Genomic DNA, 144,179 nt, shown 5'->3' with positions numbered 1-144,179 from the left:
CTGGAGAATTCTGGGAGTTGAAGTCCACAAGTCTTAAAGTTGACAAGTTTGGAGACCTCTGTTCTATGGGGTGACATCCCGCCTAGAAACTTGGCACAGGCTATTCTTGACTTACAACAGTTCATTTAGTGACTGTTCCAAGTTATAATGGCACTGAAAAAAAAAGACGCATAATCATTTTTCACTCTGATGAGCATTGCAGCATCCCCTTGGTCACATGATTTAGACTTGGATGTTTGACAACTGACTCACATTTATGACAGTTGCTCTTTTATGAACTTCTGACAAGCAAAGTCAATGGGACAAGCAAAGCTAAATTCACTCAACAACCATGTGACTAACTTAATAACTGCGGCAAGAAAAGTCGAAAAATGGAGCGGAAACTCATTTAACAAATGTCGCACATCAAGATAAATTTTGGGCTCAATTGTGTCCATAAGTCAACACCTGCCTGTACTTACCTTCATTAAAAACACATAGTTAAGTTAGTCACATCTGATTAATCCATACAGAGCAAACATAAATGCCTTTTTTTCCCTAGAGAACTCTGCAGACCAGTGGTGCAATTCATTATTTTTTACTACCGGTTCTGGTGGGCGTGGCTTGGTGGGCATGGCAGGGGAAGGATACTGCAAAATCCCCATTCCCTCCCCACCCCACTAACCTGCTTTCCAGCTCCATTCTCCTATGCAGGGCAACAAAAGAAGACCCAGCCGATCAGCTGGGACTCAATAGGAGGCAGAGAATAGATGGGGGGGGGGCAGTCAGAAGTGGTATTTACCGGTTCTCCGAACTACTCAAAATTTCTGCTACTAGTTCTCCAGAACTGGTCAGAACCTGCTGAATATCACCTCTGCTGCAGACCTTGCTTTTGACTCTAAAGTCAGCAAGTACAAATGGTCTTCTGGTTTTCCAAGACATAGATAACTTAGATCCAGGCAACAGGATTAATTATTTAGAATGCAGAACGTGTAGCATTAGCACTGCAATTAACAAAGCAAATAAAAGCGATACCTGGAAAGCATAAAACGACCTCTCAACCCTTATACCTTTGCCACGTACATTCATCTGTTCAATTAATTTTATTCAAGTTGATAAGAGCCCAGAAAATGTATGTGTGTGTTTGTTCGGGTATTTTCCCACGTCATTGTAGTTGTGCTTTTAAAGTTGTAGCAACGTTTCGGCAGAATCTCATCTGCCATCATCAGGATTCTGTATTGTGTTCGTCTGTGAGTCAGACTTTTACAGTGGTTTCAGTTTTACAGTGGTTTCAGAAGCCATACCGCAGCTGCATCACTACCCGTTTCAAAACACTCTGACCCATACATGAAGTGAACGAACACCCACCATGAAGATGTGGCACGACCACGAACGCGAAGTCAAACAACAGGATCACAGCTCACCAGCTCAAATCCCCCGGCAACTAAGACTAATCTGAGCACAACCAAGACCCCACTTGAACAGAACACACCCACAGCCAATCAGAACACAGCCAAACCCCCAACCAATGAGAACACACCCCCACCCAATCAGAACACAGTCAAGCCCCCACCCAATCAAGTCACAGCCCCACTAGCAGTTAAAAGGAAGAAGCAGCTGCAAGCTCACATTACTCAGAGAAGCACAAAGCCGAAAGAAGGGCCTATCTAAGAAAAAAAAATCTCTCTCTCTCTTTTTTTTTTTTGAGAATATGGTCTCATGCAGCAGTTAACCTAAGATTGGTTGCTATTACAGATAGTCCTCCACTTACAACAGTTCACTTAGTGACTGAAGTTACAATAGCACTTCAAAAAGTGACATGACATTGAATGAAAAAGGTGAACTTAAATCTATGCAAGAACTAGAAGAACAAGATATAAGGATGAATTGGTTTTCATATGCACAAATACATTCTAGATACGATAAAGATTTTAAAATAGAAGGTTTCTATGATAAATTGACTGACAGATAAAATTTTGACAAAAAAAATATACAGATACTTATTGGAGATTAACTAGAAGAGCAAATTAAAGAAACAATGATTGCTTGGGGGAAAATTTTTGGATATGGGATTGACTTAGAAAAATGGCAAAAATTGTGGTCTCAAAATTATAAAATGACAATGTCAACAGCATACAAAGAAAATTTGTATAAGATGTTTTACAGGTGGCACTTACCCCTGACAAGAATAGCAAGAATGTTCAAGAATAAATCGGAAAAGTGCTGGAAATGTCATCAGATACCTCGTTTATTTTATCATATGTGGTGGATGTGTGCAGAGGCTAAAAGATACTGGACTAAAATCCACATGTGGTTGGAAAAAATGACAAAAAAAACACCATATAGACTTTAAACCAGAGATATTGTCAGCCTTCAAGATTTTCTTCCTTTGCTTTGCATCTTTCGGCTGTCATAAGTAACGGGGGGAGGAGGGGGGACATGGTTATGGGAAGCTAGCTGGAGGTGTTACAAAACAGAACTGTATAGGTTGGGGGAGGAGTTTCTTGCTTAGGCTTCTATCCTATGGTATGCACAGCTGCAACTCTTTATCAAAATATGTCAAGGTCAACGGACAGAGGCCTCATCACCACTTGGAGATGCCCACATGATGCTATACACAACTTTTAATTGGATGAGCCAATTGAACTATTGGGGGTGGGAACGTTGCCATCACTTTGTATATGTGATTTACGCGCTCATTTTCTCAGATTCAGAATTCTTTTGTTGCTACCACTTGACTTCCAGTAAAAGATACCTTTTCTCTAATTAATGGAGTCTAAGTATTTCTTTCTTGGATTTTGAATGGAGCGCCATCTGACAGATATTTTTATTGGGTATTTTACCAGAAGTATACAGTAGAGAATTGAAATACTTCATTGTAAATGTGTTAACAGCGGCTAGAATTGTATTTGCTAAAAATTGGAAAAATGAGAAAATACCAATGCAGGAAGAAGTTATTAAGAAAATAATGGAATGTGCTGAAATGAGTAAATTGACATTTGAAATTAGAGAACAAGAAGAGAAACAATATTACAAGATATGGGATTTATTTTATCAATGGTTAGATAAAAAAATATGGAAATGAAATATTTAGATAATTTTATAATATAAGGATAATAGAATTATAGAGAATACAACACAATGATGTATTATTATTGGATGGATTTATGATGAGGTAAGGAATGTTATAATATAAATTAATCTAAAATGTTGAATATCTTGCATAAAATGATGGAATAATAGTTATAGTCAAATAAATGACTATATATACATATATACATATACATATGCATATACATATATATGTTTTCTTAAGTTTTCGTGGGTATTTATATGTATTTTATTCAGTTTTGTTCGGGTATTTTCCCACGTCATTATCGTTGTGCTTTTAAAGGTGTAGCAACGTTTGGACAGAATCTCATCTGCCATCATCAGGCTTGTGTATTGTGTTTGTCTGTGAGTCAGGCTTTCACAGCCGTTTCTGTTTTGAATTTGGTGCTAGCCTACTGCTGTGCCAGAATGGTTTTTTCTTCATCCTGATTGGCTGGGAGTCTTGGACTGTGTTTATTGGTCTTGGAGTTTGCTGTGTTCTGCTTGATTGGTGTTTCTAATATCTTCTGTCTGTTTTGTAGCATGTTTTTTGTCTTGATTGGCTGGCAACATTGTGTTTCCTGTATTGGAGGCTTTTAGTGAGGCTTGGCTTCGGGTAAACAGACGGCTATCATTTATTAGGAAGCTAGGTTTCATCTGGGTGCCTGGTTTGGGGTGTGTTTGAGCTTGAGGTATCGGGGGTCTGTTTGTGCCCAGGTGTTTGCCTGGCTTGTGGTGTGGAGATTTTTTTGTTTGTGAGTGCAGGCATCCAGATAATTGACAGTCTGGTGGAGTCATCTCTTCTATTCATGCTTTCAGGTCTTTTTTCAATCTCTATGGCTTCTCTCATAATTCTGTAGCTGGGGTTTTCTATAGCGGCTAGGGTTTTGGTGCCATTGAAGTTGATGCTATGACCTGTGGCTTTCATGTGTTGGACTAGTGAGGAAGTGTGTTCCAGCTTTTTTACTGCATTTTTGTGTTCATCTAGGTGGGTACTTATTCTTCTATTGGTCTGTCCAATGTATGTGGCATGGCATGATGCGCAGGGGACTTCATATATGCCTTGGCTTTCCAGATCAATTTTATCTTTGGGGTTTCTTAGGATGGCTGCTATTTTTCTGTCTGTTTTGAAGGCAGTCTTGATGTGGTGCCTGTGCAGTATCTTGCTGATTTTGTCTGTAGTACCGCTTATGTAGGGCAGGATAGCTGTTCCATAGATCTGTTCATCTTCTAGGTCTCCATTATGTCTCAGTGTGTTTTTGTGGATCAGGCCTATGATTTTGCTTTTGTGGAAGCCATTGGCTGTCAGTACTTTAGTCAGGGTGCATAGTTCAGTCTTTATGTGTGTCTTGTCTGCCAGGCGTTTGGTTCTGGCAATTAGTGACAACACTAGCAATGTCAATTTTGGGCTCAATTGTGGTCGTAACTTGAGGACTACCTGCATTCTTTTTTTGTGTGTGTGAAAATACATTCAGACTAAAATCAGAAAACAAGTGCAGATGAAATAATATTAATCTATATGTAGCAAACAACCTATAATCAGGTCATTGACATAACTGGGACCAGAGTTATCGGGGGGGGGGGGGTTTGTTAAAAAATGGTCAAGTTGATTATTATAACGGTGCTGTTGAAGTTCCATCTGTTTGGTTGTTGTTTTTTTTTTGGTTTTTTTTAGGTGGGACTCTGTCTGGTACTTTATTTCCCCAAAGCATTCCAAAAATAAACAGTCCTTTTAGTATTTATTTGATTCGTCAATCGCTTATAAGATACAGGTAGAAGAATAAATATAGTTATGAATACATGCAATAGATATAAGAAAAATAAAAGAAACAATAGGACAGGGATGGTAGGCACATTGGTGCACTTATGCATGCCCCCTACAGGCCTCTTAGGAAGGGGGTGAGGTCAGTAGTAGACAGTCTAAGGTTAAAGTTTTTGGGGATTGGGGAAGAAACCACAGAGTCAGGTAGAGTATTCCAAACATTGACCACTCTGTTGCTGAAGTCATATTTTCTGCAGTCAAGTTTGGTGCAGTTAACCTTGAGTTTGTATCTATTGTGTGCTCTTGTATTGTTATGATTGAAGCTGAAGTATTCATTTGCAGGTAGGACATTGCAATGTATGATTTTATATACTATATTTAGATCGGACCGGAGGCGGTGTAGTTCTAGATTTTCTAGGTCTAGAGTTTCATGTCTGGTGGCATAAGGTATTCTGCAATGAGTAGAGGAGCGGAGAACTCTTCTTGTGAAATATTTCTGGACTTTTTCAATTGTATTAATATCAGATACATGATATGGGTTCCAGACTGATGAGCTATATTCAAGTATAGGTCTAGCAAATGTTTTGTATGCTCTAGTTAGTAGTGTGATATTACCAGAGAAGAAGGTATTTTATTTCCCCAAAGCATCCCAAAAATAAACAGTCCTTGATCAATTCCCAAACTCTCATGCTAATGTTTCCCACATTATCATTTCTGCTTGATGATAATGTTCCGTATCTACTTTCTCATTCTCATTTCCAAAACCTGATACCTTTTATAATCCTTTTCTTTTGCTTTGAAATGCCTATGTACAGAAATGTTTTGGATTCTTCTATTTTGTTTCCATGGCTTTTTTTAAAAAAATGAATCTACTTTTTTGTTGAGCTACACTCAATTTCTACCTCCTAGAAGAGGTGTGAACTTTGGGGATGACTCTGGATGAATATGGGCCATTGCCAATGTCAATGCCAGAGTGAGTACAGAGGCATCCCTATAGAGCCAAATATCACATGAAACAGGTTTAGCATGCAAATAATGTGAATTATGTAATTTATATCGTTTGTCTGATGATGCCATAATGCACAAGAATTCATCGTAACTTGTACCACATGTCGATAATGTGTATGGCAATAACGAAAAAAATATATATATCACCAACCCTGATTAATTGTTTGGGTGTGAGAGGTGAATTGTTGGGAGTTTTTCCAAGTTTTGTTCAACCTCTTTTGGTCCTTTCCCCTCAGTTTTCATGTCTTTCCAGTCTCAAAATGTCAGGAAACTTTCTGCCTTTTAAAAGCAAGAATGACAGTATATGTGCTACCAAATGGAATAAAAATAGAGAACTCGAATGACTTGAGGGTCTTAATCCATAGTGTCTCACTTCTGCTGTCAGGCTTACAAAACTAGAAACTTTGTTTATTATATATGTTATTCCTTCTTCATTACTTTACAAATAACTCTTCTTCTTCTTCTTCCTAGTATTCCCGCAGGTTCAGGGTCTGCTTTACAGATCATTGAATGCCACTTTGCATGGTCAGCTGCCTGCAGCTTGCATATCTTTGTTGATGGTGTTTTGCCATCTCTGTTTTGGATGCCTGTGAGGTCGCCAGCCATTGACTTCTAGTTGGTAGGCAGTCTTGGCCATGGTGGAAGGTGCTGCTGTCTGGACATTTCAATACTAGAAGAGTCGGCCTTCTCTCATCTTCTCTATAATTGGTGCCACACCAATACTTTATAAGTAACTGAAGGTGGTAAATGTATCCAACATACCTTCCTTCTCCTATTTTCCCCACAGCAACCACCCTGTGGGATGGCAAAGACTTTCCCAATGTCACCCAACTTTCATGCTTATTTATTTATTTATTTATTTATTTATTTGATTTGCCAATTGTTTACAAGATAATAAGTATAAGTGTATACATAGTTATGAATACATGAAATGGGTACATATAAGAAAAATAAAAGAATAAGAGAAACAATAGGACAGGGACGGTAGGCACGTTGGTGCGCTTATGCATGCCCCCTACAGACCTCTTAGGAAAGGGGTGAGGTCAATAGTAGACAGTCTAAGGTTAAAGTTTTTATGGCAGACTAGAACTCAGAATTTCCTGATTTGTAACCTGGTGACTTAACCACTATGCTGAATAGGCTATCTAATATATTTAATATAACTCTAATATATCACTAAATTCAGGTCTCTGTAGAAGAGGAATGCACAATAGAACTCGGTAAAAAATTTAAGGCATGCTTTATAAAGCATTGAGCAAAGCACATTTTTGGAGCAAAGTGCTGAAACAGGTGAATGACATCAAGTCCATGGCACAAAATCCCTCTTTGCAGAATACCATGGCCTGCTCTAATAGCATTGCTAGATCTTATAGCAATAGCACTTAGGCTTATATATTGCTTCACAGTGCTTTTATAGCCCTCTCTAAGCAGTTTAGAGAGTCAGCATATTGCCTCCAACAATCTGGTCCTCATTTTACCCACCTCAGAAGGATGGAAGACTGAGTCAACCTTGAGCCTGGTGGGATTTGATTTGCCAAATTGCAGTTATCTGGCAGTCAGCAGAAGTAGCCTGCAGTATTCTAACCACTGTGCCACCACAGCTCTTTGCACAAGTTTCATCAGTCTGATGGCCAACCTGTGTCATGCAGAGCTCACTGAAGCTGCTGTATGACTGTGGACTAAGGACTCCACTTTCTAGAGGAGTGAAATAAAGCCCTAAGCCTATGCAAAGCAATCATGGAATTGTGAGGCTGATTGAAACTATTTCTGCAGAGTGTGCTCCATTTATATTTCACGAGACTCATTATTTATTATATTTAATTAAGGAAAAACCTTCAGCAACAGTATTCCTTTTTACCATTTTCCTTTGTTCACACCATCATATTGTTTGCAATGGCAATATGCTCTTTGTTTGGGCTAGGCATGCTTTAAAAATAATTTTGAAGCACTACTTGAATTCTCATGAGAGTTCAGTGAATCTTTGGTACTCATTAAAGCTTTTTTCTTTTTATAAAAAAATCAACCTTCTGCAAATTCTGATAGGAGTAGAGTCAACTCTTTAAAATTAATTGAGGACCATCTGGAGAAGGTGCTTATTCTTGTTTTGTTATTCTTGTTGAATTGTGAATGTATCTCTATTTATATTCTTGTCTTCCTTTTGTATGATTGCTGCACAGCTTTTATGAGCTGCTCAGAATTGTTTGCTGGAGTGGCATAAAACTTTAATGTAATAACTCTTAAAAGTTTTATTTTTTTAGATTCTTAAATCTTTTGAAGGGATAAATATTGACACCCCAGAGCCATTTTATGAGTGGAGACCATTAGATCTGCATTGACTTAGATTTATTAAAACTGCACAAGGGGCTGGGGGCAGATCACAAGGTTCTACCCACTTGAGGAAGATACAAAACCATATTTATATAGTCGTGCAATAAATGTTGACTAGTAAAGACATCACATTCAATCAACTTATTTGGATGACATTCTTCTTACAGTAGGAATGAGTTTGTTAGTATAGAAGAATTCAGCATGAGTCAGCTTTTGTGGTAACCTGTTTTCTTTTTCCCACCCAAGAATGCACATTCTGATTTGTGACATCAACGAAGAAGCATTTTGGAATATAAGCTTATTTGATTTGTTTTATATATTATCTTTTTATATTCAGGAGTCTGATTTACTCCTTCAGCCATCCCAAACTGTAAAATTTGAATAGAGAAGTGAATAGAGAAGTGCTTGTATTTGTATTCCTGAAAAATCCAAAGCACTTCTTCCAAAAAAAAAAAAGTTTGATGCATGCATAATCATGTTACTTATATTAAACCCCCTTCTATGTGGCTTAGGTTTCCCAAAATATAGGACAGCAAAGACAAAGCATAGGATTATAGCATGAGAGCAAAAGAACCATGGGAATCCCTATTTAATTTAATTCTCCTGGGTCAGATTAATTCTATGCTGGAGTATTAGGAAACTTGCTGATAGATTGTCCAAATCTTTATGCATTTCACTGCAAAATTCTGGAGAATGGGCAAAGTGCCAGATGTCTGAAGGAGAGGATATGTTGTCACTATTTTTGAAGTAGGATGCCAGTCTGTCTGACCTAATCATGTAATGACTGATCTGTAAACATTTTGAAAACAATGCAGCAATTCATAGAAATCTGGATGGATTTTTTTTACCCAATTAATGCTTGCTTGGTTTCTGATCAGGCAACTTCCTTGACTGGTTATAGAAATGCTGTAGATATATTATATTTTGATTTCAACAAAGCATTTGGTAAAAGGTGGGTATTTTGCTTTAAGATGAATTCAGATGTACTGGAGAAAATACAGATAAGGGCAAGAAGAATGATGAAGAGAGGAGAAACTAACTGTTAGAAGAAATATTGAATGTTTATCTTTGAGAAGAGAAATCTCAAGGGAAAATACAATTGGCCTTCTCAAATATCTGAAAGAATAGAACATCAAACGATGGCTTCTCTTTCATTCCAAAGTGCAGGACACAGATTAATAGCTTTAATTTAAAGAAAATAGCTTCTGATTTAATACTAGGAAGAAGTTCCCAAGACTAAGAACAGTTAGCCATAGCCAATTATCCAGAGAGGCAAAAGACTCCCCTACACTGGGTGTGATAAAATAGACATTGGTCAATTTTAATTTTAATTTCTGCACTGGGCAAGGAAGTTGGGCTTAATGGTCTAAATGGCCCTTTCAATTCAGTAATTCTCAATGCTGCTACAACTTTAATATGCTACATGTATTAGATTCAGCTTCAGTTTGGAGTTGGGAGTTAGGTTTCTGCTGACTAATGTTCCATGAAGCCCAGTGCTTTAAATGAGAGTAACTTAGCACAATAGACCTGGGGGAAAAAAAATATTTGTCTGCAGAATGCATCAATTCCTCTAATACTTCTCAAAACGGCATCTTGGAGCAGCATTCTGAACTTTGACCTGGATGAATTCACGGTTCTCCTAACACATCTGACTGCAACCCCCACTGCATTTTCTAATAATAATAAACAATAACAACCTCATTTTCATCCGAACAGGTTTAACATCAAGGAGTCATAAACAGTAGCTGCTTTGTTTTCAGTACTCATAATCACTCACAGCAAACCTATCCTTCACTATATCTTCTTTATAGACAAAATGAAAGTTGGCTGAGTGATTTTGAGCCAGGCACATCTCTCAGTCTAACCTACTTTACAGGATTGTTGTTGTTATGGAGATAATGTGAGAAGGAATGTTTCCTGCCTTGAGTTATTTAAAAGTAATTAAGGAGGATTTAAAAAAAATAACTTTTTAAAAAGGCATTGCCCACTCAAGAGGAACGGCAAGATATGCAGAAATTCAAAACTAGTAGGAGGAAATTAAGAGATAAGAGGGAAAAATCCCCGAGCAGTCCAAGGAGGAGCAAACATATGTATTGTTTGGCTGGTAATTGAAAGTGGAGTGGAAAATTCTGAACTATGACATAGCTATTCGGCTTGAAGTTTGAGTTGAAAGCTCAAATTGCATCTTTTTTTAAAAAAAATCACAGACAGTAACTTTGAATCTTCACTTTATAATAACATATTGGAGCTACAGTTTCTTCTTTCTCCTCCGCCGCTGTCTCTGTTGCTTCTGCTGTTTCTAGTTCTAATATAGCAGGCTACATTTATGAAGGTGTAACAGAGGGGTGTATTAAGTTTCATTGAACATGCCTTTCAAGTACTTGAAGATTTCCTTGAGGTAATAGAAGCATTAGTAAATTAATTTGTTTTCCAAGAGAGTTCAGAGGAAGAAAGAATATGTAAGTTTGTTGAGGCTAGGAGCAAGTAAGCCCGTATTTACCTCGAAGCCAGTCAGACGAAAAATCAATGGCCGTTTATCCTCATAAATAGTAACATGAAATATTTCGACAGTGTATGATGAGAATATTTCGGTATCTTTCATCAAATTTTCTCCCTTCGCCGCCAAGCCGCCAATTATGGGAAGAGTGGAGCTGTCCAGAGTGCTGAAACCTAACAGTGAGCAAAATCGCTAGGTTGAAGGGGCGGGATGAGGGTTAGTTTTTTTCCCCCCCAGGATCTGCTCTGATACCTTCCCTATAGGACAGAATCTTCATGTCGATAATTCCCCTAACTAAGCAATACGCTCATGTTTCTGCATTCTCATTAATCTACTCAGTAAATCCAGCACTTAAATGGTTGCTTTCCCTCTTTTTTATTCTTTTGAACTATAACTACCAGGGGAAAGTACTACATCAGAAGCCTGCAAATATCCGTCGTGAATGTATTTCTTGGCAACCCACCCATTTTTCTTTTCTTCCAGTTTTATGTACATCCACTGCGGATTCTGGCGAGGTCACCGCCTCTTAGGAGACCTTTCATCCCGCCTTCCAGTAAATCAATGAGCAATTTCTGTTTAACCAAGGGGACTGATATCGCTCAGCCTCGGGGTATCTATATATACTCTCCAGTTACTAGCAGAAGGGTCTCGGGGTCAGTCTCCGCGGATGCAACTCGTTCATTTAAGCTCCCGCCGGTGCTCTTGTCGTGAAATATCTCTCGCACGTAGAGGCAGCCGGCTGAAATCTCTTAGGTAGCACAAAGGCGCAGTTCGGCCTTGTGGCTACGGAGGGCAACTTTACTCTTGACTTCATCCTATTTCTCCCACTTTGTCTCTACGGCGCCCTTCGCTATACACAGTGAACACATGCAGCCTCGTTAATAACGGATCCAAATCGAATCTGGGTTGAGGAGAATCTGTCGCTGAGCAAGCCTGTGCCGGGGGCGCGCGCGCGCGCCCCGTGTGAGGAAGATAAACAAGGTTTATTCAAGTTCTGTTCTTAAAAGGCAGCAGTTGTGAGATTAGAGCTGGGAAAGAAACCCAGCCCTCCGCAGGCTTCTTCGGAAATAAGTTCCACGTTAACCGTGGATATTATTACTCCTGAGTAAGTGTGCGCAGGGTAAGAATTCGGTGATAATAAAACTGCCCTCTCGCCGAATGCAGTTTACTGGACACCGGATAAAGAACGAGAGAAGAAAACAAAATTCTCTCCGGATTCATTCCGAAGGTTGAAATTGGGGTCTAGATCCGAAGCTAAGGGTTTGGCAGTTGGTTGGTTGATTGGTTGGTTGGTTTGGGTCTGTTTGTAAAACGCTTTCCAAATAAAAGCCAGAATTGCCCCCTCCCTTTTCTTCCACCTCCCCCCCCCCCCATCTCTTCAGTGTCCCCGCACTTGGCGTTCTCCTCCTCCTTTTGAACTGCCTTGTCGCGTCAATTTCACCCAAAAAGTCCGATTGGGATTATTCTTAATAGGCTGGGCTAGGGGAGACGGGGTCTCGGGAGCAGCAGCTAGCAAAGTGGGGGTGGAGAGCGAGAGCGTTAGGCTTTGCACAGGGAGTGATTCGGGGACTAACGCTTTAGGATAGCCTCCGCCAGCCCGCTTTTGGCGGGGGCAGGGGTCGTTCGGAGATCTCCACTGAACAAAGACGGGGGTTGAGAGTGGGGGTGATTCTTCATCGCCGATTGCTGTCCTATAGTGACAATTTAAAGCCCCTCCTCAGCGATTCACTTCTGAGTCTGCCTCGATTGCCTCTTCTGGACGCAGCGAGCTAATTCTACGCCGTTCTCCTTTTAAGGTAGGGAATCTGAGACTGGCGTTTTAACTCGGGTTGAACTGTTGCTTTTCAATAAACCTCTCTCTCTCTCTCTCTCTCTCTCTGTCTCTCTCTTGTCTCTCCTATCTGTGTTGGGCCGTTCACACAAGCGTTCATACCCTGAACTTTGCTTCACGTTTTGCAGCGTCCGTTCTGGCCAGCCTTCAACCACCCTTGAAGTCCGTTATAGGATCTTTGAACCTGTAGGTTCTCCTTCTCATCAAATGGTGCTTCCTGCTCAAGCAGTAGATAAGAGTTTCCAAATCCAGGGTCAGAACAGGACAGAGGACAGAAATGACCTCTGCAGGGACTGGGAGGAATTTAGGATTTAGAGTAAAATGCTGGAGTGAGGAGATTTTGTTGCTCCTGCAAGCATATACTCTGAAACGAAGTCTTCCCATTCTCAGTGACATTTTATCTCAGGTCCCTGTGCATGAAATTTGCCTTTTTACTTAATAGTGAAGCAAAATGCAAGAACCAAATTATTATTATTCACATATGGCTTTTTTTTTTTTTTTACAAACTTTGAAGTCAGTTCTGGATTATGGGCAGGAAAGCCTAAGACTGGCACTAAGGGCAGGTAAGGAATGCTAGCAAGGGTTGGACTAGATGACCCACAAGGCCTTTTCCAACTCTGTTAAACTGTTTAAAGAATAGAAACAAGGACTTGGATGTTAAGTGCAGCCAACAAGTAAAAGCCAACACTGAAAATTGTCTTGTGTCCTAGATGTTACTTAGAAGTAAGACATCTGATCTCTAGGAACAAGAACCATCAACTAGGAAATTTAAGGTGTTATTTTCAGAATAGATTCTCCCACTTAATTTTTTCCCCTTCCCTCCTCACTCCCTGTAAGCTTATCACCAAAGTTTGATGTAGATCTTGAGAGAACTTGTTTGGGAAGGTCAGATGGAGCATCACTTGAGGGAAGAGAGATGGAAACTGTCATTCCACGGTTAAACTCCCTAAAGAAACTCTATTAAATCTCTCTCTCTGTGTGTGTGTCTCTCTCTCCAAAGGAACCAGGCTTTTGTTCTGGTTAAGTAGCCTTAATAGTTGTTTTGAGCTATTACAATCAAGAGCTCTGGACATTCAGGTGAAGGGATGGTTTTCAAAAGTTTTGCAGCAATTCAAATGCCCTCGGAGTGATTTTCTGAACTCTGAAGATCTTAGTTGCCTCATGTTTTGTGAATATTTTGATTATATAGCAGACCCCAGGTATATACATCTCATTACTTCACTTATCCCTCTCACCTATATTTGTAATTATAAATTTCTACAATCTCAGGTCACACAGACATAGATCAGTGCCACTTCTAAGGCTGGAAGAAAGTCAGCAAGCACTGCTCATTCCTAATGAGTATTTCTCACAAGTGATGAGTGCAGTGTTTCCCCAAAGCTGCAATTCTTGGCACATTTAAGAGTAGATGAAGCTGCCTGGTCTGCCAATCCCAGTATTGTTTAATTGCACTGTCTCTGGAAGATGTAGAGTACAAGCTTCCCATATTCACTACCTTTATAGAGGAGCCAAGCTTCATGGCTATGTATGGCTTCTTTTTAATTAAGACAGAATCTCATTAAACAGAGCTGGACTTGCAAAATAAAGGATTGGGAAGTGGGGGAGATTCTACGAAAGATATACCAAATTTCAGCAAGATTAAAGACATTGTTCTTTTCCCCTTCTTCTCCTTGGAACTAGGCTTCCTAATATAAGGGAACTCAGAAATTCTGCCTATATCAAATTACTCGTCTAACAAACAGCCGTTCCAGCTCAGTGGCAGATGGAAAGAAATCCATCCAGTGAGTCAGGAATGGCTTGTTTGGGATCTTTTGGAAAGGTATCTGGGGAGAGATTGGTTGGATTTTCCATGGATTGTTTAATAAATAAACAAATTTGGCTATGTTTGCAGAGTCACTAAGCCATTAAACATTGTTTATGAAGCATAAAAACAACGCTCAGAAAAAACGGCATGAAGTAATATATGTGCCCTTTGATATAAACATTGGCTAAAGTACTCTGGGCTCTCCAGGACCTTGGGCAAAAGTATTATTTTGTTTCTGAAAATAATAAATGTGGTCATTGGAGGTGGAAATCATAGGCGTTACAAATGAGCTATATAATCCCACCAAGGACAGCTCAGCAACTTACTTTTCTTACCTCATTCCAATTCCCAGCCAATCCCTGGAAGAAGACTTTCTGAATACCTCCTACAGATCATAGCATAGGCAGGGATGATTCACTATGGGGTGGCTGCTTTTAATAGTGTCCCTGTGGCAAGTTGCAACGCATGTTTTCATCTGCCTCTTTTCCTCTCCCCCTCTGATCTGCTCCCCCTCACCATCAAAATGCTACAGAAAGTTGAAAAAGGTTCCTGTTCACCCTGAAATATTTCTGCTAATAATACAATTCGTCTGGTTACACTTTGGGAGGGATTTTCATTTGGGATTTATTCATTGTTTTTGAATACCTGCTTGTCACAACAAAGACTCCTGCAAACTGCTGAACTGTTGTTTGCTTAGAATATTGAGGCATCGTACTTTTGGTTTGAAGGGCTTCGACGACAGACAGAAATCCGCGATCGTGCGCGGTTTCTGTCTGGGCTCACAACTGGAGCGCCCCGAGCCAGCTGGTTTTGGGGCTAAGCCACCCCGTAGAGGTGGTGAAGAGCGGGGAGACCACCAGCAGGGTCGAGGAGAGCCACATCTCTCCTCCTCAGCTGGCCATTACTCCCTTTCCTGAAGGCGGTTGCAGAGGTGGTCAGAAATGGCCACCACAAAGAAGAACTCAACCGGAAAAGAATGTGCAGGAGGAAAATAAGAAGTAAAAGTTTTGGCTGACCAGGTTAAATTGTAAAAGCAACAACCAAGGTACCCTGGAATTTAAACTTACAAAAAATAACATTGCTCCCAAAGAAGAGTCAGAAGCAGTGAAGGAAAGTGAAAAGGGAAATGTTTGGCTTTTTTTTCTTCTTCTCTCTCCTTCCCTATACTGACAACTAAGAGACTTAAATAAGAAATTGGAAAAATTTTGACATCAATAGGCAATTAAGCAGAAAATAAAACAAAATGCCAAAGGGATAATAAAGATTTCTGGACATTAAAAACTTTCTTTTTCATAAGCAGGAAGGGAGAGAAAAAGAATAAGGGCAGGATCTGGAAAAGGGAGGAGACTGCCTGGAATTAAAAAGAATCTAAAGTAAAACTTCAACAAGACTTCTAAAAGATACATTTTAACTTTGCAACTAAATAGTAACCCCAGGAAGAGAAAGTGAAAGAAAAAGAGCAAAAAAGAAACAGCTTGTGTGTATTTGGATTATTTGGTGATCTTTGGATTTTTGGTTATATTTGAATGACTAAAATCAATTGGGTGGTTGTTTAAAAATTTATACAATGGCACCACTTCTGGATGAATTGAAAATGGAACTTAAAAAGTACAAAGAAGATGCACAAGAAGGGAAGGGTTCTTTTGGCTTCGTCTTTCAATTCTTAGAAATGGAGATTTGGAACTATGAGAAACAACAAGAAACGACTGCAAAACAAGAAGACTGGGACAAAGAAGAAGCCATCTTTAATGAACAAGTAATTCTATGTGGAGAAGAAAAAGGAAAGGGGGGAAAGAGAATGGAGAATTGAAGACTTAAAAAAATAAATAAAGAAAAGAAAAATAATTCAAAAAATAAGTATAATACTGGAAAGCAACAGAAAAGGGGAATACAGAAGAGAGAAATAGAGGTAGAGAGACAAGGGGGTAAAAAGGCGAGAGAGAAGAAGAGAGGGAAGAAGGAAAGGAAAAGAAGTTACAAAGGACCGGAGCAAGATATAGAGAAACATGACCTATTTAGAGATAATGGGTGAAAATCTAACTGAAAAAGGGATTCTGTAAAGGTACATAAGATTGTATTGTTATATTAGTAATAGAAATAACTTTAGAAAATTGGAAACAACGTATGATTAAAATGAGGGATAAAATAGTGTAATTTAGTGAAATGTTTGTGAATAAAATAAGTGAAATAAAATAAATGAGAAAATTGAATTAGGAAGGAACGGGAACATTTTAATTAGTTAATGTTTTATAAAATATAAGTGACGAGGGGGGGGGAATTAACTATGGAAAGCTTATAACTGTTCCCATAGAAGTATGATATTTAATTGAAAAGTAATGTTAAAGATGTTAATATTTAATGAATATTAATATTAATGATAGAATTGAATTGGAGTGGAATGTTGTTTTAATTATATACATTTATATATTTTTTTTCTTTTTTTAAGAATACAGTGTGTATTTTAAGAATGTACCAAACAGAATCCGAATGGAAGTTATGTATTATATTGAATGTTACAACTTTAGGGAAAAGATATAAAGGCGTCATACTCCAATCAGTAACTACAGGAGAAATTTTGTTTAATGAGAAAAGATAATAGATAATTGAAACAGGACAGACAAAAAATACAAATACAATGATTTGAATTAAGATGAGATAATTAAAATAAAATTGAGAAAATTAAAAGAGGGGAGAAGCTATGCAGAAAATGTAAAATTGTAATAAGATATGGAATAGAATATAAAAATGAGCATGAACCTGAATTTGTGTCTGTACGAAGAAATGTAACCCGGGATTATGCTGCTTTCAAAAAAGATGTTTTATTTGTATTTTTTTTTCTCTTTGTGAAAACTCAAATAAAATTTACAAAAAAAAAAAAAAAAAAGAATACTGAGGCATCGTATCGTCAAGCTTGGTGGTTGACTTGAATGAAATTGCACACAAAAGAATCCCCAGTCAAAGGAAGAGACTGTTAAACTCAATTTAACTGCGGTATGGATGAGCCATCAGATGCTTTGAATGGTGCCTTTTGGGCTGGGCAAGGAATTTTCAAGCATTTCTGTGGCTGAGGTTGCTACAGTCAAAGACATTTCCATAAAAGAGTAGATACGCAGAGACACTGCAGAAATTACCCTCGCTTGGAGTTTTTCAGACATTTCCTCAAATGATCCAGTTTTGGTCACACTATAAAATGTTGAGACTCTAGGAAAAAGTGTAGAGAAGAGCAAGCAGGATAATTAGGGGACTGGAGACTAAAACATATGAAGAATGGTTACAGAAACTGGGCATGGCTAGTCTAGTGAAGAGAAGGACCAGGGGAGACATGATAGCAGTCTTCCAATATTTGAGGGGCTGCCACAGAGAAGAAGGGGTCAAGCTATTTCCCAAGACACCTGAAGGCCAGACAAGGAATAATGGATGGAAACTGAACAAGGAGAGATTTAACCTGGAAATAAGGAGAAACTTTCTGGCAGTGAGAACAATCAACCAATGGAACAGAAGCTGCCTTCGGAAGTTGTGGGAACTTCATCACTTGAGATTTTCAAGAAGAGATTGGACTGCCATTTGTCAGAAATGGTGTAGGGTTTCCTGCTTGGGCAGGGGGTTGGACTAGGTGACCTACAACAGGGGTGTCAAACTCACATCATCACAGCTGTGTCACATGATGTATCAGGACTTTCTTCTCCTGTGATAAACTGGGTATGGGCGTGGCCAGGCATGACACATCCGGCCTTTGACAGTCCTGACCTACAAGGTCCCTGACTCTGTTAATTTGTTAAATCTGATGCTTATACAAGCATTTTCATTTCCTGCATCTGAGATTCCAGTGATAAACTTCAGGGCCAGGAGTTTGCTTTCATTCTGCATACAGCTTCAGAGTTAGATGGAACAACATCCATAAGCTGCACCTGTGGGCCTTACATCATTCTGAAGATCAAACTCCCATTGGCACCACACCATCTTTCCCTTTGAGAATGCAGTGTTTTGGTTTGCTTTTTATATATCATAACAAGCTGCCCATGCTTGAGCTAATATATCTGTAGAATGAGCAGCTTCCCCTCCCAACCAACCCTTATTCATCTTAGCTTTCAATTATCTGAACCTTTTGGATATTCCCTGAAGCCCGGCGATGAATGGTGCTGTGCTGTTATACCAATGATGATAACAACGGCCCCCAAAAGGCTTGGATAATAATTATCTTCTCCAGGAATTAATGTTACCTATGAGTTGATCCTCCTGATATTTTACAGTGCTGATCCTTTACTTGCTCAGCTTCTCAGCAGCTTCATTAAAAGGCTGCTTTTAAAAATTGTTTCCATTAAACCAGGGTGTGAGGTTGAGTACCCATCAAGCCTCAAAGAAAGTATTGGACCTATAGCATTATTGTAACTTCTCACCACCATCATTACCTAACAAGTTGCCCTTATTTACCTTGGTATACTGTAGTACAGGGGTTGGGAACCTTAAATACTCAAAGAGCCACAAAGGTCTTAACTAGAAGTCCTTTGTTCAATTCTGGAGCCGACCAGACTCTATTGTGGTTCCCCCACCATGGAGTCTCCTCCTAGCACAGCATTCTTTTTTCTCTACCTGTCCTAACCAAAAGCCCTATCAAGTGTGGAGCCGATTGGCAATAGGGAGCCCCAGCAGAGGGGTGAAACAGCCACATGCAGCTCCAGAGCTGCAGGTTGCCAACCCTTGCTATAGTTGATGAAAAATTCTCTGCAAAATTCCTTCTTTTCTCAATAAATGGCTTAAGATGCTGCAAAGCATGGAACACTTTTGACATTAAAAACACCACCACCTTGTAGAGCAAATGAAATGTTTGTAAAATGCCTGCCCAATATCTGGGATCAACAGAAAAGTTTAGCTTAATTAACAAGAGATGGTTACCCATTGTTAATTAAAACCAAAGTCTGGATCAAACTTATGCGTTTAGTAGGGCTTTGATTTCCTGAAAATAACTGGTCTTGGCATATGGTTGAGCATTATCTAAGCTAAACACTGTTAAACAGGTTCTTATTATAGGCACAGAGCAGCAGGGCTCTTAAAAAGCTGGTAATGTCTAACCCAGGTGGGTTAGATATTGGAATAATATATATGTAGTTAGCAGATTTGTACTCCCACTCATACTCCAAGGATCGAAATGTGGCATCTGCAAAAGCTTAGCTCTTTTTGTAGTTAATAAAACTTGACAAATGAGTGGAGATCTATTAGCAACTTGTTCAGGCCAGTCTTTGAGATTTACAGATTCTTGTGGATTTGGTGCTGAATTTTAGAATAACCAGACCCAGGTTATGCATCATCAATGGTTAGAAGGATTTTTTCTATACAACTCTTCAGGACCCTCAAAACGATGCTATAGAGCAGTGCACACCAGAACAACTAGACACAAGGACAGATTTTTCCTGAACGCCATCACTCTGCTAAACAAATAATTCACTCAACACCGGTCAAACTATTTACTAAGTCTGCATTGCTATTACTATTACTATTAATCCTCCCATCCTTCCTCCCATCTCCTCCCAGTTATGACTGTATGACTGTAACCTTGTTGCTTGTATCCTAACAATTTTTATTGACTGTTTCCTATTATGATTTGATTGCTTATTTTACCCTATGACTATTATTAAGTATTGTACCTTATGATTCTTGACTCTTGATGAATGTATCTTTTCTTTTATGTATATTGAGAGCATTTGCACCAAGACTAATTCCTTGTGTGTCCAATCACACTTGGCCAATAAAGAATTCTATTCTATTCTAAAAAAAAAAAAAGGATGGTTCTAGACAATTATCCATTGTGATTTCCAACATATTTGGGGAGAGGGCACAGCTAGGAAAGACACAAATTCCCTATCTTTTATTCTGATATCTCAAGGGGTTGCCACAAAGAAGAGGGAGTCAAGCTATTCTCCAAACCACCTGAGAGTATGATGAGAAGCAATGGATGGAAAGTAATCAAGGAGAGAAGCAACCTAGAACTAAGGAGAAATTTCCTGACAGAACAATTAATCAGTGGAACAACTGGCCTCCAGAAGTTGTGGATGTTCCAACACTGGAAGTTTTTAAGAAGAGATTGGACAACCATTTGTCTGAAATGTTATAGTGTTTCCTGCCTAAGCAGGGGGTTGGACTAGAAGTCCTCAAGGTCTTCCTATTCTATTCTGCTCTGCTCTGCTCTGCTCTGCATTGCTCTATTCTTCTTTTTACATTTAGGTACCCTAACAGATTTCGTAGCAAAGTAACATACTGCCAGTCTCCTGTAAGTGCAGCAAATGCTGGACACACAATAGATCCAATACTTCATCTTCTATATTACAGAGTTCTTACTTCTAAATAGTTTCAAATTTGTCTCTACGGTAAGTAACCGCCAGAGCAGAAACACTTAGAAGGGAAAACTGCTCTTAGTACCTGGCGAAAATGTATGACAATGGGAAGACTACTTGCTCCAAACACAACTAGTGTTGTTCAGCTTGTTCCAAAACATCATGAAAAGGGTTGTGCAACATCAAAACAAAAATATCCTCTACTGGATTTCAATCTAGTTCATTGTGCAGGGATGTATCTTGTTGCACAGAAAGGTTTCAGTTCGCAGAGATCACTCTGTGACCTCTCTTAAGATCTCTCTTAAGATCCAGTAGAAACAGAAGGACTTGCTTCTAGAGAAATACACACCTGTTTCTAAGACATACATTGCTTGCTTCGATCTAGTACCTTTCATTTCTGGATGAAGGGATTCTAATGTCTAAATATCCCAGCCAGCATGAAATGGTGGAATGCAGGCTACAAAAAATAGTCCTGTAATGCTGATGCAGTCCTCTGAAGATTTACTAAGCAGAAAATCCCATTTAATGTTGTGGATTTTAGGAATGCTCAGAACTATAGTCTTCAAATGCCATCGGACTCCTTGTTGTCTTCCTTGCTCCCAGCTTTGTACAGGTAGTCCTCAACTTATGACCACAATCGAGCCCAAAATTTATGTTGCTTTTGTTATGTTGACATTTGTTAAGGGAGTTTTGGCCCGTTTTATGACCTTTCCTGCCACAGTTATTAAGTGGATCACTGTCATTGTTAAGTTAATCTGGCTTCCCCATTGATTCTGCTAGGTACAAAAGGCGACTACATGATCCCAGGACACTGCAACCATCATAAGTGTGAGTCAGTTGCTAAGCATCTGAATTTTGATCACATGACCACAGGGATGCTGCAATGGTCGTAAGTGTGAAAAACGGTCATGTCACTTTTTTCAGTGCCTTTGGAACTTCGAATGATCACTAAATGTACTGTTGTAAGACGAGGACTACCTGTATATTAAAGAAAAAGTGGTGCACAACCACCTTTGCCTCAAGGCAAGAGGCAGAAAGGCTCAGTGGTGAAGAGCAGGCCTCTTCACCTGCCTTGTGGTCAAAAACTCTTGATTTGTGCATGCAATTCCTGAGGGCTAATTGATGCTAGAGGAATCAAGGTGTGTAATCAAATATTCACGGCGCTTCCTAAGACAATGGATTGTGTCAATGGTTTTTCCACCATGACATCGTGTCAAACAAATTGTGTTTCACAAGAGGCTAGGACAGGGGTGTCAAACTTGATTTCATTGAGGTCCGCATCAAGGTTGTGTTTGACCTCAGTGTGTGTGTGTGTGTGGAGTGGGCGTGGCCAGGGTGGACGTGGCCAGCTTCACGTCACTTGTCTCGGGGGCACCTGTGGTGACCAAGTGCTAAGGCAGGACTTCCCCGAGGCCATCCCTCCCTCTCCTTCCTATAATCTCCTTCCTTCCTTTCCTTCCTTCCTTCCTTCCTTCCTTCCTTCCTTCCTTCCTTCCTTCCTTCCTTCCTTCCTTCCTTCCTTCCTTCTCCCTTCCTTCTCCTTTCTTCTTCCTTCCCCTCTTTCCTTATTTTTCCTTCCTTGCTCTCTTCCCATCTTTCCTTCTTTTTCTTTCCTCTTTCCCTTTTTTTCCCCTTTCCTGTCCCTTCTTGCATACTCAAATACAAAAGGGGAAACATTCCTCCTTGTTTTGTTTTTAGTTTGTTTTGCTAGCCCCCTGTCAGCAAAAATGGAGCGTGGGGGGGGGCATGTCCCTCCTGAGCTCCGTTTTCACTGGCAACAGGTTGCAAGAGGCCTTTGTGGCCGAAAACAGAGCCCAGGAGGCTGGCAGGAGGCCTTCCCAAGCTCCGTTTTTGCTGTCAGAGCACTGTGGGCCGATCCTTTGCAATTTCCAGGGCAGCCTCATCTAAGCACCTCGCAGACCAAATCTGGCCCGCAGGGCTTGAGTTTGGACTAGGGCTAGGGGCTGGGGCAGTGGGTTGATTGAAACAGGTAAATTCAAAGTATCTTTGTCTACTCCAGGGATCTCCAAGCTTGGCAATTTTGAGACTTGTGGACTTCAACTCCCAGAATTCCCCAGCCAGCCATGCAGGGCACATGCATGGCTGGCTGGGGAATTCTGGGAGTTGAAGTCCACAAGTCTCAAAATTGCCAAGCTTGAACACCTTTAGTCTGCTCCCATTCACAGAGCCCATGGGGGAACAGTAGCAGTCACTGTTTTCAAAAATCCACTTGGAAATGAAGAAAAACACACGATCTTTTCTTTTCTTTTAGCTGCATCACTGGCAAAATTAAACCCAGAATCCTGCTTGCTGGCATCTGGGGAACCCCTCTGAAGTGCATTTCTATTTCCCATTCTGGCTGGGCTCATAATTTGCAGAAAGCCAGAATGTGATTTGTTTGGTTTGTGTTTGTGCAAATCCAGCCCATGATGATTTATCCAATAAACTTTAGTTAACTAAATCAAACAGCTTAGCATATTGTGCACAATGCACAAATCCACCCACCATCTGCCGAGGCAAAATCTGTTTCCTTCTTTTCACAGACCAGAACATTTAAAAAAAAGGATTTCTCCCATGTCTGGTTGGTGCAGGGCGGTTCCCTGCAGAGCATCCGACAATCACCTTACCAGTACAAGTGTTGTTTTAAGACCTGGATCAGATAATAGCCATAATGTGGTTTAATAGCTTTTGTTTAAGACTCTGTTTGAACTCAATCATTAGGTTTTGTCTACCAAAACATTTGCCTTAACATGGTGGACATCCGCATTTGGCTACGATTTATGTGACCATCCATGGCTAAATGAATCATACTGTGTTTGAATCCAATTATATTTAGGACATTATAAAACAAGAAAAGCAATGGCCAAGCTATTGCTACTCCCATTAGCAAAAGCAAAACCAAACCAAAATTATTCTTTAGAAAATTCAGAGGAAAACAAAACCCTAAGCTATTCCCATTGTATTTAGGTATTATTAAATTTGGCTTCAGATATCTCAAGGTAGAGTGTATATCATTCGGTCCTCCCTTCTTCACACTCCACAACCAGTGGTGGGATTCAAAAAAATTTACTACTGGTTCTATGGGCATGGTTTGGTGGGCATGGCTTGGCTTGGTGGGCGTAGCTTAGTGGGTGTGGCAGGGGAAGGTTACTGCAAAATCTCCATTCCCTCCCCACCCCACTAACCTGCTTTTCAGCTCCGTTCTCCTGTGCAGGGCAACAAAAGAAAACCCAGCCAATCAGCTGGGACTCGGGAGGCAGAGAATAGACAGGGGTGGGGCCAGTCAGAGGTGGTATTTGCTGGTTCTCCAAACTACTCAAAATTTCTGCTACCAGTTCTCCAGAACTGGTCAGAACCTGCTGAATACTACCTCTGTCCACAACCCTTGTAAGAACATCTGGATTGAGAAGTGTGACTTGTCTAATGTCCCTATTGGGTCTCCATGGCAGAAGTAGACTGTAACACCACCCACTGGCCTAGTCCAACACCATAACTATCACATGCGCCCCTTAGATCTGTTTCATGCCTTCTGCAACTTCAGGTGCCTAGATAAAGATTGCTCCTCAGCCTTAAAGCTAAGTTAGGTCCATTATATTTTAAAAGTTCATCTCTGAAGTCATAGCACCAAACTGTGATCACTGCTTTCCCTAAGAAGCTGCATGGAATTTGCATTGAGAGTGGGAGACCATATTTGCTCCACCTTCCTGGAGACAAAGGGCTTTTTTGAAGGCAGCACCCTAAGGCAGAGGTGTTAAATTCCTGTTATCATGGCAGTATCATGTGACGTATCCGGACTTTTTTCCCCTTCGTTAAACTGGGCGGGTTGCGGGTTCCAGCCTGTGGGTTGCGAGTTTGACACCCCTGCCCTAAGACATGTTAAATTGCTGTTTTCATGGGTATGTTCCTGGAGCACTAAAGAAGTTCTGTATCATCCAAATTTTAATGGCAATGATGCCATCTTGAGTTGGTCTCTGACACTAATTTCTCTACATTCACTGTAATCCTGCAATGATGCTAGACTAGCTACTAGGAATTATTGCTCTAGGTCAGTGTTTCTCAATTTTGGCTGCTTTAAGATGTGTTTCGTTCAGCTCCCAGAATTCCTCAGCTGGCTAGCTGGGAAATTTTGAAACTTGAAGGCCATATATCTTAAAACTGCCAAGGTTGAGAAATTGACAAGGTTGAGAAACGTTGCTCTAGATAAATCTCTACAAGCATTTTTAAATTTGGGGTTTTTTTTTCTTTCTCAAAATGGGCCACCTTATTGATCGGGATACCTTAGGCCAGCTTAGGCCAGACTCACATTGTCACAGAGGTGTCACGTGACATAGAGGAACTTTTTTCCCCTTTGCTAAACAGGACGGGTGGGTAGGGCCAGCATGTGACACATCTGGCCTGCTGGCCACGAGTTTGACACCCCTGCCTTAGGCAATTCCTTAGGGGTAGCCTATATAGTCAGGCTACCCCAGGGGTCTTCAAACTTGACAGCTTTAAGACTTGTGGACTTCAACTCCCAGAATCCCTCCTCCAGTCATGCTGGCTCAGGAATTCTGGGAGTTGAAGTTCACAAGTCTTAAACTTGCCAAGTGTGAAGACCCTTGGGCTATCCCATTGCCCTCCCTTGTTTTTAGTCCTTTGTTTGTTGTTGATACGTGCATTTTATTTTGCACATATTGTAATTCTATTTAAAATTATTCCTGGTTGCCTGGTTAGCAGAGGGTATGATTCATAAATATACTTACTAAAGAATGTTGAAAAATCTATTTAAAGCTGGAGAAACTCATGGCTGGAATTCTGGAAAACTATTTCATTAAGTGCAGAATAGGTTTGGGCAGTTCAGCTTTGAAAAATTGGCTTTTCAGGGTCATTCTTCCTTTGTTTGTTATTCCTGGCTGGTTTGTTGGTTTTACTAGAAGCTTACCTGAAATCTGTGAAAATGCACATTTATGCACAGAACTGAAAAATGCTGATTCCCAAGAAAGTGCTTTTAATTGAACTCTAGGGCTCTTTGATTCCCAAAAGATGTATTGGAGCAAGCAAGAACATGGATGCAACATCTGTCTATAACTTTTTAAAGCATCTGCATCTTTTTCTGCGGCCCCATAGATTCCTTTTGCACATATAGTAATCCCAGGAAAAGATGCGAAATATTCAGAAATAGGTGCCATGTTTGCTTTTTTGCATTCCAAAATCTGAAACATTGCACATCTTTATTTCTTATCACAAAGTTGTCTTGGTCTTCATAGCATAATTCATTATTTTAATCATAATGGTAAATACTGGTTGCTTTTCTGTTTGTCCTTGGGCAATCTCTGATTCTCCAGAAATGGTTGCACCAAGAATGCTGGGATATCAGCCATACCTTGGAGGACTTTCAGGAGCCATATATATGCTGCAGAGTGTAAACAGTACCAAGCCAAGAATCTCAATGGTCCATGCCATCATGTGATTTTTCGATTTGAACTGCGTTGTAGTATATTATAGTAGTATTGTAGAAGTATACAACTACATTGTAGTAGTATAATTAAAAGAAAACATGGTTTACTATGGTGTGATTATAGCTGTATAACAAAGTAAATGAATCATTGTTTACTTAATTTCTTCTAGTTCACAAAATATTCTTATGCATGTCAGATGAAGAGTTAGCAGTTACATTTATACAACATTCTCAGCTTGGTTAGTTTAGTTAACTTCTGAACACAAGAAATTAGTTAATTTATTAATCAAGTAAAACATAAAGATGCCATTGGATCATAAACCAACCCATACTAACTGAATTTGCCGAACAGTTTGAGTCACCTCAACTGTCATGAAGCACCTATCCATTATGTTCCTTCAAAGATATCAGATGAATGTTGATATAGTCTTGTCCATTTCAATCTTGATTGTGCAAAATGGATTTTTTTTTCTTAATAAGTACATGAATATAAGCCATCCTCTACTCTGTTTGGGCAGGAGTTGGACTAGATGACCTACAAGGTCCCTTCCAACTCTGTTAATATTTAATCTCTAAAATATGGATAGGACTGTGAGTTTGGGCTTTCCCTCCTTCTTTGAGAAGTTTTAAACTCAGATATGTTTATTTTAAGGCTTTTACTACAGTTTTCATGTGTTTGTCTCTGCAAAATAGTAGGAAATGGTGTTGTTAATTTTCAGCAATTAAGCACTGCTAAGCCTTCAAAAGAAAAACTTTCAACAATGTTAACTCCATAAAATAAATTTTTGGAAACTAGTTGTATTTCAAACATACAATTTAAAAAAAAAACTATCCACAAATGTTTTATGTTTATATATCTAGCTCATGCTCTGATGAAGCACTAATACATTCCCTCAAGTCAAGTAATGCTCCTTTCCTTGTAATGACTATTAATTAAAAAGGAATGGTTTACACCCAAGGAGAATGAACTGTTATTCACCAGAATGGATCTCCTTGCTCCTGTCTGTTTGTCAGGATGCCAAAGCTTTGTGAATAGTTCAGTATAATAAATTGTTTGAAATAAAACAAAACCCTTGGCAATGGACTGGAGGGGGGGGATAGCATTTGGCTTGCTATGGCTAAAAAGTCAACTATTTGTTCATGCAGCTTTGCTAGATCAGATTGAATCAGATCAGATCATGTTAGTTCTCGGTCCATGTCAAGGGTGGACAACATGCCAACATCTTGGCAAGTTCTCAAAGCTGAAATAGAAGATGAGATCTTTCATTATCAGGTTGGAAGGGCATCCCATAACAAAATGGCCTTCAAGTTTTCATTTCTCTACAATTACTGAGAGTGAATGAACTCTCTTCCTTTTTGCATTTGGTCATTTGAGTCAAATATTCCAGCAGACAAATCACTCTTCATTTAGATTTTTATTGCCTTTTCACCTGGAAAAGGGAAGGGGGTTTTCACAGAAGCTCAGAGCAAAATCACTTTAGAAAGTAATTATGTTTTTCCTAACTTGAAAATGGGTCAAGATGTCCCAAGTTGTTTACTGGTGAAAAATAGTCGGTGGTCATTGAGAAAGGGTTTATGGAAAAGGAAGGAAGGAAGCCTGGATAGCATTATATTCACTACATTCAATTTATAGGTGATGGGCAATTAGTAGAATGATTTGGTAGTGTGCTATTTGAATCCAGCCATTATTGATTGTAAGTCACCTAGTGTCTCCAGGCAAGATGGGCAGTATGTAAGTTGAATAAATAAATAAATCATGGATTATAAACTTATACTAATGATGCAGTGTACGATATGAAATTGGCTAATGGTGGTTTATTCACCTTTTTTTTTCAATTGTGCCCAATTCTTGGAAACTGCCTAGACAATTCCTTGGCAAGATTTTTCTAATTTGCCACTGTCTCTTTTCTAGGCTTAGAGAAAGTCATCCAAGCCAGGATCATCCAACTGTTTTTGTGCCTAAAGTGGGACTAGAACTTATGGTCTCTTGGTTTCTAATCTAATGCCTTAACCACTACCCCACACTGCCTTCACGGATACAGCCACAGATATATTCACAGATACATTGTTAGATAAAGAAGGTCTTTGCATCCTGTTCAGAGACATCTGAAAATTTTCAACTAGTTTTAGGCAACTTTTGTTTAGACCTTAAGAGAGATGCAGTTCATTATTAATTATTAATTTTTAAGTATGTTTCATAAAACCCAAACGGAGTCTAAATGCAAAGCTGCTCTGAAAGAAGATGCAACAGTCAGTACTTCAGGTCTTCAGTATGGAATTTTCCAGTGTTGGGTATCAGCTGTACGCGAGCCACAGAATCAGAATTGTAGAGTTGGAAGCCATTAGAAGGAACTTCTCATCCAATCCTCCGCAGTTAAACAGATTAAACATGCAATTAAACATGCATGTTTAGCCTTTTCTAAAAAAACAACAACCTGGAGAGACAGAGAGCCCACAACCACCTGAGGTAGACTATATAGATCTTACCATCCCAATTATTTTCCTGCAGTTTAAATGATCTCTTGTTAGTTGCTTGTGGTCTAGTTACCTGTGGGGTTTCTGGTCCTGTTTAGATATCCAGATGGAATATTTGGGGCACTGAAGACTCCACTCCTTAGACAATATCTTCACTCAGAAGTCTTCTGTTATTTACAGTGTTTGTTGGATCAGAATGATAGCTCTGTTGGGAGACATTGACAAAGCTGGTTGTAATTATTGGCAATGGTGTGTTTTGCAATGTGTGTGTGTGTTTTATTTTTTTAAATGAGAGTTCTGAAAATTGTGCACTACAGCCCTTTTGCTGCTTTCATTCCACACGGAATATAACTTCCTGGGGATTGTCATCCAGCAATATAAATGGCACAGCCAGACTTGCAGGTGGCGTTTTGTTTCCAAAAGCAAATTCTGCCCACATTGCATTCAAGTGGTCCCAGGTCAACGGGTCCAGCATTGCAGTCCTGCCTGTTTTGCCTCTCTCTCTCTTTCCCCGCACCCAAAACACAACAACAACCCTGAGATTTGCGGCTCTTAGAGAGCATCTTTTTTCTTTTAATGGGGATGGCTTCCAATCAGCAGCTCCGGACATTGCCATTGGAGCAGAAGCGGCTAATCCAGTCCGAGGGAAAGAAAATGGCAAAGCTCGCCCGCGCTCCCCTGTGCGCCTTCTCCACCCCTTTTCTGCAAGCCCCTGCAAACGCCGCGGCGGGCGCGCGGGGGAAACGGTGGCGGAGCAGAGCCAGCCAGTAGAGTTACCGCCGCCGCCACGCTGCCCTGCAAATCAAACTCCCATGCAAAGAAGGAGATCCTCTCGACCCACTCACCTCCTGGGCGCTCGTTCTCCCACGAAGGTGGTTGGAAACGTGGCTTCTTTTGGTGGGGAACTTTGGTTAGAGGGGCGCGCAGGGTTTATTTCGCTCTTGGTTCAAAGATGCTTATTGCTACCTGAGATGCCTCTTGATGTTTTGGCTGGTTTGCTTGGATGTTTTAATCTAAGACTTCCCTGGCCAGATCTGTTTGGAATGGGGAGGTTGGGCTCTTCTGGCTCTTAATTCGGAGCAAGAACGGTACGGAAGGGGGGAAATGCCAGTCTGTGCGCGCGAGCGAGACAGACAGAGGGGGAGAGAGAGACAGAAATGCCAGGGGAGAAAAGCACCCAGCAAGGGCACCAGGGTCTTCTTGGCCCCGGGTTTTGTCCCGGGTTTAGGTGCCCTTTAAGCGAACCAATCGGTCGGGCTCTGTCCGCGGGCGAGGCGAGGCGAGGCGAAAGGGTTCGAAGCGAATCGGCGAGGACGCCGCCAGTTCCGCGGGCGAAACGGGTTCTTGCTTAAGGCTCCAGCGAGAGGATTAATCCCGGGTAAAAGAGGGATGCAAATTTCCTAGAAAAGTGTTGGTTGGTGAGGATTGGGGTTTTGTTTTTGTTTTATTTATTTTTTCTCCTCCCTTTTTCCTTTTCTACTCAAGGGAATCAGGCTGAGCATCAGGTTTTAGCGATGGATAAATTTCTTCAGAAATTTACTCTTACATTTACTCTGAGTCAAGGCACCCAAGATAGTAGCTTGGGGTTTTCTCTTCCCATCTTCATCTTGAACTAATGTGCCTTTTTTATCCCATTCCTCCTTCCTTTTCTTCCCCCTCCCTCCTCTTCTTTTGGAAAGATATGGAAGATCAAGATACGGAGCTTACAGCTGGATTCTGACAGTTTGCTTTTCTTACTCGACAATCTTGGTTTCCAAGTCCTCTGGACCCACAGTTTGCCAAAAAAAGAAATCAGAAAAAGTGTGCAGGAGGAAAGGAAAAGGAAACTTTTGGGAACAAGATTACAGGTAGGAAATTCTTCTTGTTCTTGATTCTCTCTTTGCCATAATCTGGTAGTTACATTTCATTGGATGGTTGGAGAGTTTTGTAAAGGTTTTTTGGGGGGTGGGTGGGGAGGAGAGAAGGTGCCTTTCTGTTTTCAAATTCATGAGGACCAGAAGATTGACTTTGCATATATCTCCTGTTTCAATTATAGGACTGAAACAGGAACATGATGTGAAAAACCTGTGGGTCTCCCTACTCCCCTTTTCCTGGCAGTTTTGAGACTTCTTGAAATTACCCTTAATGAAAATAGGCTGGGAGAAAGAGGGTTCTTGCAGCAGTTTAAAAACTTAAAGATTTATTGTAGCATGTACTTTGTGCATTAGAATTCACTTTGTCAGAATTAAAACAACAACAAAGACAGTACTCATTAAAAAAAAACAGATGACGCACACATCCAAGGAAGGAGGAATAGAAAGATTAGAGGGCCTAAAATGGTATTGTAGGAAAGGTTGGAGCACAAATTGCCAGAAGAGTGCAAAACTCAATCCTGATGATATGAAATACTAATACTAACAATAATAGTATCTAAACCCCATATACACATGCTTGGAGATAAGTGCATTTGAGTGAGATTTGCTTTCAAACAGATCCAGTTTAGGATTGCAATTTTAAAAGAACTTCATTTTGACCACAAGGTAAAGAATTTGGTCTTCTTCTGGATAGTACAATATAGTAGGAAGGACAAGCATTTAGTTCTAAAATTCCTATAGTCAAATCACCAGAGTTATAACATGCAAGATTTGTAAGATTCACAAAAAACAGCAGGAGTGAAAAAGATTCCTTCTTTCCTGAAAAAAATATCTTCAGGTAAAGGGCTCTTTGGCGGATATCACATCCTTATAGAAACTTAGAATGAAGGATTTAGAAGTAAACTTGGAGATCATTTAGGTGCCAATGCAGGAATCCACATCTCAAACAGGTTGCGATCTAGCTTTTATTTAAACAGTTCAGTGAAAGGGTATCTATCACCCCACAAAACATCTTTTTGATTGTTGAACAAAACAGAAATTATTGGTAATCCTAACCTCTGCATGATGACACTTCTTATACTAGAAGGTAAATATCATATGTCCTCCTCATCTTTTTCAGAATAAATATTCCCAATATCTCCATTTGTCCCCCATGTTTGATTCTACACCCTTTTCTTATCTTGGCTGGTCTTCTCTTGAGAAGATTGATGTGTTCCAGTTTTCAGCGTCCTTCCTAAAATGCCATGTCCAGAACTGGACACAATATTCTAGATGTGGTCTGATAAACAAGCATCCAGAACTGAACACAGTATTCTAGTCTGATAAACAAGAACCCAGAACTAGGCACAGTATTCTAGATGTGATCTGATAAACAAGAAACCAGAACTGGATGCAGTATTCTAGATGGGGTGCTGATAAACAAGAATCAAGAACTGGATGCAATATTCTAGATGTGATCTGGTAAACAAGAATCCAGAACTAGGTGCAATATTCTAGATGTGTTCTGACAAATAAGAATGGTGAAGAATGGTGACTACAACCTTGTGCTCTCTGGATTCATCAGCTCTGGATGATGGAATTTGTAGGACATCTGATGGGGCACATTCTGAAATAATTTTGGAAGTTCATATATTCACACTGGGTAAGCAGAATCTAATGTAACATTGAGGGTGTACATTTATACACATTTAAAAAAAAATTGACAGCCGTGTTTTCTAAATGATAGGGTTGCTTTATTTATGTTGTCCTGCTCATTTTATAGCCTTTCTGTTTACAATAACTTTAAAAAAATATTCCCTGTTGAATTTCCCTATGAAGAAAACATCAAACTGGAGGATTTAAAAAAAAGCAGCAGTGGAGATAAAGAGAAGATAACTTGTTCAAGGAGAGAAGGAACCCAACAATGTGTGATTGCAAAGGGCAGCGAAATCTAGGCTGCTACATAAATGTTCTTGTTCCTGCATGTATTACTTAGTGATGAGTATGGTTGGTGGATCATGGAAATGGACCTCATTGTGATGTCCAGCACTTGCACACACTTAAATCTTAAGTGTGCCATCATTACACATGGGTTGCATTTTAATTCCTATCAATCCATGTAGGAATGTTGTAACATGTAATAATTAATTGTTGGTATCCAACTAGATTTGGGGAGAAACTAACAGGTGGTGCCATCCCACATTTCTTACCTTAAAAGTATAAAATTAGTAAAGGAACAAAGGGATCTTCATAGTAGGTTGAGAAAATTATTGAATTGCATCTGTTAACTGGTTGCAAAAAAGCAGCAGCAGCAAAGGAAATTGCAATTTAGAAATGGAAAATATAGTTGATACTTAATTGTAGTAGTAAATTACTCTTGAGCTGGGCTTAATTTTGGTGAGGGAATGATCCAGATTGTTTTCTTGCTACAATATAGGAGTGGTTTACTCTTCCTTTCATCCAGGATGTTCTTTCCAACTTTCTAGCTTAGCTGAGAATTCTTGTGGACTTCCATACAAGTACAAAACAGACTGTTATTGCAGTTGTCTTCCTTCCTTCCTTCCTTCCTTCCTTCCTTCCTTCCTTCCTTCCTTCCTTCCTTTTCTTGATGAATCATTCCCATCTAAGAACATGACTGAGATTTTTAAGTCCTATGAATTCAGGAATGTGTTATTCTTCTTCCTTGACCTCACTATCCTAATTTCATCCCCCCTGAAGTTTTTAGTACTGATTGTTTACATAGAAATTGTACACCAAAGATTCCTCAATGAAATCTATAGGAAGCAAAGAGTGTGGGTTATGTTCAGTTGTGAATTACTTACAAACTTCCCAGTAGCTACTTCAGAGCAAAGGTGCCAATGATTATGACCCGCAGTCTTTCAGTCAGTGAAGAAGAGTCATTTTAGGATATATCATTGAATGCATAGCAGGAGAAAAGAGGTGTAGGATTAAGCAGCTCATTAGACCAATACAACATGTTCCAAATTTCACTTGGTTTAACTTCAGATTTCACTCAGATGATAAGGAAACTATATATATATTTCTGAATTATTGCAGGTATTGAATGTTAAGTTATTTGTTATGCTGGATAGCCAGATAAATTTTCCTTTTTCTTTATTTAAAAGAAAGAATTAAGAGAAACTTTTGAGCCCAGGGTATAATTTGATTCTTCCACTTATATAACATTGAGATTATTTAAAGATAACTGATAAAAACCTCAATTTCCAATGTTGTCTCTTTTAACAGATCATGGCGAAGTAGGGCTACTTTTGATGAAAATAGCTTTTGTCCTTTTTACCATTATCTTAAGGGAGATTTGGGAAAAGTTAAAACTAATTCAATTGAGAATTTAAAACTAGTGCACTGTTTACCAGCAAATTGGTCCAGCAGGTCTGCATAGCAATAGAATGGAGAGAAAAAAAAACCTGGAAGGTGAGCTTGTGTCTTGCTTTCAACAGTTAAGAGAGTGTGCAATCACTATATGTGCGTGTGAGAGAAGGAGAGGCAGAGACAGTGAAAGACTATATCTTCAAGCTGCACAACTGATCTGTCCTTTGTAGCAGACAGATTGGAATGAAGAGGTCACACAAAATATTCCAGCATTTATCTGATGATAATAATAGAGATGGGACAGAGGCCAAGCTGTGCTTCCATGCAGTTCAAGGTTCAAGTCCTAGCACCTAGAGCATCTAATGAGGATCAAGGGCTCTGGCAAAGGCTTCCAGCAGAAGATATACAAGTTGCTGCTAGATAGTTGACGAACTTAACTAAACTGAAGAATAATTTGATCTGGTTAAAAAACAAAATCTCTGAAACAATTTACAGATTAATAAAGGAGAGCTTGTCAGCTTCTGCAGTTAGATTCCTCAGACAATCTTATGCAGATCAAACGGTAGGTAATAGTAAAAGGCACTGACATTTGTGGCCAAATGTTTCCTCACAGCTTGGTTTGTGGTTCCTTATCTGTTCTTTCGTATTTGGTTTTTAGCCCTCATATTTGTTATTTATTCTGTTGTGTCGGGAAAGATCCTGTTCAGCTAAAAAGGCTTTGCATGGAATGGAAAATCTGAGACAAATGAACTGAGTGGGTGCAATCCAGCTTTATGTCCTCCCTTCTTCTCACTACAGCTTATGGAAGATTCTTGAAGGGTTCCCAAGGTAGTTCTCAACTTCTATGGCTGCTGTTGATGTTCTTCTGCTCTCACCATTCTTTTAAGTAGCTCTACGAAATTCTCTACTCTCCTGCCCCAAACAATTGTCAACATTTCATGTCCCAGGACATTTCTGTCAGAAAAAATATTGTATCCCGCTTCAAATCTGTAAAGACAAAACCAACCAACCAATCAGCAGCAACAGCAGCAGCAACAACAATAACAAAAACATTTAGTTTATTTCTGTGGTGGCTTTGTGGGGAAGCATCTTGTTCCAAATGCCAAAGGATCCCTCTGTTCTCTGTGTTGGAGGAAGGAGTGGCTGATTCCTTAAATAATAATAGTAATAAGAAAGAAAACACTTCAACTTAGCAAGCAAGTTTTATTTATCCATTGTTCATCATCAGGAAGGCTGATTCCCATTAAGATGCTTCTAGGATTTTGGTGGGGGTTACCTTCAAATTAAATACTGCTTGGAACTCCCACACATTTTCTTTGAGTAATGGGGTATGAGCTTGCAGTAAATCAGAGATGCACTCATTTGGAGCCTAATTAATCAGCATCCCACTATAGTGAAACAATGTTTCTTGGAAGCTACCATGCTGAAGAAAGTGAGTTCTCAAGACTTCGTAGGTGAAGAAAGTTGGTTTACATTCCCTCTCATATCTTCCAAGCTTCATCTGCTGTATGGTGAATGTTTTTTGCTTGTTTCTTCTCTGCTTGTTTTCCTTTGTTTTCTAAAACTTGCCCCATCTTAAGATAATAATCTGTGCATAATAATGTTTTTTTTTCATTGGGAAGGCTTCAAACTGCCCCCAATATTGTTCCTGCAAGTGCTGGAAAGTTGGTATGATAGGAAGCAGATATAAATGAGCATGTTGGCTAGATTTTGCATCCATAAACTACTGCATGTTCATAAGCTTTCTAAGTGAGTATGCAAACAGCTGTTAACAATATTGCATCTGGGTGCAAATTATTACAAAGAATAAGTCTCCTTTTAGACAAGGAAGGGATTTGCTCATGACTTTATAGAACTTTGAAAAAAAATCATGGATCCGTCTTCTTGATAAGCAAAGATAAAGAATATCTCCAAATTAAGTTAACTCCAGGAGGATCTGAGAATGTTCTCAGATTAATCTCCAATCCTAGAATTTCTTATTGGTGTCCGTTCCAAATATTAACCAGGTCTGGTTAGCTTTTTCAAGACAAGACAAGGTCATTGCATAACCAGAGTTTAGATGCAGAATATGAAAGATGTAGAAATGAGACAGCATTCATGAAAATAATGTACTAATTCTAGCAAGTAGAAAATACTAATTCAGTGTACAACAAATCATCCCCCAGTATGGAAGTCTGCAGACATAATGAATGATGCATCTATAATTTTGAGTCAGCAAAAGTCATCATGATCGTAATTTCAAGAAGTGCAATCCAAGATATACCAGGTTGGTTCTATAGTCAAATAATGGCCAATAACCCTGTAAGCCTTTTTTCCCTTTTCAACTATCTTTAAGAAAATCTCAACAAATATGTCTTGCTGTTAGAGGAGTTCAACAAGTAGTATCTGCAGAAAATGTTGCATTATAGCTCTACATACTACAACAGCTCTGTTACATAAGATTCCAGACAGCCACTCAAGTTACCCCCAGTCTTCCAGTTTTCTGTGTTTTTCCTCTCCCAATTCCATATCTGCTGTTGCATGTTGAGATAGGAATGATTTGCCGATGAAGTTTCCTTATCCTTATTTTTCATAAGAATGTTTCTGCAAATCTCAGGAATGCTAAACATGCTCCTTATTGTTTCTTGGTGTTCCACTGGTAGATTCAGTGCTGTACTGCTGACATAGAGGCATTTGCTTAATGTTAAAGAAAGCAATAGAGGAACTCAGATACTTATTTGTTCAGCTATTAATCTATGTGTCTCATAGTCTTTGTCACCGTATATCTCAACCTAACCTTCCATCGTGGTTGCCACAGCTTCTGCTCTTTCTGATGTCTTGCTTTAGCTGTAGCTCCTCAGTTACACTGACACCTCTGTTCAATCCTGAACCTTGACTTTTTGCACTCCTAATTCTTCATCCAAGTCGAAGCTACAATTTGTAAAAGTCCCAAGAAACTGATTCTAGGACACTCAGCAGAAACATTTTGAATTTAAATGTTCAAATTTTTTTTTTTTTGCAAAACTATTAAGCCATTCTTTATAGAAAATTACTAAAGGTGTAACTTACTGTAAATGTACATCCAAGTGATTAAAGTGTGCTATATAATTAGTTCCGGGTTTGGGGAGATTCTTGGACAAGATGGTCTCCAGCTAACCTCATTCCATCCTTGCCGTTTGCTTTGCTTTTCCTTCTGGGACCAGAATGTACTATAACTTGGATAAGATAATTGAAAGAGCAGAAACAATAAGGGGAAAGAGCAACAGAAATCATATTTCCAAAGTAGGGCAGTGGGTTTTTCACAAGGGCAGACATTTAATGTTGCCAACTCCTACTTGTATATTTTAGAACTGGGATGGGCAACGTATGGCCCCTATATTGATGATTGTTGTCCTAATTTTAAAAAATGATGGCAGTGGGATAGTCAAGCTGGGTTGTCTCTCTGTGTGTGAAAGCAGTGTAGCAGCACTCTGGTTTCTCTTCAGATCATAGAAATATTTTACCTTTCCAGTTCCTGGTATTTTGATGTAAGTCCTTTTTCCAGGTTCCATGGGATGTAAACCTGTGCACAAGGGTTAGAATTGGTGGCGTGTTAGTCTCAAGTTGGTTTTGTCATTCTGACAAAAACAGCAAGGTACTGCAGAACCTGCCAATCCATTTTTCAGCAAGAACCTTTCTAAAGTTTCAGTGCAAACCTTAAAGTAGACATAACACAGTGGAAGATTAATAATAATAATAATAATAATAATAATAATAATAATAATAATAATAATAATAATAATAATAATAATAATAATAATAATAATAATAAATACCAGATGCCTACAAAAAAGGTTTACCCATATTTGTATTTACCTCTTTCCTTTTCAGCCAAAAAATAAGCCCCTAGTCATTAAAAGTGTGTCCCTCGATTCAAAAAGTACATTTTCCCATCTATTGCCTGCATAACTGTTGGTTTGTGTTTAGTTCTTCTATGGATGCTGCTCCTTGCTCAAGAGAGCCAGAAGAAAACATTTGGGGTTTTATCAGCATTTGACTCCCATTTTGCACCATGTGTGTCTTAGTGAAAATTGCTTGGCTTCCTCTTTGTTTTTTCCCCATCAGCAGGTGGGGAAAAAAGTCTCTTGGGATGACGCAGGATTGTGGCTGGGCTTTCCAGCTGCCGCTGATGTATTTGCAGTTGCTTTAGAACTAGCTGGCTTTTTTTTTTTTTTTTTTTGCTTCTAGGGCTGTTTATGTATTTTAAATATTTTAATGCTGTCTGCTGCTCCAAGTGCCATTTGGCAGAGAAGACAGATTATAAATAACCGAAATAAATTAGTGTCTAGAGTGCAATAACTAAAAATGTGACTTGTGGCCTGATCCAGGAAATCTTTAATTCAAACTATAGCATATTCATAAACTCGGTCATTAGAACTCTTAGCTTTAGTTCTTTTTCTCCTTTCTTTATGTTGGGAATCTTGACTTTCTGTACAAAAGTACTGTGTAGCTTACCGAGATGAGATTTTGAATGTTTGTTTATGATAAATAAACCTAAATTGTCCCAGTCCTAGAGAAGGATCAGATACAGATTAACACAGAGTTGGAAGGTAACTTGTAGGTCATCTAGTCCAACCCCCATCCAAGCAGACCCTATACCATTTTTCATTGGTTGATTGTTCTCACTGTCAAAAAATTTCTCCTTATTCCAAGTTGAATCTCTCCTTGTTCAGTTTCCATCCATTATTCCTTGTCTGGCCTTCAGGTGCTTTGGGAAATAGCTTGACCCCCTCCTCTCTATGAGAGCCCCTCAAATATTAGAACATTGCTATCATGTCTCCCCTGGTCCTTCTCTTCACTAGACTAACTATGCCCAGTTCCTGCAACCATCGTATGTTTTAGCCTCCAGTCCCCTAATCATCCTGGTTGCTCTTCTCTGCACTCTTTCTAGAGTGTCAAGATCTTTTTTATAGCGTGGTGATCAAAACTGGAAGCAGTACTCTAGGTATAGACTATATAGTTTAAACTGTTGAGTTCTCGATGTTCTTTGAACTGGATTGTTTTCCTGCTGACATTTCATTATCATGCAAGGTAACATCATCAGTATGTGTTTACCGCCAACAAACTCAAGTCTCCCATGCACTGATGATGTTATCTAGCCTGGTAATGAAATGGCTGCAGGAAAGCAAGCCAAAATTGAAGAGCATGAAGAAGTCAATGAATTGTTCAAACGTTAAATATTAAAACTAAGGTATCCATTTTTTCCTGGAATGAAGAGTGAATGTGGCTTGGGCAACCTAAAACATGGTAGCTGGGGCCATGATATGAACAAAATTACATTTACATTTTTACAACTAGACATAGATCATGTGATTGATCTCCAATTATGCATGCAATAATTTTCTTTGAATTTCTTTGAAAATGACAATTTGGCAACAACTCTGCATCTTTGAAAGCCATAACAAGACTTTGGATGTCACTAATGGTCTTGGGAATTTTGACTGTGCGTCTGATTCATAAACTCAAAAAAATCATCTGTCTGTCTGTCTTTATTATTTCTATGTATTTATATGTGCATAGAAAAATAAGCATATATAGAAATAAACACACTGCTCATTTGTGTGTATTTAAAAAAATTAATCAGTGAGTCCTATGTGTTATAAACCAGTGGTTAATTTAACCAATGCTTATGTGTAAATAAGAAATAATTATAAAACAAGAATTGTTTTAGAATTATTTAGACTGCATGCATGTGTGACACAGATTTCAATTTAGGAAGGAAGATTTGTGCATGAAAACAAGAGAAGAGATTGCTTCCTGTAAGATGTTGCTTGCCCTCAATAAGATTTAGAAGTGCTCTGTTTAAGAAAAAAATGTAAAAATATATGCTGCCTGATTTATGAAGACCATATTTTATTTTATTTTAAAAACCCGATTGACTTAATCATCTTGTGCAGCTGGCTTAATCTACAATATAGGGCAAAATAAGGCTATGCTATCTCTAATTTTAAAATATAAAGCTGCAAACCTGTATAGGCTTTACTTGGGAATAAGTTCCACAATAATCATTTGGACCTGTCAAAAGTTGACATCATATGATTGTAGCGATAAGCACATTTGTATTCAAGTAAATTCAACCGAGTTAAGTAATTGTTCTTGGCATAGGAGATGAAGTATGTTTCTTTCCATTTTTTAGTTTTCCAAAAATGATTCATTTCATTTCATTTCATTACTTTGTGAGAGCTTTTGCACCCGAGACAAATTCCTTGTGTGTTCAATCACACTTGACCAATTAAAAATTCTATTCTATTCTATTCTATTCTATTCTATTCTATTCTATTCTATTCTATTCTATTCTATTCTATTCTATTCCTTACTTTCTTCTAGGAAATCTGAATAATATTCCTAATTTCTCTACATATTTCTTTAGTCCAATCTTTTTAAATTTGAGAAGTGTGTTGATGTGTTTTGGGAACAAAAGGTTAACAAATAGGATTGCATTTCTTCTAATGGAGAAAGGCGGGAATGGAGGCAGAACTAGGGAAAATCAATTCTACCAGCCCTTGATATATTTGATTTGTATATTTGATTGATTCGTGGCCACATCTTGTCTTTCAGATTTAATTCCCAATGCATCAGAATAGGGAAGTTAAGCATAATGTTATAGAAACCTGTTGAAATCTGTCAATCAGATACAATGATTAAGATAAGATAAAAAAAATTTGGTCATTTTTTTTTACTATAATGAGTACTAAACTATGAACATTAAAAATGAACTTCTGTTACCTGCTCTCCATAGAAAGTATACATCTACCCATATACATACATAACAGACACAAATACACCTGCTATATATATATACATATTTATCTACCTACCTACCTACCTACATACACATGTGTATGAATATATATACATATATACACACACACGTATGTCTATGTGTGTGTGTGTGTGTGTATCCATATGTATATGTAGTGTATGTATATGTGTATGGTACGCAAGATTTGGTGCTTTTAATGACTTATACTATCTCTAAACCGTTTATCTTTATGCATAAAATACCTATCCCCTCTTAGTAAAATGTGTACAGGTAATCCTCACTTACTAACCCCTTGTTCAAGGACTGTTCAAAGTTACCATGGCGCTGAAAAAGAAGATTTATGACTGGTCTTCAAAGTTGCAGCATCTCTGCAGTCAGATGGTTGTGATTCAGGTACTTGGCAATCCATGCACTTTTATGAAGGTCACATTGTCCTGTGGTCTTGCGATCACCCTTTGTGAGCGTCCCCGCCAGTTTCTGACAAGCAAAGTCAATGAGGAAGTCACAAACATTGGGTTTACTGGCCATGAATGATTGATTAACAAGTGCAGCCAGAATTGAAATCATAAGGCAGTAGGGTCCTGTCACACTTCACATAACCACTGCTGTTTAGTGAAGGAGTTGCTGATCCCATTTGTGGATATAAGGGCTACTTGCATGGAACAGACAGTTTAGCTGATCCTTCAAGGATGTCCCAATACCCATAAATAAATATTATATAACATTGCCTCTACCCACCATATCCCACTGGGATAATTTTTTCCATGCTGCCTAATAGAATCCATTCACAGTCAGAGGTCTTTTGAAGTGTTTGAAATAGGCTCATCTAGTCCAGTGGTGGGATTCAATTTTTTTTACTACCAGTTTGTGGGCATGGCTTGGAGGACATGGCTTGGTGGGTGTGGCAGGGGAAGGTTACTGCAAAATCCCATTCCCTCTCCATCCCACTAACCTGCTTTCCAGATTTATTCTCCTGTTCAGGGCAACAAAAGAAGACCCAGCCGATCAGCTGGGACTTGGGAAGTAGAGAATAGATGGGGGCGAGGCCAGTCAGAGGTGGTATTTGCCGGTTCTCCAAACTACTCAAAGTTTCTGCTACCGGTTCTCCAGAACTAGTCAGAACCTGCTGAATACCACCTCTGATCTAGTCCCATATCAGCTCACCAATCTACACCAGAATGTGGTTTTACAGCTAATTCTTGATTCCTTATGCTTCTTTTGAGTGTGTGCATTGGTTTGTGAGGACCTGAGACCTTTTGAATAGCAATAGCAATAGCATTTAGACTTATTTGCCACTTTGCAGTGCTTTACAGCCCTCTCTAAGAGATTTACAGAGTCAGCCTATTTCCCCCAACAATCTTGGTCCTCATTTTACCCACTTCGGAAGGATGGAAGGCTGAGTCAACCTTGAGCCTGGTGAGATTCGATATGTCAAATTACAGGCAGCCAGCTGTCAGCAGAAGTAGCCTGCAGTACTGCACTCTAACCACTGTGCCACCATGAAACTGAAGAAAATGTAGAAACTCATTCCAATATATCTCCCTAGTTACTAACATTGGGGAGTATTTGTTTGAGAATCAATTATAGATAAGATGCAGCTTTTTCTTCTAATCCATGCCATTTCTTACTACCCCCATCCACTCCACTTAGAACACAAAGAAACTGTATCTACCCAGACCCCAATAATAGATTTATAGCAGTGTTTTTCATTTTTTTGGAGGAATTCTGAAGGTTGAACTCCACACTTCTTAAAGTTGCCAAGTATGAAAAACAGTGGTTTATATGATGCACTTGAAACCATAATATAATTTGTTTAGCTCTGACTTGAGTTTATATGTAAACCTGACCTAGTCATATAAACCAAAATTCCTGGCATAAGAGATGGGACACAAGTTTACCAAGGCTTAATCTATGAATCCACTCAGTAGGTTTTTAGGACTTACTCTTAAGCATATTTTGGTTTTGTTAACTGAATTTCTTTTTTAGAATGAATATCATTTCCTTTAATTTTTGCTTTGAAAAATGCTTACTTACTGAATGTGAAATATAAGTCCCCTTTTTCATTATTTGTGAATGGCTTACCTATCATTTTGAGAAGGTGCATTTACTTCCATTTATTTATCTATTTAGCCTTTGTTGAAAATACTTTTAAGGCAGAGGAGAGAGCAGGAATAGTGGTGAACTCTTCTAGGGCAGGGGTGTCAAATTCACGGTGTCACAATATCGCAAGTTTGACACCCCTGTCATGCATGATTTGGGCTATGCCTCCTGTTTAGGGGATTGTACAATAAAAACATCTCCAAGAAATGCAACTGTTCTGCTAATCAACCACAAATAAAGAGGCCAGCTAGAAATAATCTTGCTGGATCAGATCTAGACTCAACTAGCCAGCATTCCCTTTAACATGGTGATCCACCCAAATGCATCTAGGAAACCTATAAATCCGCAGTTGACTCAACTTTCTGGAGTCAACTGCATTCACACATTTTGCACTGAAAATATCATGTTTCTATTAACCAAGTTTGTTTTATTGAGGTTTTGAGGCACGGACATATTTCAAAGTATAATATAAATGAACTTAATAAAACTATAGTATAGTTAAAGGCTGAAATTATGTAAAATAGTTGATGTATCTCATTTTAATAAATCAATGTAAAAATTTAATTTGGAATTCCCCCAGCAATCTTAGCTGCAACGAAGAGAGGTTTTGCACTCTTCTTCTGCCCTATGTGTGAAGGCGCAGGAAACATGAAAGTTCCCTTCCCATTCCCTGTCTTCTCTCCCCATCCATCCATCCATCCATTTATCTATTTATCTATCTGTACACACAGAGAGAGAGAGAGGGAGGGAGGGAGGGAGGGAGGGAGAGAAAGAGAGAGAGACCATATACCACAGGACTTGATTCTGGTTGAGATATATCTTGGTAATTATTTGAAGCAGTTATGTGATTGCAAGTTTGATTAGTAAAGAATGACACATTTCCTATAAACAGAATAGGACAATTTTGCTGGTTGGGGGCTAAGTTGAACTTTTTAAAAAAGATCAAATGCCTCATGTAAGGAGATGTGATGGGAATCTTTTATTTATTTGAGGGGGATATATTTTTAAAATCCTATTAAGCCTGTTCTGCTACAGTTATGCATTTCACGCTTCCAGATAGACCAAGCCTTGTTGCTGATTTTAAGCAGTAAAGGTAGGAGATGTTCTGGAGATCTAAAAAGGAATTTTGGGTGTTCATGAAATCCAGGACCATAAATAGCCTACTCTTGCAGTAACTACATGCCTTGTCAGTGTTGTCCCAATATACTTTTGGCTATAACTCAGAAGCAAACCTCAGACAATTGTGCATTCAAGGAAATAGCAACAAGAGATGGCAGGAGACTGTATGGAATGCTTATGAGCACACACTGGGCTTTACAGTATAATAGATGAAAAACATCAGAGATCAACATAGATTCACAGGTTAACAGGGACTCACAGGCTATGTGAATGAAGACAGAAGATTCTAGATTGATGATGGTGTAAATCCTCCTCCTCCTCTAATTTTGTGAACTGTATTATTTTTACATAAAATATGGTGCACATATCCAGTAAGACTGATAGCAACAATATTTAAAGCTTCTTTCCTTATAACATCTAACTATAATTAATCATTCTTACATGACTGTTCCTTTTCAGTATATTTGATCAACAAGTTTCCTCCCAAATTTGTCTCTTATACCACCAAATGAAGGTCCTTTCATGCTGGTGAATTAATCACAAACATTGCTATGTCACTCAGACCACCAGTATATCTTAATTATCATTGATACTGTGACCTATATATGCAATATTCTACCTTTTTCTCAGTGTGTGCTGTTGCCATAGAAATCTGTTATGGGAGATGTGGAACACTGGGTCTTTAACGCATTGCTAAGCCTCTGCCCCCTACATCCATGCCTTCTATAAATATTTTCTTTTGGTAGGAGAATAAAAACAAAGCAGGACTTGAAGCATTGTTTTAATAGAGGTAAATTGAAATGTTCCCAGAAGAGTTTTTTTTTTAAGTGTCTATTCTTCCTTTATTTTTTTTTAAACCTTTTGCCTCTACCTTGAAACAAAAGACCACTTTCCAATGTCTTTTCGAACCACTTTCTGAAATCTGAATGCAACAAGACTACTAATGTGGTTGTGTCTACAATGGTAGTACAAATGAAACAAAACATAAATACTTCACAAAAAAGAAGCTATTTTATGCTGTTGCTCAATACTAGGAAATTAATAATTGTATTTATAAATATAATGAAATGTCCCGCCCCTTTTTCATGGGGATATCTAGAATGGAGATTATCAAGAGGCTACTTCTGCCCAACTTTAATTCTTGTGAAAGTCCATGTTTATGTGTTCTATGAGTTTGCTTTCCTCGGAATTTTTTTTTCCTCCTTGCTAAATGACAGTAGAAAAATGTGACTGTTTAAATTGAGATGGCTGCTATTTGGTGTTTTTGCTCAAAGGCCAATTACCAAATTTACCATATGGTTAATATTTTTAGAAGAGGGGTACAGTCATCTTGGGTGGGGACACGAATGAAGGACTCATTTGGCCTTTGAATTAGGTGTCACAAGTCACAGTCTGGAGAAGTGAGAAGTAGATGAAAAATCAGATTAGCATGACATGACTTAAATACAGTTTCTTCGTGTTTTTTTTTTATCTTAATACAATCCAAATTACAATTTAGTAGTCACTGTTAGAGAGTCCTCGGGAGGTTAGATTTTAGGGTTTTGTTTCCAAGGTCTTATCAGTCTGAATTTTCAAGTTGTGCCCACCAGTTGTGGTGAGTACATATGTATGTTTACTAAGCTTAGCCGATAATTTTTTTCATGAAGAAAAAAAACAACAAACTTTTGACTTTGGTTTTGTTGATTAGAAAGATTTGGCTTTATAGGAATGGCTAGTTATATATTAATGTGTAAAAGCAAAAAGTTGAGGTTGGAGTGTGTTTATCTTGTACTGTGCTAAGAAGAGCTGGAAGTCAATGCCCCCTTTTCTTTCTTTTTTTTCTCTTTCTTGTATCTCACACCCCATTTTCTCTGTTCCCTTTCCTCCCCTTAATTTCCTATTTTTTTCTTCTCTTCTTTGTATTTTATATAATAAAATAAAAGCTTAATAAAGATTAATTTCAAAAAACATTCAGTCGGTGATGATCCAAAGTTTAACAGGAGTTGAACCAGGCAAAATGAAAGAGGAGAGAGAGAGAGAGAGAGAGAGAGGGAGAGAGAGAGAGAGAGAGAGAGAGAGAGAGAGAGAGAGAGAAGGAATTAGGCTTGAAAAAGGACAAGGCAGAGGAAAATCCTAAATAAAGAGGGGAATTCTTATTCAGAATAGATATTCTGATTGCATGGAGTGGATCAGGCAAATGCGATTGTTGCGCAAGAAAAGATCCCTACAGTATAAAGAACAGTGATGAAAACAATGAGGAGGCAGAAGAAAAGACCTTATTAAGGATTGAAAAATGATATGATAAATAGGAGACTCTTGATCTAGCAGTGAGACATGACTCAAGAATGTGTGCACAGCAACCTTCTCCGTCATGCTTACCCCATTGGGATGGATTATAAATTCCACTAGACTTGTCTTGCTTGACCAATGATCAGGAATTCTGGAAGAACACTATATTAGGGAAGAGAAAAATATGTGTTCAAGTGAAAAATTCTATATGCACTAGAACAAATTGATTGTGAAAGTTGTGTAAATATTTTTCTCAATTATTTTTTTATCATATTGGTAAAAAATATAAGTGCAACCAGACTTTTTGGTTGTTCTATTGCCAGGTAGAGGTTCAAAGAATTTAACACTGCCGTTTCATGGAAAATGTGTGGAAAACATTCCAAGCTGGCTGACTAGTTGACTTACCTTTGGAGTCTTTAATTGCAACAGCCGGTATTTTACTTGCTATCTTGTACTGATGCTCTCAAGTGTCTGACACTTGTTAGACTCCATGCAGACATTACAAAACTTTGGCACACCTCTGGCAAATCTTTTAGCTGTCACCACCAACTGATTCCCGTCTTTTAAGAGCAGGAAGAATGAACTAAAGGGAATGCATTAAATGTCACTTTATTACCGTTGTCTTTGGAATGCTTTGCAACTATTCTTGTACACAATAGGTTCTGCAAAATGGCTAAGCAGACTTTATGTTTTGGTTTTCAAATATAAAAATAAGAACAACATGTGGGATTGATCCATAGCTGTTGGAAGTCCGAAGCATCTCTCTGAAGTGCACAAATAAGTTTCACGATCTGTCTTGCTTTTTTAACAATCAGAAATGTTCAGACTTTGCAAAATGAGCTCTCACTCATCTCAATGCATCACGATGTTCATCACTCAATAATACTTTTATCCCTTTTCTTTACTTTGCAAGCATATAATTATAAATGTAGAAACCAAGGCATTACTTAAAATGTCATAAAGAATGGATTTGCATCAGTGTGATGTACTGAAGACGAATACACTTCCGAGTATTAGACACGCTAGCTTGCGATGCGCAGAACGAAGATCTAATTTATCTGGGTAGTGCACCAGATTGAGAACACCATGCAGAGGACAGAGTCTTTTAAGGCAAAATACAAAATTTGGATACATTCTCCTGTCCATGAAGCAGAAGTACATCCTATTTGTTTGCTGATGATTTTGGCTAGATCATAACTGAGAAGAATGTGCTTGTTCTTCCTGAGAACATTCCCATTTAATAAAAGAAGAGACCCTCTGGACAAGATACACAGTTATTACTGTATATGAAAATGACTGATAATTGAGGCAATACTGGAGGCTGTATATTTCCATTATGACTACCAGTCACTGATAGCTTTAGGTCAATTAATTTTCTGCTCTTTTCTTTGGAATGCGATGAGAACTGGACCAAGGCCTAGCAATTGCCTTGAAAAAGGCATTGCTGAAACAGAAAGGGGCATTACTGTCTTATAAGCTGTTGTGCCATTACTGTTTGACCATGAACATAAGTCTAAGGACCTTAATACTGAAGAGCCTCAAGTTTATCTTTACATGATCCTCTGTTGTATTTCTTCTCCTAAGCTCTTCTCTGCATGCTGAATGGCTAAAACATCTTCCATTCATGAAAAGAGGCATTGGGCCTGGGCCTAACCCACAGATGAAAATATAGTTAGAAAAATATTAAACTGTGCAGAAATGGATAGGCTAACATTAAAGATAAAGGATAAAGAAGATACAGAATACTTTTCAACATGGGATTTATTTTACCAATAGTTAGATAATAGAGGAAAAATTACAAGTTGGAAGAATACTACTATGTAGAAGTAAATATTATTATTATTACTATTATTATGTATAAGTAAATTGACCCAGAAAATACACTGTTTACTAAGCACTTATGTATGTTAAAATGTGTGTGTGTGTGTGTGTGCGCACCAGGTTTAAGCAGAAAGAGACACATATGCAGAAATGGGAGTGGGAAGAATTTGGAAAAGAGGCTGAAGTACCCCAAAATATGAGGCAGAAAAGCAGAAGGTATCTCAGTCTTGACAGGTTCATTGCTTATAAGTCATTCTCATATCTCTTGTAATGTGGACTCATCTCTGGCACATTTCTTGTTTGTTCCTTTATCTTGAGGGTTAGTGGAATGTGAAATCTCAAAAAAATCATAGAGGCAAACCATTTTAGAAAATTACAAATATGTTATAAAATTATAACAGCAGTATCAAGAGGTGGTACTGGGGTGACATTATTAGCTAACATGGTCTCAATTTACACATTTCCATGTAATTCCTAAGAGGTAAGATTGTTAATAATATTTCCAATCACTGTAAAATTCTGAACTATGAAGGCAACTGATTGTCTTTGATTGTCCAGGAAGATCTTTCATCTACAGTATGAATTATGAATTTAATTTTTTTCATGGATCATCTAGTTTTTGGTTGGGCTCATTAAATCGTTGTTTATTCTAACTATGGTTTGTTAAACAAGCTACCATGTCAACATTTAAACTCATGATATTCAGACTATAATGGCTGGATTCACATATCTAAGCCAACACCCAGATCAGACATACATCGTTATAGCTTACCAAGATGTCTGAATTCAGTCATTTTATGGAAAAACAATTACAGTACAGTTTGTGCTAGATCATTTTTACTGTTTTATCACCTGAGAGGGCTCCACTTTTTGCCTCATTCAGAATGGGCCTAAGGCTCATGTTAGCTGAGACTGGGTTCCATAACATTTAGAAAAGCAAATATGTCAAAAGACTTCATAAAATATTTAAACAAGCACATAGGGCAAAAATTATTGCAGTGCTCTTGTAGAGCAATAACTTCATTTTACTGATAATGTCCTGGGTATCTTTCGGATATTTCAAATAATAACCCGAGACCATTCCAAAATTTTAAGTCTTACCTGCCTTGTTAGTAGGAAGCATGGATGAGCATGCTCTGGTTTGTGGCTTATTATTTACCTGTAAAGGTATGAGAGTAAGAAGTGGTATTCAGCAGGTTCTGACCAGTTCTGGAGAACTGGTAGCAGAAATTTTGAGTAGTTCAGAGAACTGGCAAGTACCACCTCTGACTGGCCCCCCACCTCCTTCTATTCTCTGCCTCCTGAGTCCCAGCTGATCGGCTGGGTCTTCTTTTGCTGCCCTGCACAGGAGAATGGAGTTGGAAAGCAGGTTAGTGGGGTGGGGAGGGAATGGGATTTTGCAGTAACCTTCCCCCAGGAGTGGGGATGGAATGGAGATTTTACAGTGTCCTTCCCCTGCCACGGCCACCAAGCCATGCCCACAGAAACAGTAGTAAATTTTTTTGAATCCCACCACTGATGAGAGTCCAATTTCTTAAAATTCAGAGCTACAGTGATATGTATGGAAGAGCTTCAGTTGCACGCGTCCCAAAGCTGTACGTGATGCTTTTCAATGTCATTTCAAGTTGAATTAAGAATTCTCTTGGAGAATGGATTGCATCTGTAGCAGGGTATATGGTATCATTTTGAAAAGCTCCTTAAGGGGCCATAAATTTGACCAAGAACTGTCAAGGAAACAGGATAACAAAACACAAATACCTCCTAGGATATCTTGAGGATTTTTTTTAAAAAGAGTTAAAAGTCAGTCTTTCTTCCAATTTCAAACGACGGATGATTATTTTTTAGGAACAGGTCTATTTGTGATCTTGACATGCCTGCTTCAGGGCGGAGGCCAATTTAACTGTTTATCATAATAATGAATACCATCCAATATAATGAGATATTATAATTGTTAAGCTATGGTTTCAAGCAAATTGAACAAGTGATGCTGATGTTTCACAACATCACTGTGTCGTAAAGTACTTTGATTATTTTTGATTATTTTAGAAGTTTGGAAGCTTTTGCAACATCTGTAAAAATTTCTGTTTATCCAGAATTAGTTCTGTTTTCAGTTTTGCACTTCCCTTGTTGAAAAGCTTTTGCTTTTCTTCTGTGACAGTATAATAGGATTTTTCCCTCTTTGTTGCTTTTATGTCCTTCAATGATGATATTTCATTTTTACCTTTCTAAATTGCATGTGGTTCTATTGGACTAATGTGCCTGTTGGGATATGGGCAGGAGTTAGGCTATTTAAATAAATAAACAAACAAACAAATAGCTAACTAGCTAGCTAGCTTCTGGATATTTTACTCATCAGTTCTCATAGTTCAAAACTTTATCCATAATAGTTGGGTAGAGAAATTTCAGGTGCTGCTATTACATGTTATAAGATGAGTCAACCCAGTGGTGGGATTCTAATAATTTAACAACCAGTTCTATGTCCTAATGATTTCTTCCAACAACCAGTTCACCAAATTGCTCAGAAAGTTAACAATCAGTTCTCCCAAACTGGTGTCAAATGGTTGAATCCCACCACTGAGTCAACCTAAATGGATTTCTAGGTGAGATTTTAAATCAATAGCTTTCCTATAAGATTCTCTTACAGCAATAATTTTCCCTATATTTATTTCTATTAATATCTATTGCTTTTAGATATTATGGTTCAAATATCATAAACACCTGATTTGAAACTTATGTTCCCATTTTGAAATTTGTCTAGTCTGCACCTGACTTTCCACTGATATAAACAGATCAAGAACGTATACAGATTTTGAATAATACGATTGTCTCTTTCCTTTTCAAAAACAAAACAATGATCAGATGCTGAATGCAATTTAATTATATCATATTTCACGGGTTGGATATTGAGACTGGGACAATGCATCCGGGCATGTCACTTTCCCATTTACACAGAGATTTCCAACATGTCTGTTTCATCCAGTTTGATTGGAGCAGTGATGGGAAAGGAATATAAATTTCTACCAGTCCTAGTGCAATTTTGAATATTTTTCTCATCTGCATAAGTAGTTAATCTTGTTTTGAATCATGCTAATTTCTTAGTTTAACATAACATCTCTAACATTAAGTTCAACAGGCTAATTATATGCCATAAAAAGAAAAGAACATCCATTTATAATTATTGAGGTATATTCCTCAGTTTAGCAAATGCTGGTGGTTTAGGATCGGTCCAAAGAATTTCAAAATATGTATGTAACTCCAAGCAAACCTGGGATTTTTTTTGGAAGGGGGAGCAAGCTGAATATTGTGATACTGAATAATTCTATTTTTTTCCAACTCTTTTGACAGTTCTGTGGTTGTAGCTCCTAGTGCTCCAATAATTATGTGCAAAACTTTCATTAGATTATTCGATAATTTCAATTATGTTCTAATATTTCACAGTCCCCTCCAATTTCCTTTGAGTTACATGGCTATCATTTGCCATTCCAACATCCGTAAGTAAAACTTGCTCTTATTCAAGCACTATCATGTCCAGTATGTTGTGTTCTACAAGTTCAGCAACTTTTTTACATTATCATTCTGAAGCACCATTTTCAATATTATGCTTGTAGCCAATATTTGCTCATTAAATTCACAACTTTACATGAATTCCACTGTACTATTTTTGAGACACTACCATGAGTTGCCCCATAATTTGTCCTGGCAATTTTGTTACAGCTGTTTATTAAGTAATCAACAATGTCATATTTTTTTTACATATTCTACATTTGTTGTTGCTTCCAGTCCCCCGCTGCCCCCTTATTTTTCACTTTTGTGGCCTTTGTTGCTAGTGCTTGTTTTTACGCTGAAGATTTTGTGCTGTTTTCTTCTTGATGGATCAAATTTGAAGCTCAGCTTTCCTTCAGATTGTTTCAGATATTTATCTTTCCAGATTTTTTTTTTCATGGTTATTCCCATAGAATTTCATATGGCATCTTTGGTTCTGTCACATTCAAAATGTTTTCCTTGCAGACATTTATTAGCATTTTTACTTTACCTACTTTTATATAACCATTTAAGCCTCTAATTTCATCCTCCTGTATTTTTCACTTGCAATGAAATTTGACTAGCCAATTCTCCTTAGAAAATGTAACCAATCAATGTGACTTTTGATGTAATTTCCACTTTGGCATTTGATTTTTACTTTGGCTGTTTGCCTTCAATTTATAATACATTTTAATTGTTCCTACTTTTGGAAGATCATATGTGAACCTATTAGTGTTTTTGATTGTTATGTCATAATTGATTGGACAACCACATTTTCATTATGCAAAGTTTTATACTTTTTGAGTAGATTTCAAGGAGGCAATGTTTCAAGGAGGCAATAAATCTTACAATTTATTTCATACATTCTTTTACATTTTGCTCAATATTTGACAACCATAGTTATGCTTTATTATTTTAAGCTCACTGTTCAACATAAAGATTGGTTGCATTCCATTGTATGTTTCTGTTAACGTGTTGTTCTGTTGCTTTTGTAGCTCATTTTCTTTGTTGGTTTCAAATCTTTGTTTTCAGGATTTCCATGTTCCATTTTTTAAAAAGCACTGTTTCTGACTATGAAGTATCTCTGATCCATATGTTACTGTTCATCGATATTTGATATCAGAACTGTTGTTTTTTCAATTTCATAAATTCATTTATGGGAGCCTGAAGTCAATGGATTTTGGTCACAATAACAACTACTGTAAAGGCTTAATTTCCCTGAAAACAATTTAAGTTAATGACGTCCAATGGTGAAGTATTCTTTTCTTTCTTCCTCCTTCAACTTTCCTTTGTCCTTCCTCATACCTTCCTCCTTCCTCTTTCAACAAACACATAGGTGACTCCAGGCAGCTTACAATATTTTAAAAAATTAAATAATCCACCATATAATAAAACAGTTAAAAACTCTATCCCACCCCCTCATACGTGCATGAGCTTTAAGAAGAACATTGACTTAGTGTTCCTTCTTTGAATTATGGAGAGTTTTACCTGTGTCATTTCCTTCTTTTGCTTATCTCAATAGTTGGTCTGTACGAAATGAGTTCACTTCACCTCAGTACAAGATTTCAAACTGTGGAGGGGATGCTTCCTGTCTTGATGAAGTGCCTTGCTCCAAGGAGGTGGCATACTCCACTGTAGTTCTTTGATTGGTAATATGTAGCCATGGTGAAGTTGCCTAGATTAGGCATTTCATTTTGTGAAGGAGGCTTCTGCCCACATTTGTTGGCCATAACGAAGGGTTGTGCTTGCTCTTCTCCGCTGGTTAAAAGCAGGGCAGCAAGATGCATCTCAGAGCAGTTTCAAAGATCCTGCCTGCTCTTGAAGGGATTTGTACAACTCTACTAAATCAAGCATTTTCTTTTCATGCTAAGATAGTCTGCAATAGTTTTCATCACCAATTTTTGCATATCCCTTCCCCTATCCTAACCCAAGATTAAAGGTAGGACAAAATATGGTGTCTGAAGCAAAACAAAAATAGTTGATTGTTTGCTTAACAATTTTTTTGACTTATATTCTCTATATGTCTGGCCATTTATGATTTTTTATCATGTTTTTTTTCTTAAATTAGAAAAATATATATAAGTGTGCAATAAATAGAATAGAATAGAACAGAACAAAACAAAACAGAATAGAATAACAAAGTTGGAAGGGATCTTGGAGGTCTTCTAGTCCAACCTCCTGCTTAGGCAGGAAATCCTATACCATTTCAGACAAATGGTTGTCCAATCTCTTCTTAAAACTTCCAGCGTTGGAGCATTCACAACTTCTGGAGGCAAGTTGTTCCACTGGTTAATTGTTCTGTCAGGAATTTTTTTCTTATTTCTAGGTTGCTTCTCTCCTTGATTATTTTCCATTCATTGCTTCTTGTCCTGCTCTCAGGTGCTTTGGGGAATAGCTTGACTCCCTCCTCTTTGTGTCAGTCCCTGAGATATCAAAACATTGCTATCATGTCACTCCTAGTCCTCCTTTTCATTAAACTAGACATACCCAATTCCAGCAAATGTTCTTTAAATGTTTTAGCCTCCAATCCCCTAATCATCTTTGTTCCTCTTCTCTATACCCTTTCTAGAAATAGTGACCCTACCAGGCATGAAATAGACCAGAGAAGGATGGCTTTTAAGATCCTCCCACTGAGTTCTTCTTTGGTTCTGTAAACTTTTTCTTAACTTCTCTTACATGAGCATTTTTTTTTAAAAAAAAGATGAAGTGCTTAATTCCTTCCCACCATTGTTTATCCACAGGCTGCTTGCCATACAATTAAATAAGGTTCCCAGTTTGCCCAAAACCAGTTGGGAATTTGGAGAAAAAAAGAAGAAACCCGTTTGATTACTTCTTGCAATGTTGCCTGGCTATTTCAGCCTTTGATAGTACTCTGTTTTGTTTCTTTTTGTTTTTCTCCCTATTAAAAATCTCTCTCTTTTTTTTTTTGTGAAGGTACTTTGGCTATTCTGGAGTAATTTTTTTGTCAGTGGTACTTGTCCGTAGTGCTTCTGATACCCATAAGGGTATTAAAGATGAGAAATGTTATTTTTCAGCAACAGTACCAATTTTTTGCTATTAATGTTGCAAATGGTGGATTCTTAATGTTGCAAATGGCACCACCTGTGTATCAAGCATTAATCTTTTCTGAATCTTATAATGAAAGTTACATACACAAAAAAATTAAAAAATAGGAGCTTACATTACATTTTATTGCATTATATAAGGGGATTTGCATCATAAAACCCTGCAAGCAGGATAAAATAAAATCACATGTTGAGAATCAAAGCAGAGAAATGCTACTGTAAATAAAATTTATTTCAGTTAACTTTCGCCCTTTGCTCATCTCCCTGCTCTGATCCTTTAATGTGTGATTTTTTTTAATGTGGGCTTTTGTAATATCAACAGCAATACCACTTAAATTTATCCATAGTATTTTAAAGGACTTTCTGAGCAGTTTACAAAAATCAGCATATTTCCCCCAACAATCTGGGTTCTTGGAAGGATGTAAGGCTGAGTCAACCTTGAGCCCATTAAGATCAAACTCTTGGCTATGGACAGAGTTAGCTTGCAATACTGCATTTTACTTACCGTGCCGCTAGAGTAATACTGTAGAATTCATCCTTATAAGGGAAGGGAAGTAAGGGAAGTTGATTTTTACTCTTGGTGACCTGATGTCCATGGTCATCTAGTTTTCTTGACAATAATAAAACAGTAGTTTGTCATTGATAAGATGATTTTGCTGAATTTTAACTTATAGTTCTGAAGGTTTCTGATCTAACTGGATCCAAGTGGTCTTAATTTTTGAGGTCAGTTAAGATTAGCTCAGTGTTGCCACCATATACGTCAACAGTCAACTAAATTAGGAAAACATGATCTGGACGACATTGTACATTTTGAAACATTAAACTTTTTTTGAATATTAGATTTTTTTTAAAAAAATTAAATATTTTTTTTTTAAAAAAAAAAAATGCTTTACTGGAATACCAGCCAATTAAAGTAGAAAATAAACCAAGACAGGATTTTTTAGTAATTTGCCTGTTTCTTTTCCACTGCCACATTTTGTTCAAGGTCTCAACAGGGGAGCCATAATGATGACTATTCCAGCCTCTTTCCTGTACATGATCCCTACGGATCTCTGTAACCAACACCACACCAGAGACAACACAGATTTCCTATCAGTCTCTACCACTTCATTTCTAAATTCCTTCCAAATTCTTGGCTATTCTAACTAGTGCTTGTGACAAGCCTGCTTATTTGGTTTCTCTGATTTCTTTCTATCAGCTTTTCCTTGACACCTCAGTAGCTATCAGTAAGTGTATTTTTAAAAGAAGGGGGAGGGATACAAATGTCCCCGTCACGGCCTCTGCTCGAGGTAATAATGCAAATAATCTCTCGTTCATTGTTGCAATTTCTTAATCATCTTTCTGGTGTTAGCAGCCCTGGAAGTTCTAAGGTCATTAGAAGACTGTGGGAAATGGGGCGTTTTGTTGCGTCTCAAGAGCCTAACAAGAAACTAAGTGAAATATAACCTCTGAGGACTAGCTCCCATGATACCACTGCCTCAAGTGGGGCCTATTGGCATCAAAGCAAGTAGATGTTTCTGCATTTCAGCTAAAGAGAAACAGAGTGATTTTTAAAAAAAATAAACAATAGTTTATCTAAATGGGAAAAATAGTCATTGATGGAAATGAGAACTATGGAGGGTAAATTGCAACATCAGCACAAGCACACACACACACACACACACACACACACACACACACACACACACATATATATATATATATATATATATATATATATATATATATATATATATATATATATATATATATATATGCATACATACACACACACACAGAAAGAGAGAGAGAAGGAACATTGAAGGACTTCTAGTCCTTCTCAGGCAGGAAACCTTGTACTATTTCAGACAAATGACTGTCCAATCTCTTCTTAAAAACTTCCAAGGTTGAAGCATCTACAACTTCTGGAAGCAAGTCGTTCCACTGATTAATTGTTCCAACTATCAGAAAATTTCTCCTTAGTTCTAGCCTGGTTCTCTCCTTGATTAATTTCCATCCATTGCTTCTTGTTCTGTCTTCAGATGCTTTGGAGAATAGGTTGACACCCTCTTCTTTGTGGAAAACCCCTTAGATATTGGAACACTGCTACAATGTCACCCCTTAGTCCTCTTTCTCATTAAACTAGACATACCCAATTTCAGAAACTGTTCTTTATATGTTTTAGCCTCCAGATCTTACACATAAGATCTAGTCTGAAGCCACTTTAAATGGAAGTCCATAGAGAATCTGCTCAATATGGCTATGTAGAGAAAAAGTGCTACAGAGGGCTGATAGAAGTTTGCAGGATACTTGTGGAATTTTTTTTTTAAACGGTTACTGTTCTCCTTTCTGTTTTAGAAAGTCACTAATTTAGCTTTCAACCAAATGAAGGAGTTGTGTGTCTGTGTGTATTTCTACTTCTGCTATGTTGCAATTCCCTGGCTTTGTCCCAGAGGCCTCTTTTGTTACCCGGACATTCACTTTTATGGCTCTAATGATGCATTCAGTGCAGGCGAAAGCTGTCAGAGTGACATTAAAAGGGAGGCCTCTGTCAATCTGTGTGCTAAATTTAACCTGACACTGTCAGCTGAGGGTTGGAATTTGAGGCTTGGTGACAAGAAAATAAACCGGAATCCTCACTTGTGATCATTCTTCCTAGCTACACAAACACTTGTAAGTCATCGTTTCTTCTCCTCCCATGGGATTGGTTGAAGGGGAGGAGGAAGTATAGAGAGGTAACACCAGTAATTATAACCTTCGCCTTTAATGCTTTTACACATTATTAAGGTGGGTTAATAATGATCATAATCATCACCAGTCATTTTGCAAAAGGAAGCTTCACTTGGAACAGCTTGCATCCTATAACAATAAATTTAATATTAAACCAGAACATCCTTGGGTCCTTGGGAAAGATTCTGTAGGTCGGGGTGTCAAACTTACATCGTCCGGGTGGCATCATGTGACATATCATGACTTTCCCCCTCCCTTCACTAAACCGGGCATGGGCGTGGCCAGCACACGATGCATCCAGCCACAAGTTTGACAGCCCTGCTGTAGGTGGACAAAAATGCCAAATCCAGTCTAAACATCTGGTTGATTGTGTAACCAACCATAGTAAATCAGCAAGATATATAAAGGCATTCTGTTCAGTTCTTATTGCGGTGAATATTTGCTGTTTTTCAAGTAATTTGCCTAGTTTATCTATTAGGAATAGACTTAGAAGACCTTTAAAAAAAATTTTTTTGACATGAACCAAGAAATTCCTTCAGGAAGGATGCCCATAATTTTATCTCTTTCATTACCTCAGGGGTATCAACAGGCAACCAAACGCAGGTTTGAAACAATGTTTTCATAGATTTTCACGGGTACAGGTATGTAGGTCTTGGCGTGTTCGGGTCTTTTCCTGTGTAAGATTGCGAGAATCCTGGCAACGTTTTGACGAGGTCCCACTCACCATCTTCAGGCTGGTGCTTTCGGCTTCGTGCTTGTGCGAGCAAAGCGTTGACAGCACAGGGGGCTGATAGACACACAGCCAATACCTCAGTCACACATGTTCTTATGAAAAAGCCAGCCAATCTGCAAACATCAACTCCATCAACCAATCAAGAAATGACAACACAGCCAACCTCCCCACCAGTATATATAGGGAGACGGCATCTCCAATCACGCTTTGCTCACACAAGCACGAAGCCAAAAGCACAAGCCTGAAGATGGTGAGTGGGACCTCATCGAAACGTTGCCAAGATGATCACAATCTTACACGGGAAAAGACCCGAACACGCCAAGACCTACATACCTGTACCCGTGAAAATCTACGAAAACAAATATGTGTGTGTGTGTGTGTTTTGTAGTTGGTAGGGCAGAAAGGCAGAGAAGGAATTTAAAAATCTTTTTCCTCCTATCCCCATGGAGAATTGCTTTGCTCTTGTCAAAATTCACAGGATCTCAGTGAAATGGAAACTTGGAAGAGAATGTTTTGGCATATTATTTCCAGTCCTTTGGACTTCCCTCTGGGTCTTTACCTTGTCAAAAGACTAGTCTGCAGCTTCAGAGCCTTTGCAGAAATGTAAGAATATAAACTCCAGCAAGGACATTTGAAAGAGTATAACCAATCCCTTTTGCAGAATGTCAAATCTACTACAAAAGAATTCAGAAAGCAGCCGTATAGAAAATCAAACTATTGGTCTCCTTAGCTCAGTACCATCAGTTTTGTTTTTTTTTTAAATTAGTGGTGGCTTTCCAGAGTTTCAGAAAAGATTTTTTAAAAAAATCCTAACCTTGCCTAGAAATACTGGGAACTAAATCTGGAACCTTTCCCTTTAAGCATGTGCTCTACACCTGAACTAGGTATAAGAGAGTTATAGCTACTTGTTGCTGTGGCAAAATCTCTAAATAAGCAAACAGATTTAATAAATAAATAATCTCCAGTGCTAGAAAAATTCTAGTTGGTCTAAAATCTCTGAGAACTTTCCAAGTGGCTAATCTGATTACCTGAACTTGTAGTCCAATGGATGTTCTGGACATTGGACACTTCTATTGAAATGTATACTGCCAAGTTTCTAAGCGAGGGGCAAAGCTGTGAAATTCATCCATAATTGAGGAGAGTTTCAAAAGTTGTGTCTTGGAGTTTAAACTTCCAAATTCATCCAGCCTTGTTTCCATGATTAATGCACTAGGATACTGATGCGACACCCATTCCTCACTCCAAATTCTCCATGTAGATACTCAGACGCTGTCACAAGTTTATGTTCCTTTGGTTCCTTGCTGTATTTTTCTGCTTGATATTATCAAGAATTTACACTGAACATGCAAAAATCCTCCACCAACATTGGTATGATACCACCCAACATCATTTTTAGGAGTACTTGCTTGTATAATTGTGTGCATCATACAACCCCATGAAAAGAGATATTTTCTTCAGCTTATTTTTGATTATTTTCCTCAAAAATTGGATGGAAATTATTTAAAAGTCTCAAAATGTCAGAGGACAAGATAAGTTAAATTGGCATCTTTTCCTATATATGACAATAGTACTTAGACTTATAGACACCTTCATAGTGCTTTACAGCCCCCTCTAAGTGGTTTACGGAGTCAGCATGTTGTCCCCAAACAATCTGGATCCTCATTTTACCAACTTTGGATGGATGGAAGACTGACTCAACCTTGAACCTGTCAGGATCGAACTCTTGGCAGTGAACAGTGAGTTAACCTGCAATACTGCCATTACGGCTCTTGCATGTAGAGACACTAAGTATCTCTTTAATTATTTTATTTCTTGTATATTCAAGTGAATTGGAGATGGATGAGTTAGAACAGGGGTCCCCAAACTCGGCTAGTTTAAGACTTGTGGACTTCAGCTCCCAGAATTCTCCAGCCATCATGTACTACTTTTATTTAAAGTATTTTTTTTTAATATTGCCTTTCTGATAATAATCAAAATGGTATAACAGGAATTCAAATACATTAGAGCAACATTTCCTCAACAAAAATTTTAAAACAATAATACTCATTAAAGTAGCATTTAAAAACCACTAAAAGGTATTTTAAAACCGCATTTTAACATTCTAATTAAAAATAATCTAAATTCTTAAAGTAGAGCAATTGGGGACTAATCACAGTTCCCAAAGGAAAGTGCTTTACTGTTTGGCAGCCACACAAAGGAAGTAGCTTTCTCAGGTGTCCTGCAAATGGTCCGTCATCCTATGTGTGGTGTCTTCAAAAGGTTTTGTCTCTAATCTTAATTATCAGGTAGCTGTATTGAGACTGTGATCTCTGACAAAGCCAGATTCCAGGTAATTTAGATCTTCCTCCATAGTTGAATTGGCTCCAAATAAAAATTAGCAACCAGTACAAATAATACAATAAGTGTTGGTTAGCAACCCTATTTATCTTGTTTTATTTATTTATTTCATCAACGCCTACAGCAAAATATATTTTAATTTTGCACCAATTGAAGCTTCTAATTCTTACGTCTAGGTGTCATTTAGACAAGATGGTTGAGATATTAGATAAACTTAAGAAATGTCTTAAATGACATTCAACTGTGCAAGAATACTTTTTCTGACAGCTACATCTGAAATTCTGGGGCAGTGTAGGAGGAATGGTTCCCACTATGCAATCATGAGACTTGAGTGAGGTTTCTGCCTATCTGTACAATTCCTGTCTGGATTAATTGTAAACTCAATTGCTCTTATCCCATCCATCTTTTAATCCAATTCATGGGTAATTCATCGATATATTGTGAAATTTTACCTTTATTTTTAATGTTTTCACTTTTAATGTTTCCATGTGCTAGTGCTACTTCTTGAAGTGTTCTGACCTAGGCCTCACAAAAATCACGAAACAGACTCCTTGTCCTGACAAAACCCTTTTTATTAGGTTAATGTGAATTCCTATCATTCACATCCAGCAAAGTCCCAGCAAACAGACTTTCAAGGGTGAATTACAACCACAGACCTTATGAGACTTGGAGAGCTGCCAGGCCGGTTGCTTCCAAGCACAATACTGTACAAGAAAATACTTGGCAAGGAATCTCTGAGAGTCATGAACAAATCTTCACACTAATTAAATGAACTAATTGTTTCCTGCAAACCCACTCCCCTTTCCTCCTCTTTATTCCCTATGGGAGGGGCCATTCAGGGGTGGGATCTGACTGGTGTAACTACTGGTTCGGTGATTTTACATTGTACACGCGCATGTATCTTCCAATTTACTTTCCTCTATTATCCAGTTATCTTGTTGGAGAGCTACTGTTCAATGCAGTTAGAGGACCAAAATAAAAAGCGTTGGTTTAGTATAGTCAACTGATTAATTTTTGTTCCTGGTGCATTGGTGGGCTGCTGGATGGTCAGCGAAATTCGGGTGAACCCCTTGCTGTGATCTCTGGCTGGGCTCATCCACCTGCCCTTGTGCTATCTTTCCCTAAATAACTAACTTTTCCCACGCCCAGGCTGCCCAGGTGAGTTCCGCGCCACCCTGCTGTACTGGTACCACATACAACTGTTGAAAGTTCTAATCCAAATACTGATAATTGTTGAACCATTTTCTAATCAAAGAGGTAAAACCTACGGCCACCACTAATGCCTCATATGTCTGCTTCGTCTTCAGTTGCTTTAAATAGAAGATAGTCCAGGATTACAAATATTCTACTAGGACCAATGAAATATCCTATTAGTAAACCTTTATCGAATTTTACACTTCAGTGAAGTCTTTTACAGCTCAGTGCTAAAAATTCTGTGTAGAATTCTAGTAGAATAGAAACATCCTGTACTTTTTAGAAATAACATGCTGGGCAGAGAGCTAGTTAGGTTTTTTTTTTGTTAAATCAAGCAGCTAAAATATTGAGAATTAGAAAAGGATGTTCAAACCGAGTAATTTATTATCTGAAATGTCTGTCTATGCATTCCCATCCTTGTGTATTTATATTTGTCTTGGACAAATTACTGATCTCAACAGTGAAAAATGACTTAATTTTTCAGACCTTTCTGAGAGGAATGGATTATATACTTATAGATGCTACTTTTGTGACTGGAAAAGGTTAACTATTTACCTTCAGGGAAAGGAGGAAAATAAGAATCTGCACATGGTTCATGAACATCTTTGGCTTGATTCATACATATTATCTATGTATTTATTTATAATATTTATATGCCACACACTCCTGTCAAAGCCAATTAAGATGAACTAGGATGAATATTCAATTGTGCTGAAAATTTTGCTTTTGGCACTGAACCATGGTGGTGCAGTACTTAGAATGCAGTATTGCAGGCTAATTCTACCAACTGCCAGCAGTTCGATTCTGACCGGCTAAAGGTTGACTCAACTTTTCAGCCTTCCAAAGTCAGTAAAATGAGGACCCAAATTGTTGAGAGACATATGCTGACTCTGTAAACTGCTTAGAGAGGGCAGGAAAGCACTATGAAGTAGTATATAAGTCTAAGTGCTATTGCTATTTTCTAGTATAAATTTTACTTCTCCAAATTTCAGCCATTTTACTAAGGTTATCCTGTTAAGGAAACAGACTGGATGTTCTCCAAGCTTTCCTCGTTGACTAGTATAAACCTTAATTATTTTCTTAATTGCCTTTAAAAAAAATATCCTTTCTTCTTTCACTTTTAAGAAGAGAGAAAGGGTTATGCTGACAGAGGGCTTTCTTCCACCCAAACAAATTCAGTATAGAAATATTTTTTGGGTGGTGTGAGGGGGGACTCAAAGACCCATTGAGATTCAGCCAGTACTAGATCCTGAACTGAGTTTACCTTTTAACTCTTGCCAATCTTCTTGGCAGAAAATGTTAACACAAAAATCTTCAGGCCAGATTAATTACATCTAGGTTACTGAAGCTGGCCAAACAACGACTTTCAGGACTGCTGACATGTCAGACCATTAATGGAAAGCAAATCTTTTTCTTATGTTGAGAAATAAAAAGGAGAATCCAGAGAAAAATCTACCAGTCTAACACCGATGCTTGAGAAAGTTCTAGAGAAGAACATAAAGAGATTGATCTTTAAACTCCTTAAAACAATGTAATATAGCCAGTGGTTAAGGTATTAGGCCAGAAACTGAGAGACCATGAGTACTAGTCCCACCTGGGAAGAAACATGAGCTTGGACAGGTCACTTTTCTTTTGGTCCTAGGAAAAAAGCAATGCCAAATCACTTCTGGGGGGAAAAAAACTTGCCAAGAAAACCACAGGGACTTCTCCAAGCAGCCTCTTAGAATCAGACATGATTGAACAGAAGGAAAAAGACATCACAACTGGAGATGTCTTTATCTCATGTTCTGACTAGCCAGCCTTTTTAGTGGATGTGGCAATTAGAACTGAATAGAATAGAAATAACAGAGTTGGAAGGACCTTGGAGGTCTTCTAGTCCAACCCCCTGCCTAGGCAGGAAACCCTACACCACTTCAGACAAATGGTTATCCAATCTCTTCTTAAAAACTTCCAGTGTTGGAGAATCTACAACTTTTGGAGGCAAGTATTTCCACTGAATAATTGTTCTAACTGTCAGGAAATTTCTCCTGAGTTCTAGGTTGCTTCTCTCCTTGATTAGTTTCCACCCATTGCTTCTTGTCCTGCCCTCAGGTGCTTTGGAGAATAGCTCGACTCCCTCTTCTTTGTGGCAGCTCCTGAGATATTGGAACACTGCTATCATGTCTCCCCTAGTCCTGCTTTTCATTAGACTAGACATACCCAATTCCAGCAAACGTTCTTTAAATGTTTTAGCCTCCAATCCCCTAATCATCTTTGTTGTTGGTGGTAGTTTGATTTTAGAAAAGTATTTTACAAAGTATTCCATGACATTTTTGGTAAGTAAGCCATGTAAGAATTGACTGGAGAATCTAGCAATTAAGCAGATGCCTAGCTGACTTGATTCCTCATCAGATTAAAGGGAGGTGTTTAACAATTAATTAAATGTATATTGCCACCCATCTCACCAATAATGTGCTTCTAGTATTGACTGGGTATCACTGATATTGGACCTGGACTTTCTGCTCCAACATTTTCATTAATGACTTGGATAAACAGATAAAGATGTTAAAGTTGAAACATTGTGCGTTCAAAATGCCACCTTCCAAATTTGAAATGGATTGTTCTGATTTTGATTGAAGTGTTTTGCACTTGAACTCCTGGGGGTCATAGTGAGCAGGGGTATTAGGCAAAGCAGGGGAGGGGGAAACCCCAGGATTTTCCAAATGATAAATTTCTGATTTGGAGAAGGATTGTTTTTGCCCCCCAAATATGTTAATTCTATTTTAGAGCTTTTACAATCCATTACTCCATCAAAATAGCAAGGAACTGTATCGCTCTGTGGTCAGAGATAGTTCTGGAGAAGGGAGTTAAGAAAAAAGAGTTTAAGCACCATAAAGTTGACCTGGAACTGAGCTTTGTTGTAGGAACTGAAAAAGACAGTCAGAAGTTGTGGTATGAAGGCCAGTGATCTAGAAAGCTGATTGGGATTATTCCCCTTCCCTCAACCTGTAGATTCAGAGGCTATTTGTTTTACAGACATCTTAGTTGGTGTCTCAACTAATAAAGGTAAATATTTCCTTGTCAGTTATGTCCGACTCTAGGGCTCAGGGCTCATCTCTGTTTCTCAGCCATGGGAGCTCGCATTTTCTGAAAACAATTTCAATGGTCATGTGACCAGCATAACTATATATCAAAGGTTCACGGAATGCTGTTACCTTCCCACCAAAGTGGTACCTATTAATCTATTTGCATTTGCATGCGTTCGAACTGCAGGAGCTGGGGCAAGTAACAGGAGGAGGTCACCTTGTTATGCAGCACTTGGGTTTTGAACCCTGGCTACCGGCTTTCCAACTGCTGAGACATTTCACCCCATCACAACCAATACAAACATTTAAAAAGTGCAAAATCCAATATCCCCATCTATCTTCAGTCAACCTCCTATTGAATACAATTATTGCACAGCGACTGCATGCTTTTTATTGGGCCAGTGGATTGAGCCAGAATCTCAATTTCTTCAAACAATTGTTGCAGCTTCTCGAACACATACATACACATACACAGTTATGTGTTTTCTGTGCTACAGATGAATGCTTCAGGAGAACCGATGGTGCCACGATGCAGAAGAGATGTGTGGCCTTCATTCCTCAAGTCCGTTTAGAAAGATGCCAGTGATTGTATCTGTAGAAGAGGAGAAGATCACTGAATCCAACTCTCCAAAGGCAAGTGAGATGAGATGAATAAAGATCAAATGCAATCCTGATTTCCTGAATTATTGCTGCTTTTCTTTGGTCATTAGGTCATGCTACTGTAGCTTTAATGGTGGGTTCACTGTGAACACATGGGAGATCCCAGGTGTCTTTCTTCTCCTAGCTTTGAAAAACCACCTTATCCCAGGAGAGACACTGTTTCTTTCTTTGTGTCATATTACTTCTTAGAGCCCAAGAAAAAAGGGAAAGGTTGGAGGAGAAGGGCTTGGTTTTGAAGATGAAGAATACATAAAAGGAACAGCTACAACAAAGATGGAAATAACTTATTTTGATAGCCTTTCTTTCTCTTTCCATAGGCTGCCCTTTTAGTTGTTTGGGATTTGTTTGCTGAAAAACAAGAGTTTCTGTGCTATTAAAAGAATACCCCCTCTGCACTGCAGCATTATTGCTGTTGTTTGATCATGGAATGCTGAGTAAACTTACTGTGCAGAGCACATGGACTTGCCTTCAGGAGAAACGCTCCTCTTTAATTTAATTCTTTGCTCCTGCACACACAGACACAATGTGCCAGAAGCTTGCCTGTGTTCAGACAGGATTTGAAGTGCCAAGGCAAAGCTGTGGCAGACAGTGATAAACAAGTCAAGTTCTTTTGTTGGTCCAGTTTGATGGTCTGTCTGATTTAGAAAGCTTGCATTATCACACAAGCCAATGTTCTTGGTCTGTCTTCTGCCTTGTTGCCTTTCATCGGCCATAACTTAGGGACGGTGCATTATAGAAACCTGCAAGTTACTCACATGTAATCAAGGTCTTTTTAAGAGCTAGGAGCAGAAAGTTGATTTCAATGTCAATCTAACCTCCACTCCTCCCCCTTCATTTTTTTTTTTTTTCATTTTGTGGCAGAAAAAGAGCCTGGGAATTATATTTTAATTTGATGGTTTTATTGACTTGAAAAAGTCATTCATTTGGGCATTTCAAAAATGGATCCAATTTTGGATGCTCTCCCACCATCCATGTTAGGAGCCTCTGGCAATTTTCTCTTCTTAAAAACACGGCTGGGTGTAGGTGCAAAAAATAATGTTAGGTTCTTTGGAGAGGTAATTATTGTGAGGAATTTATTTTTAATGTGGCTTTCCAATCTCTGACAGCTCCATATGTTTGTTTCACCGTGGTAAAAATTAATGATGCCTGCTTTGTTTCTAAAAGTCCTTTTTTACTTCAGTGTCTCTGCCATGCATACTGTATTTATTTTTCAGTTTTTAAGGTGCCTAATTCAAAATGGTGAAACTACACAAATGGGTTATTTCGTATTCTTTCTCATCAGTAGTCCAATGATCCTCTGGAATATCAGATGAGGAGTATTGTCATGTGCACACAAATACAGGTGCCTGAAAAGTTTGAGAGCTGTACATTTTGTCTGTTTTACAATCCCTACTGTTTTAATGGCCATTCATCCAGTATAAAGAGACAAGGCAGAAAGAAATCAAAGTCAGCGAGGTATTTTTTTTTTAAAAAAAAGATGATTAAAGTTCCCACATCCTAACCTTGCTGCCACCAGTTAGTGATTAACAACATGTGTGACTTAAAATGCAGTCCACCCATTTCTGAAGTGTCATAAAACAATGGCAGCATAACCCAAGGCCTGTCTCAAATTGTGTCAGATCCAAGTCACTGCCAGATGGTATTCTCCTGATCTATGCTTGTGGCATTTGTTATTGTCGGAAAAAAATATCCTTCTGGGTTCAGTTCCAAGCAGGGAAAAAGACATTGGAAGCCTGGAGGCTGTTTGGAAAGATGGTTTAATGCTGGACAGGACTACATGGCTTGAAGCTCCAAAGTGAAAAGGACAATCACATGCTTCAAGATGTTGGGTGAAGGAAAAGAAGGGGCAAGATGCTGAGAGACCCTTAGCTATATACCAGTGGTGGCTAACCTTTTTTGACTCCCATGCCAATAATTGCGCGCACGTGCTCAGGGGTGGGATTCTACCAGTTCACACCTATTCGCTAGAATTGGTTGTTAACATTCTAAGCAGTTCGGAGAACCGGTTGTTAGAAGAAATTACTGGCCTAATCCTGTAAGGAAGGCAGGAAGGAAGCATTCTGGTGTTGCTTACAGAAACTGCCTCTCCGTTAACCCTTATTACATTCTTGGCAGGACTAGACTTCCTGTCTCAGGAACGTCTCTGGAGTTTTTCCCCCCTCCTTCGCTGGTACTTTGCTTGTGTGGAGTGACCATTCAAAGTTACAATGGTACCGAAAAAAGTGACTTATGACCATTTTTCATACTTATGACTGTTGCAGCATTCCCACAGTCATGAGAGGCCAGGCGAGGAGATGCGTGCCTCGATGTGAGGGATATTGAGTTGGCCATGCCCAGACAGTCACATGACCACCAAGCCACGTCCACCCAGTCACATGATCACCAAGCCACGCTCATTACCTAAGCCACGCCCACAGAACCGGTTGTTAAAAATTTGAATCCCACCCCTGCGCGTGCTCGTGTGCCAGCACCCAGAAGGCAATGCATGCTGCCCCCCACACCCCCTGTGCATGTGCGCGCAACCCCCCTCCTGCGCCGCGTGTCTGCACGTGCATGTGTGCGCAACCCCCCTCATGCGCCGCACATCTGCGCATGCATGCGCGATTCCCCCCATTTAAAACCTTTGCAGTGTCTCCTCTCGGTCACATGTTTGCAATTGGTGTCAGTTATCATGCATCCCATTTTTCTCCTTCCCTTTACAAAAGATCCTTTCCTGAGCTTTTCTTCCCCCTTCCCCCCAGCACTTTTCCCTAAACAGTGCTAATCCAAACTCAACTCTGTGACCATAATTCCTCCACTATAACTCTTTGCTGGTTCCTGCTGCTACCTGACACTTACAAGACCTTAATCAGTTTCATATTAAAGGCTTTAGTATTCTTCCTAAGTAGCTGGAAGCCATGGATCAGCTAGGAAAACTGCTGGTCCTAGCACATCCTTTTGATGTGTATTCCTCATTGTATTCTTGCTTAGTCTCTTGTAATCCCTTCCTCTTCAATGAAGGTAAATACAAACACGAATCCCTTGTTGGTAATTATCCCACCAGTGCATTCCCAAGAGTGGGGTGGTAGGGAAAAAGCACTATAAGATTTGCTCTTATATGTGGCTTCCTCATGAATCAGTATTGGAAATCTTCCCCACTATTTGGACTCATCCCCTCTGGCCATTGGGGCTGTGTCCTTCTGATGCTGTAAAGGAGGGATGTCAAACTCACTGTCTGTGGGCCAGATGTATCATGCACTGGCCACGCCCACCCCAGTTTTAGTGAAGGGGGGAAGTTGCAATATGTCACATGATGACAATGTGTCATTGCAAGTTTGACACCCCTGCTGTAAAGCAGAGGAAAACTGAAGTAAAATCCTAGGTACGCTAGCAATCCTGTGATTTTTTTCACTTGTGTTCACTTAATGACCAAGTTGCCAGTCCCAGTTGCAGTTGTTAAATGAGGACTACTTGCAGTGAACCCATGAACAACTGTAATGTTATGGAAAAGTTTAGTGATGTCCAAGCAGGATTCTGCTGGGTGAAAATGTAAATAGGGAGATGGTTTCAATCACCTTGCCAGTTTTATTTACATCTACTGGGTTGTCAACTTAATCATCATTTGACCTTCCTCTAGCCTTTTTTGAAGGATCTCAGAAATCAGAAGGTACTGATATTCCTGTACTTTAAAAAAGAAGGAAAGCAAAGGAAAAAGAGGGGGTATTTAAAAGGTTGACACTGCAAAAACACTTCTGTGCTGTAGAAAATATTGGAGTCAAAGCATCTCTTAAGCAATTAGTAAAGGATATTGAATTGTTTTCTGAAATCACTACTTTTTTTTTAGTCTATCCTACAGCTTTAGTAGCGAATGTATTATCCAGTTCAGAGCAGAAGTGGCTTCTCACCGCCAGTTTATTAAACTATTATTCATAGCTTGGAGCTTTATTCTTTGTTCAGTGCTTACCTTGCTTTTCTAGCAAACAGACCATGATTTTTGGAGGGATTATGAGACTTGCATATATGAATATATATGTAAAATTCAAAAATGTTCTTTCCCTTTCCCCCTGACGTACTCATTTTGATACAGGAGGACAAGAGGAAAAAAAAAAAAAAATATCCATTATCACATTGCAAATTGGCGGATTAGCTTCGGATTATGAATTTATCGGTACATCTTGGCTTCGTCACAGAGTAGGACCAAGCGTTTGGGGGTTTCTTCACATGTCAGGTGTAAGAAATGCATACAGCTTTAGTTCAAATTCAATTCTTTTTGATGAAAGAAATTACAAACAAGAAGCATGAGGATAGTTTAAAAACTGGGACTCTTGAGTCTTAGCTGCTTGTAAAAACATTCTCTTGCAATGCATTGCTAGCTTCCTGGGCTTCAATACTTCAATATTATTGAATCACAACTAACTTTACGAGAACATTTCTCAGGACCTGCAATTTATCTATTGCTTGTACAGTTGTCCCATATTAGTGGATAAAGACTGGCTCTTTTTCTCAGTGGGGTTCAGGAGATGGTCCGTCATTTTCTTTATGATCTGAACATCTAAAGACAGCAGCTGGATATCTGTATTTGTTGTTGTTGTTAGTTGTGAAGTCATGTCCGACCCATCACAAACCCATGGATAATGTTCCCCCAGGCCGTCCTGTCTTTTACCATCTTTTGGAGTCCATTTATGCTCACGCCGACTGCTTCAGTGACTCCATCCAGCCACCTCATTCTCTGTCGTTCCATTCTTCTATTGCCCTCAATCTTTCCCAGCATTGTGCTCTTCTCCAGTGAGTCCTTCCTCCTCATTAGGTAGCCAAAGTATTTGAGTTTCATCTTCAGGATCTGGCCTTCTAAAGAGCAGTCAGGGTTGATCTTCTCTAGGACTGACCAGTTTGATCGCCTTGCAGTCCAAGAGACTCACAGAAGTCTTCTCCAGCACCATAGTTCAAAGGCCTCAATTCTTTGGCGCTCAGCCTTTCTTAGGGTCCAACTTTCACAGCCATGCATTGCAACTGGGAAAACCATAGCCTTGACTATATGCACTTTTGTTGGCAGGGTGATGTCTCTGCTTTTTAGTATGCTATCCAGATTTGCCATAGTTTTCCTTCCCAGGAGAAAGTGTCTTTTAATTTATTGGCTGCAGTCCCCATCTGCAGTGATCTTGGAGCCCAGGAAAATAAAATCCGTCACTACCTCCATTTCTTCCCCATCTATTTTCAAGGAATTGAGAGGGCTGGATACCATGATCTTACTTTTCTTAATGTTGAGTTTCAAGCCAACTTTTGTACTCTCTTTGTTCACCCTCATCAAGAGGCTCTTCAGTTCCTCTTTACTTTCTGCCATTAGAGTGGTATCATCTGCATATCTAAGGTTGTTGATATTTCTCCCAGAAATCTTAATTGCAACTTTTGATTCATCTAGCCCTGTCTTTCTCATGCTCTGCATCTAAGTTAAATAGGAAGGGCAACAGTATACAGCCTTGCCAGACTCCTTTCTCAATTTTGAACCGATCAGTGGTTCTGTGTCCAGTTCTCACTGTTGCTTCTTGACCCGCATATATGTTTCTCAAGAGAGAAATAAGATGGTCTGGTACTCCCATCTCTTTAAGAACTTGCCAAAATTTGTTGTGATCCACACAATCAAAGGCTTTAGCATAATCAATGAAGCAAAAGTAGATGCTTTTTTGGAACTCCCTAGCTTTCTCCATGATCTAGTATATGTTGGCAATTTGATCTCTGGTTCCTCTGCCTCTTCGAAATCCTGCCTGTCATAATATCTTTTTTTAATGTTTTGAAGGTGCTACATAATACTTTTAGTAGAATAAAATAGATGTTGTTTTGCTGGAGCAAAATAAGTCATGGTGATAGCTTTTCCTGACCACATTCCAATTGTATAAAAAATCCCAGCACATACTGCTTTGTCTGTGATGGCCCAGGTGTTTGGAACAAAAAGTAAGATAAAATTGATTTGCTTTCCTCTATATCTACCTTTATAGAATTAACATCTAATTAACTTGGACATTTCTGGGGTCTTCGTTTCCCAGGTTGATGTTTTCAATTGCTGGGATGTTTCTCCAAAGCAGAACAAAACAGAATTTCAATCATAGACCAAATTGTTTCAATACCCTTACAGAATTATTTTAGGGTAGCTAAAAGAACACCTCCTAACTAAGTATTTGGGCTGGCCCAAAGTATATTTTAGCAGTTTAGGTCACTGATATATTCAGGAAAGAAACTAAAATAAGTTCTGTTCAGGAAAATTATTATCAGAAAGTGTTGAATTTGCCATGGAACAGTGTCCCATTGAAGTGAGGTCAGCTTCATCTCTTTTGATATTCTGCAAGTCCTTTAAGATCTGGCTATGTCATCAGGTTTGGGGGTCTCAGAGGATTGGTGAGATCTTGAGATGACTTCTTGCTAGCCTAATCTCTTGTGCGGCTTATGCTTTTTAAACATGCTAATAATGACTGCGGTTGTTGTTGTTTTGACATTTTTATATCTTTCTTGTATGCTATCCAGAGTGACTTCTTGTGAAATGGGTGGCCATATGAGTTTGATAAATAATACCTGATCCTTATCATTTATTTATGTTTCTTCCTTCCATCCTGTTTTAATTGGATCACTGATTTTTTTTTTTTTGGGGGGGGGGTGTTTCCTTGTAAATAAGAGGATATCAGCTTGCATGATGATATTTCTGAGAATATTGGTGAATTCTGAGGGTGTAGATATATCTCTGAGTCACAAGCAGTCATTTGCCATTAAAAACAAAAGAAATCAGTTTTTGGTAATGGGAATAATTTACGGGAGGGCTTTGCATGATTATTTCCTAATGAGAACTAGATTGGTGCTTTCCCTTTGTTGGGAAATAGGATTGTGTTTTGTTTTGTTAAGAGAATCATGTCAGAATAATGTTGTTGTGGATATTGATATTGCCCCATCTGAAGCATTAGTTTCGCTGGCTTATTGTTGTGAAGGGCCATTTTTATATAAGCACACATGAATCTTATAAGCACAATGTGATCTGAAGCACTTCTGAGTGGTTTATTGGTATTTGAAAAAAATGTAGAATTGAGGAGCAAAATGGAAGGAGCTTTGGAGATTACCCAGTCACTATCTAAATATGCTCCAGTGAATAGCACAATCCACCATTAGCGTTAGAGACATTTTCTGCCTTTTACTTTACTAGTTCACCAGAGAAAAAATCTGCCTGTCCTCTGTGGTAAACGCTGTCTATCAGAAAGGACACGAGAGAGCCCTTTGTGGAATGCTTGAAGGTATAATTAATTATTGAATAATTATTGAATGTGTAATAATTCACCTGTGGAACTCACTATTAAAAGATGCAGTGATGGTCATTAACTCTGGGGTTTTAAAAGGGATTCAGAAAATCAATGGCAGGGATTTTGACTTCAATTATAAGTTGCAGGTGAAACATCCTAATTACGGGATGAGCAAAAAGTCATGGAATGGAGGGGAAAATCTCTTCCTAATTTACACAGGCATGCACACTTGTATACTGAATGTATAACACAACTAGAAAATAAGTTGAAGTACAACCAAAAATAATAACTGTGGTAATAAAATCTAGGAGGAAAAAAGAATAATGAATAATGAGTGACATTTGTAGAAATTAAAATTATATCCTTCAAATTTTAATATAGAACTAGCTCAATCCTTTTAACATATTATTAAATCTAGCGCGGCGAAGCCATCTAGAGCTCAATTTTCTCAGTTTTAGCATAACGTATTATTTCAACTCAATGATCTAATTACTAAAACTTGATTGGACATTTCCTATGACCTGAGATTTCACAAAATGATACAGGTCGTTCTCGACCTACAGCAGTTCATTTAGTGATCAGGCAAAGTTATAACAGCACTGAAAATATTATTTATAACCATTTTCCATACTTACGATCATTTCGGCATCCCCGTGATCACATGGTCAAAATTCAAATGTTTGGCAACTGATTCATATTCATGATGGTTCCAATGTCCTGGGATCATGTGATCAATTTTTGCAACCTTCTTGTAAACAAAGTCAGTGGGGAAGCCAGATTCACTTAACCACTGTGTTACTCACTTAACAACTACAGTGATTCACTTAACAATGTACCATCTCTATTTTAATTGAGACTGTCCACCATACTGTTGGACATTGTCTTTCTTGTGGTCAGAAAGGTCATAAAATTCACTTAATAAATGTTTCACTTAGCAACAGAAATTTTGGGCTCAGTTGTGGTTGTAAGTGGAAGACTACTTATATACCTTCATTATAAGAGTTAGAAACGCACATATACTATAGGCCAGGGGTGTCAAACTCACAGCCTGCAGGATGGATGCGTCATATGTCACGTGACAAAGCTATGATGATGCGAGTTTGCCATCCCTGCTACAGACTGATGCCATACACTAAATACATAAATAACCATAGACTGAAAATGGGGTTCTAAAAACAACTGTATATTAAGATCAATGTGCTTGTATTTACTTTTTCTGTGCCTGAAAAGAATTCCATCTGTTTATTGTTTTCTCTCTCATCTTCCCCCTGAAAATGTGTAGACCCCTGCACGCACACTCGTAACTGCTTAGTAGATTGTGATTTATCTTTCATTGTTGTCCTTGCAATGTGATTGAATCAGAGCTCAATTCCTCCTCCTTCCTCTCTAAAATATACAAATAATTTGAGAAGCTCAACATGGGCATGTTGGGGGAGATCTACTCAGATTGGAAGCAGAAGAAAAATGGGAGATCTGAAGAATGATCTCAGCTTCATTAAAAAGTCTGCTGAAACAGGTTATTGCCTGTCACACACACTTTTTATTTTGCAGAGTGATGGCTAGCAGAGGTTTTGAGCTCAGAATAAAAACAATTTTTTCTTCTTTCCTGCCTAACCCACACTTTATTTATACCTTTCATTAAGAAACAAAACAAAAGTTGCTCAGGATTTGATAGATTACACTTTTTTTTTCTGCTGAAGGGTTATTCCACTTCTCAAAGTCTTGCTTGTATACAAACAACAAGAGTTTTCTAGGTGCAGGTTAAGCCAGTGGTGGGATTCAATAATTTTTACTACCAGTTCTGTGGGCATGGCTTGGTGTGCATGGTATGGCTTGGTGGGATTGGCAGGGGAAGAATACTATAAAATCCCCATGTCCACCCCACTCCAAGGGAAGGATACTGCAAAATCCCATTCCCTCCCCACCCCACTAACCTGCTTTCCAGCTCCATTATCCTGTGCAGGGCAACAAAAGAAGATTCAACCAATCAGCTGGGACTTGGGAGGCAGAGAATAGATGGGGGGCAGGGCCAGTCAGATGTGGTATTTGCTGATTCTCCGAACTACTCAAAATTTCCACTAGCAGTTCTTCAGAACTGGTCAGAACCTGTGGAATATCACCTCTGGGTTAAGCACTGGTTGTCTCTTACCAGCCTCTCCTTCAATCTGGAATTCCATACTCATAGGGATAATGTTCCTGGCACCATATTGCAAGCCAATTTGGCGTGTGGTTGAAAAGAGATGGACAGAAGCTGAAGCAAAAGTTAATAAGGTCACCAATTTCACCCATCCCATTTTTCTAACATTCCCTTTTCTCACTCTTCTCGCTCTTTCTCTCAATCTCTTTTTTTCTAAGTGCTCGGGGCAGGTATCTCTTGAAGGAGTTCTCTTAAAGGAGGCATCTTAGATTCAATGTCAATTCTGAGTATATCTAGGCCTGAAAATTGTCTCCATTGCTCTCGGCAAGTTTGGTTAATGGGGGGAAAAACTGAAAGCAGAACTACTTAGATAATGATCGAATAACCTATCCAGGTGGCTAATGGAGGGCAACAGACTGCATGTGCAAACTGTGTAGTTACAGTGAGATCATTTTAGCTATCTCCATAGCAATAATTTCTAAATGCTTATATGCATATAAAACTTGCACTGTCTCTTGGTCTCAGTTTACTCGTGTCTTTTGTTTTTGGCCACTTTGTAATGACTGACCTGTAACTATTATTCTAAAGAAAATTCCATTTCAAATTGCATGGGCAACTATGCTGTTGGCTTAAATATTCTAGGTTTTGTTCTGAAAGACACTTTTTTATATTCCTCTGAATACCCTAAGGGTTAGCTTCTCCCTAAGAGACCCTGTCTTGAAACTAGCTCAGGCAATAGGAACAGAAGTCATAAATGTTTTCTGATCCCTGATGCTTTTGCACTGATAATACAGCGTGTGACTCAGACATAGAAAATTCATCTCCGTTTCTTTAGCTTTCTTTGGCTATAATAGTTCATACATATAAATAAAAAGTATATTATTAATTGATTGAAAATACTTAAGCATCCCTTTGCCCAAGGAACTGAGAAGAGCTAGACCATTTTTTTTTAAATAGCTGAGGTCTCATGATGGTTAGGTGTTAACTAGCCATGTGAATTGTACCCTATAAGAGAAACAATGAAAAAAATTTTTTTTTACTTTTGGTTCCTGTATATTAGCTGTTAATAAAGATTTTCCAGCCATAAGTTTCAAGTCCTTTGACCTGCTGTCCTTTAGTCTCTATTACAGTTGGATTCCTATGTCCCTTTCTTGCACCATAGGTTTTTCCCATGCACATGGCACATGCATGTGTCATTGATTATGTGCAGGGGTGTGATTCAACCAGTGTAACAATCGGTTCGGTGAGCACGCGATTCGTGTGCCAAATGCGCACTCGCGCGCCAAACACGTGTTCTGCACACGTGCTCTTCATTCAAAAAAGCCCTAATACTTACCTGCAGCCCTTGTGAAGAAAACAGCTGATGCGCGGCAAACCGCTCTGCCAAGTGAATCAGCTGTGCTCTAAAACCAGGAAATAAAGCACAAGGAAAGAGCAGGGGCAGGCGGGCAAGTCCACATGCGAACCCGTTCAGAGCCAGCTGATCAGTGGAACAAGGGGTTCTCCTGAACCGGTCTGAACTGGGAGAATCCCACCGCTGATTATGTGCCATCCAGTTGTTTTTAATACTTAATGACTACATAAATAGGTTTTTTCCATGGTGATGGTTTTCTCCTTAATCTGCTGCCTTCCAATGAGGTCTCCATCACCACTGTAACTGAGTCCATCCATCTTGCTGCTGGTTGTCCTCTTCTTCTCTTTCATGTTGCATGCATCATGCCCACATTTAAAATCATAGAAATATTTTAAAATTACAAAAAAATGTTAAATATGGAAGGAGCAACCTGGAATTAGACAGGATAGAGCTTAACATGGGAATTATTACTCTGAACCCTTCTTAAGACATCTGGGATATACATACCACATAAACATACAGAGAGATTCTCATATAGCACTATTTACCATTCTTAAGACATCTGGTATATACATACAATATAAACGTACAGAGAGATTCTCACATAGCACTAAGTAATTTGTTTGTTTCTTCTCTCTCTTTATCCAAAAAATCCATCTATGATGACATTTTCATTTATCAAAACAAACAGCCTTTCTATACTGTTGATTTTCTTCAGGTTGCAAACCTAGAAACATTACCATTTCTTTTTCAATCTGTTTTCCTGGCCTTTTGCTATCTTCCCAGAAGACACCTAATTCATTTATAACAGGATGGGTTTCTGTGTATTTTGTCTCTGGAAAAGATCTTCCAGTTTCAATATCAGGTGAGACAGAACTGGGAGAATTCAGCATTAACAAGGTTTATCAAGTGAACAAAACAGGATCCATATTTGTATTTCCCATCTCTAGACTCTAAAATTCAACCCCAATGATAGCCATTATAAAAGAAGGCAGATGTAAGCAGAGGCTGATCTGACATTGTGTAAATTGATTTTGTTCATGTGTTCTCTTCCTCTTTGCCAAATTTCCTCATTTTTAATAATAGCTAATATAGTGAAAAGGTGAGAAGGAGAAAAAAATGCAATAAGCAAATACACGTCCTAGTATGTCCATTAAGAATCAGGCATAACACATTATATGCTAGCAATTGAAAGAAATCAGATGACAGTTTAAGCTTAGCCAGGCCAGGCCAATAGAAAGGGAAAGCATCAATTCCTCCTCCTTTTTTAAAAATTCTGTTGAAGATGAATGAAATCACTAATAAAGGAGATTGTTTGGGAGCAAAAGAAACCAACTAGCACATTTTCCCAGTTTACAGTAACTACTGGAAATGGCTTTGCCATCCTACTTTTTTATTGCATGCCTCAGAATCCTTGTAAACTAATCCATGAAAGTTACTTACTTGTGGTGATCATAATAATGATCATGGTTAATGGTTTTGGGATAGTCATTGTGCAATGAGTATCCAAATGGTATTTCATAAACAATAGGATTCAATAGCTGAATATAATTACAAACCAGCCAGTGTGACTTATGCTAGAAAGAGTGCAAAGTTGATTAGGGAACTGGAGGTGAAAAATATGAAGAATAATTGCCAGAACTGGCAATGTCTAGTCTAGTGAAGAGAGGGAGCAGGGGTGACATGATATGTCTAAGGGGTAGAAGTATCTAAGGGGTTGTCACAAGGAAAAGGGGGACAACTTTCAAAGCACTTGAAAGTAGGACAAGAAGCAATGGATTGAAACTTATCAAAGAGAGATTTTCCCCTTTCAGCCGATGCCAAAAAAAGAAAAGAAAGTTTCAAGTTGTGTTTTGGGTATAATGCATATATAGGCATATGTGTGGGTAGACACATATGCCTATGCCTAACTATATGCATAAAAATATCACAGTTTTATATCCCCAGACATATAATCTTCATTACTCTGGTGTGTGTTTTTCTGGTTAACGTGCATTCTGGAAATTAACTTTGTTGAGCCTGTGTGATTTTGACTTTTATTGGCCTTTTCTGTGCAAGCATCTTTGATTTAAAAAATGTTCCAAACCACATTTGTTCTGCCTTCTGTTGACTGAAATTAAAACAGTAAGAAAAGATAGAGTTGGACATGAAACAGGCCACCTGCAAAGAGAAGGATTGACTAGGGTGGAACATGGACTTTGGAGCAATAATTGTTTCTGAAACAGCTCATGTCAATTGGAAAAGGAAGGTCCTATCTTGAGGCTCACAATCTAAAAAGGTAGATTTATTTATTTAGCATATGGTGATGTTACAATTAGCTAGGAGACTACAGAGTTAGTACAATGTAGTTATTTGGCTGCTAAGAGTGCTGGTCCATTTAGTTCATGCTCACGTGCTTATCCCTTGTGAACCAAGAGGGCAAACTATCGCCGCACCAGAAAGATGAATAGCATTCTGCAGCATCAACTGGGGCCTTCTCTCACCACACCATGTCACATCTAGGCAGGTCCAGCACTGACAGAAGTCTGACCATTTGCCTGAAACACTGCTATCTTTTCTCACCAAAATGGTACCTATTTATCTACTTGTAGAAGCTGAGACAAGTGAAGGGAGTACACTACTCCACATGGTGCTAGGACTTGAACCATTGGAACACAGACCTTCTCCAGCATTATTAAGCCACTAAGCCATTGCACCTCTTCTAAAAATGTAGAACATACAAGGGAAAGGACCAAAAGTATGGTGAGAAATGAAGCTTTCAAGGCCAGGCAGGCATAACATGCATTTCGAAGCAATTAATTATGCCTTCCAACTATTAAAACACCTTTAGTGGCTCTCATATTGTCCATTATTAATACTACGTTACTGAGAACATAGTAATGATAGGCTGTTGAAAACATATTGTTCACAATTAATACCAGGATGTTTTTAAAAAAAAAAAAATAGTAGAAGGGAAATTACTTCCCATCTTCCTATCACAGAGCAGGATCAAAGTGGGTGAAAGTTTCCAGTTAACATTTTTTATTGAGTTACAAAGTAATACAAAATACAAAATATAAAGTAAATAGGAAATCAGTGGCAAGGAAAAGGGTTGCTCTGGGATGCTATGCTATGATATCACTTGTGAAATACACCAGGTTATTTGTTATGCTACTCGAAGAGTCAAATAAGGCTACCAGATTTTAATTTTCAAAACAAGAATAGTCTGTCATGTACAATATGACACAAACACTATTTTGTTCCTTTTTGCATTAATGTCCTGTGTTTTTCCCTAAGAGCTCAGGCTAGTCTATTTACATTTTACTCACCTAAAGATTCACATGACTTCTGATTTTGCTTTATAGCTATTCAAGTTTCTGATAGGCAAATAACCTAGCAAGATCTTGAGTCTACAGTGAGTCTAAAGACACACTCTGGAAGTTCTAATTTGTTTTCTTCTTAATAATGAATTGGTGTGCACCTATACTAAAATGGGTCTTGGCTTCAATTCTTTTCATTATTAAATACTGTTTCTATTATCTCTAAAACCTGTAGACAGTTTTGCTTCCTGTTTAAAGAGAAATGAGTAAAAACTGTTACCTGAAAATGGTAATTTACAATATTTGTACTTGACCAGCTTACCTGTTACCTTCCAGATGCACTGGGAGTTCACAATCTTCATTTATTTATTTAATGAATGGTATCTACAGAGGTCATGCAATCACTGATATACAATATGCAATCACTGATATAATGAAACTTATTGTACATACAAACACAAATATAAATTTAAATAAAACAACCCTCATGAATTCTTCAGACAATATTACTTCCAGCCTTAGAATTTTGGAGTTGTGATCCTAATACATTTGGAAAGCATAGTCTGGGAATCATTATCATGTTATAAAATAGTCATCCCAATACTATCTGTGTTATAATTAACAATTCATTGCTATTAATCTCTTGGTGCTTCTTCATTCATTAATCTCTTCAACTCAACATTTGCCAGCTATTTGTAATCCAAATGTAGACTTCATGCTCCACTTTTCTTGGGCTCCTGGGAATGTGTAGCTCCCTTTCCCCTAAGTGTTATTATTAGTTTTCTTATAAAGAGAATCAGCAATCATTTCCAGTTCTAAGCACGATCATATGAGCTAGCAACATACCTTAAAACACTAATCCCATAGGTTCATCTTTATGAAATGCAAGTGTTTGTAACAAGATGTTGGGAATAGGTTGCTTTAACATCTATCATGAAGTTTGTATGGCATTTAAATGTATTCTCTGCCCTACATCTTGTAGGACAGTTTTCTCTACCCTAAATCTTGGCTCAACTGGGAGCTCCTGCATTCTTCTTATCAACTATGTAGTCTAATCAGAAGGGGTTCTTTTAGGCTGGGGGACTCTGGAACTGAAATTCATCCATCTTAAAGCTGCCAAGTTTGAGAAAGAATGTTCTAAGCCATCCTGGTGCCATTAGCTGTATATGGACAATTCAAGTTAGCTGAATTGTTCTGAATTCTAAGGTGTTTAAAAAAGAAACAGAAGAGGAAGAATGAGCTAAAGCTCTTATCTGAAAAATTTACATTTCCCCCCACTAAATTATTATGGCTTCCACCTAAGGGTATACCTTTTTATTTTCCATAAAATAAAAGGGAATAAGTATGAATTCCTTTCAGAATTTTTTTTCCTTCCTTCATATGTTTAGTTTTAGAAATGATTTGTTTTGATGTCGGGTGAATTTTAAGTTGTATTTCAGTATGTATTTTCTTAGGATGTTATTTCTGATACAACCTATAGGCATGATATGCATTATATTGTAAAATTTGCAATCCTGTTGGCATTTATTCAGCTGAATTCAAAGGAACTTAATTCTAAGAAGATATGTATAATACTGTGTTGTGAAATATTTGCTTTCCTCTTCTCACTGTGGGCTACTGTGAACCTTTTATAACCTGTGGACTTCAACTGCCAGAAAGAGGCCATAGTTGCCGAGCCCTGTCTAAATCTGTAATTTATGGAATTGGTGTTGTTAGTATCCCACAAAAGTTGGCAAATTGATGTCACCCATGTAGCTTCAACGGAGAAGAGATAAACTGCACCAAACTTGATGACTTCAGCAACAGAGTGGTCAATGCCTGGAATACTCTACCTGACTCTGTGGTTTCTTCCCCAAACACTTCAACCTTAGACTGTCTACTGTTGACCTCACCCCTTTTCTAAGAGGTCTGCAGGGGGCGTGCATAAGCGCACCAACGTGCCTACCGTCCCTGTCCTATTGTTTCTTTTTATTTCTCTTATATGTATCCATTTCATGCATTCACAACTATGTTTATTATTGGGCAGCAATCTTTTGCTGTTGTTTAAAGCAGTGTTTCTCAGTCTTGATAGCTTTAGGATGTATGGGCTTCAACTCCCTACTTGATGGGGAGTTCTGGGAATTGAAGTTCACACATCTTAAATTTGCTCAGGTTAAGAAACACAGCCTTAGAACAATAACAATAAGACTTATATACAGATTAACTTAGGCAGAGGAATATCACCTCAGAGCCATATGCAATTATCACTAAAAGTTTATTTATCTATTTGTCAAATTGATATAACCACCCATCTCATGGAATGTGACTCTAGATGGTGTAAAGCTAACAATAAAACCACAATGTAAAACCAATCATTATAAAAACAATCATAAACATATAGACAATTATTACTAAAAATTAAAAATCATTGCAGCTTTAATATTTTGATTATTATTTAATCAATAAATAATTTAATATGGGTTGATTGAATTAATCATTATTGTAATTATTAAAATTTGAGATCAAACTAATTTGAAGGGAGAAAATATTAAATAATTGATATTAAATTTCAATTAAATATAAACATGAATGAAACCAAATTAGATTTTTATCCTGGCTATTCTTTTAGTAGGTCACCCTTAGCCTCCTATCAAAGGCTTAGAAGATTCCACTCAATAAACGATTAACAAAGCTTTTCCTTTGGCATCTTATTATTGCTCTTTCTCCTTATACAGCTGTCCCAAAATAGTTCATCATTGGTTTGTCTAGAAGCCAGTATCCCAGCTATAATCTAGAGTGATTCTCTAAAAAGGAAATTACTGTTTCATAGGCTGTTAAACTACCTCAGTTAAATGGAACCACTGGGCACTGAGTTAAGGGACAATCTCTTAGGCCTTTAAAGGTGTATGTCCTATTAAACTCAGAGGAATGATAGCAATAGCACTTAGACTTATATACTACTTCATACTGCTTTACAACCCTTTTTAAGCAGTTTATAGAGTCAGTATGTTGCCCTCAACAAAAAAAATGATAAAATAGGTCCTCGTTTTACAGACCTTGGAAGGATGGAAGGCTGAGTCAACCTTGACCCGATGGGGATCAAACTCCTGGCAATGAGCTGAATTAGCCTGAAGTACTGCATTCTAATCACTGTGCCACCACAGTTCCTTGTCTACTGATCTTCTCAGTAGAGTGCTAAACGATTGCTATCCCTATTCACAATTCCAATTTATACTGAAGCTATAAAATTCTCAGAGAAAGTTTAAATTGACAGCCAAATAATACATAAATTAAGAATGGTTGAATCAATCTATATTTAGTCATATCACTTTCACATGAGCATATTAAACAAATCTGTTCTATTCCAGTTTGCCCTTTTTAACATGATGCAGAAATTTTGATGTATGGATGACTACATTCTCATCTGAGAAGTGTGAATTAGATCATATCACATTGGCAATACTCCTTTTTGTGAGGGGGAGACAGAAACTACTGCTGTGTGAAAAATAACCGGGGAACTGTGCTATCATCTGGGCACATTTGAATAGCCCGTTCCTATCATAACCTTCATCACATGAATGAGATGTCCTATTTTTTTTCCTTTCCATCTGTCTTTCCCTCAGTGGATGTGCAATTCTGAAAGCCAGAATTGTCTGATTTTTATTATGGATGAAAAGGCATTCTTACATTGTACTTTCGGAAAGTAATTGTGAGATGAAAGATAATATTAAGTAACACAGGGAACACTAAGATCTACAGGTACAATAAGCAAGTGATACTACACTGTTTCATGAGTTCTGACATCCCAACAATGCATTACCCAATACATTGCACTGGTTATCCCAAATGTAAACAGTATATTTGACAGCTAATCCTTCTTATGCCTGTACAAAGCCATTTCTTTCAGACCTGATGCTTATCATTCCTCTTGGCTACATTCAAACTTCCAAAGCAAGGTGTGAGTGTTTTAATTAAACACTAAACATTAAACATAGTCACTAAAGCCTGTGAAAGACACTTTCTACTCATCATCTAGAACAGTGTTGGGATTCAAAAAATTTTACTACTGGTTTTGTGGGCATGGCGTGTGGGCATGGCGTGGCTTGGTAGGCATGGCAGGGGAAGGATACTGTAAAATTTCCATTCCCACCCCACTCCAACTAACCTGCTTTCCAGTTCTGTTCTCCTGTGTACGGCAACAATAAAAGACCCAGCCGATCAACTGGGACTCGGGAGGGGGATAATAGATGGGGGCAGGGCCAGTCAGATGTGGTATCTGCCAGTTCTCCAAACTACTCAAAATTGCCACTGCTGGTTCTCAGAACTGGTCAGAACCTGCTGAATACCACCTTTAAGCTAGAAGCTATCTGAAGCTAACTAGGTTCATACACTGTGCTAAGCCTTTATGTTGTTTAGTTTAGTTCTCAATCTGACATCCTTGGAACCTTGGGGTCTGCAATGTTATCACAGGAGGTCAATAAAATCTTGAAGAAATGTTATGATTTAATTCTTGAGTTAAGTCTTGGTGGTCTGTGGCCATGGGCTATGAATTTAAAGAAGGTCCGTGGTGAAGAAAAGGTTGAGAACCATTGGTTTAGTGTGTAGCCATTGTAGAGCATAGTTTATCTCTTAGTGTGCTACGTGAATCCCAAAATCAAGGAGTGTCATGGTCAACAAGCCATGGTTAAACAAATATAATGTGACCACCTCCAAAATACTTTCCTTACAGATGGGCAGTATGTCTCCATAAAATTAAGTGGATTTTTCCCCCTAAGCCCTATCTTGAGATGCCAAAGATTCTTCTCTGTACTACATTTTCTTTTCTGGTGTAGCTGCATGATATTTGAAGGGAAGAGTCAGTACATCAAGGCAGGAAGTAAATTATGAGATAATGGTTTATGAATGGTCTATGCTATATTTTGGAAAATATTCACAGTCTCTTGGATCATTTGGACCACATTGAAGTTCTTGCTGTTGTTTTTCGTTGCACCACTGAAATCTCTGCAATGCAGTGATCTAGTAGAATAACACAGCCTTGTGGTATTTGGTGAGGTACAGCTTTTGGAAATATGTTTCAGCTGGGTTGTCTTTATTTTTTTGTCCCAGAGCATATACAGTACTCACTGCAGATTATGCTTAAGGATGCTTATACAGATTTTATTTTTATATTTCTCTTTTCACTTGGAGTTTTTGCTTTTGTTTTTTTTGTTTTTTTAGGAATCTCTTGATTTCTCCTTGGAATTCTTTATAGGATGGCCTGTCAAATGTGCTAAGTTGCACATTCTGTTCTCATGGGACACAAACCAAGCCTCTTTGGCTGCAATGCCAATTTTAGGTTCTGACATTTTGTGATCTTATGTTTAATGTAGACATAACACAGTCAAATTGGCAAAAGAAATCACCTCTGATCTGCCCTTGGTCTTATTTGCTATGCAAAACTACCACTTGGCATTCTTTCTTGGCTCATTGAAAACATTTGCTCCTTCTCCACCAATAAGTAAACAGTCAACTTTATTTTTGACAACAACGCTTGAAGCAAAGTTTCTTTAATCAGCCTCTGATAGAAACAAATACCACATGAATTAGTTTTAGCACTTGTTTTAAGAAAATAGAAAGAAAAATCTCTTTCATAAAATGTGGATGAGGGCATGCAAATTAACAAATGTATGAACTCTGTGAAACTGTTTTTCTGGAGGTTTGCAGAAATATTTTAGAAAGATAAAGAGCACTTTTGCACAGAAGTACTTCGCTTTGATTGTATTACAATTTAGGTTCATAAACATATACTTAAGACAATAATCTCTTTTGATTGCTTAGGTTTTTAACATAGTTTGGGGAAGGTAATTACATAGTAAAGCTGAACATGTTAGATTCAATTTCTTAACAATTCCCCAACTGCTGCATCTTCAATTACAAATGCAGCAACAAATGCTCGGAATTTGTTTATGTTGATTTTCTCTCTGAAGTGTCAGTTCTGCAGACCTTGTAAATGGTGAAAAACAGGAATGCTCGCTTTTTAAGCATACACAATTAAATACCTATACCCACATATACACACAGAGAGACATATAACTCAGATCTTTTGAGCATTTGCAGTATTTTGGTAGTATCACCTACAACGTGATAAAAATGACAGATTTTTTTTTTATTATTATTTTTACGCTTACTATGCTAAGATGTAAAGATAATCACTATCCTGCTTATCTACTCAGCTGTGGTTTGTTTGTTTGTTTGTTTGAAAAAGAGAGACCATGTTTAAATATGACATGCAAATCCAGTCTTTGAGTACTTAGTATTACTCCTTATAAGAAGCCCAAAGGTGCTTTTTTCAAGAAGCAACTGGACTTTCTGGTTTTTCTTTGAAGACGTTTCATTTCTCATTCAAGAAGCTTCTTCAGCTCTGACTGGAAGGTGGGGAATGGAAGGATTGATACTCAAAAGATTTATAATGTCTTCAAAGAAAAACCAGAAAGTCCATTTACCTCCTGAAAAAGCACCTTTGGGACAACCATGACCTGGATGATTGAGAATCTCCATTGACATTGTAAGAAACAATGACAGTAAAAATCCCCCTTCCCTCCCCACCCCACTAATCTGCTTTCCAGCTCTGTTCTTATGTGCAGGGAAACAAAAGAAGACCCAGCAAATCAGCTGGAACTCCGATCAGCTCGGGAGGCAATGAATAGATGGGGGCAGGACCAACCAGAGGTGGTATTTACCGGTTCTCCAAACTACTCAAAATTTCTGCTACCGGTTCTCCAGAACTGGCTGAATACCACCTCTGGACTTCAGGCCAGTTTTTTTTTCCTCTCATCTCAGCCTATTCCACAAGACTTTTATTGTCAGGAAAAGGAAAGACACCATTCAGTTTGCCTTGTGTTCTTAAAATGAAAATCAGGATATAAATCTAATAAATAATGCAGAACCACAGTGTTTTGAGCACTGCTTGAATCAGATTACTTTGTTATGCTGCACAAGTGATTTGGCATTGAGGGTGAAGAGCAGATGGAGACAAAAAAACAGGCTTCAGATTTTTATGAGCAAGCTGTCTATTCCATGGTAGATATTGAGGTCAAATGGGCATTCACCCCTTCAGTTAACAGTTGTTAGAAGGACATGTTGTCATGAGAGGATCGCATCCATTTCCTTCACAAATTATTCTACTTTGCTAGCTCAAGGAGGTTTTTTTTAATGGTTATATACCTCTTGCCACAATTCAGAAAGACACTAAAGCATGTGCTCCTAGAATAGAAGGAATAATGAAGGGATTATAATGGTGGTCCACCTGCCAAGTAAACTATCAGAATGGGATGCTGCACATTTACAGATGGTGCAGCAAGGATGAATGCCAGTTAATTTCACTACAAGTTACAACATCTATGTGAAGGTACTACCCTTTTGTGTAGCTTGTTTCACTCAGTGCTATGGTGTGCACATCATGGTAATTATCTGCTCATACCCAGAGGCCAGTATTGTTGAGTAAAACAAAGCAGTAATTTCACTGGTTATAAATGGGATACTATTTGCAGTTCTCTTATGCGGTGACACTGTGCTTGGATACCTGCTGAAGCAAAACCTCCTTATGAAGATTTGTACACTTCTATTCCTGGAATTAAAAGACAGGTTCCTTGGAGCAAATAAAAGTGTATCTTGGGTGCAGAAAGTCCCAGGCTCAGTCTCTGTCACCTTCAGGGAAACACCTCTTCCAGAAAGTCTTGAAACAAGAATAGTTTTTTTTTTCCCCCATCCTGGTCCTCTGTTGGGTTTGCAAATCCCAGAGCTAGTATAAGCAAAGCTCAAATTAGTTAAGAATTCTCAAACTTTGAGTCTTACTACATCTGAAAATACCTACTTGCCAAAGGCTGATTTAGACAATTCAGCATTAGATGAGTCAATGCTATGACTTAGTGAAAGGCAGATTCCCCTATCTCATTCAATAATCAATCAATATGGCATGTCTATTTTCTAGTTCAAAATAAGATCATCTCTTCCCTCTTATATCCCAGTGAATCAGGGAGGATCTGCCTGAGTGTCTTCTGAATATACTCTCTTGTTTTCCCAGACTTAAGGAATATTTCAGTCCTCATTTTTAGGATTAGCAGTCCTTGCGTATTCCCTTCAGGCTCCTGTCTCTGATTTTTTACAGTGAGGAAGATAACATACGATGTTCTCTTCTGTTTCAGACTGCATATAGAACAAGGATAGGATTCTGTGTGCCTGGCCCCCCAGATATTATAGATGCCATTACTGGCTAGGATTATTGGGATGTTGGGAGTTTCTACTATGATCACAGACTGTTCACAACTTCTAAACTGGAGGCCTGCCTTATTAAGAGAAAGGTTTTGAGATCACCGACAGTGGATATAGGAAGAAAAACTCCAAGAACATAGGAATCTAGGTATACAAAAATATTAAATAGGCTCAGATCACACACTGCTAAGCTTCAAGGAAGGGCTTTTTAAGATAAAGTGATTTGATCAAAATGGAGGGCCCTATTTTGTGTCCTCTCTGGCTGTTTAACTGGTGAAGGCTACTAGCTTTGATAAGATCTGTTTATACAGCCCAAGCCTCAAATCTGATATCTGTAGATACCAAGTTGGCTTTCTTAGGTTCCTATCCAATAAGCAGTGCCAAAGTATAGGACCTTGGACTTATTGTTCTCTGTTGTGGCAGCTGCAATCATCCTGGGATACAGATTGTCCCCAACCTTGCTGTCCATCAAGAGGCCTTTGGAAACCTCCCATAGTTCCTATTAGATTTTATCTTTGTAACTTAGTTTATATTAATTGTTATCTTTGTGACTGTAAACATTCATAAAATTCTTATGAAAAATGGAGAGAAAAAGAATGCTTGGCTCTTTCCCCAGGACCTAGGTTCAGATGGGGCATGCATCACTGTCATAGATATTTATATTTATAATTAAGAGCTTTTCTTCCTCAGGCATAACCATCTTTGGTTAGGTATTTTAATAAATTTTATGTGTGTGTGTTTAATTCTTGTAAGCTTCCTAGAGTTGTCGATGAGTGGTTGGCCTTAGGAATTTAAATCACAAAGATAAATAAGAATATTCTCATCTAGAGGGCACAGTGGAAAAAATATACTTGATGATATGTAAAATATTTGTGCGTTATGAATCTGGTTTGTTTGGTTTGTAAAAATAACTGATTAAGACTACTGCATAGAGATTAATATTTTCAGCTGCCCTACAGTCATCCTATCTTTAAACTGTTCTTTACTCTGTCACAATGCTTACCCTCTAGAATTTTATCCCCTCCTTGGGGAACTGTATGGTTCTCACTCTGATAATGCTCGAAAAAGTACTGGAAACTTGATTGATTTCCCACACTTTCATGTAGGGTGGCTGATGAGTGCCGCAAAGATTTGTTCTGTTCCATATGATTTTTCTGGATATGTATCCTCTGTTTCATTATTTTATTGTTCTGTCTTTTTATTGTATAAAGCCAAACTCAGTTATGAGGTATTTAAAGAGTACGTCAGTCAGGGATTCTTTAAATCTATGTAGAAAATAAATAAATGAAGTTATCATTGACCCATCTTCTGTCACCAAGGCACTGCACACCAGAACAACTAGACACAAGAACAGGTTTTCCCCGAAAGCCATCACTCTGCTAAACAAATAATGCCCACAACACTGTTCAACTATTTACAAAGTGTACACTACTATTACTTTTAATCTTCTCATCACTCCTTATCACCCATCCCCTCCCACTTGTGATTGTAGGACTGTAACTTTGTTGACTGTTTCATAGTATGATTTGATTGTTGATTGTACCCTATGACTATCATTAAGTGTTGTATGTTTTGATTCTTAACGAATGTACCTTTTCTTTATGTATACTGAGAGTATTTACACCAAGACAAATTCCTTGTGTATCCAATCACATTTGGCCAATAAAGTATTCTGTTCTATTCTATTCTATTCTATTCTATTCTATTCTATTCTATTCTATTCTATTCTATTCTATTCTATTCTATTCTATTCTATTCTATTCTAGCCATTTGGGCTGGAGTGGTTAATGATATTTCAGTGCAGGGGTGAGAAGATATGCTATTTAAAAACAAAGCAAGAGAGAAATATACACAAATAAACATGTGATGTTTGTGTGTATTAATTGTGTGCAAGAGCCATGGTGGCCTGTAGTATTGCAGGTTAATTCTACTGACTGCCAATGGTTCGATCCTGACCAGCTCAAGGTTGACTCAGCCTTCCATCCTTCCAAGGTTGGTAACATGAGGACCCAGGTTGCTGGGGCAATAGGCTGACTCTGTAAAACACGTAGAGCCCTAAGTGCTATTGCTATAGCTATTAATGTCACAGAAAGAGAAAGCTGTCAAATATGGCTATTTGGCGCATAGGATGTACATGCCAACATGGTCTCTGACTAGTCTATTTGTGCTGGCAGCGATCAATAAGACTAAACCCAGGATTCACTTAACCGGCGGTTCTGCCATGTTTCAGTCAGCATATCTGACAGTTTCAAAATACCCCACCTGGAAGTATTCAAATAATCTAAGATGTTCCTGGATGGAAGTTTCACATTGGTGTCTGCAAACAACCACTATTTTCTTTCACACTGTTTTCCTCTATCAATTTATTATAGCATAGGACTGTCCAACCATGTTAAAGGGGGAAAATGCATTGTCTAAATGTCAAACTTCCCTCTTTGCAGTTAATCCAAGGGAAATGAATCTAATTACATGTATTATATGGAAGGCTGAAATAATATAAGAATTCCACCTGTATGTAGTTTATGATAGCAAAACTCTTGCCTGTTTTTCCTCACTGAGGGTGCTTGGTTTTTTTTGAAGGTGTGTCTCTTCATTGATTTGGAGTCTGCTAATGATGTTACCAGCTTCAGAAATAACTCTTATCCTGAGGTTCGGTGTTGCTGAGAATTTCAACCAGCTGTGCTTTGAACAATATATTTTGAATTTATGAAGTGAGAAGGCAGCCAACTAGATTACACTTCCCACTTCTTTTAATATGAACTGTGCCACCTGCTGCCTCTTATATGGCGGAGCACATTTTGTCTCTTATTGTCTGTTGTCGCTAAAGAAACGTTTGTATCTTTTAGGAGTCATCTCAAACTATGACTGAAGGAAAGAATAAGCACAATTGTTTCAGGGACTTCTCACTGTGCAGTAACACACTTAAAAGCCCTTGAATGTCATACCTGGGCCATAAACATTTTTCAGAAAACAAGCTCTAAAACGTAGAACCTCTAAAAGCAGTGGACAAAAATAGCAGTGGGTTCTTAAGGGTTAAAGATTGAAAAATTCAGAGGTTTCTATAGCAAACGGAGAGGAATATAATTGTAGATGTATCATTGAGGAGTGAAAAGGGCTGCATATGAAATGTGAACACTATACTCCTGGCGATGTTTTTATAAATATACAGATGGCATACAGTAGGAAAACAGATGTCCAGACAGATATGTTAAATATGATTTCTCAATTGTCCCAACTGCAAAAATGCAGTTTTCTCTCTCTGATGCTCATGACAGTCCAATTTTTCAATGTTTATTCTTTTGCTCTACATCAGCTCACCGTATTTTGAATGTGAAGTAGAATGAGCCATCAGAATCTATCAACTTTCAAGTAAATATTTTTAGATATTGATTGCTCCCATTCAAAACACATCATACCTTTTAGCTAGGTAGATTTGTATCAAATATATACATTTCTAAAAGGAAACAAGAAGATGTAACATATGTAAGAAGCCTGCAGATACCCTAGCTGCATAGAAAATTGATAACTTCACAAAGTTGCAATTTAGTCCTGAAATTAACCTAGAAATTAAATATTTTTCTGTGAAAAAGGTGATTTTTCCATATCATTTGATATTATCTAATGAAAACAAGCTGGACTTTTGGCAGTCTTTAATTATTACCTGGCCGATGATTTATTTTCTCCTTGATTATTGTGGCTTTTCTGAACTTAAAAGTTCATATGTATTATTTGTAATATTTGTAATATTATCAAGCCACAAGAGAGGATTTCATCTGTTTCTTGCAGTTCATAAGGCAAATGAGCATAATTAAAGATTATAAGTATTATACTATATAGAAATGTAAATCAATGGCTTGTTGTGTTATACAAAGCCAGCCTGTATGGTCTATATAAACCCAGGCATCTCGCTTCTTTTGAGTGACTACACAAGAAAAAGCAACAATACTCATACAAGGCCACAAAAGCTCCTGTAAGCAGATTTATTATAGAAAAACCTAATATTGCTCTTATGAAGAATCCAGCAACTGTTATGTAGGACCTATAAGTCTTATTTATAATAAAATTGGTTCAAATCTTTGTACCTCTTCCTCTAGCCCATATAGTGTACTAAACTAGCTACCATTCTCCTTTCGGTGAAAAGGATAATTTTCACCTCTCCCTTGTTTTGGTAACAAACAGGTCTGGTATCAGGCTGCTTTGTTGTGATTGTGTGAGAACTGGCAAGTAGGCTATTAGATTAATATAGTTAGATATGTTTTAAGTACATTATATGAATGTTTGCTGTTAGACAGGCATAATCAGTCAAACTAGATTTAAATTACAGGTTAAAAGATCAGAACCACAGTTTGTCCCCAATGAACCATACATAACATCGACAATGGATCTACAGGTTAGGAGTACAAATAGCATGCTGTCAGCAGAAAATTGAACCCAGCTAAGATATTATATAATCTAATAAAACATATGCTGCAGTGGCATTTCTCCCTGAAACAGTGTTGTTGTTTTTTAAAGGGGGACATCAGCTAGACTTTATGCCTTCTGTTTACATGAAGTATGTGAAGATGTAGTTCAGGTTATTTTATGAATTTGAAGATTATAGTAGAGCCATGTGATTGGGAGAGAAGGTCCGATACAAGATACCAAAATGTTTCCTCTGATTGCAGCAACCTATGTCTAGCCATGATTAAGATTGTGGTTTTGGTTTTTGTGGTATTGCAAAGACTTGGGCTTAGATGCTAAAGCAAATGTATTTAAAATCTTCTACTTTAAGTGTAGAATTCTACTAATACGTAATAATGTATAATTTTCATAGTTCCTTCAACCAGATTAAGCATATGATTCTTTTTGTAGTAAGTGTTACCAAATTCAGTGTGAATTAATTCCATGTTAAACTTGAAGCCAAGTCCAAATCGCATTTTGTTATCCTTTTCTCTTTTCTCAATCTTATCTTGGTGATAAGGAATTTGACAAAAAGGTGCCAAGCAGTTATTGTTAGAAAACATGGGGGAAACAATTAAAAATGCTATCAAGAATACATCTCTATATTTGTTGGTCATAATGAACAATACTGTTATGCTTTTTTTGGTTTGCATTTTAAATGTCCATATTCAATATGCGATAAGAGGAATTGCTTAAAAAATTGGAAGGTATAATAGTGGCAAAACACTAATGATTAAGAGCCATGCTCTTGTGTTTAGTTACGCTCATACATGTTCCTGAATTTTGAATACTTTGTAACATTTTTCATTATATTCTAGTACAGGGATGTCAAACTCATGCATCATAGGCCGTATGCATTACTCGCTGGCCATGTCCATACCCAGTTTAGCGAAGGGGAAAAAAAGTCACTGTCAAATTCAGCTGCCAGTCACAATATGTCATGTGACAATGCCGTGATGGCACGAGTTTAACACCCCTGCTCTAGTGGTATTGAAACTTCATCTAGTTTTGTTAGTCAAAATAGTTTGGATGCCACACAAGATGAATTAAAACTAGAGGCCAAAGAGATATTGGAATTTGATAGTGAACTAGTTTTGGTATAAATTACCTACTATTGTTCATCATTTATAGATTTTGTAGGAAAAGATTTAACATTCTGTGAAATAAACAAAGATGAAAAAAATCTACTTTTTCTTTAAAAAGGAATATTTTATTCTAAAATGTCAATTAAAATATGTGTTCCTAAAATTGGATCCTCCAAGCATGTATTTATTTGCCAATGAATGTTGAATTGTCAATACAGTTAAAAAAATGTCATCCCATAGTTCTTGTATGAATTGCTATTGTTTGAACTTGTGTCTTTAATTTAATTTACAAAATTAATTTGTAAAATGACTCTGGGTGGCATACAATATTAAGCAATTAAAAAGTGTTATCATTTTCAGCACAGTAAGAGCAGCAATTCCATCTGAGCTCTTGGAATTTAACAGAAACTGAATGAGAGATCACAAAGTATATCTTTTCTTTTCCAGCTGGAAGATCATTTTCTTTTTGCTGGTGTTTGTTTTTCATTTGCTATGCCATTAAAGCAGGAGATTTTGTACATGATATCTATATTGATGTATGCTGATTAATATGCTGTTACTGTGATAATGTTTAAGTGAGAGCACCCAAATAAAACAGAAATTATCTTTCTTTTGTGAGAATGGTATTTCTTGGGAATTGTTGTCAGTGCATTTGAAATCACATTCATTACAGCTCCTTGAGAGAAGGAGATCAGGAAGTCAAAAAGAAATAAAAGGATAGAAAGGAGCTAAATTTGATTCTTACAACACCGACATCCAATTGCTCTCTTATGGGAATAAGTCTCCCTCCAAACATGCTTTTGCAGAAAGTTAATAGTTTCTTGCAAATACTGTGTGAGTTTGGGGATTGGAATAAAGCCCATAATTTTCTGTTTTGCTGTGATCTCATACATTTATTCAGAAGTGACCATTGCCTGATGGAAAATTTTCAAAGCCACTCACTTGAGGTGATGGATTAGACCAGGGGTGGGCAAACTACGGCCCGGGGGCCACATCCGGCCCGTTGGTCTGTCCAATGCGGCCCGCCCCTGAAAAAAAATCACTGCCATTGGTCTGTCCAATCCGGCCCGCCCCTGAAAAAAAATCGCTGGGTGTGGCGTATTGTCCTGTGCCGCGTGGCCCCCAAAGCTGCAAAACAGTGCGGAGCGATCTAGGGTAGGAAAGAAAAGAAATTTGCAAAGGCCTCGGCTGGGAGTTCGAAATCACCTTCGAGTGCGACCTCTCCGAAGGTGAGTCCCCCGATCCCCCTTTTTTCCGGGGCTTCCAGGCTTAAACTTTGCAAAGGCAAAGCTTGCAGGCTGGAGCGTCTTCCCGCCGAGGAGCGGGAAGGGTTCCACCCGGCGGGCGGGCGGGCTGCTTGAGCCACCTAAAGCTAGGCCGCTACTGGTGGAGCCTTGCCTTGCCTTGGTGCCCCGTTTCCCGGCTCGGCGGTCCTGCTCGGCGGCACTTTAAAAGCCTACTCCCAGCACCCGAGCAACTTCCCAGCAACTTTCGGCTTCGTTTTAACTCGCGGGCGCCAGGCATGATATTCCGCTCTGAAAAAATCGGGCCGGCCAAAGAGACCCCTGCCGCGCGCCCGGGAGTGCCCGCTGCTTTCCTCGCCGGGGCCGGGCGGCGGCGTGTTGCACGGAGGCTGGTCTGTGGCTGGCCCAGCTCCCTTTTCCTGCCGCTCAGCGGCCTCCGCTCGCACCGCGCGGGCTCCGCTCAGGTATCCGGCTGGGGCTGTCAGGAGTTGCTACCGCCGGTGCAGCTCACGCGGGCTCCAGTCCCGCGTTGCCTTGGGAAGGAAAGGCAAAACCAGGAGCCGCTGCTGCCGTTGCAAGCGCCGCCGCGCTCTTCCTTTTTGCCTTTCCCTTCCTGAGGCAACGCGGGACTGGAGCATGCCGAGCCGCGCCAGCAACTCCTGACTCGGGGCCTCTGAGGGGAGGGGAAGGAGGAGAAGAAGGGGGGGGGAAAGGAGGGGCGATTCCCAAAAAATCGAATTCGATTTTAATCGGAAGAATATCATGCCTGGGGCGCTCGCACCTGGCCCCGAGCCGCGGGCGGAGGGGAAGCCCGGCGGGCAGGCGGGCAGGCGGGCAGGCGGGCTGCTTGGAGGAGGCGACCCAGCGGCGCTCCAGGCTTCCCCTCCGCCGTGCGGCTCAGGGCGGCGCAGCGCCCGCGAGTTAAAACGAAGCCGAAAGTTGCTGGGAAGTTGCTCGGTTTTCCGGGCTTCCAGGGCTTTGCAAAGACAAAGTTTGCAGGCTGGAGCGTCTTCCCGCCGAGCGGGAAGGGTTCCGCCGGCGGGCGGGAGGGCTGCTTGGATCGGGCTGCTGTGCGGCTCGGGCGAGCGCGAGTGCCCGCGAGTTAAAACAAAGCTGAAAGTTGCTGGGAAGTTGCTCAGATTTCCGGGGCTTCCAGGCTTAAACTTTGCTCGGGTGGCACTTTAAAAGCCTGCTCCCAGCACCTGAGCAACTTCCCAGCAACTTTCGGCTTCCTTTTAACTTGCGGGTGCTTGTGCCTGGCCCCGAGCCGCGCGGCGGAGGGAAGCCCGGCGGGCGGGCGAGCTGCTTGGAGGAGGCGACCCGGTGGTGCTCCGGCAGCAGCAACAGGCAGTTTCGCCCGGGCTCCGCTCAGGTGTCTGGCTGGGGCTGTGAGGAGTTGCTACCGCGGCGCAGCTCCGTGCGGCTCCAGTCCCGCGTTGCCTTGGGAAGGAAAAGGCAAAACCAGGAGCCGCTGAGCCTGAGCCTCCGGTGCCGCTGCTCCGTTGCAAAGCACCGCCGCGGCTCTTCCTTTTTGCCTTTCCTTCCTGAGGCAACGCGAACTGGAGCCGCGCGGAGCTGCGCCGGCGGTAGCAACTCCTGACTCAGGGGCCTCCGAGGGAGGGAAGGAGGAGAAGGGGGAAGGGGGGGGGGCGATTCCCAAAAATCTTGTGCTGACCCGGCCCATCTGTCAAATTTTAAAAGTCAATGCGGCCCCCGAGCCAAAAGTTTGCCCACCCTGGATTAGACAGTGCTTTATTATTTATTCTTCATTTCTCCCATGAGTCCATTTTTGCCACTCTTGTCACTGTTCATTAAACAACTGTTCATTGGACACTTTTCAAAATAGCTCTATCATATTAGGACAATGACTTGGAAGTAAATACCTTTTAGGGCAGAGATTGGTGTTTATGGCAGAGGATCGATTTTTCTGTTCCTGATCAGTTTGTTCATCTCACTGAATGTCAAGCGAGGCAGATAGTTTATCAGTTTTATTGTGGCAGTTCTTAAATCTCCTTAAAAATAAAGTCTTTTTTTTTTCAAATCCAGGATTTACTTACTTGATATGCAGGTTATCTTTAAATTGAGGACAACATCTGGTTGGTGACTGTATTTGACTTGAAGATGTATTTTTCTTCCTTCAAGTCTAAATTTAGTATTTAGTATTTAGAATTTCTTAGGATGAAGAATAACTAGATGGCATGCAGCATTCTTTTCTGAGGTACTATAATATATGTTGGGTTGACCCACATGGTGTTTTTAAATTAGTGATCTGAATCTTTGTTTAAAATGTTTAGGACTGGCTTTACCATTAGGTAACTGAATCAGATTGCAAATATTAGGTGAGGGAATTGACAGCACATAGTTGAAGGACAAATTTGAGTATGCCAGGATATTATACTTTGCTGCCTTCAAATATCATATTGAATGCTGTCCTATTGCCTATATTGAAGGATGGTTCAACTTCATCTTGGTTCCTTTTTTTAAAGAGTTGGGTTGGAAGCTATTTTGATTGGTATCTCCTGGGGACTTGGCCCAAATTTGGAAAGTCAATAAAAGAAGTCTTTCTAATTTGGCTTTTAAAGGATAAGATATTTTCTTCTCTATCTACCTAATGGTAGAACGGCTTTTTCCAGTTTGGTGCCTTCCAAACATTTTGGATTATAATTCTATTACCTCCATTTATTGACCATTTTGCTTGGTCTTAATAGAAGTCAAAGCCCATAATATCTGGAGGGCAGCATATTAGGGAAAACTACTTTTAAAGAATATCAACCTACTTCTTCAGAGACAACATATCTTTTCTGACACAAAAATGGATCTGATTTCCTTGATCAAACAAAAAGCTTCAGGAAAATGAAGAAAATAGCACACGTAATGAATAATGGAGCTTTAATTAGAGTTGTCAAATATGCTAGATTTCTTTATGATAACATGCATATTTTGATGGAGAATAACATTTTGTTATAGAACTAAATAACTAAATAATTTCTCCGGTTGTAATCCAAAAGTCAAATTAATTACTGGTAAAATTCAGGAAATTGTTTTGTATTAAATTAGCCCATGGTCCCGAGATGATTGAGTCTTGGGGCTTATTGTGGAATAGCCTCATATGTCAATAATTTGGTTTCAAGGAACTTTGGAGGTTCTGAACAGTCAAGAGACCGTCCTAAAAGATTTGGGGATTATGGAAGTTATGCATCCCTAATTTTATCAGACAAAATTTAGCTGAAGAAAAGCTTGGTGACAGTTTATAAAGTGCTGTAAAGATCTATTTGGTCTCTCAGCTATTCCCAGTTACATCGGTAGAGAAGACTTAGGGGCTCCGCCTAAGTTTTATCTCAGTGAAGCTGCTGAACTTCACTGAATTTGATTCATTTGAGGTTTTTGCTGATCACTTTTTCCTCAATAATAAAATCTTATTAATAAACAAGTTTTAAAAGACCACTAGGAAATGTCAGAACACAATGATGCTTACTAATAAATTATGAGCCGCAGTGGCGCAGTGGTTAGGGTGCAGTACTGCAGGATACTTCTGCTGACTGCTGGCTGCCTGCAATTTGGCAATTCGAATCTCACCAGGCTCAAGGTTGACTCAGCCTTCCATCCTTCCGAGGTGGATAAAATGAGGACCCAGATTGTTGGGGGCAATATGCTGACCCTGTAAACTGCTTAGAAAGGGCTGCAAAGCACTGTAAAGCGGTATATAAATCTAAGTGCTATTGCCATGCATGCAATCTTGTAGCTTTTTAGCACATTTTATATGCTTCTTTACCTGAAGAAATTGGAAAATAGAGACAGAGGGGAGATAAACCTTTATTATAGAGCCTTAGATTCAGTCTAGGGCACAGGTGTCAAACTCACCATGTCACATTGCCATAATGTGATGTTTCATGACATTTTCCCCATTTGTGGAGCTGGGGTGGGCGTGGCCTGTGCAAGATGTGTCCAGCCCAAGGGCCACCAGTTTGACATCCCTGATCTAGGGCATCTGTGGTAAATTTGTAATTGATTCTGGGATTTTGCCATCAATCAAGAGACATGATCATATAAGTCTAAGTGCTATTGCTATTAGTATTGATTTTGAGATTCCATTTGCATTTGCTACTGGAATGTGTATCAGTTCACAATGATATGTTTATCAATGGGTGCTCTGCACAGAGCTTCTAAAAAAATGAAAAAGAGGACAAATATGAGGTACCTTTGGTGCTCTTTGAGCTTGGTTGCTTTCTTGCAGATTTTTCCTTACCCAAATTAGGTAATATCATTAGTGCTGCACAGCACATACTGATGATGCACAGCATGATGAGGTTACCTAGTTTGGGTAATGAAATGTCTACAAGAAAACAACCAAGCTCAGAGAGCACCAAGGAGCCCTCATTTCAAACCTGAGTTAAAAAAATTAACCTTTAATGGAAGAGAAGTATGTTGACTTCATTGCTTCTTGTAACTTCCTTGCCAACGGTTGATGGGAAAAAAATGTGCACCTCACCACCTAGATCAGTGGTGTTAAATTTGCATCATCACAATGTTGCCACTTGACGTATCGTGACTTTTTTCCACTTCACTAAACTGGGTGTGGGCGTGGTCAGAGCATGTCGCATCCGGCTGGCAGGCTGTGAATTTGACAGCCATGACCTATATTAATGATAAGACGAAGTCATGAAAGAGTCAAAGATCAAGGCACTTTTTGTCATTTGCCCCAGAGGTGCAACATTGGGAGAGAACATAACCTGCTTTATGTTTCTGATAATTACACCACTCTTTATGAGCCATTTTGAGGAAAAAGCAACATACTAGGTCATAGCAATAGATGGAAGTGCTAGCCACTATTTTTCACAGACAGTTTAAAGCTAAGGATGTCCTTGAGTTGAGCTCAGCATTTGATGACACATTCATGTGGATTTCTTGACAGCAGTAGGGAAGTAGTTTGCCATTTCTAACTTCAGAGATTTTTTTTTTCAACTTCCCAATCAGCAGGAATTGCTTGATGGTCCCTCAGTCAAATTCTAACCAAGTCAAACCCTGTTTATCTTCCAAGATCAATCAGATGTTGCTGAGGTGATTCTCAATTTCCCTCTGTGAAAAACAGATTCGAAGAAAATGCAGGGTTATGTCAAGACTGCTGCCGGTTTAATTTCACCTGAAGTTATATTTGGAATCTGTATAATTAATTTGGAAATCTATAAAAAATACTCAGTCTCTCTTGGTAAAGCTAGTTGCATTTTGAAGGGGCTGGATCACTGAACCCCTTTTTTCTTATGTTGCTAGAAGGATAGTCCATCTATATATAACATGAACAGAACAAATCCAGCATCCTTTCTGCATTGTTCTACATCTGGGCTGCCTTCTTGATGGTCCAAGCCCTCATCTCTACTGCAAGATAGGTGATGATACCATCAAATATATTTATATATATATGGTATTCAGCTTTGTTCGGGTATTTTCCCACGTCATTATAGTTGTGCTTTTAAAGTTGTAGCAACATTTCGGCAGAATCTCATCTGCCATCATCAGGCTTCTGTATTGTGTTCGTCGAACAGACACAATACAGAAGCCTGATGATGGCAGATGAGATTCTGTTGAAACGTCGATATATATATATATGTGTGTGTGTGTGTGTGTGTGTGTATATATATATATATATATATATATATATATATATATATATATATATATATATATATATATATATATATATACACATATATATATTTCATTTCAGACAAATTATAGAGCCTCCCAGACTATAAGCAGTGATGCAGCACAGGGAAAGAAAATATCTAAAAATACCCACTAGAGGAGCAGAGTTTCCCTTAGGAAAGAAAATATTTTTAGTATTTTGTGTTAGGCATCATTGGTCTTCCTCTAAAGTGCAGTGACATTCATTTAATGTGTGGATTAAGGAGCAAATTGCTACTGTTTAATCCTTGAGCAAGAGGGAAGCAAGGAGAAAGGCTTGCCCCCAAGAAAGGCAGTTCTGATGAGCTTTTGTTCTGGGGGTTATTTCTAATTAATTAAATGCAATTCTCTTCTTGAGGCTATTTGCTTCAGATAAGACATTTTGTACTGTGCCCTGAAGGTTAAGACAGTAGTTCCGTTGGGTAAATATATTTCTCCAAGGTGAGTGTCCTTCCAGAATACCTTTCATCTAGGTTCTCAGACCAGAAACATCAGCTGAGATTATTTTATTGTACTATTTCAATCGAGCAGTCTTAAGCACAGTTTATACCACATTACTTCACTTTTGTTGTTGTTGTTGTTGTTGTTGTTGTTGTTGTTGTTGTTGTTGTTGTTTCCAGAAAATCTTCCACACTGAATAAAAATGTGTGGTACATATTGATACTTGCTATTCTAATCTAGCAGCTTCTTTAATCATATGAATGATCCACAAAGTAAAGGGCATTCAGCTCAATCATGGTCTCCTTAATGCTTCCTTGTAAAATTATCGCTTTGTCCCTTTTATGGCTCATTATGTTCACAAGCTAAACTTCAGCTGTAAAGTGTGTGTCCACTTTACTCACTGCTCCTAGAGATTTTAGGTCAAGAGATAACCAGGATTTCACTTATTAAGCTAGTGCTTTGATGAGAATGTCTTCAGTGCCTCCATCTTCTCCTTTGGTTTGATGTTAAGATAAATTGGTTTTGATTTTTTTTCCCCTAAAAAGAAGAACATCCTAGTGAAATCCTCTTGTATAAGATGAGAGATTCCTGAATTTTCTTAGTCCCTCTGCTGTCTGCAACCTCCAAAGCTTTAGCTGAGAATTTCTTTTGGGAAATTTTTTCCCACTTCTCTTTCATCATTCCTGCAGAATGATTGAGAGATGTTGAATGAAAAGAACAATAACTATACCCATTACTTGTTGATAACAGTAAAGTAAGTTCAGAAACAAATTCCAAGGACTCCAAAGAATTTGGAATATGAGGCACAAAAAATAAATGCCTCTTTTTGGGGGAGGAAATTTTTTAAGGAAATTAGAAAACAGATTTCAGTATACCATGATGTTTCAAACAACTGTGCTGTGTTCATATTCCATTCAAAAAAAAAGTGCTTTGAGTTGTACTGATGTGGGAGCAGAGTTGCAGACAGGAACTACAGTGCTGGCCATTAACTGGGAATCAAGTAACATATAAATTTAACAAACTATTATTACCTTTACTGTCAGAGTTCAACATGAGATTGTCTGAGCCTCCCTTCATGCACCCTCACCCCAACACAAATCACAGTGAGGACAGAAGTTCCTAGCCCAGTCCCAATCTTATTAGACTGTGACCTTGTTGCACAACATGCTGGCCCTGCAAGTCTATTATACTATGTTGACATGAAGTTATTTTCCGTTCAAAAGTCTGACAGTCCATGGTTAGAAACTGTTCTTAGAATAGAATAGAATAGAATAGAATAGAATAGAATAGAATAGAATAGAATAGAATACTTTATTGGCCAAGTGTGATTGGACACACAAGGAATTTGTCTTGGTGTAAATACTCTCAGTTTACATAAAGAAAAGGTACATTCATTAAGAATCAAGAATCATAACGTACAACACTTAATGATAGTCATAGGGTACAATCAACAATCAAATCAGACTAGGAAACAGTCAAGTGGGAGAGGATGGGTGATAAGGAGTAGTGAGAAGATTAACAGTAATAGTAGTGTACACTTTGTAAATAGTTGAACAGTGTTGAGGGAATTATTTGTTTAGCAGAGTGATGGCTTTCGGGAAAAAAGTGTTCTTGTGTCTAGTTGTTCTGGTGTGCAGTGCTCTATAGCATCATTTTGAGGGAAGGAGTTGAAACAGTTTATGTCTGGGATGTGAGGGGTCTGTAAATATTTTCACAGCCCTCTTCTTGACTCGTGCAGAATACAGGTCCTCAATGGAAGGCAGGTGGGTAGTAATTGTTTTTTCTGCAGTCCAAATTATCCTCTGAAGTTTGTGTCTGTCCTGTTGGGTTGCAGAACCAAACCAGACAGTTATAGAGGTGTAGATGATAGACTCAATAATTCCTCTGTAGAGCTGTATCAGCAGCTCCTTGGGCAGTTTGAGCTTCTTCAGCCTGTTGGTGTGACTGACTATGCTTCTATATCTCCTACCCAATGGTAGGAGAAGGCAAAGAAGTGCTGACTGGGATGTGAGTCATCCCTGAGAATTTTCCTCACTCTTCTAAAGCAGCGTGCTCTAGCAATGTCATCTAGTGGTATCAGGGAACAGCCTCATGTAATGGCTAATCATTCAGTCACCATTTAAACTTACAACAGTGCTGAATAAGTGGCACTGAAGACTTTGATCCACAACATTCTGGTTTTCTCAGCCTCCCTCACAATCATATGACTGTATCTCGGCACTTGGCAACCTGTACATAATTATGACATTGCGATAGTGTCTTGCAATTATGTGATCTCCATTTGCAACATTCATTCCTGGTTTCTGAAAATCAAAGTCAAGGGAGAAGATGACAGGAGGCACAAATGGCAAGCAAATGAAGTTGTGTTTAATGGTGTGGGATTCATTTAATGACACCAACTGGAAGTGCTAGAACACTTCTGGTTGCTGTCTTTAAAGGAATCCCTCACCATTAAACAGTCCTATTATATCATGCAGTCCCATGACATCCTTTTTACAATCACATCATTTAGTGATGGAAACTCCAATCACAATAATTAACTGAGGATTACCTGTGTTATTATGGTTAATTGCATCATTGACTGGATTTGGCATTTGATCCACCTACTGAATCCTTCCTTCCAAATATGAGGATAAGCAGAGGTTGTTTGATTTTTATTATTATCCTCCTTTTTAGAAATGAACACAAAGGATCATACCGTCCTGATACTTAGCATCACACTGTTTTATTGTTGCACAATATTGAAGATTGCATTTATCCGTGGGATTGTTGCCAACTCTGCTGTTGTTCCTGTTGTTTGAGGTAATATGTATCTCTTTTACTACAAGGTTACAATGAGCAGGCCGTAAAATGTTGGGAATAGTCATGTCATGCTTATACAGGCTCAGCATGGGAGTAGGAGAATTCCTATCTAAAAAAAACCCCATAAAAATTGAAATATTGCAGGGTGAAGGAAAAGTAAGAGGTCCAAATTCAAAGTCCATGATATTAAAATTTTGCATAAATATGACCTCAGTCAGCAGAAAGAAACATGTAAAAGGATATTGAAAGCTAAAAATATACCAAATACAGCATAGCACCTTAAATTGCTTTTTTTTTTAAATTACCTGCTCATCTGGAACATTTTTACTTTTTCTTCTATGAGTATCAGCATTTTATGCTTTAAATCACTGGTGTACTCTACACTTCCATGCTGAATCCTGCTCTGTGAAAGCCTTGGTTGGTTGGATTTTCTTTCTTCCCAATCCAGTTATCTACAGTTAGTCTGAAGCAATTCCCATTTAGTTCCATGGGTTTCCTTCATGCAAATATCTTAAAGATCATGGCCTTTGTATGATAGGCAGGTTAGATTAAAAAGGCTTGGGAGCCATGCTGTAGTTGCTCAAACTTCATTTCCTGGGAATGAAGCAACGCTCAGAAGTTTCATCTTCCCATGGAGACAACGCTGGTGTGATATGTTCATGATTCGACACCATGGATCTCCAGGTGGGTCAAGATTATAGAGAAACACCAACCTGGAGGACTCCATGCTGTTGAGCTGTTCACAAGCAGCAGGAACAAATTGAACCTTCTACACCTGCTAAACACCTGGTAGTTTTTCTACCTTCCACTGAAGATTGTGGGATTATATGGTGCCTGTCCATATTGTGGAGAGTCAGCCAGTTGGGAAGGAATAAAACAAGTCTTCAAACTTTCTTCAGCAAAACCAGTCAAGTTCTTTTAACTGGAAGACAGACAGATCAAGAGAAGGACAAAGACGTTCACCACCACATATGAATTTTCTTCTAATCACAGTATTGTGCAATAGTTTTCATTGAGGGGAATTGTGTGCATATGGACCACGTAAGATTGAAGCAGTGAAATATTCCCTTTAAAAAATCACCATAGAATATCACTATTGGCAGGAAAAAAAATATGTGTGTAAAAACTGTCAAATGTGACGTTAGAATTGAACATTGACTTTATTATATCACCAAAATGGGCAAAGGCCTTTATTTCCCCCATTTTTGTTTTTAAATTTAAGAGGGTTTAAAGGTAAAAATTAGTGTAAGACTTTCATATAATGCCTCCTTTTTGCCTTTTCTCCTTTCCAGTCTTTGGTATAGAAATTGGTCTTTTAAAGAATATTATAATTGACTTAACTCTTTATTAACTTAAGAAATCCATGTTGCCCAACAACTCCCTAAAAGGGCAAATTAGCTTGATTTGGGGGTTTATGAGAATGCTCTGGCTTAAAATATCCATTTTTTTTGTTTTTAATTCTCTCTCTGATGGGGAAAAAATAATTTCAGTATTACAAATCTGCCCCATTTGTGGGAACTCTGTGAGTTATAAATAAAGTCTTGGCTACAACATTCTTATCCCCTGCCTTAGGTGATTCTAAACCCAACCCAAAATATAATGATGATGCTTTGATATCATTGCCAATATTACTGAATTTTGAGAAAGGGCAGAACTGAATTTTGGGGAATCTCATTACAATCTTCATACAGTTTTGTAAATAATTTAGTGTATATTTTAAGCCACACAGTATTGGATTTGATATTTGAATACGAAGACCTTCTGAATGCACTGTAGTGTTATATATTTCTTTCATTGCTGGTATAATTGATGCAGCAAAAAATAAAATAAAAGTGAAAAACCATGCCATTTCAATGCTATCACCACAAGTAGTTTTATTAGTTGTACCTTTTCAGCTTCATTTTCTTTTTTCTTAATCTATATTTTGATTATTCAACATTACATATGAATGGTCATCAACCATTTAGATGTATGGTTCGCTGTGATAGCATCCTATCTAGTTTTGTTGCCTATGGCACCTGGGATGAAATCAGGCAAATGCAAGATTCAAATTTTAATACATTTTATTTTTATTTTTCTCAGCAAAATATGCTTATTAACCATGAGGGTATTAGAAGCAATGGTTTAGAGAATGATAGCATTGAAACAACAGAAAATGAATCTTATTTTTTAAAAAGTCTAAAACTGCAATGAAAATTTGCTGAAAAAAGCAAATTTTGAGCTGGAATGAAGTTTTTTTTCATTATTCACTGTAAATGTTGGTCAGAAAAAATCACTATGATTTGAAGACATATCTGGCAGTTTTATGTGATCGATATGATTGCTTATTATTTGACTGACATTCAGGTATAACAGTACCAGCTTTTTAAAATCACCTTCTGTGAAGATAACTACGATTCAACATATTATAGAGAATTTGGGAGATGTTCTAATACACCCACAACAACATTTGATTTTGTCATCAGCCTTCTAAAAATGCATACATCTTGTGGTTACTCATGAAAATGTCCACAGTATTATTGGATATAATATTTGACAACATTTGGTACTTGATACACATTAAAGTTTAATATTGGACCATTTGTAACATGCAGTCAAAAATAGTACTTAATGGTATTTGATGCAGAATATATAGGGGCAATTAATTTTTATAAGATTCATTATTTGAAACTTGCCAGATCCAAAGCAATCAAAAGATAGCTAAGAGGTCTGAAACCTTAGAATCTCACATTTTAAATTATGCATTTGTTATCTATAATGCACATTTATCTTTTACTTTGGAATTTTTTAGGTAAAATATATATACAAGGTGGCCTTGTTGTCTTCAAATACAAGAGTTATTTAAAATTTCTATATGAAAAACAAATACCCCAAAAAATAATATTTTAAATCAAATTTAAAGATACTTTATACATTAATAAAGCCATTTTCTACTGCTGCCAAATGCAGAATATAAGACATTTCATTGCAGCTCCTACATCAGAGTATATGTGAGAATTAAAATGCAGAATTAAAATTGTTGTGTATTCTATTCATAAATATCAATGGATATATGGAGCTTTTGCTGAATTCTGAGCTGTCCATCTAATTGTAACAAAAGTGACCGTACAACTCTAACAAACACATATTACACATCACTAAATATTCATAGAATTTCAGATGGAATTTAAAAAACAACATTGCACTGTGACGTCTTTCTGTTCGGGATTTTAATCATACTGTTCCTTCCTATCACCTCCTTCCCTGGATAATTAGCCTTCCATTTACTTTTGAGATGTATGGGAAGGAATATCACAGACTTGAATTTAACCCAGGAATCTGTAAATTTGAACCAATCTAGTCATTTTGGGCCATTAATCTGATTCAGCTAGTTAAGATGATTTGGAAAAAATAAGTCTGTTTAATGCTTTGATTTAAGTTTCAGATTCTATTTGAATTTATTTTATTCTCCAAGATCATATGTTCTAACTTTAGAGAGGCTAATTATTTGCATTTAAAATGAATTTCTGAACAGAAGATTCATGGAGCTTTAATTTAAACATACATAAATGTTGAGGAATTTGGGGAGACAGTGAAATGTGGTATGCATAATATAAACTCTGACACTGAGCTTCATTCTGTCTTCTTCTCAGCCACACATTCTTAAATTGAAAGGAGTCAAACTCAGATTGATTGGGTTTGGATGGAGGACTCCATAACTGAATTTCACCTATGTTTGAAATTGTGGTTCCTGGGACATTGCCCTGTGTAGAGAGAAGAGAATTGTATGAGAAGATAAAATTGGAATGATCTTTTTAAATTTCTTCTTCTTCTTCTTCTTCTTCTTCTTCTTCTTCTTCTTCTTCTTCTTCTTATTCTTATTATTATTATTATTATTATTATTATTATTATTATTATTATTATTATTATTATTATTATTATTATTATTATTATTATTATTATTATTATTATTAACCAATGACCAGCACAGTTAAATATTACACCAAGTTGAGTACAGTTGGTTTAATTAACTGTTACTCCAGCAGGTGACAATATCTAGAAGTCCTTAGCTGATCTCAAAAAAAACCTAAGCAGAGTATGATTAGTAATTGGACGGGAGCCCAATAGGAAATCCCACAGCTATAGGCTAGACTAGAAAGATCAGCTTGAACAAGACTTTCCCCTTTTAGAAGAGACAGTCAGCTCCAGTTGAACATAGAAGGTTTGGAAATGCTAGTTCTTCATCTTTGCACATATTAAGCAATATGTAGACAGGTTCCAATTGAAGGAGGGAAGATTGGAAAGAGTAAAGTGAAGTGTTCTTTACCCATCCTTCAATTGGTAGAAAACTATACCAGCAATGTGGTTCCCATTGCTTGTACTATTTTTGTATCTGTTGCTTCTATTATTGCAGTCATATGATTTCACTGCAGGGTACTAGGTGATAGATTCTAGCATGTTTTATACTTCTTGAGACTACTTTAGGTGGTATCAGAATAAGGAGGGAAATATTACTTTAACACCAAATGCAATATAGTTTTCCCATTCATGTGATGGAAATAAAATGAAGACAATGCCATGAGGACACAGATGAAAAAAGATATTGCTTGGGCATGTTTTTGCCTTGATTCAGTTCAAACAAGGAAAGGACCACATATTCATGTGTTCAGATAGAACCAGCCTTACACCAGCTTGCCATTAGAAATAATGGATTTTTCTCCAGTGCCTTGCAATGCTTCTTTCCCAAACATTTATTTTCCCTTGGGAGAAATGAAAAATGGGCCTGATAGCTAGGATAAATGGGGGAAAAAAAATATCTGACTTGCAGGGAATAGATGCTTGTATTTCATCATGTTTGTTGTACAGGAGTGTTTGGCTACTTAGAATTACATCACTATTGGCTCAATGTTTTGTAAGTAATATTCTGTGTGCAATGGCAATCTGTTCAGGATGAACAGCTGACTGGTCATTTGTTTCTTTTTAGCTTTTGAAATTGTCTGTAATGATTGGGAAAAAGAGAATGATGTTAACCGCATAGAGGATTACTAATGTGTGCGTCAGGCCAGAATGTGCTGTTAGTGTATTGTTGCACTGATGTTTTCTTGCTAAAGCAATTGATCCTTCACCAAAAAATAAAAATTACAAAGGCATATGCTTTATTGGAAAAGTTATCACCTCATACAACATCGACGCTGAACATTTGCTGATGTTCAAAGGATAGTCAACGATCTCTGATAGAAAGCATTTTTTTTCCTCCTGTGTTATTCTGTTCTTCTAATTTGATGGCACAAGGCTGTCCAAATGGAGAATGTTGGAGCAAACAGTTTGGGCAAGTTAGTGAATTTCTGACCGATGCCTTTTTGAGTTTTTCAGACTTAAGTGCTTGTCATTTCCAGCAAATGTAAAACTGTTATTTCCTAGAGCAGCGTTTCTCAATCTTGACAACTTTAAGATGTGTGGGCTAGCTGGGGAATTCTGGAAGTTGAAGTCCACATACCTTAAGGTTACCAAGGTTGAAAAACATTAGCGTAGAGGAATAATGTGTGAGATATGTTGATGGTATTACAATCAGAAAATATGTAGATAGTACCAGTTTAGGAAAAGCTACCTTTAGTAGGTTAGGTAGGAGGTTCAGGAAGGAAAAACAAAATTCAAACCCTTACTAAAGTAACAGTTATGGAATAAATAGAAATGTAAACATGAAACAAAACATACACATGAAAATCAAGTTACCTTAGTTAAAAATCCTTTAAGCTTAGCTTGGCATATGGCAGTCCAATCATCATTCCTTGTAACTCTGCCTTCTGGTACCATTAGGGCTTTATTTGCACAAAAATTAAATTATGAGAAGGGTTCATATAGATAAGAAATAATACCAAGAATAGTAAACTGGGGTTTTGGAATGGAAGCATGAACATGCTTCCCTGAAGTTTACCATCCCGTTTGCAGTTAGTGAATATTTCTCTAGTTTGGAAGTTTACATTAAAGGATTTTCCTCCAGTTTTGGGATATTCTGTTCTCCATGGAGGTTTTTCAACCTGCCTCTTAAAAAGAGAGCTTGTATGTAAGTATGTACATATATGCGTCTGGATGTGGATGAAAGTAACTCAATATATTATCTACAGTAAAATGTTTGTCAGGAAGACATAATGAAAGCCATAGTTTATTCCACATCTAGCAAAGATTCCTGACTTCATGAATCTCATGTAATTGAATGTTTCTTAAAATTTATGATTTAAGTGGAAAGAAAGTTCATTTTTGTTGCTTGAGGCTTGGTGGCTTGTTACATTTCTGCATTGCCATAAGCTGAAGCAATATATCAAGTTGTCCAAAATCTTTGTAAGCTTTGACTAATAGCTACACGGAGGTGAAATGATTGCCGAGACAAGATCTGTCTACCTTAAGTATCTTAAAAGCAGGTGATCTCATTGCTACTCCAGATTCTCATATGTCAGGTGATATTGCTTTTAAAAGTATTTGGATGTATTCAGTGATCTATGGGGTACAGTTCAACTGTGAGATTCAAAATATTTTACTACTGGTTCTGTGGGTGTGGCTTGGAGGGTGTGGCAGGGGACGGATACTGCAAAATCTCCATTCCCTCCCCATCCCACTAACCTGCTTTCCAGCTCCGTTTTCCTATGCAGGGCAACAAAAGAAGACCCAGCTGGGACTTGGGAGGCAGAGAATAGATGGGGCGGGGCCAGTCAAAGGTAGAATTTGCCGGTTCTCCAAACTACTCAAAATTTCTGCTACCAGTTCTCCAGAACTGGTCAGAACCTGCTGAATACCACCTCTGATACAGTTCTGGATGGACATACATCCTAACCACTAGGATGGCAAAATAATGAACTGTGTTTTGTGATATGAGACAAACTCCATCCTTTTCTATTTGCATTGTTGCACACTCATATAAGAAAGGTGGTGTTTTCCTCCACAATGATATGCCAGGTATATCCCCCTCGTTTTACAAACAGTCATTTTGAAGTAAATAGATTCATTGCACTAAGCCATATTGCTTTTAAATTAGCAAGTAGGATAAACTTCATCATGATGGCTTATAAACGATTATTTATGTTTAGTGCATCATGAATTCAACCTTGTGTTGGATGGGAATCCAATAAGTCTTGGCCCTTTTTTCAAAGAGCATTTTACATTTTTGGCCCATTATATTTTAGCATTGATCTTCCTTTTTATGTTAAACCCCTTTTTTACAATAAAAAATGTACACAAAGTACATATAAATTTGAAATGTGGTATATTTTACAGGCAAGACAATTGTATTGTGAATTTAGAGAACTACGAATATTGAAGGGAAAATGTATTATAATATGTATATTAATCCAGGATTTTCAGAATAAATTTGTTCACTTAAAAAAAAAATCTGAAAACAAATTAGTATTGCTACCAAATCATGAGACATTTTGGATTACAATTTTTATCAATTCCAGACAGCTTTCCCATATCAAAGATGGTTCTGTTGAATAGTTATTCTGAAAGTATAAACATCATATAATGCTTCCCCTCAGTTCAGCTTATATTATCATTTAATGTATTTTAATAGTTTATAATTTGCTCTGGAAGCTTAAATTCTTTTAAATCTGAAGTTGAAGATTTTTTTTAAAAGCTGTTAAAAAGCACTACAGGTAGTCCTCAACTTACAACCACAACTGAGCCCAAGATTTCTGTTGTTAACTGAGACATGTGCTAACTGATTTTTACCCTGTTTTTCTACCTTTATTGACACAGTTGCTAAGTGAATCACTGCAGCTGATAAATTAGTATCCTGGTTGTTAAGTGAATCTGGTTCCCCATTGACTTTGCTTGTCAGAAGGTTACAAAAGGTGATCACATGACCTTGAGACACAGCAATGGTCATAAATGTGAACCAGTTACCAAGCATCTGAATTTTGATCACATGGTCATGGGGATACAGCAAAAGCCATAACTGTGAAAAATGGTCATAAGTCACCTTTTTCAGTGCCGTTATAACTTTGAATGGTCACACAATGAGCTTTGGTAAGATTACCTGAATACCTGAATACCTTTCAGTTTCTTAGAGATGAAAATAAGGGTGTAACATGCTTGTTACATGGTGTTTTGGTAGAAGTCTGAAGCCATCCATTGGAAACTTCTTCTTGCCCTGGGAGCTGTTGTTCACTAATAAAGGACAATATTTGTACCTCAGGGGGTTGTAATGAGGGATCCTTGGTGCTCTCTGAGCTTGATATATACTGCTATTGCTCACTATTGCATGACAAGCTGGTGCAACAAAGTCATCATTCAGCACCACCGCCCAAACTCTAGTAGATTTTAGATATCTTGAAGAATGATTTTAGGAAAGTATGCTTCCACAAGGTGTTCTGTGATTTAGAGTAGTGTTTTAAAAATAGATTTTGGAGAGTGATGGGAGGAGGACATTCTGTGGTTGGAATGTCACTTCAATCCCATTGATTCATCCAAGTTCATACAGTCTGTGCATTGGGAGTAATCCTTTAGGATTTTAGATACAGATGCATGTCGTATCTTTGATACAGACAAGATTCAGAAGTGTATCACATTTTTCACATGGTACACTTTTATTAGATTTAAAGAAAGCTTTTTTGTTGTTCTCAGCACATGTGAAGGCCTGCTCAGCTGTGGTTGAAACATAAAGTACCAAGGTACACATTTTCCCGTTGTTTCTGTGTCTTTAATATTTGTGTAAAATATGGATGTTTTATAGTTTCATCTTATCTTATGTCAGATGCTGAACATGTTGAAAATTTCCTTTGCACAATTAAATTCATAGAAGCCAAGTGCTGTTTTACTTTCACTTTTAAGTGTTGGTACTTTTTTTTCGCAAAACCCAACCATCTGGATGTCAGACTAACCATTTTATTTACACTCATTTACACTGTCTGTTTCACTGTGTTTTGTTTAGATTTGCCTTGGTCATCAACTGGTACACTTGAATGAGACGAGATGTACCCATAGTTCCCTTCTGTCTGCATATTAACACACAAACAGGTTTTGAAAGCAAGCTATTAAAATGATCATTATTTATGGAATTTTACAGCATATGGATCTCAGTTGGTGTGGTATTTTTTCACAGCTGGTGCTAGTTGAGTTGTGATATGAACAGTATGTGCTCTAACTGATTAATCAAGTTTCACCTTTCAATGTGCTACCATTTAAAGGCCACGGGCGCTCAGCAAACTTTTCAGTAAATATAGAGAGAAGAAAACCTGTTTTGTGCAAAGGAATCACATTAAGAAAATACCATATCCAGGGAAGGAAGTTTCTCACAATATTTGGCATTAGAAGTCTTTGCACAACCTAGAGCAGTGATGGCGAACCTTTTTGTTGTGGTGTGCCAAAAGCACGTGCATGCATGCCGGCACCCACAATGCAATGCACCCTGCACAGAAACGTACAACATTTCTGCCCCACCCCCTTACCTGCACTGCACATGCGTGTGCCTCCCAGCTGATTTTCGGTGTTTTCACCCTCCTGGAGGCTCGTGGGAAGCCTCTGCAGCCTCGGGAGGCTGAAAACGGGCCCGTTTCGGCACTTCCTGTATTTCCAGAAGGCCTTTTTTTTTTTGGCCTCCCGAGGCTGTAGAGGCTTCCTTCAAGCCTCCGGGAGGGTGAAAATGGCCTCAAACAGGCTGAAAATCAGCTGGGAGGCACGCACATGTGCAATGCAGGTAGGCTTGGCCGGGGACTCGTGTGCTCACACAAATGGCTCTACATGCAAAGTCAATGGGGAAGCCAGGTTGGCTTAACAAACCTGTTACTAATTTAACAACTGCAGTGATTCGTTTAACAAATGTGGTACAAAAAGTCATAAAATGGACCAAAACTCACTTAATATATTTCTCACTTAGCAACATAAATACTAAACTGTGGTCATCAGTCAAGAACTACCTGTAAGAGGTTTGAGGCATTTTCTGTTCTGAAAGGTTATTGGGTCATGTGGTCTAAATGTATTCCTTTCTACAGAATGCAGGGAGAAAAGAGCAAAAAGCAAACTCTGTTCCATCCTACTGCCACCATAATCATTTGCAGCCAGTAGAACTCTAGAATGTGTTGGTATGTCCGTGTTTTGGAGTACTGTAATTTCAGAATGCTACAACTGGAACTTTAAATGCCTTGGTGTGTTCAGTTGGGGAAGCATTGTTCAACATTTTTATCTTCACAGACTCATAGAATGTGAAGGTTGCAAATGACTGCAAGTCTCATGTCCTGCCTAGTGCAGATACCCATTATTACAGCAAACAGCAGATCATCATCTAGCCTTTGCTTGCTCAGCAAAAGAGATCCTGGACTTCCAAGAAAACCTGTTTTATTGTTGAATAACTCTAAATTATTCCCAGTATCTGACAGAAATGTCTTTCTTTGTAATTTAAATCCATTGTTCCTTGTCATGTCTTCTGGAAAACTTTAAATAATTCTTTCCCATTTTCTGCATGACAGTCATTCAGATATTTGAAGACAGCCATCACATTTTTATGCTGTCTTTTCTCTGGGCTCAGCATTGCCAACCATTTCTTGTAAGTTTTTTCTTTTCACATCCCTTGTTATTTTCATTGCTCTCCCCTGTCCAATATGACAATGCTCTTCCCAAAATGTGGTGTCCCAAAACTGATGTGGTATTTCAGGCATGACATTCGGTCTTCAGTCTCTCTTTCTGTCAATTCAGGGCTGTGCTTGAATCAATTGCAGTTCATATTCTCGGTTTTGTTGGTCATTGAGTAAATAATCCTTACTGTTGCATATCTTCAATATACATCATCTAACTTTTGTTTTCTGCTTCTTTTGTTCCCTGGTGGAATTCGGTTAATATAGCATTTGGGAGAAAGAGTGAATAAATACTAAGGGGTCATCCTTTCATTTTTAAGGAAATTCTCTTTTGAGGAATTGCGCAGCAGCTGTCCAGATGAAGTCGGAGACACTAACAAAAACTGGTGGATAGACAGATGGATGGATGGATGGATGGATGGATAGATGGATAGATGGATAGATAGAGAGAGATAGATAGATAGATAGATAGATAGATAGATAGATAGATAGATAGATAGATAGATAGATAGATAGATAGATAGATGATATATTTAGATTTAGTTTTAACATTCAAACTGATAGCAGTCTTTGTCATCATGCAGAAAGAAAAATGCAAGATAGCCAGGAACACAGGAATATCATGAGACAAGTTAAACAATATACAGAACACAGAGAAGAAAAAAGGAGGGAAAAAGAGGAAACTCCCCCTTTGTACTTACAGCAACCAATCAGAACGTAGATTGGATCCCGCATGAGTCAGCACTCTCTAACTAATCAACTAAAACTGTTTGTTCTGGCCTATTGTACACTTTGCTCTTCCAGCTATGGAATTCAATATCCTCACGTTCACCAAATTAGCATTATTTCTCCTGGAATGATAATAGTTTATGACTTGTTGTTTTTCTTCTCCTTCTCCTCTTCTTCCTCTCTTGATGCTGCAGCTGTCCAACTTCATAGTAATGCTGAGTGGTTTAGAGATTTTTTAAAAATGAAAAGAAACAAGGTATAACAAGGAAAAAGTGGGTGCTCCGTCGCTGGAGGTTTTTAAAAAGAGACTAGAGTCATTTGTCTGAAATTGTATAGGATCCCCTGCTTGAGCAGTGGGGTGAACTAGAAGACCTCCCTTCCAGTTCTATTTTGATTCTTTTTTCTGAACTGAATGTAGAAATCTCCACCCTCCAATCCCTCCCACTCCAAACTAAAGGGGCCCAGGAGAACAACCAGCTCTTACACTTGCAGAAAATAAAAATATTTCCTCAATATCAACTTCCAAAGATTGATAAAAAAATCTGGATGCACTTGCAGGGGCCCTGAATCCACCATTCTTTTCCAGCTTACCAGGAGGTAGATATGAATGAAAAAAAGATCTCTGAGTGGACTCTTCTTCCATAGCTGCTTTGTTTTTTTAAAAAAGTGAGAACTTGAGGCACAGGGAATTGTTATGTCCTCTTCTTCCCAATTACATTATTTAAATTTAGTAGGGTTTTTTTTCTTGAGGGGGGGAAGGGGAAAGAACCCAGTTTCATGAACTCTAAAAAGTGCGTGGAGTTTAGAACAAACGAGCATAGGAAGTTATTAAGGTCACAAAGCCTATAATCTGCTTTAAGCCCTCCTTAACAAGGGTTTATTTACTTATAAAAATGGCAGGAAAAGCTGGTTAATAGCTGAAAAGTTAAAAAAAACAAAACAAATTGCGAGCAATACTCCCAATTCAGAATTCACCTCATTCATGAAAGTTAAAAATCCACGTGGGTTGAGGTAGGGAAAGTTGTTTTATGTTATTATTTTATGTTATGTTATGTTATTTTATTTTATTATTCATTTTATTTTTATTATTATTTTTATTATTTTTTTATTATTCTTTTTAAAATAGCCAGAAGAGCTTTCCTTTTCTTTCCCCCCCACCCCACATTGCAGTATCAAATGACCTTATCAAATATATACTATATCAAATGGTATAATCGAGTTACTTCTCCAAGAAGTAACAAGAGGAACAAAAGCAGACACAGGATTTTATTTTTTAAGTAACAGTGAGATGCAGGGAACAAAATTTAATTTAACTTGCTTGCCATTTTAGCAGCAGGTCTAAATGATTAATGCCTTGCTTATTTGTTTATTTATGGAATCACTACAGTTGATTAGGGTTCCAAGTAATGTATGGTGATATTTGGTGATACGGTATGTAATAGACCAGAATGTTGCAGTGGTTTTCTTCTTCCTTAAGGAAAAAAAGCAGTCCAGTTGCCTTTTGAAAAAACACTTCTGAGACAACTATGAACTGGATGACTGAGAATCTCCACAGACAGCAGCTTTACACTTTTGAATCAAGAAGTTTTAAGTATTCTAAAGTGTAGAACTTTGTAATTGAATTTTCTGAGCCTGAGAAGAAAAAGGAACATTTAAAAACATCTGCAGAATAATAGCAGATGAACACTTTTGTGATAATCAATCAAATAATCAATTAACATCATCCCCATTAAACCAAGAATTGGTTAGAAAGAAGATAAAAGACAATAGAGAGAGTCCACCTTAACATTGTCACTGATTAAGTGAGGGCCAAGTTGCACAAATGTAATTTCTACGATGTTTAATATCTAACCTCTTTTTTTCTTCTTTCAATGAACCAAGCCTATTCTGAATCCATGAGAAGCTTGCTTTCCTAGTTGTGAGCAGGAACTTGTTGTTTCTTAATAGAGGACATTTGACAGTTGTCCTTGTCTCCGAATGTTGAGCTTACGAGCAACTTTCAGAATCAAAGCATATAAAAAGCAATTTGATGACATTTATGGATCTCTGTTTTAAAAGAGAGGGAGAGGCCCTTTTGTGCTTCACACTATCTGTGTGCCCTTGAGAGATTTCCACTCCATTTACTGACCAAACTCAATTTTTTTACTATTGTTAGCAATGCAGAGCTATTACACTCTCCCAAAGAATGAGCTGAGTATTATTCTGACGCAGGACCCATCAGCACAATTGCTAGCTAAAATTTAATCACGGGGCCTTGATTGTTTGTGTGACAAAGGGGGAAAAGCAGAGAGTTCCATTTTCAGCCACACAGCTGGAAGTCCATTCAAAGAATGGACAGGTAGGCGGGGGGCTCTATTATTTATGAACAGGATGGAATAACTGGAAAACTCACACTGACAGACATTGTATCGGCCCATTCGTGTCAACACACTTGATTCCGAGACACTGAAAGCCTTTTCACAGTATTTACTTCATTTTACTGTTGAGACTACTAAACAGGCAAAATCTCTACTGTCCTACAAACCTTGTGTCCATTTTCGTGCAGTTGATCATATCCTTTTTACTTATAATCAGACTTCGCAAGTTTTTATGTTTTTCATCATAACATAGCAAATTGGAAATTGTTTGTGGGATCCAACAGTTGATTAACATCCTCTCTGTTAAATCAGGACTCAGGAAGAAGATCAAGGGCTTGATTAACAGATTAACAGAGTTGGAAGGAACCTTATAGGTCATCTAGTCCAACCTCCCATTGGGCAATATAAAGACCCTGCCTTAATGTACTCACTGATAAATAAGGGTGAAGTTACACACATTCCAGTTTCCAAGATTCTATAATTAACCTCTTTTTTCTTTCAAAAACCCTAGCTACTCTAAATCCATGAAAATTCAGTGTTAAATGCAATAGCAATAGCACTTAGACTTATATATCAATCACTTCATAGTGGTTTACAGTCCCTTCTAAGTGGTTTACAGATTCAGCATATTGCCCCCAACAATGTGGGTCCTCATTTTACTAACCTCAAAAGGATGGAAGGTTGAATCAACATTGAGCTGGAATCGAACTCCTGGCAATGAACAGTAAGTTAGCCTTCAATACTGCATAGCCCTCCATGGCTCTCAATAACTAAATACAGTATTATCACATAACTCCTGCTTAAAGAATACTTCACTGGTTGTTCTTAAGCAACCAGGCCCATTAGATATCAGTTCAGCAAAACTTAATATATTTAGCAGCTTAGGTCTTAACAGACCACCATGAATCACCTGCCAAATTTAGCTGGAACAGTGCAGTGGATAAATGTGGAGTCTTTCTAGTCTGGCTATCCCAGGGGAAATATGAAAAAGTGAAAGCTGATTAAACTACATGGGTGTAATTATAGAATCAACAAGTGTTGAGCATATGAAATACTATTGACATAGCAGGAATGAACTTTATAGTGTGCCATATACTGTCATTAGTTGGCAGTATAAATCATTTTGTGATTATTTACCTCTGCCAGATTTTTCTTTCTTTCTCTCCCTCCATCATAAAAAAGGATCTATTTTATGCAACCTAATGATTTTTGATTGAGACATTTTGATTAGCAGATAATAAATGTAATATAATGCATTGCAATATAAAAACATAGGTCCAATATAACAACCTGTAAACAAAAATGTAGCTCTTGACATTTCTTTTAAAGAAAACTAGGTATGTCCTTAGCAGAAGGTAAAAAGTTAAGAGTTAAAATGTTTTTGGTAAGAATCATATTAATTGTATTAGAATGTAAGTATGGGATACATTTACAAGCATAATCAGAAAAATGGTTGAATGGTAGTCTTCCAAGGGACTAGATCCATTTTAGAAATATCTGTGTTTAGATCAACATACAGTAGTTGAGATTTTTGTCTTCATTGTACTTTTTCAATTATTTCCAGAGAAGAACCAGTTGAGATATTGAGGTCAGTGAGGGACTTTCTATGATGTGATGGATTGGTATGAAAACCTAAGACAGATAGATACATTTTCTTGGTTGCTTCGGCTTGTCCCTTTTTTTAAAAAAAGGAAAACCATCTTGGACATTTTGTTTTATTGTTCCAGCTCAATCCACTAAAGTAATTAATGTTTGTTTTCCTTGAAAGTGACACATCCTGCTAAAGCTTGATATCATTTTTATAAGAAGATATGAAAGGAAGCAATAGTGGCAGCACCAATTTAGTGGCAGAAGAGCTATTAATGTAATGCAGCCCTGGAAGGACAGATATCGTTAATAACCCAGCTAAACTGCCAAGTGCCCAAGCCACAAAAATCCATCATTGCATCAGACAATTGCAGTGGTGGGCAAAATGGAAGAAAACTTTCTTGATTTTGCAACACAAATGTCTAGCTAGCATCTAAGCCCTCACAGTTTGTGTTGTGTATTGTTTGGTAACCCCTTGTCTTCTGAGACCGTTTATCTACTGTCTTGGACACCTTAATGACAAGTGTGGGAGAAAATGGAATCACTTCTGCTTCTATGTATCATTCACAGGTTGTCATTTTCTAATTGATTTTTCCTGTAAGCACCTCAAATCCCCTTACATCAAAAGCAGACATAAATGTCACTGGTAGTTTGAAAGTGAGAGAACAAATATGCCCATTTTTTCAGCCATCTTATTGTAAACCTACAATGAACAATCAACTACCTTATCAAAGTAGTTTAGTCTATGACATCTTTTTTATTTATTGCACTTGTAAGTCATTCAAGTGAAGTTCTTAAAGGAATTTCTTTAGAGCTCCCACATATTAGTTTTTTTTGGGGGGGAGGAATATGTACTCAGAGAGGGATTTCAATTTATTACATGAGCATGGATGAATAGAAGGAGAAAAATAGGACCATGTTTCTAGCATTTTGATTCTCCTAGAAGGATTCTCCCTGGTTAGTGTTGATTAAAGATCTTTGTTCATTTTCTTCAAGCAAAATCAAGTGAGATTTATCCAAACAGAGAAGATTGAACATTATAGAAAGAATTAAGGTTTCTAAGCAGGCAGGAAAATTGCCAAGAAAACCCCATGAAACACTGTCAAGTCTAACAATGCAACAGAGTCTTAGACATTGGGGTGGGATAATCAATTTATTTTCTGGCCCAGTTTAAAGATAACCATACCCTGTTAGAAACTGCTTTCTTTCCTTTTCTCCTTGTACAAAACTTGGCTTTGGAAGCAACTAGAGGAAGAGAGGAGAAGGAAGATGATTTTTTAACAAATCCTTCATTGATTTCCAATGTCATGTCAATCGGAAATTTCCAATAGAAGATTTATGGGGATATTCTGGGGAGGAGTTTTGGTATAAAGGGAATACCTAAAATTAAAAACAGGACTCTCTTAACCACCCCACCCTAATTTTCATGTAATTTCTTTGTTTCATGTATACAGGGAATTCTAAAAGTGTATATCTCTCATCTACAACTGCAAACTGTTTTCAGTCTTATCATTTTCACATTACAGATATGTATTAGATATTTAAATTAAAGATGATTTCCTGTATTCACATCAAACAACTCCAGCTACTAGAGTTAGAGCTGGGGGAGTGGTGGGCACAGTGGTTTGAATGCAGTATTTCAGGCTAATTCCGCTGACTGTCAGCAGTTCAATTCTGAACGTTGACTCAGCCTTCCATCCTTCCGAGGTAAGTAAAATGAGGACCAGACTGTTGGGGGCAATATGCTGACTCAGTAAACAGCTTAGAGTGGGATGTAAAATACTATGAAGAGGTATATAAGTCTAAGTGCTATTGTTTTTGCTACTATACTTGATTTAGAGAAGGTTGTTCTAAATAACCCTAACGGAACTGGCCTGCCCCAGAAGAGCCTTCCTTGTAGTGGCTCTTGCCCCTTAGAATATCTTACCCCCTGAGACAAGATTGACTCCCACTCTTCTGACTTTTCCTAAGAGCCTTAACACCTCTGTCAAATGGCTTGGGGACAAATGCCTTGAGCCCAATGGGAATCAATCACACTGGAGGTGGTTGATTAATTAACAGCTAATCCCCTCCTTCCCCCCATGTCCTTCCTTCTCTGTCTTGTGACAATGATTTTTGATTTATTGTCATTTTATTGGATTAGGAATATTTATTTTTGATGAGTTTAATGTTTTTATGGTGTAAGTCACCCAGAGTCATTTCAAAAGAGATGGGCAGGAAATAAATTTAATTAATAAGCAAATAATAAAATAGATAAACAAAAGGAAAGGACTTCAAACATATTTAACCGAAAGGGATAAAAGAATAAACTGCTCAGCTAGAAAAAAAACAAGTATCAGGGGAAAGATACAATTTAATACCTATTTTGGTTCAATGTTCTCTTAGGAGAGAATCTCCTGTTTACCTACTGACTGGGAAGTGCAAGACGAAGCTTCCAATTTGAACTTGATTGAAACATAATCAAGGAATACTTTTTCACTGAATAAATTCAACACCAGTATCACAGAGTACTGAAAGAACATGGTGATTGTCTGGCTGATTTCTATCCATTATCTCCGAGAAATCCTGAAGACAAATGAAAGTGCCAGGTGATTAGAGACAGCAAATATTGTTTCTAAAAAGAGGGAAAGAGACTTTAGAAAATACAGACCATTCCATCTGATGTTTATACCTGGTAAGTTTTTTCAACAGATCACAAAGTGTCATCACTGTAAACATCTTGGAAACAGTGCAGTAATTACTATTTTTAAACATGGTTTGGCTGAAATCTTTATCTGGCTGTTCAGATAAAATCATACTCTTATAAAATGGAAGAGAACTATGAAATCAGGCATCATAGAACCTGGTTCTGGGTCCAACCCATCATGTAACATTTACATTTGTGGAGGTCTGGGCCAGTGGTGGAATACTGCTGGTTTGGACTGTTTCTAGCGAACTGGTAGTTCCCAACATCATCTGGCCTCATCCATGCGCACCCGCCCTATCCTGTCCTTTATTTCCTTCTTTCTGGCTCAGTTGATTCACTCAACATAGCTGATTTCCATACCTCAGCTGTTCTACTTACCAGGGCTGTCCCAGCAGGTAAGCATTTGAGCTTCATATTGCTGTAATTTGAATGCTGTATGTGTGCATGCGCACTCACAGAACTGGTTGTTAAACTGGTTGAAGCCCACCACTGTCTGGAGCATCTTATTAAAAAGCCTCTTTTATGGTAAGAGCATTACAACAGTGGAAATAAGAAGGTCAAAAGCTTTCCTTCAGTGAGAATGTTCAAGGAGAATCTGGACAGGTAGATATTAGTAATACCTATATTTGGGATCCTGTACTGAGAAGAAGATCAGACTAAATAGCCTAAATGTCCCTTTCTAGTTCTGAGTTTCACTGCCCTCAAGATCTTCATTATTATCATTTTAGAATGACCTTCTCCATTCTTTCCTTTCAGGGACAGAATTTTAAATTTGCTTTAGCCCCGGTGTTCTCTGAATATAGTACTGTATCATTTCTCATGCATAGAAACTGAAGACAATTGTAATATTGCCATTAAAGTTTTAATACAAGTTCCATTGGTTTCTTAGAAAGGCAATATCTCAGGTGCATATTAGCGAGTGTTATAAACACTGACTCGGGTGACTAAAATGAAACATAAAGAAAAGCACAGTTTTTGTCCTTGCTCAAGTAATTCGAAGTTGTGATGTTTCATTCATGACTGATACTTGGATTGCTTTTACAACACTGTTAGCAAACTGCTCCTGTCAAAATAGACCGAGCTTCTTCCTTCCTTTCCAGTAAACATGACAATACTCTTAAATTTCAGTTTCTTCTTCTTTTTATGTGTATTATGATAGCATTCTAAAAAGCCACAATCAGCACTCCATTGTGCAGAAAGCTTCGCAAAGAGACAAGCCATTATAACCTCTGAACTCGCAGTTTAACTTGAGCTTTAAACCTCCGAAATGAAATTGGTTTTGCAATAAGCTCAAAGCTAGTATTCAATACATTGGGCTAATGTGCTGTGGGCATCATATCAATTCATTTTACAGTGACTTTAATGATGTTTAAAGCGAATATCATCCCAGGGAATGTTGGCATATATTTTTTTCAATTGTTAACAATCTTTTATTTTTTTAGACTAGTTTATATTTTGAGATGCCAAAGTATTTTGTCAGGTATTCCCTTCATCCATGGCAATCTGGGATTCTCACTGGGGCACCTGCCAAGCTCTCTCCAAAAATATTTTGGTTCAACAACTGGAAAATGGACAAAGCCAAAGCAAGCCCAAACATCATCTTTATTTTCCATTTTATGCTTCTATCATTATCCTTCCTGGAAAATAGAAATGATGTACAGCCATGGCCCATTACTATATTTAAAAGTGTTCATATCTGTCAAGATAAAGAACAAAGGAAAACAAGAAGGAAGGGACATATTTGTGGCAATAGCATTAACTGATTATATACCCATGACATGAATGGCTGACTCACCCACCCATCCCCTGCTACTTTACAAAAGTTTTCTCTCTGAATTTCAAATATACCCAGCAACAACCAAGGATTGAAAACTGAAGGTAATGACAAACAAACCAGAGCTCCTTTGATATGGAAGCATAAAGGCTTACTGAAGCTTGAATTAGATTACTGTATCTACAATCTAATGCTTTCCAGGTGATTTCTCAAACCTTTAGTGTTAATAGCTACCATGTCTGGATTACAAAATACAAATAACCAGAAGAAGGCAGCAAGGAGAATTCTTTAATTTCTCTTTGCTGCCTTCTAGTGGTTGCTTGGTCTTTGCAAACTGGTCATGTGGGCCTTAGAGTGCACTGTGCTCAAATTTAAGGTGGCAGATAATATTGTTTTAAAAATCAAGTATATAGAAGTGTGTATGTATAAAAATCAAAATTCAGTTCTGTTGACTTGGGGCTGTTAGATTCAGATATGTCTAAATATAAAACAGTAGGTTATTGGATACTGGATTGTAGCTTGCTCACAATGTTTTAACCCCCCATCCCCCCAGGAGTAGAGGACACCAGAAATGGAAAATGCCTAACTATGTCTTCCAAATATCTTGATCTTGATTTCCTTTTTCAAATAACTCTGAGCAAGTATGTGTCAACCAACTTTAAAGCTTCAACCACAACCTAAAACTTAAATCAACTTAAATCAATTGAAAAACAGAAATCTGTCCTGAGCTGGTTTCTTCATGTTGCATTTCTGACACAAAGCTTTACTTTCATAGGATCAAACTGGAAGGGGAGACAAAAAGAGATGGCTATAGGGAGAACACTCATGATCTGCTATTTATTTAATGAAAAGAAGGACTAGGGCTGACATGATAGCAGTCTTCCAATATCCAAGGGGCTGCCACAAAGAAAAGAGGGTCAATCTATCACCAAAGCACCTGAAGGCAGGACAAAAAGCAATGGATGGAAACCAACCAACTTAGAACTAAGGAGGAATTTACTGACAGTTAGAACAATGTGTCTAGTGGGAATTGGGTTTCATTTTGAATTTACTATTTTTATTTGATATGCACTTAAAGCTATATCCTTTTCAGATGCTTTCATCAGGGAAAATGGGGAATGACTCTCATATTGCCACGTTTGATAATTGGACATGTCCCTTTGGCTCCTACATCCAACTCTTCTTTTATTTTGCCCTTAGTGATTCTTTCAAGGACCTTCCCTTTCTCCTTGCATTTCCATGAGATATAAAAATGAATGTCTCTGCATATAGCATCATTAGCTTGGATATGACATGCAATTACTTTTCTTTCCTCACAATAAATGTTTTTCTGTAGCGTAGCTGGCAATCAGATCCTTTTATGCACTCCACCACACTGCAAAAATAAATATCCCAATTAAGGGCTACCAGTGCTTTTAGGCCCCTTGTTTTTGATAATTTTACTCTGGTGTACGAATCTCACAAATGGAATTGTTTTTAATTGTGGCATTTATGGATGTGCTGCCTTACTGAAAGGTGAACTGAATAAACATTTAGATCAAGTTTCCCGTGCAATTAAAAAGAGGCTCACTTTTTATGAAAATTTAGAAGGCACTCCAATCCCACATATCCTGGCAATATTAGATACCCTTTGCCTTTTTTGTATCCTGTTTTAAAATTGGGAACTTCTTGGTATATTTTGATTTAAAACATCTTTGAAATGAATAATAAAGGTGGATGTGCCTACGTCTATGAGAGAAGAGACAAATAGTGATATCTAAGAAAAACAAGATGATTGAAAAATGGGGAAAAGAAGGAAGAGGGAGGACTCTGCAGCAGAGAGTTTACCCAAGCCCTTGAAGCAGCAGAAAATGGAAGATTATATTGCAAACAGTCTGTTCCAGTGAGTAACTCATTCACAGGCACCTTGTCAGACAAACTTAATTTATGTGATTCATTGGAAGGGGACTTACAAACCGAACTGGAAGATAACCAGTGTGTAGAGCTGTCCTCCTCCCTCTTGGAGGGTGGCTTCTGTTCTTGGAGCCCAGCAGCAGCCTTCTTTGCTCATGGGGGAGATGTAACAAATTTAAAGAAGGAAAATGTGACAGACTTCCTCTCTAGACAATGTTTGCTTACAGCTCAAACTGTAAACTCAATATATGATATTTTGTCAATTGTCATAAATAAGGTCGATTGCCTGAAAGAATCTTTTGTAACGTTTGTTAGGAGCCACTCAAATACTGTAGAAGGACTTGGGAGGATAACCATGGATAGATATGGGATGGCTAACTCAGAAAATGAAACTAGCAAAGGACCTCGTTTTCCTCCCCAAAATTTGAACACATATAGAGAAAACACTCAATCAGGTAAAGGCTTAAGAGATGACCAACACTACGGTCTGCAAACTAACCAGGTTACCTTGCAAATTTATGACAAGAGAGTAAATAGAGGGCGTTGGAGTGATAGAAAAGCTATTAGGCTGTACCTGAGCCAGCTGCTCCGTTGTGAACTCACAGAAAAAGTGTACCCACTCCTGAAACAGCATCACCAAGTGGGAACTGTTGCTTTAAATCTAGGTTGCAACAGCTCTCACATTGCTAAACCTGAGGCTGCTGCAACTGACCCCAAGAAGGCAAAGAAGCAATATACAAACTTTGTTACCCACAGCTGTAGGAACTGCTGAGGATGTGCCAGAGGAAACGTTGATTGACTTTCAGTGCATTGTCAGAACCTGAGCAAGTTAACATCATTCAAAGATTGGATGACCTAAAAGAGGCATTGACTCAATTTACAACAAAGCCTCTATTTAATTTGGCTCCACTAACCATGCAATCTTGTGACAATGTATTGAATCAACAAACTGCCTCTACCTTAACAGTAAAATAAGGTACTGTCACACAAGCTGACTGTGGAGTAACTGCACTGACTGACCCAACCTCTGAGAAACAACTGAAAATCAAAGGGCTTCATCACACAGGGCCCCGTAAACTGACAAACACTAAGGAGATAATCCAGCTTCCAGTTTCAATGGATTTAGAAGCTCCCATAACAGCTTTCCACAAGATGAATCCTCAGCTATGCCACTCCAAAAATGGACATAAATCTACATTTATAGATTTAAACCAGAGTATCTGCCCATTGGGAAAAAAATCATTCTTGGAGCAAGAGCAAAGGCATACTGGCAACCGAGATATAGAGGAGCAACAACAAGTTCTGCAACCCATGAGGAGAAATATCGAACCTCACAACAATTGTGTTTATAGAGGAAGCTTAGATGATATTGATCTGGCTCCAATGTCAAGTTGACATCTTTACCATCCAGCCAATTAACCAAGCCAGATCATCTTGCTTCTGAGAACCCCATACAGTTGGTGACCTGGAATATAGCGGGCTGGAAAGGGATAGTTGATAGTGGACTAATGAGATTTTTCTCTAGATTTGACGTAATAGCTCTTCAAGAAACTTGGCTAACTGAAGTGGATGAACCAGTACAACTGCCAGGCTTTCAGGGATGGGCCTCCCCAGCTCAAAAAACAAAGAACAAAGGGAGACCCTCTGGTGGACTATGCATTCTTATAAAGCAAGAGTTGCAATGGCAGGGAGAGAAATTATATAAGGAAGATAAGTATCCGTACTTTCTAGCTGTCAAATTTGAATATGACCAGTTTGAATTAATATTGGTAAATATTCCCCCAAGCACATCCCAGCACTATAATTCTGAATATTGGATGTGCTTGGAAGTTATCCTAGAAGATATAGCAATACTGTATCCTCAGTCCATAGTGGTTTTATTAGGAGATCTGAACACTAGACTGGGTCCCTCTTCGTATGAGCTTGCCCAGAAGAAGGGAATCCCGGGGGAGTTCTTTGAAAACCATCCTCAGTGGCTCTCAAGAAATTGTAAAAGTAATGCCCCTGGTTTGCTCCCAGTCTCCTTAATTTTTAAGGGTAATCTCCAAATTTTGGGAGGTAAGGATAAGAATTACATATACCCTTATACACACCACCCAACTAATTCAAGTAGTGTACTAGATCGCTTTTGTGTGTCTAGAGATATGAGAGAAGAGGGGGGATTTATCTCTATTCACCAATTCAGTTAAAAAACTACTTCAGTCTTTTTTACTGCATTCCAAAAGAAATTAGAAGTTGCACTTATGGCTGATCAGAAAATGAAGTGAAAGTTCCTATAGTACTTTAAAGTTAGTGACTTTGCCAGTTATAATTATTATGAGAGCAATTCTTCCCTGATTTGTGTGTTTGTGTGTGTGTTTGTGTGTGCTATTTGGCTTTCCATTTTCTACTGTCTAGCATAACATTTAGTAGTTCTCAGTAATTATGCAATGATTTAGAAATGATGGTTGGCAGGGTGGATCGGGAATAGAAGGGGACGTATCCAGTTGGATGACCACTAATGCTAATAAAGAAAAAGTATTGTGAGTTATTTAGAAAAGACAGAGGAACAAGCAGGGAAATAAGATTTCACAAAGGAGATAGGAGGGTTTCATGATAAAATTTCCAACTGGAAGCATACAATTTTAAGGAAGAAAGGACTTCTTGCCTTATCTGTAAACAAAACCTGGGACCAAAATACCTGCATAGCAATTGCATAATGGATTAACAGCTACTGTGCATTCCCTGAAGCCATTAACCATTTCTAAGTGGTAGTGCACATCAAAATAATCTGTTTATGATAGTACAAAATGCAGTTGCTGGATGAAAATTGCATTCAGTAAATTGCAACAAAGGAACCAATGCCAATCATGATTCTTTTGCTTTGTATTTGTTTATTGCACTTACCATACATTTCTCGGTTCTTGCAAGACCAGTGAAATTAAGTTATGCCATCTGAGTGAGTCATTTTTTTTTTGGTGGGGGCGGGGGGGGGGGGATAGATTAAGGACATAAAAACACAGCTGGGTCAGCCAGGCATCCATTTATTTTCATGTCCTGATTTAAGGCAATCAGTTGCAAGCCTTTAAAAATCACAATATCAGGACTTAGAAGTTGAATTGATCAAAGGTAACCATTTCCATTTCTTCTGTTTGTCATTTTTCTACTCCTTTCAGTCTAGTCAAGCTTTTTTTATTTTAAAATGTTCATATTTTGCAAGCAATTACTCTCATATAAGATTCCTTTCTAAGCTTCAGTTTCACCAACACAATTTGTGGGCCTCTTTTCTGTAACACATCTAGCCATTTTCTTCATCCATTGCTTTATATTAAGGTGACCAATCATCCTCCTTTAGGGAGGACAGTCCTCCTTTTGTAAGTTCCGTCCTCCCTTGAAAAGTTTCCTCCTACATGTCCTCCTTTTTTATATTTGAAGACTAATCTGTAAATCTCTGTATCTGATCTATGCCGAGCCGATCTGTTGTGTGTGATGTGACGTATTTTTATTTGACATGACGATTTGTCAAGGCTCGGTATGCGATTATGAGACATGATTATGAGACGCATGTGCTCCACACAGGAGAATTATTTTGAAAGAGTGTGCCGTGAGCAAGGTTGTGCTATGGCAAGAGTGTGCCATGCACAAGAGTGCACCATGTGCAAGAGTGTGCCTCACACAAGTGGCTTTGTTTTTTTTCTTCAATTTATTTGTGTCCTTTTCATTGTAAAACAGTTGGTCACCTTATTTATATATTTTCAGAAACACCATCAAAAGCTAAGTGTAAATACCAAGTATGCATTTATGTATTACACTTTTATCCTGTATTTCCTCTCAGGGCTCATTATAGCTGCTGGTAGCTGTTTTCCCTCAGATTAAGTTTCAGCTTCTAAGAGCCAGTTTGGTGTAGTAGTTAAACGCATGGGGCGAGAAACCAGGAACAATTGAGTTCTAGCCTTGCCTTAGGCATGAAGTCCAATGAGTGACTTTAGATATCCCAGCCCGGGAAAAAAAGATAAGGTCAAACTACTTCCAAAAATGGTGCTGAGAAAATTGCAATTGCCAAGAGTCAAGAGTGAATAGAAGGCACATGTACACGCATGCACACACACATGTGAGGGAATAAGCAAAAAGCATGATGGTCCCAAAGTCACCAAGAGATGTGCTTAAACCTCAATACATCTCCTTAACTCAGGGGTGGGCAAACTACGGCCCGCGGGCCACATCCGGCCCGTTGGTCTTTTAATCGGCCCCGAAGATTGGTACAGAATTAAGGTTTGATGTGAATGATTGAATGATTGCATTCATTTGATTTTGACTTGTAATGACAGGCATTTCGACACCAGGTGGTGCATTAGGCGCAGTGACTTGATTTTGCGGAGATTTTTCAGTTTTTATATGTATCGTATCTTGTGCTGACCCGGCCCGTCTGTCAAATTTTAAAAGTCAATGAGGCCCCCGAGCCAAAAAGTTTGCCCACCCCTGCCTTAACTGCTACCTAACACTTGTTTTAGTTGACATACTGATTCACAATTTCAACATTCATTCCTATCCTTAATACAATGCAGTAATCATCTCCATGTGCTTTAATCTTACAATACAACAATATATACATTTTTTATTCAGCCTAATATAAAGCATGCCCTATCAAAAATATGGTGGTTTCGTGTTTCTTTTGGGGAATACTAGGGTCATATCTTGGATATGACTCCAGCTGCTCATTTCTAGAGCCTCTGGCTAGTTAGAAAAAAACCATCCACTAAGCCAACAGCGCATGCCCCCCCCCCCGCACCAAATATATAATCTACACACAAGTAGAGTTCCAAAATTACACAAGAAGGTGGAGATGTCAAAACATGCAGCAGCCCAAATCTGATCACAGCATCCCTTCCTCCTGAGCTTGAAGGAATTAACCAGACCTTAATCGCTCTCCTGGAACTCAGAATTGAAGGAGGAAACTGGAACTCAGCAAGGAGGGAATTCCAGAGCATGAAGGTAGTGACTGAAAATGGCCACTTCTCCATCTAGCTGTGATCTCATATGGACATGACCTAGAGGCAGTTGACTCTATTCAATATAATCACACAGGCAAATGACTACAAGGTTAGATAGCCCATAGATAACCCGGTCTAGACCATGTAGGTGACAACCAGCGCTTGAATTGCACCTGGAAGCAAGCTGGTAACCAGGAGAGCATCCCAACCCAGTGGGGTTCATCCAAGTATTTTGGGATATGCCAAACACTGCGCAGGCTATCTCATTTTGCACCAACTGTAGCTCTCAGATATTTTTTTTAGGGACAGCTCCAAATGGAGGCATAACAGAAGTAGTGTAGCTAATCCTTGACTTACAACAGTTCATTTAGTTCAAAGTTACAACAATGTTCACTTTTTACACGTACAACCCTTGGTCACGTGATCAAAATTTGGATGCTTGGCAACTGGTTCATATTTAGGACAGTTGCCGTGTTCAGAGCTCATGTGATCAGCTTTTGTGAACTTCTGACAAGCAACGTCAGTAGGGAGGCCAGATTTACTTAACAAAACCATGTTAGCAGCTTAACAACTGCAACAATTCACTTAACAGTCATGGCAGGAAAGATCATAAAATGGGGCAAAACTCACTTAGCAAAGGTTTCACTTAGCAACATAAAATTTTGGGCTCAATTGTGATCATGTCGAGGACTACCTGTACAAGTAGGGGATGACTCAGTACTTGTTTCCCGCATATGTATATATCAGTAGGTTAGGTATGATCATGACTGTGTGGGAGACTAGGGTAAGGATTTAATTCATTTCATTTTTATATGAACTTAACCTGTATTCATAATTCTTTATTAATAATAAGGGGTCAAGGTGAAGAAGGTGTGTGGGGACAAAGTGATCACTGTGAATGCTTTGTGTTTAAAAATCCAATTTTGGAATTCCATTGTATTCAGCCCAGTATGTGGTGCATCATTAGAGATTTTTGCTTCTTGTCTTTTCTCTCTCTCCACCCCTCCCGTGGGCTCATCAACTTTACAGATACATGGCAGGTAGGTACAACATGATCTGCTCCATGCTGAGAATGATTGTGCTGCTTAAATTGGGCTGGTGTGTCTTGCTGAGAATTTTGCTTGCCTTGTTCTTTGAAGAGCTTAGGAAAATTTGCAAATGGTCTCATAAACTATGGTAAGAATCCGAGCCTTTAAAGATGTACCAGAGGTCGAGAAAGCAAAACTGACAGATGAAATTGTGGTTTCAGGACCCTTTGCCAGACTTAATAAACTTGCTAGAATAGGATAGGATAGGATAGGATAGAATAGGATAGAATAGAATAGAATAGAATAGAATAGAATAGAATAGAATAGAATAGAATAGAATAGAATAGAATAGAATAGAATAGAATAGAATAGAATTCTTTATTGGCCAAGTGTGATTGGACACACAAGGAATTTGTCTTGGTGCAAATGCTCTCAGTGTACATAAAAGAAAAGATACATTTGTCAAGAGTCAAGAATCATAAGCTACAACACTTAATAATAGTCATAGGGTACAATAAGCAATTAAATCATACTAGCTGTCCTAAATAGAATATTACATTTTGATTTCACAATTGAGAAGATTTGTGTGTGTGCTTCTTAGGAGCTGAAACAGAGTTAAAGGCAATAAAACAAATCAAGTCAGTGCTCTGATTTCTCTCTCACACTATGACTAACATTAAAATACCCCTTTGTCTCTCAGAGCTCCAGCGATCTCTGTCTTGTGTAGTCTCCCCCAAAGAGTTAACTTTATAGAGCACCTGTGGGCAATCTCAAGTTTTCTCCTTGTCCAGAGAGGAATTACAAAGAGCCAGTCTATACCGTGGCTCTTTGTTCTATCACAGAAATCAGCTACACTTCTGGAAGTGCCACTTCTTTCCAGAAATCCCCCAGTAATATATTCACTTAGTGACCATTTCATTTAATGACCAAGTCATTGGAATGGAATGCAGTCACTAAATGAGGAGAGGGTATAGTCATATTGTACTGGGCTAAAATAGTTTCAGTGTATTTGCTAATTGAACACTGCAATTATTACTGTTCAATTTTGATTTTTAGGCCAGCAGTCTCCAACCTTCATGGCTTAGTGGCTCAGGGGGAGCCACAAAGGTGGGGGGGATAGGGGGAGAGGGGAAACAGCAGGTTAGCCCACATGCGCATGTGCAGCTCAGCTTGTGCAAGCAGCAAGCCGGCATGCATGTGTGTGTGTGTGCACACACACTGCAAATTCAGTTTTCCTTAGAATACAGGACTGAATTAATTTTGGGGTGATAAAATTGAAATTAATGCAATTATTCATCAGAAAAGTTTACAAAATTCAGTAGAGAGTACAGAGCATCCCCAAAGGAAAACTGCAGAATTGTTCAGTTAACTTGAAGATGAAGAGCAAGGCAACTTTTGACAGTAGTCTTCATAGACTGCTAGATTTCCTTCTAGAGCTCTGATATTTTGATTCTAAGCCTTCCCCCCTTCCTACTTCTATTCTTCCTTTTTGATCTCTTTAGTAAGGAAGAAATAAATAAATTTATTAGTTATGCTGCTTTTTCTTCTCATCAATAAGCAGTCAATGTCTCTTTCAGTGTAGACTGAAGGATAGCTTTTTCAATGAGCCTTAATCACATGTACATTTATCAAGGAAAGAGGATTTTAATTGAATTGTCTGCCTAGATTAGAAATATCCTTGTTAACTTGAAAAAGAAAGGGGAGCATAGTATCATACTGTGATTTTTTTTTTATTTAGAAGTGGTAGTAATGTTAACGCATAGACCTGCTGAAGATATTATTCCTGTTCTGTGCGAAAATGCCCCAAAGATATACATTGATTTTGCAAGAAATGTATGGAATTCTAAGAGAACAAAGGAGGATTTATTGTTACTAGGAAGTATTTGAGCTACCTAGTAATCAAATTTTTATGCAGTGAACTTGAGTTTAAATATTGCAATAGCTATGAAACTAGCTCTAAAGCTTGTTCTGAGGACTCGTATAAATGTGATTTAATGGAATATTTAAAAAGGCATTATGTTTCTCCACAATGCGTCTTTATTTAAAGAGGAGGACAAACAGGAAAAAAAGTTTTGAAGACTCTGAGCTAAGGCTGGAAAAATCTCGATTTTCTCAAGATTTGATCCCGGATTCAGATACTGTAACTACAAAATCTAGGATTTATGCCTGAATACTCAGGATAAGATGATTCTCAAATTTTAGAAAGTACAGGTAAAGTGAGAGTATAAGTTCAAAGGTGGATTATTGTACACACTGAAGACATTGAGTTTATTGTAAAGTCTAGGAAACAAAATCCTACTTCTTTCTAGAATTAGTTCAAGGAAACAAGCTAGGTCTTATGTGCCTTCAATGTCTTGCACCAGGTGCTAGAAAAATATTTCCATATATTACCATTTAACTGATTTCTCTTGTCCTTGGAAATTCTTCCCCTTGCTCTAGAACACTTCTTTTTGGACTACTATTCTGTTTTATTCTTCAAGTCTTATCCAAATCATGGCCTAATTAATGGCCAGTATTGTTTGGACAGTTCACTCCAGCTTAAGTACTGTATGAGAAAACAGTATGGTACTTGTTAAGAGGACTCTTAATTAACCAACTGACAAACTCAGAATACTAATATTGAACAAGTGGTTAAAATGTCTAAATGTCTTAATGTAACATGTGAGACTCAGGCAAGAGGAAGACTTAAATTGGCCACACAGAGAAGTACTACAACAATTCTGAGGTTCTAACACAGGGGTGTCAAACTCACATCATCACAGCAACGTCATTAAACCGGGAGTGGGCCTGGTCACACATTACGCCTCTGGCCTGTCAGCCGGGAGTTTGACAGCCCTGCTCTAACACCCCAAATCAGCATAAGTTCTTTCTCTATCAAATTATTTCCAGTCAAGTTTGGAGCTCAGTTAGATAGAAGAAGGGGACGACAGAGAATGAGATGGCTGGATGGAGTCACTGAAGCAGTAGGCATGAGCTTAAATGGGCTCCAGAAGATGGTAGAGGACAGGAAGGCCTGGAGGAATGTTGTCTATGGGATCACGATGTATTGGACTCGACTTTGCAACTAACAACAACAAAAAATCTCTGCACTTGGCTGAAATAAGCTCAAATCAATTTTTTAAGAGCAGTATTCACTTTCTTAGTTTTATATGGAGGCTTGGCCTGGAGACTACACTTTCCAGAATGGAGGACCAAGCTGGGATAGCAATTTTCAGTTTTTGATTAAAGCTAAACTTTTGCCCAGTCTGCTTGCTCTTTTTAATAACCCTTAATGAGTAACAGTAAGCCTAGAAAAAAGTTCATCAATGAGTTCTGGATGTAGTAATGCAAATCAACTTATGTTCTGGAGATTGGATATTAGTATGAAGACAGATTACTATCTCATTTATTTGGAAATGTCATGCTGGCTGGGGAATTCTGGGGGATGCAGTCCACACCTCTTAATATTTAGAACAGGGCTGTCAAACTCGCAACCTGCAGAGTCATGTGCTGCCCATGCCCATGCCCAGTTTAGCAAAGGGAGAAAATGTTCCGATACGTCACATGACAATGCCGCGACAACACAAGTTTGACACCCCTGGTTTAGAGGTTAAGAAACACTTTAGACAGGTCTTTATTAGCAGCTTGGAAAAAATAGCTTATTGTACACAGGAGTATGTACTTTAAAGTTGCAAGAGACTACACAGAACATCAAAGTGATACCCTATCATTTTCTTAAGAGTTAGTTGGGCAATTACATCTTAACTCAAACATTTGGATACTATAAGCTGGTTCTAGTAACCTGAACAGTTTAGTTTATTAGACTTTCTTTTTCATCTATCCCTTTCTCAATCTAAACTGTGGAATCTACTTTGGCTCTCTGCTACCTAAATTAAACTTGACATCAGCCTCATAAAGTTGGCTTGACTGGTAGTAAATGACTCTATAAATTTCAATAATTCATAGAGTTTATTATTACCCTAATTATTAATCCTGCAGTTAAAATTCTGCATTTGGAAGGGGTTGTTCAAGGTAGAAAGAACCCTTTGTTCTGGTTAGGAATTTTCAGCAAAGCATTTTGGAACTGGCTGTTTTCCAGTCCTTATTTCAACAACACATCTGTGTCTCAACACATCCCTCCCCCCCTTCCACCCCACTGTAAACATTCATCAGAACCTGTGTTCTTTTCTTCAAGAAATTCACCTTGGTCTGCATAGGCTGCCTTCCTCAAAAATTTCCTTTAGAACAAAACCATGAGATACATTAAGCCGACAGATAATTCTGTCCAATAAGTTTCAGTCCACTCAAACTCTCCATCCTATTTGTAGAACATCAAGGGAAGCCTTTAAAAAAAAAAAGAGGAGAAAATCTCTAGTAATGCTGCATGGCACAATGGACATTCTTAAGAATTATGTTTGTAGGCTTTAAAAAGGTTTTTATTTATCAAATAAAATCTATATTGCTTTTTTTATTTTTGTCAGAATCACTGAGAGTGAATGGGTGAACATACAAAATTTCTTAAATAAAAATAAATAAATAAATAAATTTAGATACCGCCCATCTCATTCTCAGAAATTAATTAATTTCAGCCAAATATGTTTTATTTTTATTTGTTTTATAAAAAGACTTCAAAGACTAAATTCAGTCTGGAAATTCAGTGCAAAGCTGCCTCAATTGCTCTCCCGACAAAATCAGAAAGTCAAGTTGAATTATTGAACTGTATGCATCGGAATCTGTTCAACTATTTGGAAGGACTTTTTTGCTTGACCAAACTTTCCTTTTCATTATTTAACTTTTAAAAACAAATCAACCTGACTTCCAAACATTAAATTGGGTCAGTTTCATTTTTCAAATCTCTGTGAATTGTGAAATTGGAATGGCGTAAGTCTAATCAATTATTTCAGTTGAATTGGGGCTGATCACACAGCCTTAGTAACTGGTGATTATGATAGCTGTTGGGTTGAATATATTTTTAGGATACACGTGTATTTCAGGTTCATGGGGAAATGGCAAATGAAGAGGTAAAAGACCACTACTTTGACTTGACTAGGCTACACTGAGTCACAATTACATCATAATACGACATAATTGCAAGATTATTGGCCAGAAAGCTGAAATTCGTATTGGTGACTAACCTGTGTTCTTCAGGTGAATCTATATGCAGTTTAGAGCAGTCATTTTATGCAATACATTTTGCAATACCTCTGTGTTGATGGCTGTCAGTCTTGGGGAGCTGGGAGCAGACTGGTTCTCCTGCAACATTTTATGGGCTACAAAATGATAGGATCCAATCTGAGTCAGTCACCAGGACCAGAGGTTTTGTCTTCCAAACTTCTGGACTTATGTTAGAGCCCATCTTTAGGGAACTTCTCCTTAGCAGAGGGTGTGCTGTTCTCTATGTTGTATTGATAGTTCCTGTTGTAAGTGGCCTTTTAGATGCTGATTGGGGTGTGTTGATGGCTGACTTTTAAGTCATTATCTGTTGTTTGCTTCTGGTGCCCAGCCTTTACCTTGTTCTAAGTACTTGTACAAGTATTTAGAAGGTTCCTTAGAAGGTGTGTTTGCTTGTGCTGCCCAGCCCTAGCTTTCTAAGTACTTGTACAAGAGGCCTTCTATGTGCTTGTATTTAGCAGGTACTTGTACGGCTAATGACTTAAAAGCCAGCCATCAACACACCCCAATCAACTTCTAAAAAGCCACACAACAGGCACTATAATTATCACACCCAGAACATCACATATGTGAGGATGGGCTCCAGCACAAGTCTGAAAGCTCGGAAGACAAAATCTCTAGTCCTGGTGACCTACCCAGATTGGATCCTGCAACATTATCCCAGAAAATGTATATTCACCTTCATTTATACAAAATGATAGCCCAGAGATGGATGTGGTCATGATGTATAGACATACACAAACATACATTATTGGGATGGGGGTTGGCAGAACAAAGAAATGCTGCTCCAAAAATCTGTTGCTCCATTATTGTAAATGACTTTGAGTAGATTCTCTGTGTTAAATATCACCACAAAATTGTGGAAAATAGAGAAGGAATCACTTGGTGTCCTGGTCTGCTTCTCTATTGTGTTGCCCTTATCTACATAACAGTTACCTACAACGTGTTTCCAGTGGCTCTGGACAGTTTTATGATTCATAGCTAGAGATGTACTGTATAGATAATGTAAATAGTTGCTTCTTCTTCATGCCTCCCTCTGTCCATGCTTTTTTATTCCACTCTGTTTCACAGATGCAGGTATTTAATAAATAAACAACAAGCTTTTTTTTTTCTAGATGTGTGCTTGATGTGATATGGATATAGGGGGCTGACTAAGAGTGTGCTGGAGGCAACTAAGTTAGAAATTACTCTCAGTTATTTTCCAACACACAGGAATTGGGAGTTTTAGCCTGTCTGCTTTTATATCAGTTCAAGTTGGACTGCTATTGTTCTGTTCCCTGAACGTAACAGTCTGTTCTTCATTATCCAGCTGATGAGTTGAGAGGAAGGAGAAAATGGTCAGGGTCTCTAGAGGAGCTCTGTATGGGCCACAGAAAAACAGGACCAGGAATTTACCATCAATGCTCTTTTTAAACAGCTGTCTGAACCAAACATAAAGATGATGGGATATATTCCTATTTAAAGTCAGGAAGATGGATTCCCTTCTATCTGGGCATCCTGTTCAAATAGTGATATTGCTTTCAGACTGGAAGAAAATTTCAATTCAGCCTTTAAAGAGTGATTACATAATGCCACATTAAAGTTAAGGAAGGTAAGCAACACTAGAAAAATAAAAAGAGGATAGAGGAGAGATCAAATTTCCTTAAATAAACAAAAACTAAAGTTTAAGCAAAATAATGTTTTAAGTAACCAGTTACTTCCTCCCTAGAACCCAATTCTAATTTCTCTTTAGATGACATAAATATTTTCCTCATTTAAGTCTCTGTGATCATTTTAAAACCATCCGTCCTTGTGGACTTAGTTCATGACAATATATTATAATTACAGCTATAGAGTCTTTGATTTATTTATAAGTCATACTTTCTGTTGTATTATCCATCTCTGAAAGGTATGTCACATTAAAAAAAATACAACTTAAAGGATTCTTTTAAAAAAATGGTTTTAATATTTGAATTTTATGGATGTTTTAAATATACTATTATAAGCGCTCTGGAGTTGTTAAAGGAGGCAGCCGGCAAATAATTGCAAATAAACAAAATACAATTTAAATACAATAAATTGCATAACACAATTAAAAGGAATTAAAATATACAAACCATGCTGGAATAATTAGAGGATGTTCAGAAGAAAGCCATTAAATCATTTCCCCACCCCCCTTACTTTGATCAGAAATGTAGACTACAGTGCAATGCTGAAAGCTGAGCAGTTTGGGGCATTCTGGCCAATACAAGAAGTCAGAATGACTTTTCAAATCTCCTTGTTGCCTATTTGCTCAGTTCTCTCCAGTTTATGATTTGATATTGCCTGCCTCCGTCATTCAGTGTGTCTTCACCTTGTTGTCTCTGATGTGATGTTGAAAAATTAATAACCTTTCTAAGATCATCTGGTGGTTCATAGATATATCCATCACCTTGCCATCTGCCTTCACCTGTTTGATTTTTGGCAGAATGGCTACAGCAGTCTCAATGCTTGCTCATACAAAGTTAAAACTCTCTATTAAAGCCCTGATGGGGTGATGAACTGAGTTACTTGAAAGTAATTGAAACTTGGAGGATACTGAACTCTTCCTGTTTGAGGGAATGCTAATGAACCTTGTCTTATATTCACAATGAAACAGAGGTGAGAGAAAGCCTCCCAAACGTATATTATTTGTTCCTTTTGTAGGATGCCCTATGAGAATAGAAACAATTTGAATAAAGTGATAATTTGAATTTCAAATTATATCACTTTCTGTATTTTTAATTTCTTTCTAAATGAGTCTTCTATCCAGAACTATTTATATTTGGGCTGTTATATGTTGACTGAAATTGCTCAGAGTGAGTGATGCTTAATTTATATATATGTGTGTGTGTGTGTGTTGTTTTCTAAGTTTATAGGAATTTATATGTATGGTATTCAGCTTTGTTTAGGTATTTTCCCACATCATTATAGTTGTGCTTTTAAAGACGAACACTATACAGAAGCCTGATGATGGCAGATGAGATTCTGCCAAACGTTGCTACAACTTTAAAAGCACAACTATAATGACATGGGAAAATACCCAACAAAGCTGAATAACAAACACACACACACACACACACACACACACACACACACACACACACACACACACACATATATATATATATATATTTGTTTTCTGAGGTTATATATGGATCTTTGGTTATTCGGGTTTCTCCGCGTAAGATTGGAAGTATCTAGGCAACGTTTGATGAAGTCTCATTCATCATCTTCAGGCTTCTGTCTTCTGCTCTGTGCTTCTCAGAGTGATGTGAGCTTGCAGCTGCTTCTTCCTTTTAACTGCTAGTGGGGTGTGACTTGATTGGGTGGGGCTTGGCTGTGTTCTGATTGGGTGGGGTGTGTTCTCATTGGTTGGGGGTTTTTGTGTTCTGATTGGTTGGGGTTTGGCCATGTTCTGATTGGCTGGAGGTGTGTTCTGTTCAGGTGGGGGCTTGGTTGTGCTCAGGTTAGTCTTAGTTACTGGGGATTTGAGCTGGTGAGCTGTGATCTTGCTGTTTGGCTTCGAGTTCGTGGTCGTTGCTGCATCTTCATAGTGGGGGTCATTTCGCTTCATGTATGGCTCAGAGGGGTTAAAATACAAACAAATAGAAGGAGCACCCATGGGATCACCCCTCTTACCTGTCATCGCAAACCTCTACATGGAACACTTTGAAACACAAGCTCTAGAAAAATATGATCACAAACCCAAACTCTGGCTCAGATACGTAGATGACACCTTCATAATCTGGCCACATGGGAAAGAAAAACTGAACAACTTCCTCACACACCTCAACAGCCTACACCCCAAAATACAATTCACCATGGAAACAGAAGCTAACAATCAACTTCCCTTCCTAGATGTCTTGGTATACAAAAAACCCAATGGCTCCCTAGGACACACCATCTACCAGAAGAAAACACATACAAACTGCTATCTACACGCACTCTCACACCACCACCCAGCACAGATCAATTCCGTAGCTGAGACACTCATCTCCAGAACAAAATGCTTAGCTGATGAACAACACCTAAAAATCGAACTAAACACTCTCACCAACGTACTAACAGCCAATGGATTCCAAAGAAAGAAGATTACCCACCTAATCCAAAAAGAAACCCCAACCAAAATCCAAGACAGAGAACAAGAGAACGGCAAAGCCCTCCTCCCATATATAAAAGGCACTACAGACAAAATCAGCAAGATCCTCCAAAAACACAACATTAAAACAGCATTCTGCACAAACAGAAAAATATCCACCATCCTAAGAAACCCTAAAGACAAAATCGAGTTAGAAAACCAAGGAGTATACGAAATCCCTTGCACCGCCTGCCCCACCACATACATTGGACAAACTAACAGAAGAATAAGTGCACGCGTTGAAGAACATAAGAACTCAATCAAAAAGAAGAACCGACCTCTTCCCTGGTCCAACACCTCAAAGCCACAGGACATGAGATTGACTTTAAAAATACCAGAACTATCGCCAAAACCGAACACTTCAACAACAGAATAATCAGAGAAGCCATAGAGATAGAAAAACGCCCACACAGCATGAATAAAAGAGATGACACCTCCCGCTTACCAGCCATTTGGAAACCCGCCCTCATGAACAGACGAGTACTTAACATGATGAATGACACCAGACCCACACCCATGAGGGCCACACAAGATGCCACTACCACACTTCCACGTAAAAGCAGACTCACACCCACACAGAAGATGAGACACGACCACGGACCAGAAGCCACACTGCAGCTGCATCACTACCCACTTCCAACCCCTCTGAGCCATACATGAAGCGAACTGACCCCACTATGAAGATGCAGCACGACCACGAACTCGAAGCCAAACAGCAAGATCACAGCTCACCAGCTCAAATCCCCAGTAACTAAGACCAACCTGAGCACAACCAAGCCCCCACCTGAACAGAACACACCTCCAGCCAATCAGAACATGGCCAACCCCCCAACCAATCAGAACACAGCCAAACCCCAACCAATGAGAACACACCCCCACCCAATCAGAACACAGCCAAGCCCCCACCCAATCAAGTCACACCCCACTAGCAGTTAAAAGGAAGAATCAGCTGCAAGCTCACATCACTCTGAGAAGCACAGAGCAGAAGACAGAAGCCTGAAGATGATAAATGAGACTTCATCAAAACGTTGCCTAGATACTTCCAATCTTACGCAGGAGAAAACCTGAATAACCAAAGATCCACATACAAATACCCAGAACCTCAGAAATATATATATATTTCTGAGATGAGATTCTGCCGAAACGTTGCTACAACTGCTCAGAATTTGGACTGACTATCTTTCCTGAATAGCTTTGCCTGAATGTTATTTCCCTCCTTGTATTAAAGCAGGGCTGTCAAACTCCTGGTGTCACACACTCCTGGTGTCACACACCCCCATAACATGAATAAATGGGATGATACCTCCCGCCTACCAGACATCTGGAAACTAGCCCTCACCAACAAATGAGTCCCAGCCACGAAAACCAACACCAGACCCAAAACAACATGGGACACCACCGCCAATCCCCCTCATCAGACCCAGGCCCAAACCCATCCTATAAATGAAGGACAACCACTATCCAGAAACCAGACCATGGCTGCTTCACCAGCTCTCTCACCCCCGACCCCAAAACCAAACAAGGTGACACACACCAAGAACACAGACCCAGACCCCACACTCAAAGCCAGACCAAAACCCAGAATGCTACATCACAGCCACTCGTTCAGGATATCACATCAGAAAATTCAGGAAATTACACCACAAGAACTCAAGAAGTTGCAACACAGTAAACGACCCAGGAAATCACAGCACAAGACCAAGGACACCATAGCAATAAAACTCACAAGGTCATCACACAACCCATTACCCAAGCCGTTACAACACAGGAGGCTAATGGAAAAGAGATCAAAACACAAACAACCCAGGATATTACCACGTAGGACCCAGGATACCACATCAAAATAACTCACAAGACCATCACACAACCCATTACCCAAGCTGTTAAAACACGGGAGGCTAATGGAAAAAAGATCACTACAAAACAAACGACCCAGGAGATTACAGCACAAGATCCAGGATATCTCCACAACAAAACTCACAAGGCCATCACACAGCCCATTATACCAACATCAACTCCATCAACCAATCAAGAGGCAGCAGCGCAGCCAACCAGCCTAACACACTAGCCCCTACCACCAGTATTTATAGAGAGACGGCAGCTCCGATCACACACTGCTTGCACTGGCACGAAGCCGAAAGCACCAGCCTGAGGATGGCGAGTGGGACCTCACCAAAACGTCGCCAAGATACTCTTAATCTTACATGAGAAAAGACCCGAACATACCTAGACCTATATACCTGTACCCGTGAAAATCTACGAATATATATATATATTATTCAGCTTTGTTCGGTATTTTCCCACATCATTATAGTTGTGCTTTTAAAGACGTAATGATAGGAAAATACCCAACAAAGCTGAATACCATACATGCATGTAAGTACTAAAACTTAAGAAAATATATATATATATATATATATATATATATATATATATATATATATATATATATATATATATATATATATATATATATATATATATATATATATATATGGATCTTTGGTTATTCGGGTTTTCTCCGCGTAAGATTCAAAGTATCTGGCACGTGGCGAGGTCCCACTCGCCATCTTCAGGCTGGTGCTGGCTTAGTGCCAGTGCAACAAACGAGCTGCCATCTCTATATATACAAGTGGTGGGGATGGTGTGTGGGCTGGTTGGCTGCTGCAGCTCTTGATTGGTTGATGGAGTTGATGTTGGATAATGGGCTATATGGCCTTTGTTGTAGAGATATCCTGGATCTGTGCTTCATCGCCTGGGTGTTATATATATGTGTATAACGGCTTGGGTAATGGGTTGTGTGATGGGCTTGTGATTCTTTGTTGTGGTATCCTGGTATATATATATATAATCTGTCTTCTTTTCTAGACAAGTAATGCATGCATACTTAGTGAAGTTCAGTGTACATATAATAAATATAATAAATGACATCTAAAGTTCTGCCGGCAGATTGTAATTGGAATGGTGACATGGAAATATTTCAGTAATCTAAATATCCAGCAGTAGTTACACACCACCAGCATCGATCAATGCAGTGTGTTTATAGTGCAGGGGTGGATCATAAAACTAGTCACAGCAGCACCCACCTGCACTATCTAATTTTGAAGATATTTCCTGAAGGGATTCATGAGGGAGAAGTAAAGCTGTGCTGACAATAGCTGATGCTTAAATATCACAGTGTCTTTAAGACTGTTTAACTCTTAACTTCTCATTTCTAAATGGGACATAACTGTCAGGGTTTTAAGACTTTAATCTGGTATTCCTAATAATTCTCAAAGTAGAAATTAAGCTTTGAAAAGAACATATTAAATTCTCATCATGTCTAATGATCACAGTCATGTTTCCGATAAATGCCAAAGTTAACTATAAATAAAGCATGCATTCAAGAATTACTTAATAATAATAATTCCTCTTCTTGATACAGACTTAACGGTCACTTTCTCAAAAAGGGCACAAAATAAATGTCATCATAAATGTGGCAGAAATAACTTTGGAAAATCATCTCATAGAAGGTCGAACCGATGGTCTATATTATCTATAATGAAAAGTTCCTTTTCATACACACATTCATAATTAGAAGTTCCTAATTGGCTAATGAAAGTATTTTCTGTTAGATTAATCAATAGATCATCTAGCAATTACAAAATTGCTCTTTCTACATACTAAATAACTTCTGTTGCTTCTGCATGTGAAGTGACATAATCTGAGTAAAGTGATGGCAATTGTATGAAGTCTAGAGATGTTGAGGATATGAGACTTGGAATGAAAATCCACAAATCCGCAATAATTAATTAAATTCTTGCTTGGAAACACAACTGTTCAGAATTTAGGAAAGCAAAAACATTTTTTCAGTGCTTTGATATCAGTGACAATTCCAATCAGGCTACTGGTTAGAAGTTGAAATTTGCCCCTCCAGCATTGATGGATCCCAGGTAGATTTACACATACTAATATTTCTGTGTCAGAAGCACTAATGTGCCTCCATGGTGAAAGAATTTTCTGGTGCCTCACCATTGCCCAGGAGACAGCTAGTTGGTGTTTGATAGAGAATTATATAGCTAGATAATGTAATATTGAGGTACTCAATCTAGTTAGCATATATCCATCATACAGAGGACAAGCTTGCAAAATGGTGGCCATAGAAAGTTTGCCAAGTTGTAAGAATGAGAGGTGGACATGACTGGACAGGGAAGCTTTTCCTTTAAAAATAAGGATGTTCCCTATTGTCTTTCTGAACCCAGAAGGAGCTTCTCTTTGAAGTAGAAGAGACAACATGATACATA

At 38.3% G+C, this 144,179-nt stretch overlaps 1 long non-coding RNA gene across 1 annotated transcript; it reads left to right on the top strand.

Annotated features, from left to right (window-relative positions):
- The first annotated feature begins 29,267 nt into the window (after positions 1-29,267).
- Positions 29,268-65,055, top strand: LOC148130239 (uncharacterized). Its single transcript, XR_015750155.1, has 3 exons — positions 29,268-29,412; positions 30,220-30,387; positions 64,914-65,055. It is a non-coding gene; the product is annotated as an uncharacterized LOC148130239 (long non-coding RNA).
- Positions 65,056-144,179: the final 79,124 nt, after the last annotated feature.

The sequence above is a fragment of the Notechis scutatus genome, chromosome 6 (assembly GCF_049901735.1).
Source record: "Notechis scutatus isolate UNSWTSFEM ecotype Mainland chromosome 6, rNotScu1.2, whole genome shotgun sequence".
Lineage (NCBI taxonomy): Eukaryota > Metazoa > Chordata > Lepidosauria > Squamata > Elapidae > Notechis > Notechis scutatus.
This window is presented reverse-complemented; position numbering and strand designations above follow the sequence as displayed.